This window comes from Epinephelus fuscoguttatus, linkage group LG19, assembly GCF_011397635.1.
Source record: "Epinephelus fuscoguttatus linkage group LG19, E.fuscoguttatus.final_Chr_v1".
In the NCBI taxonomy this organism is placed as follows: Eukaryota; Metazoa; Chordata; class Actinopteri; order Perciformes; family Serranidae; genus Epinephelus; species Epinephelus fuscoguttatus.
This window is the reverse complement of record NC_064770.1, coordinates 8,814,498-8,958,676: the sequence shown is the minus strand read 5'-3', so window position 1 is coordinate 8,958,676 and position 144,179 is coordinate 8,814,498. Positions and strand designations below refer to the sequence as shown.

Below are 144,179 nucleotides of genomic sequence, written 5' to 3'. Positions count from 1 at the left end.
AAAAGATTAATTAATGATAAAGAAAAAGACATATTAATTGATAATAAAATAGGGATTTAAAAATACAACGATCCAGATCAGTATATCGATTCAATAATCACCGATGCAAAATTTAAACATCAAGACATATCGTCATCTTCAGGATACACCTTTATATTGAAATTCCTGTCTCATCTGTGTCATCATTTCCATCCAAGCCTACTTCCTGCCTAAACATTCAAATAGTGCTAGTGGGCTTGTGCCAGGCAAACAATGGTAATTGTATCATGTTAAAACTTGAGATTTACACCCCTATATTGAAAATAATCTAGAGTTTTCAAATCAATCAGCACTTTAACTGCTTTACCTCTCAGTGTTACTGGAATGTTTAATATTTAATGTGATGGATTATATGACTAAAAAAACCCTTAACAGTCTGCAAAAACTATGACTGCCTGCAACTGATGACAATGTGAAAATGTAAAACTGTCTCAGTTGCATTCAGAATGGGCAAGAAAATGTTATACATATTACTGAACCTGCAAAAACTCCTTTCAAAGAGGGTAAATGACCCAGAGAAAGGGAAGTAAACATGTCTGTACGACGACTGTGGTGCCCTTTAGTCAAAATATCAACACAAGAATGTGAAAGATTCACAGAACAAAGCAAGTCCAGAGGTGTAAACATCACCAGCAGCTGTTTTTCTAGTGTTTCAGGAGGGATTTTTCCTTTACATCAAAGATCATTTCATTCATTTCTGTATCTGATATTAAATATAATCGTATCAGGTTGCTGGGTTTGAACAGTATTAATTAAGATATCTTATAATGGGAAAATAACTGGTTTGATCGTGAAGCCCTACCTCCCAGAGACAGACTCAAAGTGAGCCGCTGTGAACAAATAAAAGAGGAAAATCATACAGAAACTGAGCTGATTGTCTGTGTGGTGATGTGAAGAATAAAAGCAGTTTGTTTTTTTCTTTTCTTTCTGCATCCCGTCGCTCCCTGAATTCGACAACTACTGCTTCCTCTTTCCCGTGAAGTGACAGTGACTTTCTGGTTTCATTTTTAAAACTTGAAACTAATCTACTGGTGGTTTAGTGAGCAAACAAAGTCTGGTCGAGGTTTTTGTAGATCCAAAAAATCATTTCGGACTCCGGACTGTATTCAGGTGTGAACACAGATTTCAGCCGTCCGCTGAGCTCTGCTGTAAATTCTTCAGCAGCAGTTTGTACTTGTTTAAACTCTCTGATCCTGTCTGTGTTTGCAGCAGAGAATACATTCAGAGCACATGTGGGGCCTCTCCCATTCACACAGACAGAGGTAGGAGTGGTTGAGCGTCTGAAAGGTTGTGTGGAAAATCACTGAGTTGGCCTCTAACCCCCCCCACAGATAGACAGACAGACAGAGAGAGACATGGCAGAGGTACTGGCAGCTCTCCGCCTGACTATGTCAAATTAAAATGTGCGTTTTTGTGAGATCATCATCAGCGTGACTGAAATATTTTGGCTGAGGGTTTTATTTACAAAACTGCCTCATTATCAGTCAACAGAAAATCAACATTGAGGTTTTCTTGCTGCAATCAGGAAAATTAAAAACTACTCTCCTGCTTATTCAACATGGCGTCTTTAAAGTCTCTTTCTTTGACCGCTGGGCTAAAATGATTAAAAAATAAATAAAAACGTGGCAGCTCTTTCAATTATCAAATTATTGCCGTTCTACCAAACTTACTGATCATACTTCTACCTTGCAATACATCTTCCCTCACCATGTGTTTGTGTTTGACATGTGCCTCTTGTGTATTATCATTTTACTCATTATATTAACACTTCCTGCACATTTTAAGGGATTTACAGAATCCTCAAACACTTGTGTCCATCTGGATGAAAAAAATATTCTGACTGCTGCAAACATAAAAAAGATTTTCGAAACTTGCGACTGTATTTTCTATCCAGGTAGTCAGAAGTATGTCGATGCTCTTTTTGTACAACAATTCAATTCAGCTGTGGAACATAACCTCACTCAACAGTATGTAGTGTGGTTCACGCCATATTTTTAGACAGGCACGGTAATTTTTTATGAATTACCTCATATCATTGTTTAATATTTGTTTTTAGCAGCCTGTAACAGACACCACAGACTGCACTGGTACATTTTCATAAGAGCTGTGGTTTTTTTTCAGCTCAAAAAGTAATCATTTAATTTGGCTTCTCATACAAGCTCTGCAGAAGGAGCTGAAGAGTGAACTCCAGAGACTCACCTCATTTTTCCAAACAGAAATCCTGAATGAATTAGACATTACAGTTTGCAAACAGCGACAGAGGATGAGAAACTAATTTAAAATCTTTCTTAATGTGCAGCAGCAGTAAGTATTTTCTCATCCAGATGGATTCGAGGGTGTTTGAGGAGGTTAATGTTTTCAAACAACCTTTCTGGGTTTATTTGTGTTGTAAATCTGGTCTGTGACTCAGGTGTAATGGTAAAAATGCACAATATGCACCAACTGTTGTGTCTCTCTAGTACGACGGCATGTGATCCGGCCAGTGTTAAGTTTCACTGTGGAGAGCAATTTTAGGGTTGTAAATGAAACTTGACTTCATGGCTCCAGCATTAATACACATCTATAAACCTGTTCACACTGTACACATGCTCCACACATCTGAGGCCATTCATCTACAACCTCTTTGTTTATCTGCTGGTTATTGCCGACTTCCTGTCAGATTATTTCTGAACCCTCTGAAAGAAGAAGAGTTTCTATAAAAAAAAAAAAATTAAAAAAAAAAAAGATCACTTCAACAGATCACATGGCTCCTATCCTCAGAGAGTGCTCTGCTGAGTCCTGGGCTTGTTTTGCATTGATGATGATAAAAAGTTTCTGCAGAGACTCAGTGTTATCATCAGAGACCCTCCAGGTTCTTCCTCGGCTTGGATGACTTGTGATGAAGACGGAGAGAAGGAGTCTCCTGCTGAGTCCGACTGCTCATCTTCAGTTTAGAAAAACAAGAGAGGAAAACAGTATCTTTGTCTTTTTCCTTTTCCTCTCGTTCCACACATGAAACCCTCCCATCCCCAACCCCGACATCCCCCACCCTCCCAAAACAGATTCATTTGGCTACACTTGAACCAGCCTCGCTCCCTGCCTCGTTCCTGTCTCATCTCTGGCCATGGAGCGCTGATACAACGGGGGGCTGCTGGGAGCCGCTGGGCTGAGAGACGGGGGGCCACATGGGAGTCTGTTGCATGTGGTGGTGGTGGTAGTGGTGGTGCATGTGGTGGCCCGTGGGTGATGACGGGGGCAGCCAGGCCGGCTGGTGGCTGGGCGGTGAGGAGGCCCAAAAGGAACTGAAGCCTGATGTGGAGGAGGGGGCTGGGGGGGAGCATGCCATGGATGCCTGGGAGGGGCCACTGCCAACGCTGGAGCTACACTCAGACGCCCGCAGCTTGGAGAACATTGTGATGGCATCTGGGAAGTTTGGCGGCGTGGCAGGAGTGTTTCTGGGAGTGCACATCTGTGGGACCAAAAACAAGATAAAGAAAGTTAACAGGAAGCAGTTTTAAGCTTAAATAATCACCTCGATGGTACTGGACATAGGGATGTGATTCTAATTATAGTGTAACCACCAAGGTTACAAGGTGAATGTTTTTTAGTTCTGAGAAATTTGGTTTTATCTGTCAGTTTGGTGGATGACTCTAAATACTACAATACCCATAAGCCTCGGCAACTGCCATGGAGAAGAAGCCATTTAAAAGTGCGAGTCAGAGTGATAGCAAATATTAAAATGCTTCAATGTTGAATTTGTGAGCAAAACACGTCACTGTTGTAACTGAATTCATCCACTGAACCAGCGCTTGTCAAAACAATATAACATAACACATCCATTTACGTTTCATTAAAGGGATAGTGCACCCAAAAATGAAAATTCAGCCATTATCTACTCACCCATATGCCGACGGAGGCCCTGGTGAAGTTTTAGAGTCCTCACATCCCTTGCGGAGATCGGCGGGGGGAGCGGCTAGCACACCTAATGGTAGACGGCGCCCCAGACTAACGTCCAAGAACACAAAATTGAAACCACAAAGTACCTCCATACTGCTCATCCATAGTGATCCAAGTGTGCTGCAGCCCCGACATAAAATGTTGTTTCGAAAAACGTCATATGAACTCTGTTTTTAGCCTCACTGTAGCCTGTAGCTCTGACTGCTTCTCTGTGCTCCGCGTTCACGTGTGCTCGCGCTCAGGGTGATCGGTGATGAACGGTCTCTGAAGAGCAGCAGTCTCGTCAGTACTGATGTCCAGATTCTCAAGTGCAGGCATCGCCAATTCCCAGTCTGAGCAGCAAAGACTTTCCTCATCTGTTAGCATTGCTTTGCATTTGAAACAACTACACCACCAGGTTTCCAGTGCTCGACTCCGGTATTCTGAGGGTTAGGCTCATCAGCTGTGGCAGCTGCTTCATCCAGTAGCCTGAATTCCGTGCGTATACTCGGGCTCAAACAAATACGGCTCAACAAAGAAATGCTGTTCCTCCTCAATTTCAAAGTCTTCAGACATGTTGGGCTGTCCTTTGCTAAAAGACCGTAGTGCAAATTATCTTTTAGCTACTGTGGTTACGTTGTCTCTCCCTGCGGTGCACGTGTCACGTGATGTAAACACGGGTGAGCAAAGCTCATGCTTTCGCTGGTCTCGCGCAGGCATGCACATGTGAGCGCGGAGCACAGAGAAGCAGTCAGAGCTACAGGCTACAGTGAGGCTAAAAACTAGGGATGCACCAAATATTCGGTAACCGAATATTGCAAAAAAACACACATTCGGTATTCGGTGGAATAAGTTAAAAGAAGGCCGAATAATAGCTGCGTGTTTTGCTAACGCAATCAAATGGTGTGCTGTGACAGGCGGAATAAAATGTCGGCAGTGTGGCGATCCGTCCGTCACGGCACTCGCATTTGCGACTAAAAATAGTTTTGAGCGAGCAATATAGGCTTAAATCATTCAGCACGCTGTGTGAGCAGCCTACAGATTTCAACCACCAGCAGAAACAAAAGGCGAATCGCATCGGTTGTGGGTTGAACGGGGGTCACAGACACAGTATTCCTGTCAAATACGGTGGCCATCGGCTTACCGGCGACGGACAAGTCGGTTCCAATAATATCCACTTCTTGGCGTCATGACTGCCCAGAAGTACCTGAACAGCCGAGCCAGCCGAACACAGGTATGTGACGTGTCAGAGAAGAAATGAGCCGTTCACGGCCCACAAACCTCACCGCACTTTAGGGACTGTTCATTACTTATGAAGGGACTGTAAGGGGAGGAGGGTGGCTGGTTGATTCTTATTTTTTTTTTAATTTTATTTTGATCCCCCCTAAGTTAATCAGTCATTGATGCTGTTTTTGAAGTATGAATAAGTCAATAAGTAATTTATTCCATTGAAATATCATTGATGTATTATAGAAAAGTGATTTATCTTTTTATAAATGACAAAAGGCACATCTGCCTCATTTTCGCTGTGGTATCGTGATACTACTCAGAACCATGATATTTTCATTGGTATCGCACAGTGGGTCCCAATTTTGGTACCATGACAACACTAATCTGGAGGGGGTTCGTCTGCAAAAACTAATGAAAAGCTAAACAGTGATATTCGGTATACGGTACTCTGTATTCGGCCAAGTGTTTAATAATATTCGGCTTTGGCCACAAATTTTCATTTCGGTGCATCCCTACTAAAAACAGAGTTCATATGACGTTTTTCGAAACAACTTTTTATGTTGCGGCTGCAGCACACTTGGATCATTATGGATGAGCAGTATGGAGGTACTCTGTGGATTCAATTTTGTGTTCCTGGACGTTAGTCTGGGGCATCGTCTACCATTAGGTGTGCTGGCCGCTCCACCCGTCGATCTCCGCAAGGGATGTGAGGACTCTAAAACTTCACCAGGGCCTCCATCGGCATATGGGTGAGTAGATAATGGCTGAATTTTCATTTTTGGGTGCACTATCCCTTTAAGGCATAAAGTTACACATACAGGGCAGGCAGCTTTAAGTGACACAGTGTTTCCCACAGGACAGGAATCTATTCGTGGTGGTGTGGTTCTGGGAGGGGGGGGTATTAAAAATATTTTTCAATACTCATCTGTGTGAAGAAGTGAACATCCAACGTCAGAGTTAATTACTAACGAGCAGAACCACACGGCCGGGCTCCACCGGCTGCAAACCTACGTCACGTCAGCGTAGCGGCGTATTCATTTGGGCTCCACTGACTGCGTACGGAAGCGACACGTAGAGACGCCAGCGGGGTTGTTTACTGTTTGCCGAGCCGAGAGGCTGCATGAAATGATAAAGCATTTTCCACCTAAATTATTACATATATTTGAGTTATCTACAAGTTTACTGTACTGTTTGTCATCTACTCGCTTTCAAATGTCCGCCACGGACATTTACACAATGTCACGGATAAACATGGGTAAATGCATGGAAAAAAAATCATCACATATCACCTCTGATAATGGTTTATTCATTTAAAAACACATTGTGCTCGTTTAGCACAGTATTTCATATAGTTTTTATCTGCTGGAGGGTCGCGTAGGGGAGCATAGCGCGACAAAAATAGAAGAGCCGCGTAAAATAGAGAGTTGTCGCGCGACAGACGGGGGTTGTCGTGCCGCTCCCATTGCCAGTGGAGCCGCTGTAATTGATTAACAGGGTGGCGAGCTGCTATGGGACTCGCGCTGCAGTTAACACTACTAACAGCGTGAGTTAATGTCTCTGCACATGTTGAGCTTCCACCTATGTTAATACAGACACAGGCTAATAAAACAGCTAATATAACATGATGAATTAGAGTTGTTCGGACCACTTTTGGACTTGTTTGCCCACATATTTGTACCGAGAGGTCTTTGGATCCGTTCTGCTACTACGTCTACTTCTTCTTCTTCTGGTGGACCAGGTGCGTTAAGTGCGTCTTTACGATGCATACCGCCACCTATTGCACTGGAATTGTAACGACAAGCTACATTCACAGACACTGAGTCCCATTATAATGTGTTTATGAGCGAGGTCGAACAGGTAGCGCCAAAAGCAGAAAAATCTATATGTGGCGGAGATAATTTATTTGTGGCGCACCGCCACAGATAAATGAATGTATGGGAAACACTGCACACTGATAGTGTCCTCGGCTTCTCAGTCAGATCAACCCCTCGCTCCTCCATAGCACCAGCCTCTCACCCAAATATGGTCACTTCTGACTCTAAAAAAGATGGTGACGTCCGTAAGGCCACACTCAAGGCTTTAAAATGGGAGTCCACAAACCGACTGGTGACGTCAGTAGCTAAATCCATTATTTTTACAGTCCATGGTTAAAACATGTCCCTATAACCATAAACAAACCCTTAGTTTATTTATTGATTTTTTAGTACATTAAGACTAAACATGTTGTAATCAGCCTTTAAAACAATAACTGTGTTTATGTTTTTAACTGTAGACTGTAAACTCACAGATCTACTATACTGTGGATAGTTCTGATCTGTGTGCAGCATGCTGCTAAATGCCAAATGTCCTCAGTGAGAACATCAATTAAAGTGTAATTAACACACACACACACACACACACACACACACACAGATCAGGTAGCATACAGAAATAGAGGAGGGGTCCTCTCAGCTGTGCAGCAGGAGGGAGGATGCTATATTTAGAGCAAACATACACACGCATGTTCATTAGGATGTTTCTGACCAAAACAACTATAATTCAACAACACTACTCAGCCTCCTGTGCGACTGTGTGAGACACTTTGTTTTGCTGCTGGAAATGTAATAACTGAATTTCATGCCACTAACACAAGACACCAGGGTCCATTACACGAAGGGCAATTTTTGTATTCAAGTTTTATTGGATCTTCCCTGACTCCTCACTTTAAAGCCGTAGTTATAAAGTTAACTGTGCTATACACTCTTGCTCAGTGCTTCAATTTCCTGCATGAGATCAATTAAGTTTATCTTATGTTGCTGGTTTGCCCAATTAACCAAACACTTTTATCTTTAGAAAAACACTGGCGTTTTGACCAGTGTTCAGGGGAACTGGAGTGTGATTTTGAAATTACTAGAACACATTAACTTTTGCAATAGACCCACATGTCATCCTCTCTATATTAAAGATTTTTCTTTAAATTTCTGTCAAGGTGGAAAAGCTTTTGAAACACTGGGAGGCATTTCAAAAGGGCAAACATATCCAGTATTTCACAAGAAAAAAGGAATTATTAAATAACACTCATCTTGTGTGGGAGAAGTATATTTTGTTTTGTTCTATTAAACTATCGAAGTAGATTTTATTGGATTTCTAGCTAGGTGTATCCAATGAACTGGCAACTGAGTATAAATATGACAGCAGAAATGACCCCTTAAAGCCACAGTGTGTAGGAATTTCTCCCATCTAACGTTGAAATCATATATTGTATTCAAACAGATGGCGCACTCTAGCGCCTCACTGTTTCAAACATGTATTGCAACAACTGTAGCCGCTGTGTACCAAAAAGCTATGATAACATTGATGAAACCATGTCATCCAATACTACATGGAGTAAAACAAGGGTCAGCATTGGGTTTGCCTTTCCCAGGTGGAGAGAGCTGCTGAAGGAGAAAGGTAATACAATCACAGGCCAGCGCTAACAGTGGCTAACAGTGGCTAACAGCGGCGCAGTGATGCGAGGAGAGGGATGAGGCTGTTAGCGACTGGCCGCTAACAGCGGCTAACAGTGGCTAACAGCCAACAGCGGCGTTGGCCTGTGATTGCATTACCATTCTCCCTCAGCAGCTCTCTCTACCTGGAAAAGGCTACCCCGATGTGGGCCTTCGTTTTTTTAATTCGCCGGTCACGCTGCCTTTTCTATTCCCTTTTGCGCTTTCTTGGTGACAAGGATTCCATCTCCCGTGATGCTGCATATGCATGATCCTGCATTATGCTCAAAGAGTGGGACTTTGTTTCAAATTTGCCAGGGTAGTAGCGAAGCGCCTCTTGCTCCTTTCCTTCGGCTCCTCAGTCACGCAGTGCTGACCTGGCTCTCAACGAAAACGCCGAAGGCAGTGCTGTGTGTCCCTTGCTGGTGGGTGTATTCTCAAGATGGCGAAACGTAATGGAACCCCACAGACGACTTACCCGCACAATGTACAAACAAATCCGAAATTCTCCTTTTACGAGAGATTATTGGTGGAGGTAATAGTACACCAGTGATGACATATTTATGAATGCAGATATCAATTTTTGCCAATAAACAACTGAAAATGTTACACAATGTCCCTTTAAAACCCTTCAGCCAGACACTATTCCTAAATGATTGTGCACAAAAGAAAATGTTTCAAATAAACAAAGCAGATTTTTGCTAAAGTTTCCTCATGTCTAAAATATGATTTGTAGGCCAGGGCCTCTCTATAGCACCACAATGCTTCATTTGTGATGATATGTTCTGACACATTTTACTTTCATTAAAAAACTGCAGCTCGGATCTGGATATTGCACTTGGCCATACTGCATTTTTGATAATATTTCAATTATTTGCAGCCCTATAGTAGCCTACGTTTATGTTTCCACAGAGAGCCAATGTACTATTGATTAATTCTATCACTAAAATGTCATCAATCAAACTGGGTCACATTAAATGTTAATGACATTATCTAGATCTGATGTTATTATTAATAAACAGTAACAAACTGTCTGGTACATTCACACATTAACATGTGACTCATTGCTTTGAGGATGAAACGTAAACAGAAGCGTTCCTGCTCGGCTCCTCTGGGAGTGCCGGTGTTCAGGCTGCATCTATGTGTAAGTTACAAACAATAACACCTCTCATGACAATCTGTCACACCACACACACACACAGAGTGTACTCAGTGGTATTCCTTCTGCACACATGACCCTCATGCTTTAACAACATGTCACAGAACCAGTTTTTTTATCGGACTGATGACCTTCAATGTCATCAGAGCCTGAACTTAAAACAAGCCGCAGAAGCTGTTTTTTTTCTTTGATTTTAATATTTAATTTTTTTTTATCATCTGTTAAATATTTGCAACATCAGTTTTGTCTTCACGTCTGTTTTTATTGTGGATCAATGTGTGTTTGGTGTCTCAGATCTGTGTGACAAAGTCATAAAAATAGCAGTTTGACTAAGTCTGATCTCGTTAGCTCTGAGCCATCTTCATGAAACAGTTCATCAATAGTTAGCTGATAGTCTCTGTCTTTATATTGTTCTTTTCTTCTGTGTCTAAGAAAGAGTTGATGACAAACTTTTCTTTGTCAGCAAAAAGAGTCCATCTTTCATTTAAGGCTCATTATTGCTGCAACACTGACTTCTTTCTCCTCCATGCTCACGGCCCTGAGGGCATCGTGGAGCCATGTTGGGACAGTCTGAGTGTAGGAGGAGGAAGATGAGGGAGGGGGAGGTCTTGCAGTTGATGCTCAACCTGAGTTGCTTCACTCTTTGTCTCAGACCTCTGCAGCTGTACAGCCCTGTACTACTCCCCCCCCACACACACACACACACACACACACAAACACACACACACACACACACACACAAACACAGGAGCCCTAGGCGAGATGATGTCACCGCACTGCACCCAAAATAATAACAAACTCCTGCCACTACCTCTCTCTCTCTCTCTCTCTCTCTCACACACACACACACACACACACACACACACACACTCTTCCTCCTTCCTCACCCTCTAAAGCTACAGCTCGCTCCGCCCAGAGCAACCGACAAGCACGTACACCAACACGAGAGCAGCCGGAGGAGGAGAGAAGGAAAACAGACTGAAAACAAAACATGGCTGCAGATGTCGGCATGCTCTTCCTGCATGATCGGAATCAGACAAATCCCGAGAGAGAAGATTCAGACATGCACACAGTTAAGAAACAGGGTTGCATAAGCAGAACCGGGCCGAGGACATGATGACGCAAGTCTGCACAGCCACAGAATAATTATTTCATTCATTCAGACTCAGTTTTGTCCAATGAATCCTCTTCGTAAGCCAATAATTATTGCGTTACAGGGCTGCAATTAAAGATTAAACAGCTATTATGGCTGCACACACACCCTTCCTTACAGCATAAAGACACTTTTGATGTAACTGTGATCAGAGTGTGACACACCCTCTGTCATGTGTTTCAGTCCAAATGAGTTTCCTGCCCAAAAGCTAAACAACCATAAACTAAAATATGAATTTTAACCTAACAGATAGAAACATTAAGAGGAACCATTATTTGTCACAGTTCAAAGCTCCCTTCACTTTTTAAATAGTATAATGTGTTCATTTGTGCTGCATTGGTGGGTAGTTCAGAGGGCCTGGGGATTCAGAGCGTTCAACAAAAACGGCTCACAACGTCAGCTCAGCAGCTTAAGAGCAAATGTAGAGCAGGCGAGTTTAGTACTTTATAACCTGCTCTGGTAAATATGTTCTTTATGTGTTGTTTGTAGGAACAGTGTTGTGAAATCTTAAAGAAACACTGATCCCTGTTCGGTCCTGGACTTGCTCTGACTGCTGGGAGTCCTGCTTGTGTGTTAAGCTCAGCTGTGTGTCTGCAACCAGCAGGTCAGTGGGTTCACCCATCCCACCGTCCAGTACAAGGGATTCGGCCTCTGTTTAGCTGCACATGCCTTTTTTTCTTTTCAGGGGGAAGCAAATGGACTTACCATCTGGTGGTGGTGACTGGGGATGTTGGCCTCCTGGAAGAATGAGCTTAAGGCCGTCTGTGGGGAGAGAAAGAGAAGGAGGATGCAAGGAAAGAGAGAGAGAGGAGATGTGTTATGAGCATTTTTATTTATTAAATTGAAACACCAACAACATTGAGCAAACATTTGCATTCTTTCCCCATCCGGTCACCGAAAGGAAGAAGTGACCCATCCCCCCTTCACTACCATCAGCCCTCGGGTCAGTTAACACAACTGGTCACGTGAGCTCAGGGTTAAAACTATTATCTCCATGCCGGGATCTAAAACAGGGTTTGTCGACCACAGCAAGGCTTGTTCAGATTAGCTTCAAGCTAACGGACTCACTGATACAGAGCGTAAAACTTCACAGGAACACTGAAGTTGTATTACACTGCAACACCGTCTGAATTTGCTAATTTTACATTTAAGTTTCTGACCAGTTAAGTTTAAACATTCATTTTGTTATTTCTGAGGTGCAACAAAGCAGAGCTGTAACGAAAGACCTATGGCTGCAACTTATTTTCCATTAATTGATTGCTTTATAAGATCTTCTTAAAGCCCAAGTTGACATTCAAATTGTTTTAAGAGTTTTTTCTGGCCATTCATCACTCAGTTGTCTCCAGTAGTGTAAAGTAGTTTAATTCAATTTAACAATTCTCTCTCAATTTAATTAAACAAGTTTGAGAATTTATCATAGTTTATTTGGAATAAGCATATCATTTTGTTATACATTCTACTGACTATTAAAAAAAAAAAAAAAAAAAAAAAAAAAAAAGACAAAGATGGGTTTGCCTTTTTCAGGGGTGTATATATAAATAGCAAATTACATCGTTTGGCACACTTCAATTTAATGAGCATTCTTCTTTAAACACATATTTCCAGGTTGGCAATCACTCATAAAGGTCCACTCTTCACCCAACACATCGGTGGAGGGCCCACTCTCTTATGGGTCCGAGTTGACATATTCAGATTGTTGTTGTTTTTAATCATCCAACGCAGGACATAAAAAACACATTAAAAAGTCACATCTGAGAATCTGCATGAAGTTCATTTTGTGTAAATATTTACTGAAAATATTTATGGCTTATTAAAGGAACACTTCACCAACAAAATGACCATTTGTAAATCAATTAGTCATGCTGTGTTTGGGAAGTACTGAGCACATGACAGGATGACTCACGCCTGGATTATACTGCATGAGTTGTGTGAGAATTTGTAAACAAATTGTTTTGATATAGTTTTGCAATTATTAAACAAGGTATTAAACAAATATATGAACTACTTTCTCTGGTAAAACAACATAGAACTGAAAAAAATATTTGATTAAATGACTGACATGAAATTAATTGCCAGTAATTTTTATTATGGTTAATTGTTTTAGAAACTTTTGTATGCAAAAATGCCACACAAAAAAACACTGTTGCAACTCCACAAATATGAATTCTTGCTGGTTTTCTTACTCTCCTGTGACGGTAAACTCAATTAAAGCTCAAACGATTAGTTGACCAACCACAGTTAGCTACCACTTTTGTCATGTTCACTAATTTCAGTTTCTGAAATGTGTGAATTTTTTGCTTGGCCTTGGTTTATCATACAGGAAGTTGAACTTCCTGAGGGTTGGGACATTTGAAAAAGTCTGGATTCTGAAAAGACATTTTCCACTACTTTCTTACATTTTATCACCAAATGATTAATTCCTTGACTGAGAAAATAATTCATTATTAGTGAACATAATGATAAGTTGCAGCCCTACAACAACAAGCATCCTGCCGGAGTATGAGAGCCAAGCAGGTGGAAAACACAAACACTATAAAATGTAAACAGCAGCTTTCATGGCTGCCTCCCTGCGCAAACAAGGAAATGAGTTGGCTTCTTGTATTGTTCCTCTTTGTTGTGAACAAAGAACAAACACACACTTCATGACCTCTGAGAAACAGAAACAATCGGCCGATAACACAGAAGACATTCCTCTGAGTGTGACTGCAACCTGATTCATATGGATGATGGGAAATACTGAAGGTGATGTCATTCTTTGGAGGCTAATTAGTGTATGAAGTGAACTAACAACTCTACAACTAAATTAACTTTATTACAAAATGTAGGGGTTTCTACAAAAGGAGTTATTAATAGATGCTGTTCCCTCACAAGTTGTTTCACTTTTTAAAAAGGTGTTAAGAACAATTCCACCTCCAAATCTTAACGCAGATGGGAAATACAATCACAACCTGGGAAAACATGTCTAAAACTTTTTTGTCCGCAGCTGAACAGCAGGAAGTGTTATTATACAACCTTCTTAAAGTAAAATTCAATCAAATATGAGGCTGCACTGTGTTTCTTTACAGGGGCCAAAGTATCAGACAGGAGTGTGAACTTGTTTTACTGCTCAGCGTAGCCTCCATTGCCCTTCACTGGAGGCCTCTTTGTCGCCAACACTTCAGTGAATGCAGTGGTTTCCCCCCACAGACTAACCCCAGTCCTCCTCCCCTCCTCCCACAGTCTGGTTGTTTGACAACAGCAGCAGCAGCGCAGGAATGTCTGCCGTACAACGTGACACACATCTCAAAGCGTGAAAGTGCTTTGCTGCTTTTGTGTTAAGAGCCACTGAGTCCACGCTGCTCTTTGTCTCCTCTCAGTTTATTTCTCAGGACCCAGTTTGGTCACCAATGTCACACTGTCCATTCACATTTCCTGCTGCTGTAAACACAAACACTGTGGAGGGAACTTCACATGGAAGAGCTCAGTGGAACTGACCTGCAACGGACTAACAGGGTTTTACCAGAGTTTCCTTAAAAGCTCCTGCACTGGAGACTTTATTTCCTCAGTAGTGATAAAAAAAAAAAAAACAGAAAACATTTAAGTGAAGAAAAGATGTTAATGTGATGAAGGTGGATATTTTCAGAGTAAAAAATGTAACTTTTAATTCAGTATGTTGTTGCATAAAGTCAAGATGAAATGAAAAATGCCTGTTTTACTCTTTCAGATCTCATCTCTGGTCATATTGTGTACCTATCCAATAATAAATGCCAAAAATAAATAAATTTCTTCATATTGTTATATCAGAATCATCAAAAATGATGTTTTCTTCCTGTAAAACAAAATATAACGTGTGCTTATGTAAGCTAGTACCAACCAATAACATCTACCTATCAATCTGCAACTTTAAGCTGCACATAGCTAAGATTAAGTTGGCTTGCTAGCTTCCTAGCCTCCTTGACTGATGGATACTACTATGTCGTCTGTGAATTTCATTTTCCTAAGACAGTAAAGGCATGACCCCCTCTGCTCTCCCTCTGACTGACTATTACTCATTGCCTTTGTTAGTTGGGTTGGTTAGATTTAGGCATGAGGAGTGAGACTGGTTAAGGCCCAGACACACTAAGCCAACATCAAAGAACTGGCAGCGACGAAAGCTGCCTGTTGCCTGTTTTGTTCACAAAAATTTGCAAATGAACAAACTGCAAAGGCTACAGCTGACGGCCAACCAGCACGTATGTTCTGCGCCTGTGTGAGAGGACATAACTCACCATACCAGTAGAGGGCAGTAGTTGGTAAACCTCAAAAGGGAAACCGGAAGCCCACCATGACACTAGTTAGTCATTTAGCACATTAACAACACAATTCAGCGTTAAAAGAACAAAGCATATTTACCGTGTGCTTTTGAACAATAACAAACCATCACGAAACGTTTCTGCTAAAGAGCCCTGTAGGGGTACTGTTCCAGGTGAGCAAATGTAACATTGGGAAATATTCGGCTCCTGTTCACATCTGTTCAATGTGAGCAGAGGGGTGAATAAAACATTTGCTTCTGGTTGCAAAACAAATTTGGATCTTCGCATCTCGTGGAGTTCCAACTTGGGTGAACTTTGACTGGCCAAGTCACAGCCTCAACCATTAGCAAAGGAGTATGTATGAAGGAGACATCTATCCTTGACATGCATGGAACACAAAAAATGGAAAATGCACCAGTAAAATCATATTTTGTGGTATTTATTGGCAAGCTAGCTGCCAACATAAGCTAGCGAGCTAGCTTTCCATATGTGTCACATCTGGCACTGCCTACATTCAGAACAAATATCACAACAGCTCATGTGTGACTGTGCCATAATTTGACACACCCGCTTTTCAATGATCAGATCAAATTCCTCTCCTCTCACAGCATTCAGTTACAATACAGTCTCTTCATAAAACACAAATTTTGTCTTGCCATCGCTTTGTAGGAATAAAAGTCCAACTCAAACAATATTAACCTGCAGAAACATCTAAGGAGTTGCATCATTTTCCGACCAGAATATCTATATATGTTAAGTTTATAATATGCATGCTGCATTAATGCTGTTGCAGCTCTGGCTGAGGACAGAAGATGCATTCGGCCTCGGCTCACAGCCAGAACCAGAACACTGAGAATAATCAGGCCACTGCTGTCACACCGACAGAAACAATAGTCTGTTTACTACGTTCTCACACTGACAGAGAGGAGCCAAACACAAACACCACCTTGTATTCTCCAGTCTCACACACATGCATATCAGAGCTGAAACTATCAGCCAAATAACAGATTACTGATGATTTAAGTCAGTTATCAAGACAAAAACACCAAATGACATTTATTTCCATATGTTAGTGGTGCTTTTGTACTTTCTGTAAGTATTGTTTCTTTTTGTTGTTATCATTTTATAAAAAAAAAAAAGCCACTGGACGTTTTTTCCTTTTGTTAAAAAAAAGGGATAAAATGATTAAGCAATTATTGAAACAGTTGAGAACAATGAGATTATTCCTGCCATAAAGAATTCACAAAATTCAGTCAAATCAACTCTATATTAGTCGTATGGCTAAACAAATGACAATAACCCTACCCCTATATCACAAATCATAAATCTGAACAGCATATGATAAACATTATTCTTAGAGCCTCACTTCTGATATGGACAACGTCAAAGGTCAGATTAGACGCTCATGCAGGGGGATGTCCTTGTATTAAACTAAACATTTCTCTGGCCCGTGCTTTCATCACTCAGATGTTTTTTCCTTTGTGTTGTCTTCCAGGGCTCAGCAGTGTTATGCTGTCCTGGTAACATAAAAATTATTCACTCACTGCAGTGACAGAACAATGGTCTCTAAATACTGACTAGTAGTAAGTTACAAAACACGTTCTCAGGTTACACTCCTGTTTCAGTTTATTAACAGTCAAATGTTCAGTATGTCTGTTGCCATGAGTGAAACAGTTAATCAGTTATCAAAATAGCAGGTAGATTAATTTTCTGTTGACGTGAATTATCAATTGTGAATTATCGACTTGTTTCAGCTCTGCAGCCCAAAGGTCTTTATTTAAACCAAAATAAACCAGCTCCCTGACTCACTGCAGCCCTGAGTGCATCTGACACGTCTGAGCTCCTGAGCAAGTTAAGTCAATCACAACAAACACCTGAGAGGAGCCTTCTCCTTCTCCGCCTTCTCCTTCTCCTCCTCCACCACCTGGCTTGACTGCAGCCCAACACTGACCGCTCAGCCCCAACAGATGGAGGTGTGGTCTGAGTAGGACCATCTGGTGGCTCAAAAGTTAGACATCCCTCAGGTGTCTGTCAGCTGTTCAACAGGCCTGATATATATTACACACTAGCAGCCATCAGGCTTGCACAGACACTGTGATGTTTGCACTCTAACCCTGGTCAGCTGACATGAACAATCGTGTCGAGACTAGCTGCAGGGCTCCAACTAATGTTTATTTACGTTCCTTTTTGTAGTTTAACAATTACTGTATTGGTTAATTACTTGGTCCATAAAATGTTTAATATAAAAAATGACATATGTTACATCATAGTTTCCAAGAGGGGTTCAAATATCTTATTTCGTCTGACCAACAGTGCTAAACCCAAATAGGGTCAGTTTATAAAAGCAGCAAATACTAACATATGAGGAGCTGGAAGCAGAGAATACCTTTATTAACTAATCATTTCAGCTTTTAATAAGTGCTCACAGCACAGAAAGGCCTGTATATGAGAACAGCTGGAAGGATAATGCATCTTAATCAGTCTATTTATAACCGAACAAGACTAGGATCAATGTCAGACCACTCTAAGTACAGTAAGTCTAACCTCTCTATCCGCTCTTGTGGAGGAAGTATTCAGATCCTTGACTGAAGTAAAAGTACTAATGCTACACTATGGAAATACTCCACTACAATTAAAAGTCCTGCATTCAAAACCTTATTTAAATAAAGGTATTTAAGTAGTATTAGCAGAGTGTACTTAAAGTATGAAAGTAAAAGTATTCATTGTGCACATTAAGCACATAAAGAAACACTTCCTCCTTCAGTTTATCACAAATATTCATCATGAATACAAGTGGAGATACATGGTTTTCACTGAAAGGGGAAGGGAGGGGATGAAAACTGTAATATGAAAAGTAACTAAAGCTGTCAGACAAAAGTAGTGGACTAAAAGTACAATATTTACCTCTGAGATGCAGTGGAGTAAAAGTATTAGTTTGAAATAATAATAGTACCTCGAATATGTACTTCAGATTAGTACTTGAATAAATGCACATTCTACCCCTGACACTAAAATAATCCAGTTCAGCAAAAATTCTGTTAAACTAAAGAAATATTTTCCCCCTGATTAGTTAAATAACATGAAAAGGGAAAATGTGATAGAAAGATTGTACTTAATCTGTTTGGCAGGGAGGGTTTGGCAGTTCATCATTCTGTGAGATCTGATCTAAACAAACAAGCCAAACCTGTAGTTTCTACTCACTAAGTAATGGAAGAGAACATGCTATGCGAAAGGCCTTGTTGTCTGACAAGATGGCATCAGTGATTTTGGCACTCCACGTTTACATAAACCCTTTTTATTTCCAGTGACTGCCATTAAACCATAAAACAATAGCCTAGCTCGAGCGACTATAATGTTTTATGAGGGCTGCTAGGAGCTAGGCTAACAACAATTAGCTTGGCAATGACACGGTGAATTCCAGTCGAGAATGTAAACAAAAAACGGCGAGGAGGCTACCACGTCCTCAGTGCTGCTAGCTTAGCTGTGTTAGCTACAGGAGCGCATGGTCGTGAAGAAGGACACAAACTACTTTAAATAAACAACACGAGGGGTTAATTCAAACGTTTCAAGAGCTCATAGATGGACTGAAGATTAAATAAACGGCCACACATCACAGAGACGACTAAAAAGCGTCCAGTCTCACCTCAAACTGCCAGTGGGCCGCTTGTAGGAGCTGCTTCGCCTGATCGGCGGCGCATCCAGCCGTCAAAACAAACTGGTTGATCATGACTTGATGTCTGAGTTCGTCCATATTCACCGACATGACAGTTTTCCCCGCAACACGCAGTTGCTTTAAAGTCCAAAACAAAACAAAACTAGTTCAACCTTCACTCGGATCGACTCCTGTGAACCCTTCAGACCCCGGTCCTCCCTGCCTGCCTGTCTGTCTCCCACCGCCGAGTCTCCGCAGCTTCCAGCAGCAACAACAATATTTTCATGTCATCACCAACAACAAAGAGGAGGGCGCTCCTGATTGGACCGCTCAGGAGCCAGAGGAGCGCTGATTGGCAAAAGCATTTAAACTTACCGGTGCGCTTGGTTTAGGTATCTGACACACCGCCGAGGAGTGGAGTCGAACAGAGTTACAGTCAATACTGAACTCCCCGCCTTCTGTAGTTTACTTGTCGGTTTGTCCATTCAATTTAATCCATGTGCATTTCACTGGCGTCATGATTGATTGAATTTTTGGCGTAAATCCATAGCGATGATTGGCTGCCTCGTTTGGCAGGTATAGGAAGTAAATATGAAGCATGTTGATGTGTACCATATGCACATATAAACACAGTAAATACTTTTACTATTAATATTTGTATGTTTTTATTATTATCATTTTATTATTATATATTATATATATATTTACATTACATTTGATATTTCACGTTATGCAGCAAAATATGTTTTATCATTATTATTATTATTATTATTATTACTAATACTGTTGTCGTTGTTGTTACATTGCACCTTATACTAGGCTATATCTTACATCCCGTACTATACTGTGTCATACAATATATTACATTTGATATTCTGTGTTATATTGCTGCACTACACTGTGTATTATCTTCTATTATTATTATTATTACATTGCATTGCACCTGAAGCTATGTTTTGTGTCCCACACTATACTTAACCGTACTATATCATCCTACATTGTGTTAGTATGTTATATACTCTCTTTCTACATTGTATGTTATATTATATTTATTTTATGTTGATATATGAATACAGACAACACTAAGTATCATTACTTAATTACACTGTATATTATTTTGGTTTAAACTGTTTACATATTAGACTTGCTGCTATTAACCATATCATGTCAGATTTTCCTTGTAGCTATTTTCTTTAATTGCTCTCATATCATTTCACTTTTTACTTCTATTATTACTCAAGTTGCATATAACTCTTTTTCTTATTTTCTCTATTAATCTGTAGTTGTTATTGTCTTGGTGTTGCTGCCATGCCTGAATTTGCCTTCTGAGGATAAGGGTTAATCTTCTCCTAAGTTATCTTATCAAATATCTTTTCAAAGAGCTACTGAAAATGTATTATGTATATTAAGCATGTGTACATACTGTATATTGACACATGTATTTGTTTATACATATGTAAAATATGCTAATCCAAAATATATTTTCTTTAACACATCTGTGACAAACTCTCTCAGGAAGCTGCAGGGTTTATATAAAAAGTATGCAAAACAACAAAAATATACAATATATCCATACCACATGTCATATCAGCATCTGTTTTGTTAAATATTCTGATTATAAAGACATATTTCCGATGTATGCTATGAAACATAACGTACATCTTGGACTGAAATCCATCATAAGTGATAATGTCCACCTCAGAACCCTCTCATAAATATGGCCATTTTTAAAACCAAATAGAACACTGATTAACAATAAAAAATATATCTTACAAATAAAAATAACCCACCAAGCACAAGTAGTGAAACAAAAAAAAGTTCGTCAATGGATAGAAAAGGAGATTAAGTAAGGGCTCATAAAACATCCTATTATGAAAAAAAATGGAACAATGACAACTAAGGTTTGATCAGTAAAGAAACAAATGATTTATTTTTTTTTAGAAATCGGAAACACGTGCATTACAGAAAATATAAAAAACAAAGAAAAGCCAAATGTACCACTAACAATAAAATTAACATGACATAAATTGATTAAATTGATAATTGATGTTTACAGACATAACATACAAAAGCTAGAAAAGCAGCCTTTTATTGGTTATCTATTGTTGTAAGCTCTGGTATGGTTGAAGAAACCATGTGAGGAACAAGTGTCTGTGCTTTGAAGGTCTATTTTATCAGCATTTTAATTTTGGTATCCTACAGCACTTTGCCTCCTGAACTGACATGTATGGGACATGCTATGTACTGAGGACTGACTGGACCAGAATGTTTCTCCTGATAGAGCAACTCTAATCTTCTTATCATGTGAGTGAGGTTCTTATTGGTCTCTCTTTGTGAATAATTCAGCGGTGGTGCAGGTGAAAGCACATGTGACAGAGGAAGTCTATCTATTATGTATTGTTGGAGGGTGTTATTACCTGAAGGGTGTTTGGTGCTTGACAACAGAAAGCTCCTGAAATAAGACTGACAGCTTTAAGTGTATTGTATATTTAACTTCTTAAAGGGACAGTTTACCCCCAAAATCAAAACTGATCATCAGTCCAGATTGTTTTAGTGTGATTTGCTGAATGTTGGAGATAAAGGATGTAGAGATACCTGCCATCTCCTCAATATAATGGCGCTAGATAGCATGCATTTCCTCATGGACAAGAGGCCCGTGCATACAAGATACAAACATTAGCTAGCTCATTGGTGCTAGGTGAGCTAGCAGTAGCCTAGAAGCTAGCTCTAAAACTAAAACTAAAACTCTAAAACTAATATTTTTAGTGCAGGACTCTTGCTGTAAGAGAGTATTTTTACAGTATGATATTAGGTTAGTCACATCTTCATGATGCCATCAAAAGATTGTAAAGTCATCATTGCAGGGGAAAGATCTAATATTGAGGGACACAGTCCAGTGCCAATGATTAAAACATTTTGGATTTTAACAGGAAATGTGGAATGGTGAGCAGTGATTGGTTGACACCTTCTCCTACACAGAGTTGGATGCTGTTTTCTTTAGTTTCTGTTTCCTGGAGTTGTCATTCAGTCATCCCCACTGACCTGCTGCTGTCTGTAAATCAGCTGTCTGATTGGTTAAAGGACATTTCTACACTAAAACAAGACCATACAGTAAAGAGGTGGGACTTCTATTCACTCACTATTTTAAGTGAGTGAATGATTAACATGAATCTGTCTCCTCAAACTGGACTTTGTCACAGAGGGCTCCACAGAGAGTCCTGGTTGTTTTCTAAAACCACATGTTGGAGGCCATGATATGGATTTCCCTGTGACTACTCCTCCACCCACCCACTCAGGTGTTATTATGTGACAGAGATGATTCAGTGTGAGTTAACAAATAACTACAAGTTTCTACACCAGAGTCTGGCTAAATTATACCACATTGTAAAAGATACTCTGTTGCAAGTCCTGCATTGAAAATGTTACTTAAATGAAAGTTGAAATGAAAGTGTTAAAGTAGAAAAATGTTCAGAGGGACACTCCACAGCCAATACAACCTTGTCCTCTTATCCACTGACTACAATTAATTTACAGGCCTGTGTTCACTTTTGTATTCATGTATTTCATGTTTTTGTTGTTATTTTGTATTGTCTTGCAAAAAAGTTGAAATTGTTCCCTGTGACTGCTATACCATCATATATTATGTCGTTATATCATTATGTATCATACATTCATGTAAAAGCAGGGCTGTACTGTTGTATTTGGTTGATGTGGAGCTCATTTTGAGCATTAACTAATGATTTTTTTAATTAAGCATTAATTGGCTGATTATTTTCTCCACTGATCGATTGATTGGTTTAAAAAAAATCTAAAAATGGTATTGTAGTAGTAATGGTCATAGTAGTAGTAGTAGTATTAGTAGTAGTAGTGACAGTAGTAAAATATGTATACTTGCATTTACACTATATTCCTTTCTGGTGCATATGATGCCAATTATGTCTTTTGTAGTAACCTGCGTTATAAGCTTGAAAGTTCGTTTCTACACTTTCTAATAAAAGTGCACAATAAAAACAAACATGCACAACTTCTATCCCAGTGAGTGAGATGGCACATGGTTCATTCTGCCATTACATTGTATCGGGCGCCCTCTTCTGTCCACCAGCTAGCACTACTTCGAAACAAAAAAGGGCCACAGCAAAACAAACGTACTAGATTTAAATTTAAAAGCCTTATAACCATTTAAATGAAAGATTTTTCGACATAACTGGTGTGGGTGGCTTTACAAGTTCAAGATCAACTTTATTTTCATTATCACAACGAGAGTACATGGGAATGAAATTGCGCTTTCTCCCAGCCCCAAGGTGCCATCAAACACTTACAACATATAAAGATAAAAAATATATACATATCACACATTGCAAGTATAAAGACATAAAGATAAAAAGTTAGACATAAAGACATAAAGATATAAAGTTACAAAAAATATATATACACATACACATCACCTCAAATTATAAAAGATATATACACTTCACACACATATATGTATATATGTTGCGTATATATCACGCATATATATACTGTACTAGACCTACACTGTATTGATATTGATAATTTATTGATATTGATAACTCAAACTACAGCCTTATTTTGGCTTTAAACTGACTTCAAGCTGTCATGGTTCTGGTTTGACAACTTTTCAAAAAAAAAGGGAAAAATGACATCACAGTTTTCCAGTAGCCGGGGTCTTACCCCACCAACAATGCAAAACCTGAAGATATTTAGGCTAGCTTTTCATCATATAAGCCAAAAAAAGGAGAAAATCTACACAATTGAGATGCTGGAAATGGTGAAAGTTATTGAGTAAAATAATTTTCAATTATTCATTGTAGAAGGAATGCAGGATTTTTTCAAAATGTAACAAGGTTTTAAATAATTTGTCTGTATCTGAAGCAAGACTAGAAGTCATCTTCAGCCATAGAAAATCAGAAAATTCCACAACATTCTTCTTTTTTTCTATAAACAGGCTGCCATTAATTTTAATTATTTCAGAAAAATATTAATCAATAATCTTTTACTTCACCAAGCTATGCAGTGTGTTCAGGAACAGATATACTCATTTAGGATTGTGAACCTGTTGTAAATTATTTCCATATAAACTACTTGTAAAGGGCACTTTTTAAAAGTGGTTTTAATATGCAATAGGCTAAGATTTAAGATCAACATGTTTAAGTAATTTTCCAATAAGTGAAAGAAAACAAATGTTAGTTACAGTAATTCACCTTTTTTTTTAAAATTATAATATCCACTATTGAACATTTTCTTTAAGCAGTGTTTCCTGCAGATTGATTCTCTGAGCCCGCAGGATATTTTGTGTTTGAAGACAAACCTGTCTGCTTGATATTTCTGTATTTCATTGATCTGCATTTATTTGACCGTGTGTGTTTGTATTTATGTGTGTGTCCTTCTCTGTCTGTGAGTCAAGTCCACCATCAAACTTCAGCTTCATCTCGCTCTATAATCCCTTTGTAGTCCTGAGTCGACTCCCTGCCCCTCCTCTCTGTGAGGTAACTGTGGTTGGCTGCTCCCGCTTTGACCTCTGACCTCTGCTGGAGGTGATGTGATGCGACAGGGGCCAGGGGAGGGATAAGGACTGTCTCAAGACGCTGTCTCTTTGGGAGCGCTGCCCCTACGGGGTTTGAACAATAAGACATGACAACAGACAAATGTTGTGATCAGTAACAAGGATGTAAGGAGTGAAATAAAGACCAGTACCTGTGTCTGACTGGTTTTACTGGTTTGACTGTGCTGCTGCTTTCTCAGCCATCACAAACTGAAAGCAGACAATATTATATTATTGTTTCAATCTTTCCCTGCTTTAGTGTTGTAAAGTAACTAAGTACAGGTTGGAAGTACTTTGTCTTAATTTACATATTTCCATTTTATGGCACTTTATCCTTCTTTTCACTACATAGCAGAGACAAATATTGTACTTTTTACTTCACTACATTTATCTGACAGCTTCAGTTACTTATCAGATTAACATTATATATACAAGCTATATGATTGTCTTATACACATGATGCACTGTCACAGAAGCCTACAGTGATCTAATGGAGCATTTTTGTATTGTCGCATTACTTTTATTCAAGTAGCACATCTGAATATTTCTTTTTACAACTGCAAATATGTAAACTAAGACCATTAGAGATGACAGGAGGCTGATATTCTTTAGCTGCTACAAATTAAACACAGTTCAAGGTCATCAAATGATGGATCTTGGTGTCTCAAACTAACATCATCCTTTGAGAAAATGTCACTTAATAAGTTTTCTTTATTAAACAAGTTGGTTACATTGCTTCACCTTAATACACACTGTTGTCTGCATGTTGTTTGTCTCATTTGTCTCCTGTCTGAAACCTTCTTGATAAGTTTTGGTGTTTATATTTTGCTAAATTGAACTCTTATATTTTCATTTTTCCCCACTTTGTACTGCAACTGCTGCACAACAATTTCCCTTGGGATAAATACAGTTGAATCTTTTCTTTTCTTCTCTTTAAAACAATCAGTTTGGGACTGGAAAATGTCAGTTAATGTGCACAAATGACTTTTTTTTTTCAAGTCGATCACAGGGGCTCTTCATATCCAGTGAGTGAAGCACACCTGTTTTATTGTTTTTGTTTTATTTTTGTTTTTGTTTTCTGTTTAGAGCAGTGTAGTTTAATTAGTTTTATCTCTATCAGTGTATGTGAGCAGCGGTGGAGATAAGACACTGTGCAGTATTCAACCCATTAAAAGTAGCAGTCCTCAGTAGCCAACCGGTACTCCATGTCCAACTTTGAAGAGACGTCAGGACTCGAGAGATGAGGAAGCCTTTTTATTGCTTTACAGTTGTCTTTGTGAGGGGCCTCAGGAAACCACTCAGCCACACTAATAGAACGTTCAAGGGGCCAAACCTTTTTGTTTTGCCTTTCTCTCCCTTTCTGACGTATGAACAAAAGTGCATTCCTTCACCCCCCCACCCCACCCACAATCCCCTCCAAGTCCAAAGTTAGTTTGTTACTGATTAAATATATTCAGAGATGAAGCCAGAGCTTCTTTCTACTTCTATTTTCATCATGTGCAGAAAACAAGCAGACAAACAAGCAGACCAGCTGTGGAAAATGTACACAGAGAAGTAAAAGCCATTCCATTACAAGTAAAAGTCCCGCATTTAAAATCCTACTCCACTAAAAGTACAAATGTATTCTCAGCTTTATGTAGGCCTAGTTAAAGTATCAGCAGTAAAAGTAAATGAGTATTCTCAGCTTCCTGCAGTTAAAGTACACAAGTATTATGTGCTTCAGGTAGTTACATTATCAGCAGTTAAAGTACAGAAGTATTGTCAGCTTCATGCAGTAAAAGTACATGTTGTGTATTAAAATCTCTCCTGTGACTGATATCTAATTCTATTTGACATTATTAGACATTTGATTCTGAAGCATCAGTGTCAGAGCAGCATGTTCCTGTTGTAGCTGCTCCAGTATACAGTTAGCTAATTTTGTCCATTGGTTCCCAACCTAGGGGTCGGGCCCCTCCAAACACAAATAAATCTCAGGAGTGAGATGATTAATGGATGACAGAAGAAGAAGAAGAAGAAGAAGAAGAAGAAGAAGAAACTAAGTTGTATTTTCAGTTTTTGGACTTTCTCTGCTCTTTATTTTTTTGTGAAATATTAATCATTTGATCTGTTAATGAAATAAAGCCATGTGATAAGTTTAGAGGAGAACTGTCTCTGTGGTGGTGGAGAAGAGACACAACTATGCTTTGTTTTTATATAAGGAATCGCGAGACAGACAAGCTGCGTTCTATTGATTTAATCTTTAAACGTTGTGTTCTTTAAAGTTATCATATATCTTTTTTTAATATACAAAATCTTAATCTGAAATGTGACCAGTAACTAAAGATGCCAGATTAATGTAATGCAATGTAAAGTATCTTTAAATGGAAATAGTCAAACAAAGTTTAAACAAACTTACATGTGACTTTCCATCACTGCATATTTGAAATACTTCTGATATTTGAAGCTTCATATCTGGCTTTTTTAGGCTATATTTAGGCCACAGTCAGTCACTCTTTTATGTTCTGAAATTAATTAAATATCTGGATTTTAATTACTGAAGAATTAGAGTAATCCTCAGGTTGCTCTAGTAGAAAGGTCCCCTGTTGGGTCCCCGGGCCTCATCTTGAGAACCTGCACGGCAGCAGCCTCAGTTGACTTGAGAGTGATTAAAAATGAAGCGCTATAGAAACCAACAGGCCAATGGAGGACCGGGAAGCTGTTTACAAGGGGGGTGTACCGTTTCTATGGTTGCTGGACAAACCTCCTGCACCAGGTATTAAACTGCCTCCCCGACGGATCCTGCAGCCCGCTGACACCCGTTACAAAGACCTGCACAGAGGACAAGAAGCGCCCAACATAGCGCCAAACAGCATCCACAGGAATCCCTCTTTTTCTTTCTCTCACTTACAAGTTGACAACAGGTGCACTCAAAGCAGGCTGAGGCTGAACATTCAATACGTGCTGCACGTTTGGGATTTAAAAGGTCTCTGCTCAACGTAACAGTAGACAGAAGGTGAGTTTTTAAAATTTATTCACTGAAGATTCTTTCATTTATCCCCTGAATATATCACACTGTAAACTGCTTCTGAGGGCCCTATAGATATCGGTGCCAGTTTGGATAAGTATAATAATGATGATAATAATAATCATTAAAAACATATGTATATATTACATTACACTATCAAGCATATTATTTTACTGAATCACATTTGGATATTGAAAGTAAAATAATCAACAATTTGGTAGTTTTAATAGAAGTAAAGCATGTCCAGTTATGCGGATTTTACACGTAAAACGTCCTTAATGTTTGGATTTTGTCACAAGTGTCACCACCACTCTATCCTAAATTATAATAAAACAATTTGATAGAATCCCTTTCTTTAGTCATTTAATATATTTGTGTGAGTTTAAAGCCTGCAGATGTAGCTGGTATGGGTGTGCGCTCTTTTCTGCGCTGAGCGTAAAGTGCGCACCAGAGTTTTTCAGGAAAGTTCTGAGAGGAGGCTGCTGCTCAGAGACACGGGGGGTTTAGATTCTTCGAATATTTCTAAACTTAAGTTTCCACACGTTTTCATCACAAAGACATTCAGGTGACAGACTTGCCACTGGATTTAAATCTACAAATGTGAAAGTCTCTCACTTTACGCACAAACGCACACACAGAGGTTCTGTTTTCAAATAGGGCCATCATTGTCCTGCCCTTTCGCACTTTGTTGAAGTCGGGTGTATATTTTCGGTCCTGTCAGGCGGTGGCAGGGGGAGGAGGAGAAGGAGCTGGGTGAGAGGTGTTGGAAAGAGCCATGCTGTCTCTGAGCTGTGCGGACCCCTGGCCTGAGGGCTCAGTGGGGCTTGAGGAGGAGGTGGTGACCGCCGCTGCCCAGGCGGAGGAGCGGGACAGCGTCCACAACAACAGCAGCTGCAGCTCCGTTAACCTGGATGACAGTCTGACCAGCCTGCAGTGGCTTCAGGAGTTCTCCATCCTCGGTGCCAACGTGCCACAGCAGGCCCACCACCAGCCGCACCTGTTCGGCCACCAGCCGCTGGGCACCGACGCTCCAGCCTCCCCTCTGGCCGGGGACCCCGCCTCCATCGGCATGCCCCTGACCCCGGGGAAGCCCACAGCGGCGGCCTACTGCAGGATGCAGACACTCCCCGGCATCGTGGCCCACGGTCACTGTCCGGATGAGGTGGACTACAAGACCAACGCGCACATCAAGCCACCCTACTCGTACGCGACGCTCATCTGCATGGCCATGCAGGCCAGCAAGAAGACCAAGATCACTCTGTCGTGCATCTACAAGTGGATCACCGACAACTTCTGCTACTACCGACATGCTGATCCCACCTGGCAGGTAAAAGACCACACACACACACACACACACACACACACACACACACACACACACACACACACACTTGTTTTCTATTTACAGAACAGTAAAAAGAAATCAACAAAGTGAGAGGCCTGGGCCTGCAGCCACTCTGAAGTATTAGTGACTTAAGCTGTGTGAGGAAGTAATAATTCCAGAGGTCATTGATGCTTCCCTTAGGTGCACAAAACCTTAATAGAAAAAATTAACTAAACTCTTTACTCCTTATTTTTATCACATTGCTTTTGCTAACTGTTTTTTGTGCTCCAACAAAAACAAGTAATGGAGGAGGAAAAGGAGGTGCAGCAGATTCCCCCTACAAAGGGCAGGAATTTTTTGGGAAAAAAGTTTAATTTAGCTGGATAAATGATTGATGAAGCTGTTAGCTGTACTCCTGTGCTTCAACGTCTGGCTCAGACGTTTCAGAGCGTTCTGTTATTGTAAAGCAGTACATGGGGCAGATAATATTTAACAAAGGTCATCGGGTCACTGCTCTATTTAGACTCCAGTGAAGAAGAAGAGGGGGGCGGGGGCATACGGGTGGATGAATGCAAGCATACACAGTGCATTAATGTGATGTATGGTGCTCTGTCATTTGTACTCCCAGCCACCAGACTATGGTGGCTTCTTTTTAAAGGGTTAGTTCAGCATTTTTAGCTAATTTACTTTCTTGCAGAGAGTTATGCTGCGCTCACACAATGGGCAAAGCAACCACAGGCTACAAGTCATTTCAGGAAGCCAGTGACATGAAGCCACAAACTGATCTTGTCACTGCAGACAGACATGATGTGTTACAAATCAAAGTTGAGCTGGACACAGCAGACACACACAAGCCCAGGACGACGTAGCTAGTTTAATGAGCGCCTGAGCAACACTTAAAAGGTGCAGGCAATAATGTAGCTGGTGACTCTATTTCATTATCACTCGTGTGAACACAGCATCAGATGTTCAGATTGATACAACTCTCATGTCTGTACAGTAAGCAGTTTGCCTTTTCCTGGAATGGCAATGGTGTGACCCGCAGTACTCTGCCTCTGACTGGCTAGTACTTGTTGCCTTTGTTGGTTTGATGGGTTAGGTTAGGTTTAGGCAAGAGGAGTGAGATCAAAATGTCAGGGTGAGCCAGAGCAGGGTGGGTCATGCCTTCACAATCCTAAGAAAAATATGTTTGAGTACAGTAAATATAAAGCTGCAGCTAGCAGCTGGTTAGCTTGACCTAAAATAAGCTTGAAAGAAGAGGAAAACACCTGGCCTAACTAAGGACAACTGGCTAATGTAGGGCTAGAGCACCAAGAAATGACCAAACTTTGACAAACAAAATCCTAACTAAATTCCTAAATTCGACTGTAAACAATTCAGTTTTTGTAGTACTTAAATCAATGCGATATAACAGTTTAATCAGTAAGATTTCAGGGTGCTTTTGTGTAGATTTTATTACCCTTGCACAGATCGAGCTATGTCTGACTGAGAAACTGATGAATCTGTCAGCAGACAGCCTGTTACCCAAAGCATCTCCACTCTTAATTGTGTGTAACTTTAAGCCTTAATCAAATGTAAACAGGTGAGTTATAGAAATAGTTGGATATTTTAACATGGGAGTTTATGTGGACTGACTGGCTTCTGGAGCCAGCCTCAAGTGGCCATTCATGGAACTGCAGATTATGACAGTTCTGTGTTGGCTTCTTTTTCATTCTTGGGGGTTGCTGCTTGGTACAGACATGACAGTAGTATAAATCTGAACATCTTACTTTCTACAGAAAGCCAATAGGCTTTCCAAAAATGTTGAACAATTCCTTTAAGGAAATTAGAAAGTTGAGAAGATGTAATTGTTTAATGAAACCTGAACTATATAACAGTCTGGGTTTGTGTTTCCTTGTTGAGGTAGCTTTGAGAGTGTGATGCAGAGATAAGAGAATCTTAAGAGCACTTACATAACCAAACATCACACTTGAATTGAGAGGCAAAATGAAAGAGGAGCTCAGCAACAGGCATCTGCTTGCCACCCAACTAACTCAACAACATAAGAACCTCTCTGATGACAACGTGACTCTTGTATCTAGGCAACACAGTTCTCTTGTAAAGGCACATTTCACAATTTCAATTATGACAACTATCATGAAAATATGCATCTCTATTTTCAGAACTCCATCCGACATAACCTGTCACTCAACAAATGCTTCATCAAGGTACCACGGCAGAAAGACGAGCCAGGGAAGGGTGGTTTCTGGAAGATTGATCCACAGTATGCTGAGCGTCTCCTGAGTGGCGCTTACAAGAAAAGACGAATGCCACCGGTCCAGATCAACCCAGCTCTGCAGAATCGACTCAGGGTCAACCTCCAGCCCCAATCCAGGGGACCCTGCAGCCCCACAGGAGGGGGTCATGGCCTGTGCATCAACCCAGAGTCCCAGCGGCTCCTCCAGGAGTTTGAAGAGGCAACCGGCGCTGATCAGAACTGGGACCCCCATCTGGCTGAAGGGACCATGCTAGGTTCCTGGCCAGTGGTGAAGGGAAAAGGTGGGCACAAGAGGAAACTGGGCTCCAGAAATGGCACCGTCAAAGTTCCCCGACGCTCCAGCTCCCCATTGCTCTCTGCAGACGAACAGAAGGAGATTGGACCTCTGAAGGGGGACTTTGACTGGGACGCCCTGCTGGACTCGGCCCTCAGCGGGGAGCTCAGTTTGGATGGAGGAGAACCTTTGAGCCCCATCATGAAAGAGGAGGACCTAACAGTGCAGGGGACCCACATCTCTCCTGTCGAAGCTCCCCCAGGGACAGTGGACATCCATGTGTTGGTGGAGACCCAAAGGAATAATGACGTGTCAGACTTTGATGAGGAGACCTTCCTTGCCACCGCCTTCCTTGAAAGCCCCTGGCCAGAAGAAGAGGAACAAGGCCGCAATGATTTCCTCTGTAGCTCCTCCGTCAACCTGGACCAGCTGTTTGACCTTGGAGACTCATTAGGTGGAGACCCGAGCACCCGAATTGATACCCTCCTTTGAGGAGTGGTTGGTCCTCTCTAACACTAAAAACTCACTGACAAATAACAGACTTTTTTTTACATTCAAGCAACTCTTATTGTCTTTTTGAGATGTTTAAAGTGTTTTTAGAACAACATTTTGATACCTGTTCATGCAGGAAATACACTCCCAATGCCTACTGAACAAAGGTGCCACTATGTACAGCAGCAGTTCATATCATCATGGGGAAAACAAAACTATGTTGAATTACTCTCAGTAAACCATGAAATGACTGGAGACAAACACAAACTAACTTTCAGTTTTAGAGCCTGGTCACAGCAGAAAGTGGCAGAACAAAATGAATCTTCACAAAACAATTTGTTATATAACTTGGTGATGTAGTGACTAAACTGTCAATTAGCAACATGGATGTTTTAAAGGAGCTGGATAAAGCGCTGCCACTTTGCTGCCAGTTTGTCCCAGTGGCTAAATGCAGTACTACAATGAAAAAATCCCCTGCGGCCCAAATTGCATCTTCCCCATAGACCACTGTGATAAAAGAGACGTCTGTAAATCTGTTGACAGGACAGCTTGAACTCTAGACAAGGTTGATCATTATGTTTTGTCTAATGAAATATAAATACTCCGTTCCAATTACCTTGTAAGTTGAAGGTCGGAGCTGGAAGCGACCCAAGTTGACCACGGTCCAGTACAACATTTCAGAAAACCAAGATGTTGTCAGCATTATGCTGTATTTTGCGCATACAAACACCATGTAAACATTTCCACAGATAGAATTTGGACAGCACTGTCTGTACGACTGATTTAATGAGACACAAATGAGACAGAAGTGCTTATTAACAGTATGTTACTACAGTTTTCACCACTGTTGATGCACAGTGCAACCATATTGGATTTTGAGGTCGAGGTTGGTGAGATTTCTTCGACTTTTTGAATCAGAAATCTGACTTCAGGGGTGTTACATTGGAAATTTCCAGCTGAGCCCACGGGAATTCTGACTTCCCAGTTGGAAGGCACAATGATTAATAAAGACTTAATATTTGTAAAACGTTACCTGAGCTTAGAAAAGTAAGGCACGTTATTCAAATGCTCCAGCAGGAGTAACACTATCAAGCATGTGCAGTGGACCACACTTTTTGGCTTATGAACACTACAAAACAATTTTGATTACACTCAATTAGTGCCTTCTTGGACTCTGGTATCCAGTTCTTGTAATACGTCCATGGTTAGTAAGCTTGTTATCAATGCTTTATTAAAAAGCTGTATAAGTATCATGTCCTCTTGTCTGCCAACTGTGTGTAAACCAGTTTATACTCTGACAGAGGAGCATCAATAAAACTGTATGGTGACAAACAGCTAATAAGCTATGATAGCTTCGTTCATTTTGGCTCTCTGTCCCCTCTAAGGTCTACTCTGTCAGGATATTCTGCCATTGGTTAATGATGCACATTTAACAAAAATTGAACTTGATCAAAAACATTATCATAGGAGTACTTGGCCAATGCAAACTAATCCATTTGAATAAATGGATTTCATCTCAAACTTTATGTAATTTTAAATGTGGGTGTGAACAGGCCTTTAGGATAACACATCATGGTCTCTGTTTACATCATAAAAAGTGTGTGTAAAAAAAAAAGTGATAAAAAGTGATTCACAGTTTTTAAAGAGGAAGAAATAAGAAAATTGTACCAGCAGGTGGAAGACAGATGCTTTGATTGACAGAAAAGTCATGTCTTGCTGAGAACTGTTTTAATATGTAAATACTGTGACAGCAGCACTACGATGATGAATAATGACATATTTGCCAAATGATGTTTGGTGTAGGGGTGATTTATTGTATTAGGTTTTTTGTGTGGGGTTTTTGGTACTAACTATTGTCTGTATGCATTTTTCAAAAATAATTAGGACCAGTTTAACTAGATTAATAATAATTATATAGGACTGATTTGTTCTTTGTAGAAGCATTTAGTAACCACTTTCTTTGATCCTGAGGCTGCAGTAGAGGACACATCTGGGCGTCATGGCATAAAAGTTGAAACAGCTTGAGGCTAAATTTTCCAACAAAGACTATTAAGACCTTAAAATGCTCACTTTAGAAAAAGGCCATGGTGCCTTGTAAATGAATACCTGACCTTCTATGTGCCAAGAACAACACTTGGGACTTGACAGGGTGGCAGTGTTTTTTTATTATGGAGAATAAATGTCCTTTTCTTGTAGTGTTGTATGTGAGGAGATGCAGCGACTTAGAGCTGTCAGTACATGAAGAAAAGATGTAATATGTGACATTGGATAACTAAACCAAACCACTCTGTATGGATTCAAGTAGTGTTAACTTTAAAGATACACCTATTGTTCCTATTTTCCTCTAAAATGTGTGAAAGTGCAATCAATGTACAGTTATACTTGTTTTACTTTACATGCAGTTGTTGGAGTCTATTGATGCAGTTTACTTTAGAGACACCAGTTTCACTAGTTTGTGTATTATGAGGTGTGAATGCACTCTGATAGAAAAAAGGACTCTTAAACACAAAGCAACAGTAAAATGTTTGTGTCAGCTCTTCTCGATCAAATAACACTTTTGAAGTATAGTAATGGCGTCTTACCTCATGATTGGTTCTGTTAAGTCGGACACTATGTATGCATTCTTTTAGTTTCCTGTTTTTGTCTTATTTTCCATTTTTCTTTGACAATAAAAAAAAATAATAACTGCATCTTGCTTGTCCAAATAATATTTTTAAGTTTTTTTTTACAGCCATGCTGGCAGGCAGGCAGATTTGTAGTCCCCTCAGGATAAACCCTACTGACTTTGTGATGCTCTAACTTTTCATCCAGCATACCATGAGGTACACATGTGTGGGTAAGAGTGAAATAATAAACCATTGCCATGACACTTGGTACAGATATTCAAGTTCCCCGGAGGATATATTGAAACAAATCTGGTGATCATCTGACATTTCCTGCAGCACTATTAATTTATTCAGTAAATTATCTCTGCATAGATTGGTATAAAATTTTGTCGAGACATTCATGTTCCCCCAGATGATGAATCCTACTGACTTTGGTATTACCTTTCATGTAGTGCCATTATAAGAAGATTTTAAAATTGAAATGACTCAAGAACTATTGTATGGAGTGCAGAAAAAAATTGTACAGACCTTCATATTACTTAGAAGATTAATTTAACAACTCGGATCCTATACCTGCAGAACCTATGACATTCCCATCAGCCTCAGTTTGTATCAGTACTTTGTATTAAGTGCTACTTAGTAAATGTTAGCATGCAAACATACTGAAGACGATGAACACAGTAAACATGCCTGCTGAACATCAGCATGTTAGCACTGTGATTGTAAACATTTTAGCATGCAATTATTAGCATCACATAACAGAGCTGCTGGCTTGGCTGTAGACTCGTTTTCTTATGCCCCCCCCCCCCCCAGTGTGCCTGTATGTGAGATTTACGCTGGTCTTTTCCTGCTCATCTCTTTCGGGGCACTTGCTGTGATCAGGCAGTGGATGGGTAGGCTAATAGTAGCAGGGGGTGGCTGGGTTTCTCTTTCAGGTCTTTGTCTGTGCTCAGTCAGACTCTTGTTCCCCATGGTGCTTGGATCTGTGGTCCTTCATTGGGTCAGTGTGGGGTCTAACAGGGACAAGTGTCCCACGGCCCCATATATCACCGCCTGTCTGCTCCACTGTAGACCACACCGTCTCTCTCTGACCCTGCAGATTAGCAAGGTGGCTCACGTTCAGAGAGTCAGATGAATAGCCGCAATAATCAAATGCAAATACATAGAATTTAAGAAGCCTGCATCCTCCCGGGGTCGTGAACAGACAGGCTTCTCTGTCAGTGAGCGTGTCTGTATGTGGTCACTGATGAGGTAATGATGGCCGAGAGATGAAGGGCGAAGATAGAGTGCTGTAATGTTACACCTCTGTATGATGGACACCCAACACTCTGCTGGAAGAGCAGGATACTGCATCTTCATGCCCAAGCCGAGAGCTTTTTTCCTGGAAAGGAGAGCTGACGTTTCCCCTTCCCCCCCAGCCTGAACGCCCAGCAGGCCCCCCTGGACAGCTATTACCTGCTGGACTTAGTTCTCCAGCTGGATTGCAGGGCTCATAATTATAATGTGGCAGGCAGGTTAGATGAGAGGCCTGTGGTAACCTGATGCAGGTATTATTCCCTGGCCCTGCTGACGGCTGCAAGTAAGAGGAGCCTCTTGGTAACCCTAACTGCTTGTTCCAACCCAGAAACGCTGCAAACTGAAAGTGCTAAACGCCAACACCCGATGTGGCCAGGACAATGATGCAGCCATTTACAGTATGGTTCAGCTGATATAAGTAGGGAAGGTACTAATAGTTTGACATCTTGTGCCTAGTTTTTGATCTTTTACACCATAAATGCACAGATTCAGTTCTTCTCTGAATATCATCATGTGACAACAATCTCATCACATCTTCTTACTATAGCTGCTCTGGAGCTTTTGGTAACATCACATAGTCTTAGATTGTATATGATAAGACTAAAAGTTCATTCTTACCATAATGTCTCAGCAGATGCTGTATAACTTCCATTTTTCCTACTCACATCTGCTGAGGACGATCATGTGATGTGATCAGCAGCTCCAGAGCAACTACTAAATGCACCTGTGGTCAGCTGCTGTTTGTTTAGTCAATCTCAACCTTTAATTTGATTGCAAGCATTTGAGTAAGAGAGTGAGGGAGAGAGAACAGCATACTATATTTAAGTTCAGACAGCTAATTCAAATATAGAGGCACTGGGAGATCTAAAACTAATGACAACATCAGTTCTGTGCAGTCAGGATGTGTCTTTTTCTGTTGCCCCACGACTCCACTGGTATTCCTCTGGAGGAAGACTAAGAATACGAAGGCTGGTGAGGGAACTGCTGGGAGCTACTGGGGGCCCTCGAGAGCTGAAGCTTATCTGCAGAATCCCAAAAAAACAAGATGTGAAAAAAGGGACATAGAAGAAACGGGGAATACATCTTTTTTATCACGCATCTAATGAAAGGCCTGTTTCCTGGGTAACTGCTGGTACCATTGTCATGTAGGATTGGGGAAGCTGGAGGGGGGGTGAATGGGTGAGGGTCTCTTACTAGTCTTACGGAGGCTGTGGTGTTGATTAGAGCTGTGGAAGATGGTGTAGCAGACAGAAAGAGAGGCTCGATGGAGCCCCAGATTTATTACTGTGGTCGTTTTGTAAAAGTTCACTTACTTGACCAAAGTGAGGCTCCCCTTCTATCAGATGTTTTACTTTGAAGCAGCTGATTTTCTTGGGCATGATAGCTTCACTATGTATATATATATATATATATATATATATATATATATATATATATATATATTACTTTGTACTCAACACAGTTGATCTAGAGTGCTTTACAGACCATAAGAAAGGAGAATAACATAAGAGAAAGCAAAAATAAAGTAAAAACAAAAGTATAAAAATCTCATGGCCACATACCAGTGCTCAAAGTGGGCCAGTGCTCAGTGGTATACACAGTACTGGCACTTCTATATTTAACTCTGTGAGGTACAGTGACGTTTTTTTCTTTGTGCACCAGCACTTCTCACAAGCTGCCAGTAGTCTTTTCTGCCACCTTCATTTCAGGTTCTCTGGGCGATTTATAATGGCCCTACATGAACTGCATTACCCAAGGAACACTGGGGGCACTATGTTTGTTTTGTTTATTGTTTATTTAGGATCCCCATTACTTGTTACCAGAGCAACATCTATTCTTCCTGGGGTCCACACAAAAGGCAAACATTCAACATCACATTACAAACAATTCACAATATCACAATATCAAAAACAAATGAATTAAAGAAGATGGAATAAATAGTCCTTTCCCATTCAGGTCAACAAAACAATACATTGTAAAAACGGATCATAATTAGTAGGCTGGTGTGTACAGTATAACTGCCCAAAAGTACAATGCACAGTGAACTTCAATATAATACTTCACTGTAATTCAATACAAATACCGGTACAGGCATTTCAATAATAATGAAATACCAATATAATCAACCTTCACATAAAATCATCATATGTTACCTAAGCTGACTTCTTTCTCAATAATTGCTGTTCTTAATTTCTCATACCCCTGTGTACCATGGGGGTATGATGTGGTGCTCGCCTGTATTGGTTCACTGAATTTTTTTGCATGACTGATCCTACTCTGCCTCTGACTGGCTAGTACTCTTTGCCCTTGTTGATTGGGTTGTTGAGGTTTAGGCATGAGGACTAAGATTGGTTGGGGTTAGGGTAAGAATTTCAGGTTAAGCCAATCAGAGATGGAGTAGGGGAGAGTTGGGTGGGTCCATAGCAGGAAAAAATTGCTTCCTGATCTCACCTGAACCACTCTTCTCTGTTGGTGGCTGGTGTCATTAACGTTACATTACAGTCATGTTGGCCTGGCTCCCACCACAAAGAGAACATGAACAGAGTCATAAGATGACACAACAGATCTCTGAAAGTCACTACATTACTAAATGCAGGCCAGGAATAGCAAGGCAATGCTAGTACTACTCCTAACCAGTTTTGTTTTTGGATACGTGACCTAACAGGAGCATATAATTAAAGAAGGGGGCCGGGCCCAGTACAGAACCTTATGGGACTCCATGGAAAATGGAGGCTGAGGATGAAGATGAGTTTCCAACTCAAATAATTAAGGATCTGTTGGATAAACACAAAGAAAACTAACATAATTATTTCAGGAATGTTTTCAGGAAACAAACTGCCCAAACAGTGAAGTGAATCAGTGACTTGAAAAAAATAGACACACTTCCTTTCACAACACAGGTGGACAGTAACAGTTTATGTTGCTTTGGAAGTGAAAATGTGTCTTATCTCATTATCGCAGCAAAACATCAAAAAATCAAACACCACAAAATCCATCAAAGTGGCTCTCAGGTTTTAAAGCTGCTTCTCTCTTTACTTAAACTTTGCCCTGAAATGACCTCTGATACAAGGAGACACTTTAAAACAGGTTGGTGGTGAGTTCAACACGTTTTAAAACACTTAAAAGATCATATCATTGGGCTGATTTAAACATTAACTTTTGATTCATTTTTCACTCCTGTGTTCACAGATATTGAACTTGTTTTAAGGGTTGTATGCATTATGGGGATTCATGTTTTTATCAAGCACCACCATATATTTGAGGACATTCTATTTTAGCACATCTGTGTCTCTGTATAATCCTTTTGCACAAGTATGCAGTGGTGGGTAACTAAGAACTTGACGTTTACTCAAGTACTGTAATCAGGTATCATTTTGAGCTTGGCTACTTGTACCTCGCTGGAGTATTTTCATTATAAACTATGAGGTACTCAGCTACATTTTTGGAGGTAAATATTCAACCCTGCCACATTCATTTGATAACTTAAATTACTTTCCAAATTTAGATTAATACAAAACATAAATCAACTGATAAATTATCAGGCGTGATGTGTTATTATAGTTATTAAAGTTTAATTTAAAGTTTTTAGCAGTATATTAAGTTATTAAAATGAGTTCCATCTTTACCAGCTCCAGCATTAAAGTGATAAACACATTAATGTCTCGATAATCATAATCCACCTAGACATGTTATTCTGAAATGGGTTACTCTGCATAATGAGTATGTTTGCTTTTGGTACTTTTAGTATATTTTGATGCTAATACTTTTTTACTTGTGCAGGTCTTAAACTTGTTTTACTTGTTAGTATTTCTACACTATGATATCACTACTTTAACTTAAGATTTGAATATCTTTTCCACCACTGCAAATATCTATCAAAATGCATTAAAACATCAATTCACTATAAAAGAACCATGAATGTCATGTCAGCACCATGAGGGTGCTGATGTGTTCAGGGTGTCGGGGTCAGGACAAAGATTTGTAGATCATTGTATGCAGGATGTTAAGGATGATGGCGGGTCTATGTTTGGAGAGTGCATGGGTGTGTGTTTGCATGTTTGCCTCTGTGTGTGTGTGTGTGTGTGTGTGTGTGTGTGTGTGTGTGTGTGTGTGTCCTCTTTTGCAGTGCAGTCTGATGCTTCTTTGTCAGGAAGACACAAGCAAAGGGGTAATCCGACATCCATCACAGGCTTAGTGAGCAATACACACTCTGTGTAACAACATGGAGACAATACCCAGGGAAACAGTGGGAGGGCCTCTTTATTCATTACGCAGGGCTAGGGGGACGTTCCTTTGTAGGTGTTTCAGGGGACTGAATGAGGCAGCAGAAGACCAGCATGACAAAGCCAGTCCTGGTGTGACCAGTAAACTTCCACAGCGAGCTGGGAAACTGTGAGAAGAACTGTGGGTGCTCACCAGAGAAGCTTTGCAGTCACTCTACCTCTATCTTAAATGTGTCTTTTTGAGTATGAAACAACCCCGTTGACTGCTACGTTAGTAGCAGTGGAAACCAGCAAGTTTTACAGCAAAGAAATAACATCAAAACATCAAACAAAATCCATAGCATCATTAACTGTTACCATTATCTATGCGTGCCCTATGTATGATGCAGATGGTTTAACATACTGCTGAAGTTTTGTTGAGCTTGCTCACCTCCTGCTGTGGATGGGGTTCATTATGCTGTAGCCTCCTGAAATGCAATGTCACACGTAAACTCAGGTATCATGAAATATGTATATATATATATATATATATTTGTAGATAGTAGTTAAATGAATGTATATGTTTACCTTGTCCAGCTTAGTTGTCCTTATCCTTTTAGCTGTATGTCCTTTTTTGTGTTAGTCGAGAACAATGAAAACCTGAGTCAAATTCTTTGCATGTGCACTCATACTTGGACATTAAAGGCACTTCTTATCCTGATGATTAAGCTCAGTTTGGTTAGAATTTCCTTGGGATTCAGCCCCTGAAGTGGAACACAAATTTTAGCCTGTAGAATACTTGTAGCTCACCTGATATCACACAATAAGTAAAAAACTGAGGTTTAGTATTCTGTGATTGCACCAGTCTGTCTTGAACTAACAAACTAATTACCTGTTGAGCTAACCTAAGATCATAACAACACTGACAGACAACGGCAGAATGGAAATTTACTTCTACAACAGTTGATGACGTGATACAAAAAATTCCAATCTCTGCCAGCACTGCTGAAATTGTGTTAAATTTGGGTTCTTAAAACTATTTTGCAAGTCTTGGTGGTGCTTTTTGTGGTTGTCTTCGGACAGTGGTGAGGTGTGGCTGTGAATCACTTAACGGGATGAGGATCTCAATTCACCTGTCTGTAAAGTCTCTTCCTGCCAAGCTTTGCTAGCTGACTGCTAGCTTGCCAGGTCGAAGTTTTCAAATGTAAATAGTTAACATCAAGGAAATGATGGCGAAGAAAAGAGCACCAGCTGATCTAGCATCCTGCTAGACATTGTACAAGCTTCGGAAATAAGCTGGATGTCCTCTGTTCGGCATTAGTTACCAGTGGGATATCAGGAACTGTAACATCCTTTAATTCACTGAAAACTTGGCTGAATCTTGGACAGCGCCAATCAACCAGGTTACTCTTTTTCTATATGTCAATCGGACAGAGCAGAGGACTCTGGTGAGAGAAGGAGAGGAGCTGAGTGCTTTATAGTTAATAAGGACTGGTGTGACGGTAGAAACGAGAGGTGTTGTTCAGGTTTAGTGTGGCGCTGCCCATATTCAGGAGGAGTGACCTGTCTTGTTAAGGTAGGGATGTGTGAACACTTAAATCATTCCACATCCAGAAATCATGGATTACAGGAACCATCTGGAAACAATGTAAAAAAAGGACTAACCCAGCTAAGAGAGCTCAGAGATCATTAACCAAATGCTGTGAGTGTCTAAATATCGCTATAAAAACTTTCATGTCCTTCTTGCTCTCAGTTTCTATATGTTAATGACACATTCATAAAAAACTGTTTTCTCATAGTAATGATTTGCAGGAAGTATTATGTTTTTTCCTAAATGCATACACTGTTGCATATTACCAGTATATAAACATAATGTCTAGGAGATGGGGTAGCAAATGGGGTTACCTCTAAAGCATCTTTGACTTAAGGAATATCAAAGACTGTCCAGCTTGTGCTTAAATGCGTCAGATGTTTTTCCTTGTTGTTGTCTTCCAAGGTTCTGCAGTGTTATGGTGTCCAGGTAACATAAAGGTTAGTGACTCACTGCAGTGACAGAACAATAGTCTCTAAATACTCGAGTCAATTACCAAACACATTCTCAGCTTACACTCCTGTCTGCAACAATTCACACCAGCTGTGTGTATTGTTTCCTTCAGATATTCTTGGTCATTCTTTTCTCATGCAATGTCGTGGCAAAAAAAAAAGAAATAATTCTGCAGACAGGCCTTAAAATCCTGTGGCAGCAGGGGCAGGTGACTGTATGCCTTTGGTAACATATACTGATGCCCTATATGGAGTGTGATACTGATGAAGCACCTCACCTCGGCCACATAGTACTGGAAGAAGAGTCACCTGATACCTGCGTGTGCTGACGAACCCTCCAGAGAGGCTGAGCTGCTGAGGCGATCCCTGTGGAAGCTGAAGGAGGGAAACCGACAGAACAAACAAACATAAACAGAGCCGTGGCAGCTTGGGGGAGGTGGGAAGCAGGCTGAACCCTGTGCGCGTTCTTGGCGGCCACAGTTTGACCTTGGCCCGGGCATGCCCAGGCCTGCCTCTCAATGCTGGTGGGAGACTCACCAAGCCGCCTGCAGGACTTGGACCAGCTCAATGAGAAAGGAAAATACCACTCTGGGCAAACAAGGGCATAGCCGTCTCCCTCCACCTCACTCCGTCTTTTTAATGATTCCTTTCTTTTTCCATTCCTCAACACTCATCGGATTCCAACACATGGCTTGGCCCTGTGCATAAGCATTTACTACAGAGGATACTTTCTCTCTCACTCCCGCTCTTTACTCACTCTTTTCCAAACTTTAATTTGATTTCTTTATTTCTTTGTTTGTTCCACAGCAGAAGGAAAGCTTTGAAACGCTGCTGCTTTACATATCTTAGACTCTACCCTCAATAGGTGAGCTGGCGTGGCAACAGCAGCGACAAAGGCCTCCTCCACACACACCCAGTCAGGCCTGGTCCAAGACTCAGACCCCCTCGCCGCTCAGCACAGCCAGGGATTTCTACGAGCAGCCCTCCACCAGTCTGAAGCCGCTCCATTCACTGGTGCAGCCTCACACCCCCAGCAAAGAGCTGCACAGCTTCTCTGTTGTGTTCAAAGTATCCACAGAATGAGTTGATCGGAGTGGACATGGGATAGAGAGAAAGTGAGCTTCCAGGACGATTTTCAAAACAGCTCACAGTCGGGATGTTTCTGGCACTGCTCTTTAATATGTCGTTTTTTCTCCCTCTGCTATCAGTCTACTGCAGTGGGACCTTTTAATAGCAGTTGGCTTGATTTGTGATTTCACATGGCGGCTTGTTTTATCACCGGCCAATGAAACCAGAGTCAGGATCAGCTTCTGTTTGTAGAGCTGCAGTTAGTGTGGAGCTTTCCCTTGTTTTCATCATGATTTTAACACTCAGATTTGGGGAAGACATCGAAGTATGTCCAACTGGAAAATATGTTTGTCTGTCAGTTTGTCCACTTTTGTATGGTAAAACCAAAAAGAACACTGACAACAATCCCACACAACATAAAAACACCCACTGAGAAAGACTGTATAGATAATGTATTTCCTTTTATTTCTTATTAATCAGAGGGAGGAGAGAATATAGGGTCGGGGGAGCATCGGGATGATGAAACATAGGGTGAGTGAGCATAGGGCAAAGAGAACATAAGATGAGTCAACATAGGGCAGAGGGACCATAGGGCTGAGGGAATATAGGACTGAGGGAACATAAGATGAGATAACATTGGGCAGAGGGAGCAGAGGGCTGACAAAACATAGGGCTGATGTAACATCTGGCAAAGGTAACATAAGATGATGGAACATAGGTCAGAGGGAAGGGACATAGGGTGAGGGAACATAGGGCATGGGGACACAGGGTCAGGGAACATACAGTGAGGGTACATAGGGCAGAGGAAACATAGGGCAGGGGTAACACAGGATCAAGGAAGATAGGGTGAGGATGCATAGGGCAGAGGAAACATAGGGCTGAGGGACCATAGGGCTGAGGGTACATAGGGAAGAGGGACCATAGGGCTGAGAGCCCATAGAGTGAGGGTACATTGGGTAAAAAGAACACAGGATGGAGGGAACATGGGGTGAGGGTACAAAGGGCTAAGGGACCATAGAGTGAGGGAGCATAGGGCTGAAGGGAACAAAGGATGAGGGAAGACAGGGCAAAGGGGACATCGGGCTGAGGGCACACTGGGTAGACACACTCCCCAGAACATTACCTCCCCTGCAATTATTCATGTACCCAATTCTAGAGTGGCACTTGTTAAGTAAAGCTGAACAAATAATTCAACTTGTCTACTTTCTCATTACAACCTGCAGGTCAACCTGCACTTTCTCTCCATATTGTCATTTGTCTTATACTACAGTAACACGTTACCCTGATATTTTCATTGTAGTGTGCCAGAGTTTGTCCTTGTTGTTTCTTGTCTCCATTGTTTTGTAATATGTGTTTTAGATTTGCCCATATGACTCACTAATGCATGTTAATATCTACGTGTGCTTTATAAATACTTCTTTTATATCTCTGATTTATTGATGGGATTTAATTTCAGTAGGCAAGTTAAAGCACAGATACCTGTCGTACGAGAGGAAGCCACTTGACACATGCAGCCCTGAAACTAAATGCCTCCTGCACACTAAAGAAGACAGGGCCAGCTCTCTTTTTCTTTTTGTTTTCAGTCATGCTAATGATTTGGCTCTGTGGAGGTCAGTGTCAGTTGTCCCTTTGTTCCAGACTGAAATATCTCAACAAGTATTAGATATATTGTGATGAAATGTGGTTCAGATATTCATGTTTTCCTCAGGATGAACTGGAATTACTTTGGTGATCCTCTGACCTTTTATCTAGCTCCATCATCAGGTCAAATACTTGCAGAACTAATGGCAGCCTCAGCTGCTCTTTGTGTTTTCTGCTAATTAGCAAATGTTAGCATGCTAAAACCCTTAACTAAGATGATTGACGTGGTAAACATTATACCTCGCTCCTTCTCCATCATGTTAGCATTGTCATTGTGAGTATGTTAGCATGCAGACATTTACATTTAGCTCACAGTACAGCCTCATAGAGCAGGCCGTAGACTCTTAGTCTGTTTTTCTTCCACCTTTTCTTGATCTTTTCCCAAAATAAGGATAAAAAACAATGCTGGAGTTCTTAGTTTGGGTTTAATATGTGATCCAATAACCTGTTTAGTTGAGGAATGATTGACTTCACAGGAGGGCAGTGACGCTGCGGCCAGCTGATACTGTAGTTTGAAACTGTTTCACTTATGGCTTACCCTTTAAATTAAAATTCAGATTTGAGCCATGTGTGTGTCAATGTGTTTATTCTGTATGTTGCAGACTGCTGATTATGATAATGGCTGAGCAATGTGTCTATAAAATTTATGACACCAAACCCCCCTCCTTGCAGCATCACTCCTGTCGTCTTTACAGCTGGGTGAGTTAGGGGAGGGGTGCGGGGAGATGCAGTGTTAGTGTGGGTGATCTTTACACCCCCCGCCAGGGATCAGACAAACACTTATTAACTGAGAGGAATGCAAACAGGCCAGAGCTGCTGAGACGCAGGACAGCACAGGGTGGCTAAGGAGGGGGAGGATGTGGGGTGGAGAAAGGGAAAGGAGAAAAGGGAGAAGACCCTCCTCCCTTGCTTTACTTCTTGTACAGGAGATTGATCCAGAGTGTTCTAGAACAATGCAGCTCCTGTGGCAGAGGAGGAGTAGGGAGGTGGTGACCGTATGGCCTGCAGACGGCTGCGGATCCACTAAACAAGGTGAACATGACAAACATGAATGTACATCAAGCTTCATTTCAGTCTTATCTTCTTTTGTTTGTTTTTTTGTCGCTTGGACATTTATTAGGCTACCTTATTTTTTTTAGATAAGATAAACCTTTATTTTTCCCTATTTTTCCCTAGAGGAGGAATATAGGTGTCACAAGGACAGACATAGATATGTGGTGAATAAAAAAACAAAATTAGACGTAAACTGACAAAATGGATAAAGAACAGCAATAAAACACTATTAACTTGAAAAAATTATACTTAAAAATACATTTGAAAATAAGCTGTAACAGATATTTACTGGCAGCTAATTTAGTGATTAGTTAAACATTTAAGTCGAGTTTAACTTTGTAAATGGTAAATGGACCTGCATTTGCATAGCGCCTTTCTAGTCTTCTGACCACTCAAAGCACTTCTTACACTTCGAGTCACATTCACCCGTTCACACACTAGTTCATACACTGGTGGCCCAGGCTACCATACATTTTTAACACACCAATGGAAATGCCAGCAGGAGCAAACTGGGGCTCAGTATCTTGCTTAAGGATACTTCGACATGAGAAATGGAGGACTTGGGGGTTCAAGTGGCTGATCATCTGATTGGTGGACAACCCGCTCTACTTCTGAGCCACACCGTCTCCTGATCGTTAGTGTAACATCTTTGTGTTTTCTTTGCACAGAACAAGACGTCTAAAGATATCACCCTGAACTTTAAGAAAATGTTACTTTTCATCACTTCTTCCTGTTTTGATTAACCTTCCTGTTTATCTCTCTTTATCCAGTTAGTCCACATGTAAACAACTGGAAGACATGGATTAGTCCAGAAGAGCAGTGGGAGGCTGTGGAGGAGGTAGGGCCTGTTGTCACTGAGGACAAGTGACAACAGATTTAGTAGATTAGTGAGCGTGAAGCTGCTGTGAGTGGAGGAACAAGAGGGCAGACTTGTGTGGAGGTGTTGAAGCTTTGTTTGCTAATGGATTTGCCTTTTTCCCAACCCTTCACATATGTTTGCAAAGGATACAGACCTCTCAGATGTCAGCGAACATGAAGGTGTCACTGAGCAGTGCATTGAACTTCTTTCTGTTCAGGCTGAAGAAAATCTGCATGACTTCAAACTCTAATCAGAAAGTAGAGTTTGAAGAGAGAACAGAATTCCACCACTGGTGTACAGTTTAGATCCACCTAACTTGGCAAGATGATTTGGGAGATGTATTTGATGTAATATATAATGTCTGAAGCCTGATGCAAAAATAAAACTAAGGTAATGCAAGCAGAAGATTCATAGAAACAAAGCCAAATTCATTATAAGAATGACTCATTACAACCAAACAGCATGCTGTTGTCTGTAGTAAAGCAAACTGTAAAAAGTCAAACACACAATACGTCTAAAAACCTTTCTGTACTTCTGACAAACTGTCCCATCTTCTAACAGAATTTGTAGGGCTGCATCACACAATGTTTCTAACTTTTAAAAATTGACAAGCATCAAGGAAACACTGTCTGAAAATGAACTCATTTATATGATGAATTCGGTCACTGTTCTCTATGACGGGACACTTTGCACCTTTAGGCAAGGCCCTAAGCTATTTTGACTTTGATGAGAAGTTAATGTTTTTAACACAAAATAGTAGTACTATTCATTTGTCATTTCACTTTAAAGGCCCAGACACACCAAATCAACATCGTCACCTGTGCCAAAAAGTTACACTTGACACGTTGCAAAGACCACAACCAATCCCAGACTACAGCCACTTATGTTCTGCCCCTGTGAGAGAGGAAGAATCTCTTAATACTAGCAGGCAGCAGCAGTTTGTATTTGTTATTCAAAAAAGGAAACAAGAAGAATGACAAAACAGATTCAAGATGGCAGTTACTCAGGTAGCACATTAACAATGCAACCTGATATTGAAAGATCAAAGGGTATTTACCATGCGCTTGCGAACAATAACACAGTTACAAAAAATAATTTACCTAACATAAAAAGTTTGCCCTCTTGACTTTAGTCATTTATTTACTTTCCTCACTTCCATTTTTCTTCTCATGCACTGAACTGAACTGAACTGAACTGCCAATAAGAGTGATCCCTCTCACCGATGGGCTCTGTGGGCTCTGATTCAGCATGCTGAATGCTGTGTTCTCATCCAAACTTGTCAAGAACCGCCACTTTGTCATCCAAACTTGTAAAGTACCGCCACTTTGTCAGTGGACCTACTCATCAAAATAATACGCACCAGGTTCACTCCGGTGTCAGTTTTGAATGTTCAGGGACAGCGTGTCAATTTACACTTGTTGCACGCATTGTGTCTTTTCAAAACACATTTCTGTTTTCACAGGAAATTTATAGTTTCTGCTCATTACATGCATACAGTCTTCTTTGAAATAAATTTACTATGTAAATAAAACAATTGTTGTTTATGTCCTTAGGTTTAGGCGACAAAAGTCCATGGTTAGGTTTAGAAAAAACATCAGTTTGACTTAAAATCACTACAGTTGCAACTAACGTCATGTAACATCATGTAACATATGTCGCATACTACCCATACTAGCACAATACATTGTCATTAAAATGACTCTACTGACTTTTGGTTTTACATGGTAAACAAATAGTGACCTTCCAGGTGAAAGTCTTGAGTTTGTTTGACCCATCCACCACTTCTGTCCGCCCTACACTGACTTTCTTGCTCTTAATGCTAGGGTAGTTGCTGCTGGCCAGTGCATTTACTGCCGCTGTGAAGGGTTCCTCTGTGCATCAGAGTCTGACACCAATGTCTACAGATAAAGCTACGGTATTTGACAAGTTGGGTTTTTGCAACAGCATCAACTGCTGTCACTCAGTGCGTATCTTACCACAAAGAAGGGTGCCTCTGTGCATCGCTAATGTCGATATCACTGACAAAGCAGCGGTATTTAACGAGTTGGGAGTGAGATTGGGCAGGCTGAATCGGCTGAAAAACCAAGGGCAAGGGCCAGCTAGTGCCAACGCTATGGGACACACTGTAAAAACTAGGGCAACAGACACTCACCAATGGCCTGACATTGACAGATGGCTGACCATCAGCTTAGTGTGTGGAAAGTGCACGTACAAAGTTCAAGGACTTTGACAGCAAAGGGTGGGGTTCACATCCTGAGTCCTGTCTGTGGATTAGACAACAGTTTAGTGAAGGGTAGAGAAGGTTAGAGGTTTCAGATAAATGTTGATTAAGGTAACAGATCCTGTCTTGCACTTCAAGTCACTGAAGACTTTTTCAGGACTAAATCAAGACCACCACCATGATGTAGGGATTTGAGTTTCCTAAACATTGATTAAAAATGTTTCCTCATTATGTTTATAAAAGACATATATATAAAAGACATCTGGGCAACATTACACTTCTTTGGCTGCTGCAAATTAGTTGTATACAAACATCATTTATAGAATACCCAAATACATTATTTCGATAGATATATAAAGTTGGAAATGTTATGTATTCCATGTGTGATAAGGGCTCGTAATGGTGATACTGTGTCTTAATTACCCCAGACATGAAATGTAAGCCAATATCGATATATCTGAGGTAAATAATATCATCTGATAATATCGGCTAGCCAGTTCATCAGTCAGGCTCTAGTTTGATCTCAGCCTAATTCTTTTGTCTATAAAATGTCAAAAAAACGTTTTCCAGAGCTGAAAGTGACAGATCCAATCGTCTTGTTTTGTCAGGCTAAAAGTGCAAAACTCAAAGATATTCAGTTTAATATCATAGAAGACAAACAAGGCAGCAAATTCTCACATCTTAGAAGCTAAAAGCAGCACACATTTGACATCATTTCACTCTTTGCTGCCTTGTTTTTCTGCACCATCCACATGTGAGCAGTGCGACCTTTCACCATGACCTTGCTGGCAGTCATCCCTTCAATGTATCAGTCAATTGGTGTCCTCAGGGCGTGTTTTGCAAGTCAACAATTCCCATAAAGCAGAAGCACCCCGCCGCCCCTGAACTGAGCATACAAACGGCTGCTTATTCAGTGCCTTAAAAAACCAGCGGATTAAGGAATCAGGGATCCTGAAAGGCCACCACGCAGCCCTGGACTCTGGAGTTAAGCGGCCGTGAATGAGATGTGGCGACTCCAAAACAAAGATACTGTGTCACTCACGCAGCTCTGAGGGGAATGCTGACGTCACGTCTCACAAAAGAGGGGACGCAGAGGCTGTAAAATATAGTACACCAACACCACTCTGAGTCCTCTGAGTTCTCCTCTCAAATATGCACCAGTGCTGCTGCCAAGTCTTTTCTTTGTGTCCTGACAGAGGAAACGCAGAGAAGCATTTGCACTGTGTCCCAGTGGAGATCTACATTTTGATCCATATTGGGTGAAATATAGGCTCTCTGTCCTCATGGGTGGCCGGGTTTGGCCAGAGGACACAGGACTGCGGACTCTCGTAGTGGTCTCCATGGGGATGAGCAGGACATGGGGAGGTATCCGGCTTACTGGAAACGTAGTTTATTGTCGACTTTCAGGAATGGGGAGGGGGCTGTTGCTCTGCCTGAAGCAGGGGCTGGGGGGTGGGACTGGGGACTGGAGACGGAGGTTGGTGCAGCACTTCCTGGTAGCGTGAACATTGGCTCAGCTGGATTTTTACTTCATCGTCTCACCTGACCTGTGAGGGGAAATTAACTATGGCCCTGCACCTGCATGTGGAGGTGGTGGTTGTGCTCACTCAGAGTAACAACAGTGGTGGAAGATAATATACTAAAGTAAAAGTACAAGTACATCAATGATAAAATACTACAAGTACAAGAGATGCCACTCAAGTAAACAAGTGTTACTAGCTAAATGTAATTACAATATTGATGGTATAAGTACTCACCCCTGTCAGTGATATAATATAATATTCTAAACTAACATCTTGTGACTGCATACAATACAGAAAAGTCATCAGATAGAAAGCCTTTCAGACTTTATGGTACTAATTACAGTGGTAACATGTGTACATGATCCTGCTGGATAAACTCTGTGTAATCATGCAAGTACTGAAGTCCATAATGCAAAATCCAAACTGTTTTCAGAAGAGTCAAGTCAGGTGAGGGTCCTGTTTATGGGGAAATATCAAATGCTGTGCTTTAGCTCCCTCTACTGGCTTAGTAACTGTCTCAAAGGCATTCAGGCACACACACACACACACACACACACACACACACACACACACACACACACACACACACACACATTGTATATACAGGCCTATATAGAGAGAGGCCAGTTTGTCAGTTTGTTTTCATTTTAATAACAGGTCCAAAGCATTACATTATCCAATATTTCACAAAAAGTAAGAAAGTCCCCAAGATACGAAGGGAACATCCCATTGGTTCGACATCCCATTGTTCCGACCATATTATACCCATTGTTCTGAAGTCCATTCCGAAATCATCATGATGCCCTGTGGTTAAGGTCTGGTTAGGTTTAGCCACAAACAACACTTGGTTAGGGTCAGGAAAAGATCATGGTGTGGGTTAAAATGAAAAAGAAAGTGACAAACACATAAGCTGTGGGCCTGCTTCGCATCAAGCCTTTCCCTTCTGACCCAGAGCCGGTCGCGGTGCACCATCAAGGTAGAAATACGCCCCCTGGGAGCCGTTCAGCACCACGGACCGTCGGACCAATGGGCTGTCGGACCAGTGACATGGACCCGATACAAATACAAAGGCCAGGACAGATTTGCAACAAGTTGCTGTTGTTGATACTCGCGGTCTGCATTGTTCTAAAAATCTGCCAGTTTACACTGATGCCACCAAATGAGATGATTTATCAATATGTCACCAGCTGCAGGAATGGTACACGGACCGTCAGAGAATGCCGCAGAAAGGGAACACATCGTCTGCAGGCAGTTTACTGACTTGGCCAGCGGACTTTGCTAGAAGCCGATTGGCTGCTGAAACAGGTGATGTTTCCTACGTTCTAAAATTAGCCGCTGGCAACTTGACAAGCTGAGTTGCAGGCGACACCACCACAAAGCTTGAGTTGAGCTGAGACTGGCCAGTTCAAACCACTGCAGCTTTAACCTGCAACTTCAATTGTATCAGACCTTTGTTCCTTCTTCTTCTTCTTCTATCCAATGAATCAACCCATGACCCCTCAGATTTACCTGGTGACCCTTTGAAGGGGCCTAACCCCTAGGTTAGCAACCACTGGACTAAACTGGCTAACTGTATATTAGTTTAAACTAGCTCCACCTGGAGCAGCTACAACAGGAACATGCTGCTCTGACACTGATGTTTAAGTATCAACTAATAAGGACACATAAAATCAGGTATCAGTCACAGCAGACATTTTACTGCACAACATGTACTTTTACTGTATGAAGCTGACAATACTTCTGTACTTTAACTACATGAGGGTAAGAATACTTCTTTCCTTTGCAGCTGATACTTGAAATAGGCTGTGCTTTTACTGAAGTGACAGGACTTTAAATGCTGGACTTTTATTTGTAATGGGGTATTTCTTATTATGTAGGTTTATTTCAGTAAAGAGTCTGAATACGTCTTCTACATCTGGGCACTGTGCAGTATTCACCATCATTAAACTGCAGGCTCAGTATTTTTTTTGTGTGTGTGAGTGTGTTTTGATCAGCTGACCTGCAGCTCCGCTTTGTCACATGACATCCGTTTCCCCTGTTTCTGTTCTACAGACTCAGCTAAAAACGCCTCTGAGGGGAGAACCAGTACTAGACAAGTACATAAACACTGTAACCCCTAGTTTGGTTATTTGTTTACCTGCTAATGGCAAAATAGCTGATTGGAAATACGAAATGTACGGTCGCCGCACTCGGTTAAAAATTACAGTAGTTTAATGTTGCCTTCCTCGCCTTGCTCCTGTGGTCCTGTGGAAGAAGAACGACGGTGTGACTACTGAACACGTTTGGATATTACCGGAATAAGTGTTGTGTTGAGGGTTTTGTGTATGCCGATTTGACAACTGGACTCTACCGATCCTCACACTCACTACCTCTTTCTGTGTCAAGGTATGTAAAGAAGGTCAGAGCTATGGATACTTATAATTGACTCTTTTCTGGATGAAGTTTGGCATTGTGCATTTTCACGCAGAGACCAGACCAGACCAGAGCCACAAGTAATAGTTTCTCAAATACAACCTGGTAAAAGAATACGTGCACAGAATTTGAAAGACAATTAGATGAACATGTGTTTTGCCTATTGCAACCTCATTCAAAAACGCCCTAAGAGCATAAAGAAGATCAGGGGTCAAAGTCAGTTGCTGCACCCACATTGATAAGATATCAGATGTCATTTAATATTGGTACATCAGTGGTTGGTCACTTCATACACAGTGATAGTAATAAATAAAGGAGAAAGTACACCAATCATGACTTTAAGCTGGTGATCATGGAAAGCCGAACCATAGCTAAGAAAAATCAACTACAGGCTTTCAGAGGTTAGGTTTAGAGTTCAGCTTAATTGTTGTCACAGCAGAGCAACACATACATGTATTCAAAGAGGCCACCCTGCAGTCCATCTCAGGGCAAAAATGTGGTTAGATTAAGATTCCTCAAATGTTTTAAAGCTGACCAAAAGCTGTGTTTTAGTCTGGCTTCTGTGCCTCTCAAAGTGTCTACTTTGCTTTTAAAAGAGATTTATACACATTTCTTTTACCACAGTAACCAGGACTATTTGAAAACGAAGAACATTTTTTTAGCTAGACGTGTGATAGATATAACAGAGAAACAAAGGTTCCAAAATGTATTCATTGGAAAGAAAAATGTCAAATACTTATTAATTAATTTTGAATAATTGCATTTCTGTGTGTCTTATGTCACAGTAAACTGAATATATTTGTGTTCTGACATTTAAAGATGTCACTTTAGGGCTTTAGGAAATAGTGACAGACATTTTTTTTTACTATTTTTCAGCGGTAGAAAGTAACTCGTTACATTTACTCAAATACTTAAGTACAATTTATGTACTTGTACTTTACTTAAGTATTATCACTTTATGCTATTTTATGCTTAACTACCTTCCACAGGAAACTATTTCACTTTTGAATGAACTACATTTGACAGCTCACTTCGTAGATTCAGTTTATTTAACAATGAAATAATGATTTATTTTTTTAGATTAAACTAAAGTCACTATAATAAGCTCCGCCTTAACCAGTTACAACATTTAAGTAATGAACACATGAATGCATCAATAATTAAAATCCAATGATATAATATATGTGAGTGTGAGTGGGCCATTCTGCAGTAATTGATCCTTGGTACTTTACATATGTTTCGATTCTAATACTTTTTATACTTTTACTTGAAAGTTGAATGCAGAACTTTTATTTGTAACAGAGTATTATAGAGTATTCCTACACTGTGGTAAATGATTTGAGTACTTCTTCTAACACTGCTATTTTCTGACATGTTTTGAAAAATGCTTATTAAAATTTCCCAAGATGATCTCATTAATTGTTTATTTTATCCAAAGATACTGGGTTTTTAGAGATTTTATTTAAAGAAACTGTAAAGCTGGGATTACAGAATGTTTTCTCTTTGCTTGAAAATTCCTTAAACAATGAATCGTTTAAATTAATACAATTGCTGATCATTTTTAGTTGCAGCCCAAGTGTGATGGCTACAAAGTAATGAAATGTTTAATGTAACAATAAAAACAAATAAAGAGAGTTTGTTTACATGATATCCCTGTTTGTGCAACAAAGAGGAGCATTTCATTTATTCTGCTGTTTCTTTCAGTCACCTGAAGCAGAGTGGACAAAGTTTGTCTCTACTCATCTGCTGAGAGAAAAACATGCCGTCCAACAAGTCTGTGTCTGATGCTCCCATCACTCAGTTCATCAACTGCAGAATACTTAGAAACCACAAGCTGCAGAGGTACAACACATGCACATACACTCACACCTCACCTGCTGCTGATAATACTTCTGCCACCACCTCACTGTGTCAGTGGTGGCAGAAGTATTATCAGCAAAATGAATTTACATTCCTGCTGCATTAATATATATGTTGCATTTTACTGCTGCAGATGTTTAAGTTTGTGCGCATTTTAACTTAGTTACATTCTACCACTGGTTTGTGTGTGTGTGTGTGCACGCAGAGAGGACCTTTGGGTGCGTGAGGGGAGGATCTTAGATCCAGAGAAGCTGTTCTTTGATGAGCAGGGTTACGCCGACAAGCGTGTGGACTGTGAAGGCAGCATAATCGCCCCAGGCTTTATAGACGTTCAGATCAATGGTACCAGACACACACACACACACACACACACACACACACACACACAATTCAGTGTGGTTGGCTAAAGCTCATCTGACTGTCACCGTCATGTCGTGCTGCCTTCAGGGTGCTTTAGGGTGTGGCTGATCTGTTTCAGAAGGGAAACAGTTAGTAAATTAATCAAAAACTCCATCAACAGCAAGTTAATTTGAAACAATTTTGTTATTTATTTATGGCTCTAACTATCATTTTCCTTCTCGATTCATCTGCAAATTGTAATTGTAATTAATAAGTTAGTCTTGGTAAATTTATGAAATGTTGAAAACAAACCAAAAAAAAAAGCCCAACAAAAGTTCCCAGAGCTCAGCGTGATGCCTTCAAATGCCTTGTTTTTTCATTGAATATTTCAAATCACAAAAAATGTTTAGTTTTAAGTATTGAAAAACAGAGAACAGAGAGAATCCTCTCATGGAAGTAGGAAATATTTGTCACTTTGCTTGTAAAATGACTGAAACTAGTAGTTATTAAAATAGTCTCTAATTTTCCATCAGTTAAATAACTGACCATTTTTTTGCACTCTTGGCATGCAACTTTAATAACAGATTAATTATGTTAAGGGGAAGTCCAGTGATTTTACACATCAAAGGCGAACACCACTGCAAATGTGTTTTCTTTGACAATAAATGTGATGCATTGGGTTTTCGACTGTTGGTCAGGTAAAACAAGACATTTGCTGAGGTTTAATTTTCAGTGTTCACTGTTTTATGACAATTGAAATAACTGACATATTAAACGATAATGACTGACTTGTATCAGTAAGAAATCAGTCCAAGGTTTCAAAATGAACAAAACTGATCATCATTCTGCTACATGTATATGTTCTCAATGTTCTATCCTCTTCCTGCAGGAGGATATGGCATTGACTTCTCTCAGGCCTCCGAGGACGTCAGCAGTGGAGTTTCATTTGTAGCCAAAAAGATCCTGGAGCACGGTGTGACGTCCTTCTGTCCCACGCTGGTCACCTCTCCTCCTGATGTCTACCACAAGGTATCATAAAACACTTCAGCTTTGTTATCCGGGTACAGAATCAGACACTTTTAAGATTTACCTACTTAGGAAGGGTAACAAGTTTTTACAGGGCCTTTGAGTGTTTGCATATCATGAACTAAACTGTAAAAAAAATATATTATTTCTATATATACAGTACAGGCCAAAAGTTTGGACACACCTTCTCATTCAATGCGTTTTCTTTATTTTCATGACTATTTACATTGTAGATTCTCACTGAAGGCATCAAAACTATGAATGAACACATGTGGAGTTATGTACTTAACAAAAAAAGGTGAAATAACTGAAAACATGTTTTATATTCTAGTTTCTTCAAAATAGCCACCCTTTGCTCTGATTACTGCTTTGCACACTCTTGGCATTCTCTCAATGAGCTTCAAGAGGTAGTCACCTGAAATGGTTTCCACTTCACAGGTGTGCCTTATCAGGGTTAATTAGTGGAATTTCTTGCTTTATCAATGGGGTTGGGACCATCAGTTGTTAGGTTAGGTTAATACACAGCCGACAGCCCTATTGGACAACTGTTAAAATTCATATTATGGCAAGAACCAATCAGCTAACTAAAGAAAAACGAGTGGCCATCATTACTTTAAGAAATGAAGGTCAGTCAGTCCGGAAAATTGCAAAAACTTTAAATGTGTCCCCAAGTGGAGTCGCAAAAACCATCAAGCGCTACAAGGAAACTGGCACACATGAGGACCGACCCAGGAAAGGAAGACCAAGAGTCACTTCTGCTTCTGAGGATAAGTTCATCCGAGTCACCAGCCTCAGAAATCGCAAGTTAACAGCAGCTCAGATCAGAGACCAGATGAATGCCACACAGAGTTCTAGCAGCAGACCCATCTCTAGAACAACTGTTAAGAGGAGACTGCGCGAATCAGGCCTTCATGGTCAAATAGCTGCTAGGAAACCACTGCTAAGGAGAGGCAACAAGCAGAAGAGATTTGTTTGGGCCAAGAAACACAAGGAATGGACATTAGACCAGTGGAAATCTGTGCTTTGGTCTGATGAGTCCAAATTTGAGATCTTTGGTTCCAACCCGTGTCTTTGTGAGACGCAGAAAAGGTGAACGGATGGATTCCACATGCCTGGTTCCCACTGTGAAGCATGGAGGAGGAGGTGTGATGGGGTGGGGTGTTTTGCTGGTGACACTGTTGGGGATTTATTCAAAATTGAAGGCACACTGAACCAGCATGGCTACCACAGCATCCTGCAGCGACATGCCATCCCATCCGGTTTGCGTTTAGTTGGACGATCATTTATTTTTCAACAAGACAATGACCCCAAACACACCTCCAGGCTGTGTAAGGGCTATTTGACCAAGAAGGAGAGTGATGGAGTGCTGCGGCAGATGACCTGGCCTCCACAGTCACCGGACCTGAACCCAATCGAGATGGTTTGGGGTGAGCTGGACCGCAGAGTGAAGGCAAAGGGGCCAACAAGTGCTAAACACCTCTGGGAACTCCTTCAAGACTGTTGGAAAACCATTTCAGGTGACTGCCTCTTGAAGCTCATGGAGAGAATGCCAAGAGTGTGCAAAGCAGTAATCAGAGCAAAGGGTGGCTATTTTGAAGAAACTAGAATATAAAACATGTTTTCAGTTATTTCACCTTTTTTTGTTAAGTACATAACTCCACATGTGTTCATTCATAGTTTTGATGCCTTCAGTGAGAATCTACAATGTAAATAGTCATGAAAATAAAGAAAACGCATTGAATGAGAAGGTGTGTCCAAACTTTTGGCCTGTACTGTAAGCAATAACCAAAAATTTATGAAGTTACATATACATGATGCAGATAAAATCCTAGTATGAGAAAGTTAATTAATTAAATGCAGAAGCCTTGTGCTTTCAGCCAACACAGTTAAATCAACAGCAACATAAACATAATACTGAATAAATATGAAGTTCAAAATGTATTCATATAAAACTCTAGAAGTAAATAATGACAAAATAAACTTAAGCAGTCACTGAGTTACACAGACAAGAGGTTCGTATCATAGGTTGTCTAATTAGCTGCTGCCTGCGAGTTTTATCCTGCTAATTGGATAAAACTCATGTACTTTTCAAGCAGTGAACTATACAGCATATCAAACAGGAAATGTTCTCACATTGTTCTCATGTTTAAGTGTCACTGCCTGCTTTCCACTTTGGCTTTGTGGAGTATTGTAGATGGACTCCTTTAAAATGGATTTTCTTGGCTGTGTCTAACTTTATTATTTGAGAGGCTGCTGCTGCACATAATATCCATCATTGGTAATCTATATGTGTGTTCCAGGTTCTGCCTCAGGTCAAAGTTCACAATGGAGGAAAGCATGGAGCTGGAGTTCTTGGTAAGATGTTAGCAGTGTGGGGTGTGTTGCTTCACCAAAGCCCCTTGATACCAAAGGATAAATCCAGTTTAAGGACAAATGCCCATTTTCAGTATGTCTGCTCCAAAGGTGTCATGCAGTACACTCTGTTTGTATGTTCTAATTATTATAATGCTTTACTGCTGTGTTTACATTACTGGTTATTACTTAAATTATATGTTTTAAATAGTCAACAACAAAACATGACTTCCTTTCTTATTTTATTTTTTATGTCTTAAATGGCTCAGTTATCTCCTGAAACAGCTGGTCATTAGTTTTTATCAAACAAACAGGAGGAAACTGCATTTGTTGGGGACTATTTTTAGCAGTGGATTAATCCACATTTGGTCCTCTAGTGAGCATTTGTGGCAGCTGGACAGTGTATGTGTGATGAGTCAAAAAAAAAATTGTGTGTGTTCATGGCATAGACTGTATATAAAGATGGATAATGCGTCTCCACATCATCCAGCTGCACAAAGATAAAGCCAAAATCTCCTGGAAAGGGGAGCTGCCATCTCCATCATTTGGAGCCAAAGTCAGCGCATTAGTGTGTGGTAGTGAGTTGCTGCCCATGCACCCATCGGACCCAGTAGCGAGCAGCACCATTGATTGCGAGTACACCAAATGACACACACAGCTTTCACTCATGACATCACACCCCCTTTTTTATAGCATCAAATAACCAATGGAAAAACAAACTTATCAGAAAAACAAACACTTGGACAAACAGTGGCTTGACAGAGCTACCTGAAATGACAGAAGCTATCTTTGGGAAAAAACAATCTTTGACATGTACTTTAATTTCTACTAATGTTTAGCCAACATGGACAGTGAGGCATTTGTGATCTATACTGCAGCCAATCATTTTTATATACAGTCACTGGTTCATGCTAATGAAGGAACATGTCACTCAGTGCAACAGCGTAGCTAACTGATGTGTTTTTAATAGTTTGTGGATAACAACGGAGCCCTATGGCACAGAGGAATATCAGGCTTTGATACACACACAATATCGGCAGACTTATTATTTAAAATATTTACTATTTGCTGCAACAACAGAGTGAAGTTTGATCTCCTCTCTGCAGGGTTTCACCTGGAGGGCCCGTTCATCAGTTTGGAGAAGAAAGGAGCTCACCCGGAGCAGTTTCTGCGCACCTTTAAGTCCGGAGGGATAGAGGACCTAATAGAGGCCTACGGCAGCCTGGACAACGTTGCTATGGTGACACTGGCTCCTGAGCTGGCCGGCAGCCTATCAGTGGTGAGGGAGCTATGCCAGAGGGGCATAACTGTGTCATTAGGTGAGCGACATCTACTCACTCACATCCAGAATGAGCCCCTGCTTTCTTTAAAGCTTGTTTTACACCTTAAATGTAAGAAAAACATAATGCAGGTGCTCTTAGGTGTGTTTTTGTGTGAACATCTCTTACTCTTGTTAATGGGGTCCTCCTGCATGTTACTGTTTTCCTCCTGTAGGTCACTCTGTGGCCAACCTGTCCCAGGCTGAGGAGGCTGTTCAGCACGGAGCTTCCTTCATCACTCACCTCTTTAATGCCATGCTGCCTGTGAGTCCCACCTGATCTTCTTTTAGAGCCTGTATTTATCGTAATAATGTTGTTGTGCACATGATATCCATTTTGCAGCATACAACATTACACTACATGATTTTAACAAATACTTTGAGAAAATCAATAGTGGGTGTCTGGTTGTCAAGACCAGAACAATATAATTTAAACAAATGTGCTAAACAGTGGTGGAATGTAACTGAATATATTAATCAAATTAATTAATTATGGGGCGTTGGTTGCTTAGTGGCAGAGCAGGCGCCCCATGTACAAGGCTGTTGCCGCAGCGGCCCGGGTTCGAGTCCAGCCTGTGGCCCTTTGCTGCATGTCTCTCCCTCTCTCTCTCTCTCTCCCCCCTTCACGCTTTACTGTTCTGTCAATTAAAGGCAAAAAATGCCCCCAAAAATATCTAAAAAAAATAAATAAATAAAAAAAAAATTAATTCATTATAATTATTAATCAAAAAACTGTCCTGAAGTGCTTAATTTTTCTAGTTTCTAGAAAAGTAGTTTCTAGTTTCTACTTTATACTTCTACCCTGATATGTTTTAGAGGGAAATGTTGTATTTTTTGACTGCAGAACATTTATCTGACAGCTTTTGCTACTTTACAAATTAAGATTTTGTAAACAAAAGATATGTAAATGTGCAAATAATGCTGAAACAATTAGTTGAATAATCAATGAGAAAATTAATTGGACACTATTTTGATAGTTTAAGTCATTTTTTATGTAAAAACATTTCATGCTTTCAGCTTAACTAATGAGGAGATTTGCTGCTTTTGCTATTAATATTTAATAATTGTGTTGTATTCGTAATACTGTTGAGGTTTACACACAAAACAAACATTGTAAAGGTGTCAGTTTGGGCCCCGGGTAATTGTGATAAATTTCTTACTGTTTTCACAAACCAATCAATTGATTAAAGGAGAAAATAATCTGTATATCACTCACAGGGGACATTTTACTACTTTTTATGCTTAAATTAGATTTTCCTAATTATACTTACATAGATTTACTTAAGTAACAAAGTATTTTTACATTACGGTTGTAGTGCTCCACCCCTGGCTGTATCTCATCTTCCCTCTGGTTTCCTGACGCTGTTGGAGATTAAGGGCCATTTCATAGTCGATGCACGCAACGCGAGCAAGCGACCAAGTGACCAAGCGATGCGAGCAACGCACTTCCTTTCATTGTCAACACCCTGAACGCAAGCGAAGCGGGCGGCACTTGAAATGCAATACATCAATTGCGCAACAGGGGGTAGCAGAGTCACCGGTACATTCCGGCTTGCTGGTACTGCTGTAGCTAGCTAATACTGCTATTTTATTAGAGTGCAGGGCACTAGAACTGTCATATAAATGGGGGTGTGCCTGTACGAGTTCGCATAGTTTTTCGTCCTCGCCCGCCATATTTCATACCTGCTTCTTCTGTGAATAACAAAAGCTGGTTATTTTCAAGTACGTCGCTTGCATTATCACCCCCGCTGGCAACGCATGGTATTACACGCGTCACTGTGTCATGTATCAAAAAAGATGGACAACACATTTTGAGACGCAAGCACGCATCATGGCAGCCAATGCGTCTCGATGCGTCCCAATGCGTTCGCGTCTGTGTGCCTTTGCGTCGACTATGAAACAGCCCTAACCCTTCACCGCTTTGTTCTTTAAGCACTGTTTTGCTTTTATTCATTACTTACAGCATCTTCTTTTGTCTTTCTATGTGTTGTGATCCAGTTCCACCATCGGGACCCTGGTATTGTGGGTCTGCTGACCAGTGATCAAGTTCCTGCAGGCAGGACAGTGTACTACGGCATGATAGCTGACGGGATCCACACGAACCCTGCTGCCCTACGCATCGCTCACAGAGCTCACCCTTCAGGTCAGTGGAGGTTGCTGTTGTCAGTGAAAAGACTACAAAACTATAGAGAGCCGAAGTCCTGATGTCACTTCCTGTCATCTTGTTTGTTTTGTTCAGGTTTGGTGCTGGTGACAGATGCAATCACAGCAATGGGTCTTCCTCCTGGTCGTCACACTCTGGGCCAGCAGGTCATTGAGATCCAGGGTCTCCATGCATATGTGGCAGGTCTTAAGTTCCTCTTCAGTTTTAAAACATTTTCACACAGTTTCTGTTTAATTATGATGATTTATAGAGGTAACACAAATGTGTTTAAACTGTTTAAAAGTTTGTTATCTCCTGTCACAAAAGCTTGATTGGGTCCAGATGTCTGAGAGGACTACTCTATATGTTTGAATAGTCTTTAATGCCTTTAGACTGTAGAAAGTCCTCTTTACAAATAGATATTTTGTATGAAGGGTTTGTTTTGTACATGGAGAACAAAATGCTGTACAATGTTTCAACCAGACTGACAGCTGAAAGAGACAAAGATCCCTCTGAGCAACAGTTCAATAAGAAGAGAAGAAATCAGCAGTCATTGGTAAAAGAAACAGGAAGTGTAGCATCAAAATATGAGCAGATTTAAACAAGAACATGTTTCTGTTTTGGTGTCAGGTGCACAATAATGTCTGCTGGAATTAACAGGCAACATGTTGTTTTGGCAAAGCTATTCTTCAAACCACACAATAGACACAAGGTGTTACTCTAAGGTTAGCACTGTTGGAACTGGATCAGTGAATATCAGATGAACAGTTTAAATCTGTTCAGTCTAACCAAGGAGTAGACCAGCAGAGGGGCCAAAGAAAAACAGACTTACTAATTATTTAGAGCCCAGTTGTACTGTTGTAGTTTTAAAATGATTGAGTGACTGACGCTTTTCTGGACTAAAAAATAAATTCAGAATCCAAGTTCCAACAGTATTCTCTCCTGTCATACAACGCTGTGGGGACAGCGACTAAATGGAAGTTTGAATCATTTCGTTCTTCTTCTTTTGAGGCCAAAAACTATTTCAAATGTAAGTAATATATTTAGTGTCTGAATTATACTGTTTTTTTAAGGGATGAAGAAAAACATCAATGTAACAGCTGATTCATAACTTTTGGTATTTTATTTGTCACAAGATCTTTTTATGTTGCACCTGTGGAATGAGAGGTAATTATTCTGTATCCTAGATTGTTTCCCCCCATCAGTCTGATTCAGCTCTTAAAAAGGCTTTGAGTTTTAAACTATTTCTTTCTTGTAGGCACTAAGACGCTCAGCGGCAGCATAGCCACGATGGACATGTGTGTACGGCATTTTAAACATGCTTCAGGTGAGTTTGCAAGATTTTGTTACTTGGTTTTATGACTTAAAAAGAGCTTGTTAAGCCATGATATATGCTGATTGTTCCACAGCTATGACTGGCATAAATGAAACCCAAAAAATTCTCTAGTTTAAAAAATGTTGGGTTCTATAACAACACTGAGCTTTTCAAAGACGGATTTGTGTAGTGAAATGTTGGAGCATTTTGATAAACAGGAGGCTCCCAGTCACGTTGAAGCTTTTCCGGTGATTTTAACATAATTACTTCCTTGAAATATGTCACTCTTTTCCTAGGATGTCTGAGATTTCTCGCCTTAAATGATTTTAAAAACAGAACTGCAGATAGTTCATCATAAAATAACATTAGGTTTGAAGATAGCTCAGTATTCTGACACCCATGAATCCTGTAGGTATTTTTCCGGGAAATGGTAAAAGATTTTGGCAAGAAGTCCCTCTAAATAACAGGATCTGTATTTCAGGTACTTAGTCTCTAGCTTCCACTACAACGCCACTGTATTTCCATTTTCATAACAGGCTGCAGTGTAGAGGAAGCTCTGGAGGCTGCTTCTCTCCACCCTGCTCAACTTCTGGGTGTTTGCCACAAGAAGGGAAACCTGGACTATGGATCAGATGCAGGTCAGGATTTACTGCATAAAATAATCGTCTCTGCCGTGTATTGACAGAAACATTAATCCTGTTTATTGTGTCTGTGTTCGCAGACCTTGTTCTGCTTGATGATGCCCTCAGTGTCAAAGCCACCTTTATCTCTGGAGAGGAGGTTTGGAGGAAAGGACCATAGAGAAAGAAAAAGACGATGGAAACTGGCTCGACAGCTGGGACCTGCGGTGCCTTCAGGGGACACTGTGAAACATACAACCTGTTGAATGTTTTAGTTCATCAGAAAACACAGTGAACTTTATTCTCTCCAGTTAATAAATGTCAGTTAAGACCAGGTTTTGTCTTAACAGTCGGTCTGTCAGTCAGTCGGTTGGTGCAACATTTTGGTCCAGGGTGAAAATACTTAAAAATTATTGGATGTGATACTGGTGAAAGTACAGAAATTCATGGTTCCCAGAGGATGTCTTATGACTTTTCTTCTAGTGTCACCAATGAGTCAGAACCTCCATTTGTTAAACAACTAAGTCATTTATATTTTCGATAAAGTTCAGTTTCGGCTGATAGTACAACTAATGCTGATGAATTAAAGGTGCTACTAACTAGGTTGACTGATGGGAAACGCAAATGAACCCATCTGCAGCCACTATTAAGTTTGTCAGTTCTGATGACTGTAGAAACATGGCGATCTCCGTAGACACTCCAGTGTAGATATAGATGGCTCATTCTGAGGTAACGAAAACACAATTCTTATTTTTCAGGTGATATACACTAAAGATGACATGCTTATTATATTCCATTTCTGCCAAAATATTTCCATAAATCCTACACACTGGACCTTTACATAATTCAGACAGGGTTAATATTACATAAAGACACCAGCTGTACCATTAAGTCTTTGAATGAATGTTGATTAGGCTGCTTTTACATTAGGAAAGCGACAGTTCACATTTGATGAGCTTCCACTGTCTTGGAAAAACTAAAGTTAAAATTGACTGACTGTTGATAACAAGTAACCTATAAGGTTAACAGAATCCTTTGGTACTTCAAACTCAGTAGCAGTAAACTGCTCTTTGTATAAAACTGAGATACACATTTAAAATGTAAAGTGTCTCTGTGGACTGGACTTAAATTACAGGAGAGTCAGTTCACAGGAAAAGGTAGCCACCTGTAATTACTGGGTAGGTTGAACAATCACAGACATACGAGCTCAGAGTGGAATTAGCATCACTGATCAGTACAGATGACATAAAAATCCTCCCTCCTCCCCTAGGGACATAAATCCCTCCCATATGGGCTTTAGATGTACTAAAAAGGCCATTGCAGAGGATAAACCTTTCAGATATAGAAAAAGAACTGACCTTTCCTAAAGACCTTTAGATCAAAGAATAGCAAAGTTCTCTCTTCATATTTCATCCATCCAGAACTGTTGTTTTTCGGAGTGTAATGAGCATCACAGCCTCACAGGGTCTCTACAGATTTGTTGGACTAACTTCACTGATAGACAGTACTTTGATTTTCTTTAAAAAAAAAAGTATTTTTGTATCTTTAGTCAAGTATGAGCAATCAAATAGACTCATAGGAATGAATGTTAGTAGATTTGACGTGTATTATGGGAGTAAATGTCTTTAAATTGCATAGGTGACAGGACATATAAAGGATTTTATGAATGCTTATACATTTATTGTAACAGGTTTTCATTATCCTGCATCCAGATGCTGTAACGGTTATTTTAATCACATTACATAGATGTGATTCAAAGATAAACATTTTGGTATTAAACTACATAAATTAACTCTCATTGTAAAATGATTGTTTCCCTTTAAGCAATATCATTTACTTTGTTATATTATGTGTTGTTTGGGTTGATTTCTGTTGTTCATGCACTTTAGTAGAGTTTTTGCATGATTTAGCTTGTCTACATTTTATATACAGTATACTCTACAGCCATATAGAGAGGGATATCACTCTCTTGCAGAACTGCTCATAAACATTTGAACCCTGACAAGACTTTTCCTTTTTTGTAGCAGATCATAAGCTAAAAATGTTGTGAAAAATCTGATTAAAAGCATTGTTTTTTTTAAAAAACAAACAAACAAACAAACAAACAAACATGCAAAATCTTAATTTTTGGTCCAAAGACATGCAGATTGGGGACTAGGTTAATTGATAACTCTAAATTGTCCATAGGTGTGAATGTGAGCGTGAATGGTTGTCTGTCTCTATGTGTCAGCCCTGCGATAGTCTGGCGACCTGTCCAGGGTGTACCCTGCCTCTCGCCCGATGTAGCTGGGATAGGCTCCAGCCCCCCCGCGACCCTCAAGAGGATGAAGCGGTTAGAAGATGAATGAATGAATGAATGAACAACATTTCACTTTGAAATGGTGCTTTCCATCAAAGAATATCCCTGCTGCTTTTGTTTGGCCAGATAGTTTTACTGTTTCATTTATCTTCTTAGGCTGTCAAGTAAATGACCCAGTTAGGTGTCAAAAAATGGAGCAAAAATACCAAACACTTTTTTATGTAAAAAACTGAAATATAACTATATATAACTATTAAAACTACTATAAAAACTGAAATGTAACTATATCTGACTTAAATTTAGAGAAGTAAAAAGTATAATATTTCCCTCTGAAATGCACTTAAATGCAAAGTACTTATATACACATATATAGCTACTCTCCAATGAAAATGACAGTTTTCAGATAGCTGATATGCTGTAATTAGCATTTAATTAAATGAATAGGCAAACAAATCTGATTGGTTCTTCCTCACTTGTCCTCTCATCAGTGGCGCGTGCGCTCGTCTCGTGCTCCCTCTCCACCACCAGCAGATACAGTTAGAGAATTTATGGCAATAAGAAACTTAGGTGAGTCACTTATGCTTAAGATTCAGTGATATCTCAAATAAACTTGGGTTAGGCTACGTTTTACTAGCTAACCTAGTTAGCTGTTAATATTTTACCAATAAATTTGCTAAAGGACTATTTTACAATCACAGACCAGGGTAAAACCTAGACTTTTAGGAGGAGATATAAGTGCTGCTTTTTGTAGGCTATTATCCATATGCCAAATTAGCATAAAGAGTCAATGATTAATAGAAAAATAATTTATATTTTACAAGGTGTACACATGCCTATATATCGAGCACCAATATGGTGCTACAATTGTCACGGTGTTTGGTGGCGAAGGGGTGAAACTGAATCCACATATGTCTGTGTTTAGCCCAGCCTGCAGCAGGCAGGACTGTAGAGAGGGAAGAAGATATTCATCTTGACCGGACAAGAGGTCGATACGTCCCGGCTGCTGCCCGGTGTCTTGTCAGGAAAATGTCCCTGGAGAAGAAAAAATTGTCCACGGTGGCGTGCTGAAGGAGAGCTGCGTCAAGGTAGATACAATTAGCCAAAGCCACAGTTAGGACCAGAAGCAGGGGAAATGTCCTTCAAAATAAAAGAGCAACACGTGTGTGCATACAGGAGCAAAGGGTGGGTAAGGTTCATAAATACTCACCATAGACATGCAGAGATTGTAGTTTGTGAACAGAGTTTGGCTCATATCAGTTTCCATGACATGAATTAAATTGTTTAATAGAAAAATACAGATTATCCTTGTTGATGTTTCTGCTGATGAAAGTAGTTGCTTATGGTGGTCAATGTGGGTCATAATTAGTGCTCAAACAATTAGACATAACAGAAAATTAGATCAACAACAATTCTGATAATTGATTAAACGTCCAAGTCTGTCATATATGAAGCAAACATGTTTCCATTTTATGACATATGAGGATCTGAGAGCAAAATTTAAAACAAAAAGTATATTTTTTCTTTGAGTATTAATCTAACAAAACATATACATTAGATCAAGTTATAATAAATGGGTTAATTAAAATTTAAAAAAAAGGCAATCAAGTTAAATTAATTAGTTCCTGCTCTAGTCGTCCTACTACAGTAATGTTATTTTTACATGTTTTAGTTGACTTAATTTCATTTTAAACATTTGTTTGTACAGAGAGGGGGTCTAGAACAGACTTGTGAGATTATTTATTTATTGCTTAATAAAAACTGCATGGAGAGGGTTGCCGGTTCGATCCCGGGCGTGGGAGCCCTTCTGTGCGGAGTTTGCATGTTCTCCCCGTGTTAGCGTGGGTTCTCTCCGGGCACTCCGGCTTCCTCCCACAGTCCAAAGACATGCAGATTGGGGACTAGGTTAATTGGTGACTCTAAATTGTCCGTAGGTGTGAATGTGAGCGTGAATGGTTGTTTGTCTCTATGTGTCAGCCCTGTGATAGTCTGGCGACCTGTCCAGGGTGTACCCTGCCTCTCGCCCGATGTCAGCTGGGATAGGCTCCAGCCCCCCCGCGACCCTCAAGAGGATGAAGCGGTTAGAAGATGAATGAATGAATGAATGAAAAACTGCATGGAACCACTTTGAAATACACTGCTAGTTCTTCAAGTTTATATGAACTGCTTTGGAGCTGCAACAAAAGATTCATTTCATTTTTAATAATGCTGCATAATTATTTTCTCAATTACATGTTTGTTCTGTGAAATGTGGAAAAAATGGCATTCACAGTTTCTCAGAGCCCATGGTGATGTCTTTAGTTTGCTTGTTGTATCTCACCAGCAGTCCAGAACTCAAAAGCTATTTAATTCACTGCCCTACATGACTGAGAAAAACTGCATATTTTTCACACTTGAGAAGCTGACACTAGAAAATGTTTTAATGGTTTTACTTGAAGTAACCAACAATTAGTGAATTATCAAAAAAAAGTTGAAGAATAATTGACTAATCAGAATAAGAGAGAAGAACTATAAGAATTACTGAATAATTGTTCCAGTGTTGTAATCAATTGTACTTTTTTGGCCATCAAAAAGTTTATTTTATTAAAGTATGGAAGCTGGTAGTGCACAAAAACATTGCACCCCATGATTAATAGCAGATTTATTTTGAATGTTGTGACAGGAAGTGTATATAATTCCCTGTAACTTGACAGTGATGGTGAGATGAGAGCAGTGGTGACTGTGCACATCGGGGCTTAAATTAAAGAGGATGCATGGAGATCTCAGACAGCTGGCAGGATTATTCATCCCCTTGTTGCACAGCGTGTCCTGACTGCAGCCAGGTAAGTCCAACTGTCCACGGTGCTGATGTTTCTTTCAGCGTCCTCATGCTGCTCTGCAGTTTCTCATTCAGCCACCAGCTGTACTGCAGGTGCACCAGGTTACCTAAAGTCTATGTGAACTTCACTATCAGCAGGGATGCATCTGCATTGAGGTACAGAGGAATTCACTTGGTACATGCATGCATTCTTGAAACCATGCAAAGAGTATTTAATCAGTTTTAATTCTTGAAATTTAAATCTTGAATGTATTGATTGTCATTTTTTCATTCAGACATAGATAAAAGACAAACCAGACAAAGAAGGAGATCAAATGCTTTGAGGTGGGATTTTTATAATGACACAAAAAGTGGATTTTTGATAGAGATCATATGTCTTCTTATCTGTGTGTCTGTATCACATGCATCTGGAGCTGGAGCTCCTGAGGTTATCAGACAGATTTTAAGTCCTTGTTCAAGGACAAAACTGTGGAGTGAGCAGGGAGGGAGCTGAATCAATGCATAACATCTGTATGAGTCAAAAAACAGTCAGTGAGCAATGTCACTCACTAGGGTAGCTTTAAATATGTGTTTCTTTGCAGAGCATTGATGCTAATTTGTCCCTGCCGATACTTATGTGTAAATATCATGCATTTTTAAACCAATCAATATAAAACATCAGTTTCAGGTCTGCAGTTTGAAATGTTTTGATAAAAAAATGTTTTTATCAGTTTGAAAATCCTTCATTTATTGATTTTAAGCATCATATCAAATTAGTATGATATTATTATGTTGTAAATGTAGAGTTATGACAGATAACATTTATCACTTATATGTATGATGGAAGTGATAGATTGATAGCTTTATATTGTTCAAACTAATGAGAACTATGAGCAGGACATACATGATTAGAGATGTTTAACTTTGACCTTGTGAACGGCACGTGGCAGAACAATCTCACCACAGGGTCCATTTTGTAGCTGTTCTGCAGCATTTGTTTGTATCACAAGATCTTTCTCAGCATATTATATTTGCCCTGATGTAATAAAATTGCAGAAGTCAAAGAGCCAGAAGTTGAACAGGAAAGTTGATCAGCATAACAAAGTTTCTTTTAAGCCACCACAGACCACAACATGGAGAAGATACACTTGATTATTTTACATGGGGGGGGGGGGGGGGGAAACAATCTATGGACTTTTACCCAGCAGCCTGCTGTTTGTGTCCCATGTGAAACCAACTGATTACAGATGCAGAAAAAAACAGAAGGACTGTCCTGACTGTAAACTGAAAGTTTCAAAAAGTGTTCAAAAATGCATTCCAAGCTCAGCTCATCTTTATTGCATCTATTTCATTCCCTGTCTTTGAAGAGCACCTGAGCAGTTTTTTGACGGTTTTGACCCAGTGCAGCACTCACTTTTTTCTTTTTTTCTTTTTTCTTTTGACAACAATTGTATGTGTAGCATGCTACACCAGTCACATATGTCACGTGACGTTACATGAAGTTAGAAAAATATGTACTATTTAAAGCAAAACCATGATACATTTTTTTCTAAACCTAATCATGTACCATTGTTGCCTAAACCTAAGGAAGTAAACCTAAAAATACTTGGTTTTTTTGTTTTGTTTGTTTGTTGTTTTGAATGTTTTAATTTTTAAAATTTTTTTAAGGAAACAGAGCATGTAAGGAGGGTAAATTGACACGCCATCCTTTGGCATCCAAAACTGATGCAGGAGAGGTATCTAGCGCTTTATATTTTGATGTGTAGTGCCACTTACCAAGCATCAGTATTTGTCAAGTTGGAAATGAGAATGTGTTGGGAAAATAGAAAACTGTGGGACCTCTAACTGTGTGTCATTTTTACATTAAAGGTCTCGTGTGTAGGATTCAGTGGCATCTAGTGGTAAGGTTGCAGATTGCAACCAAATGAAACTTGTGTGGAGAACTACAGTGGTCGACGCAAAAACGCAGATGGCCCTATCTAGAACCAGTGTTTGGTTTGTCCATTCTGGGCTATTGTACTAATCTGCATGTAGACATGAACAGCTCATTCTAAGGTCACAAAAATGCAACAGTTCTTAGTTTTAAACTAATAAAAACACAGCTATGAATATTATATTACATTTCTGCTAATAGATGACCCTTAATCCTAAACACTGGAACTTTAAGGTAAAACTCTGACCCAGTCCTTAAACAAATATTAACAAAAATGTTTAAACCCTAATTTTTGTAATTTTGCTGTTATTTGACAGAAATGTAAAGTCAGCTTATTGTCACAAAGCAATAATTAGTCTGCTGATTATCTTCTCAAGTAGCCATTTTGTCTATAAAATATCAGAAAATAGAAAAACAAAATCCTCATAATAATTTCTAACAGCACAACAGATCATGTTTAAATAGTGTTATCTGAACAACAGTCTAAAACCCAAAGATATTAAGTATAATGTTATATGTGACAAAGAAAAGCGTCACATCTTTATAATTTGAGAAGAATCAGAGAACACTTGGGATATTTGTTGGAAAAATGACTGAAACAATTAATTAGACATCAGAATAGTTTATTTCACCAGTAGATGCCGACTCTCCCTCTGCCTCCTCTTTAAGGGCCCTTCTTCCTGAGCCAGCAGCATCATGGGAGGTTCCACCTCCTCCCTTGTTGACGACGCTGAGGGCGATGCTGCCCCTCGAGGTGCAGCTCTGCCCCCCTCCCCCATCATGGGATGTTTGAGGAGCAGCCAAAGCACCTCCATCCCTCGGCAGCTTCCCAGACCCAGTAGGCACAGAGAGCGCAGGTAAGAGAAGAACAATGAGGGGAAACCTGTTGTCCCACCAGTCTTTGGGCCAATCAGTCAACTAGTTATGTGAAAACAGTTCCAGGGGAGTACAAAACTTACAATTTAGCAAACCATGGCGGTCATGAAGTAAAATTTAGGATACGATATTTGAGGGTTTCCCAGAGGAAATTGTTTAGTAGGCATGGAAAGTACTTCTTCTTCTAGAAGCTGTGATGATGTGATCAATCAGTTACTCACCTGTTGAGCTTCATGGCTGTTTAAACAATCTCCTCACTTATTAAATATGTGATCACTGTTGTGTAATGCGGTGCCATTTCTCGCTCCCCCCTAAGCTTAATAAACCTAAGATTATATTGCCTAAACATTTCAAAAATTCCTCTGATGTTAATAAAGGCATTTCTTATATCAGGGGTGTCACTCCCACTCTGCAAAAAAAAAGTTTTTACTTCAGACAACTAAAGGTGTTTTCAGACAAAAAGAAAACTCTGCTTTCCTCTGTTATTTTCTTCCAGTCTCTCCTTCTATATGTTCAGCACATTTAAAAAGGCCTGGGATAAGTTGAAACATTTCAGCTCAAACAGACACATCTTTGTGTCTATTTTCAGTGCCCCAGCGAATTTACGTTTAGTCCCATCTTTCGAGTGACTTTGTATTCCATTGTGCCACCTAAAACTGTCGGTAAAACTTTTGTCTGAACACAGTTGTATTTTAGTTTCCAAAGTTTCTTCAAAATCTTTTGTTTCTGTAAAAGTATTTGTGTGTGTGTGTGTGTGTGTGTGTGTGTGTGTGTGTGTGTGTGCGCACATAATCAGAGCTCAGCTTCCTGCACTTGAGGTAAGTTTTATGTATAAACTCAGATCTTCGCCTTCAGGTTCAGCCCTTTCGTCACTGCAGACACTCTCATTCATCATTGCCAAATGGAAGTCTTTGTTGTCAGGCTCCCTCTTTCAAAGCTACTACAATATGCACAAAAGAAAAACATACAAGTAAAAATGAGAAAACAAGACATAAAACATGTAACTGTGCAGAAGTTTAAACATTGGAAAAAATAAAATAAAATATATTGCTGTAGTAGACTGGTTTACAGTGATAAAAGAAAAAGAAGAAGAATGCAATATAGACAGGCTAAAATAAATATATATGAAAAATGTGGAGTGTGCAGGTATACAGGTAGTAGAAGTGGTATAAAGGTAAAGTGTACCAAATAGTGACAAGCTCAAGAATTCAAGACTTCAGCTTGGAAAAAAGCTCAGAGCACTCTGGAGGTCACAGTCCATTTAAGCCTGATGTAACTACATTATCAGAAAAAAAGCAGAGTTGCAATTCTGAGGCTACCAAACTGTGAATGCTCCACTTCATCGGCTGATATTCTGTCCCTGGAAATCACCAAGAGAGTTGGCAGTACACCAACACAACTTTTACTCAGCTGATACGACAGACTTGAGTAGGTCATATCAACAGTCCTGGAACTACAGACAGAAATAACTCTTATGCGTGAAAAAGGTCTTTTTAGATCCACTGAATGCTTTTAAACCACAAATTTATCCAAATAACTCAGTGAACACGTTTCTCGGCGCAGGACCCAGAGTCGTCTTCCTGATTAAAGTTGTGAAACAAATCAACATTGGTCTCTGTCAAATGTGATTCATATGTGAAATATAAACACAAGCAAAAAGAGGCTGTTGATCTTCTCTGAGACAGTCTTGTTTGTTTGTTAACTCGCAGTGTAAAAATGAGCAATCATGATGATTTATTAATGTTACTGCGCCACACATTGCACCTTAAATGTGATAGCTGGTGGATGTTTAATTTATATTCTACACTTGGACGTCCCGGGCCTGGGAATGTGGTCATGAATTTTTCATGAATTGTTCGATATGAAGTAAACTTCAGGCTTCCTGAGTTTTGTTCAAATCTCTACTTATTAATTATTACTGTGCCTCTGTCTAATGTGCTGCGTACTGTATATTTTGCCCAGTGTAAGTCTCCTCTGCTGCCACACTGTCCCAACCTCCATCAGGCTTGGTCCTAGCAGGAGTCAAGTTACTCTCTGACAGGAAATGTAACGTGACTAGGGAAATCCCTGATGACTGAACTGTAGACGGTAGTCTGGAGAAGCTCTTCAGAGGGAATTTGGGTCTGCAGGCCACTTTTCAGTTCGATGCAAATGGACTAACAGTAATGTCTGGAAAAATATTGATGACGTTTTACAAAGCAGGAGATTTTGAAGTATGATTTCAAGAAAATGTAAAATCATCTTTTCCAGTGATTTAGTGAATTGAGTCAGATATCAAAAACTTTAATTAGTAACCCTCGAGTTTTGGGCTTGAAGGGAGTGTGTGTGTGTGTGTGTGTCAGTTTTGTCTGCTTTGTTGTATTCACCCACAACTAGTAGCTATATGAGTTTAGAGAACAGTATAGATCCAAGATGAAACTGCATAAGGGCCGGAGTCAGGGGACTCTCTCTCTGCTACTAGGCGATGGAGACAAAGGTTAACAAGGGGGATGCATTTGCTCATAACCTTTCAAATCACCTACTGATCAGATACATTTATTAATCAGAGAACTCACAATCATATTACTCTATTATGTTTCTATAAAAATCGCTATCTAGATTATGTCTGTAAGGTGGCAGGAAGAATTACATGATCACATCTGACAAAACTTAAGTCATTTATTTATAACACTAAAACTTTTGCTTGGCAAATTTAAAAGAATAAAGTAAAATTCCAGAATATTTTTTACTGTATTTGAGAAGATTTGAAGTGTTGAGGATTAGGTGAAGAAGCTCTTTACAAAATGTTAAAAAAAATTCTTCTTACGAAGAAAAAGTTCTTATTCTGATATATACGTGCATAATTAACATTGTGAATGAATAAATAATTAGTTACTTATTATTTTCAAATTGAGACTATAATAAATCCTTTTATTGAGTGTGTGTCACAGGAACTAATGAAGGTACTCTGGGAATTTGCAGTGGAGTAAAATCATCATCAATTTAGCTTGAAAATATTGTCAAATAAGAGTCATTTTTAGGTAGCACTGGAGGCATTATGTGAGTTTTTAAAAGCCACCCATGCAGCAGCAAAGTATCTCTGCTTCATTCATTCTTCATGCTGCTTCATTCTGTTTAGAAGAAATAGCTGAGCTCTGCATCATAGGAACACCTGCATCTTAGCGACAGTTTGTACTGCAATAACCTGTCCAGGTTGGACTGTGCTGGAAGTTTCCGGCTTGATGCCAAAGCTACTTAAAGCACAGATAGAAAATGTGGGCCAGCCTCCACACAGATGTCCCACTGGCTCCGCCAGTCTAAATTTTTCCCTGGATGCCACAGCACAGATAATCTGGGTCTGTTTTACAACCTGATCACAATGATAACATAAATCTTAGATGTACAACAGAGTTTTTGAACCAAACTCAGTGTATCACAGGTGGTGAACTGCCTGGAATAACTCGCAAGGAAGGTAAGAAATCACAAATATTATAGAATCCATCCTTCTGTGGGTAACAGTTTATGTTGTTTCTGTAGAGCAGCTTCTTGTATCATTTCCATATTCATGCATTTTAATTTTCTCCTCCAAGACACCACAGGGTATAATGCACCCATTTATATTTGGATCTTTCCCCTCGTCTTCCCGGCTCTCTCTTCCTTCTCTCCCTTTGAGATTTTACAGTTACATGAAACCAGATTTCAGCTGAAAATTGTTGTGATATTTTCCACATATGACATATTCTATTGGCTGATACATGTAGAGGTTATTATATCAGTGAGTTTGACCACTGTCATGCCAAAATCACAGAAAGACTACAATACTCCATTAATTAAGAAGAAAAACAGTTACAGCCAGTGTAAGAGAAGATGAAACTTTATTGATCACAGAGTGTAAATTCATGTTATAACAGCACATATGGGGAAAAGATATAAATAGAAGATAAGAAGATATACAGTACGATATCTTAGGACGAGGATATAACAGAGTTGTGCAAAAATGTGTGCAAAAGAAATCCAGTATGGCAACACCAGCAGCCATGATGTGTCAACTAAATATAAGATATGAGTTGTATCAGTGATTTATACAATATGTCAGCTCTACACAGTGATAGTATACTACAAAAAATACAATACACATACATGGAAAGAATATCATTATAAAGCATTTGATATGATAAACAGTGTAATTCTGAAGTTTCGTGTCTTCTCTCCAGTTTTTCTTCTGGTTCGATGCCCATGCAGAGGAGCCAGTGGGCTTGTGGCTGTTGCACTTTCCTCAACGCAGCTGCTGCTCCCCGCTGCTCCATCTGTGAAGCCCCTCGGCGAAGACCCGACACCCGATGGATGTGGCAGGGGACCAACAGGGAGGACGGTTGCTGGTCCTGTCCACGCTGCACTCTGGCCAACCCCGCAGACACCCTAGCCTGCTCTTTGTGTGGCTACATGGGAGCACTGGACCGACCTCGGGGCTCGTCTGAGGACCAGCCACGCCCTCAGCGCTCCAGTAGCTGCTCCGGTCCCCTTAGGCCATCGTCTAATGAGCCGTGCAGGCAGCAAAATAAAACACAGCCAGGAGATGCATTAAAAAACAGCCTGGTTTGGGAGTGTTTGAGGTGCACTCTGCAGAACACCCCTACCTCCATGTCCTGCTCTGCTTGTGGCGGACCACGCAAGCTGTCTCTCCCCCAGATCCCTGCTGACGCCTTGCTCATGCCTGAAGATCAAGCAGGAGTACACCAACCAGAGCCTGCAGCAGGAGCGCTGTCCCTTTCCATATCAACTGGAGGAGAGTGTTTACCAGTAGAAGCTTCATATCCACAAACAAACTCTTCAGTGCTCAGTATAGCATCTTCAGGTCATAATAATCCTCTTCCCTGCAGTCGCAGAGAGGTGCCACCTCCAGAAGGTTGCCTCAGTCAGACTCATAACATAAGTCCTTCTCCATCAACGCTAGCTGTTTCACAACTCTCTGCCCAATCAGAGCTCCTGCCCAGCAGACGCCTCAGCATCCTCAAGGAGGAAATGTCACCGCTGTCACCGGCACCAGATGCACCTGCATCGTTCCCACCATGCATAGTCCCTGTTAACAAGACAGAGGAATGGTCATGTCCGGCCTGTACTCTCATTAACGAGGTAAAAGCCAAACACTGCCTGGCCTGCCACACGCCTCAGCTACACGCTGCACTGCTTAAACCAGCTCTGTCCCCAAAGAGGAAGGAGAGCATGCTGGTGGAGGCGCTGCGGCAGAGTGATGAAGGAGAGGCCAAGGAGCTGTGGGACAACATCATCAGCTTCTGCAAAGAGGTTTGTACACAACACGACTCAGGCTCGTTTAGACTATTAGCTTTCCAAGTGGAACCTCTAAAGTAGCAGTATACCTTAATTTAAACTGTTTCTTCACTGTGATGTTTCAGCTTCACTGTGCATAGTAGTTGTATTTAGTAGATGTATTTTCAATGAACATGTCTGGAGGTGCTCTTTAAATTAACGAGACACAAGATGATGGGGCTTTCAAGTCACTGTCACAGAAAACATAACTTGCTATGATAACAAGAAGTTATTCCAAAAGTATTGTCATAGTAGTATCACACTGTATCAAGTTGTGTCACATATTTAGAGCAGGAGAATCCTCAACCCCTGGCTCCTGCTCTTTTTAATTTTTCTTTTATATTTATTTAACCAGGACATCCTCTCTTAGATTAAAAGTCTCTTTTTCAGCAGTACCCTGGACAAGATCGGCAACAACGAGTTACAAACAACATAAGACAAACATATGCCACAAAATTAGAATTAAACAGAAGCACAATGATAAAATCATGAATTACATTTCTAATACAATCATAGAAAAGGCACCTTAAAACCTTAATGCTGTGTAACACCATCAAGATGACTAACATCAGTCTAAAAATATGATAGTAATGACACTTAAACATCAGGAGTCTAAACTCCTGGTCATATTTCTTTTATTTGAATAAAGTCTGTTTCATTTTTTTCCTGCAACACATTTGAGGTTCAGTTATTTCTGTAATTTGATTCCCTCTTCCCAGAACAACGTGACATTTGTGGATGACAGCTTCCCTCCTGGTCCAAAGTCTGTGGGCTTCCCAGTGGACGACAGTGTCCAGCATCGGGTCAGAAAGTGGCTTCGTCCTCAAGAAATCAACTGCTGCAACTTCAGAGACCGTGCAGTGAAGTGGTCTGTTTTCCGCACACTTCGCCCATCTGACATCCTGCAAGGACTTCTGGGTAACTGCTGGTGAGCCAACTCAACCCCACATTTACCACTGTATTCATGCATACTGCACTGCACATGGGTGATGGGTAAAACAGATGTGGCCCAAATTAAAACAAGAAACTAAAACTATTTATTGACTGTCAGTTGCTATTTTATTGCCTGAAATGCTCTACAAACATTTTGGAAACAAGAAAATTGCGATAAATCTGTCAAAGTACATACATCCACACTCCACAATCAGTTATGAGCTATCCTGTCATGGCGAGATAGTAAGTGGAGGTAAAATGAATATTTTAGAAACACTGCAATCGTGGCTCCAAATGGGAAACTATTAGGAGGAGAAGTGCTGATCAGAGGAGAATATTTCCAGTAGCCCTGTTGAAACTGGAGTGAAGGACAATCAACTGAGCACAAGTGCTTATAGCTACTGAAGCAGTGTCAGTGGTCTCCACAGCACCTGATGAGGGTCTGATCCTTGTGGTGACTGATAATTGTACGAAAGAGTTAAAGTGCCAGTTCTAGTGCTACCCCTTCCTAAAGCATGGCTGTAACAGTCAACAGCAACTTAATGTTCTGATTAGGAATACATCTGCCTCCTGCACAAACTGTCAGTAGCTGAATAGAGTAGACCTACACAACTGTATTTTAACATCATAATGGGGGTACTGGGAGAGTCTTATATTTTCTGAGGTGGTACGCAGTGTAAAAAGTTGGAGAATTTTTGAATCAGTCAACTCACTGAAAATGAATTGGCAACTATTTTGATAATTGAAATCATTTTTAATCTAAAAACCTTTCGTGGTTTCAGTTTCACTGATCTGAAGATCTGCTGCTTTCCCCTGTAATAATTGTAATGTATCGGTAATAATGTTGAGGTTCGGGCTGTTGGGATTTCTCACTATTTTTTAGGAACGAATCAATTATTAAACTAATGAAAATAATCATTAATTAATAGTTCAAAATGAGCTCCGCTTCAACCAACTACAACAGTAAAATCCTTTTTTTTACATTAATGCATGAGTCATAACAATGTTGATGATTTGATATGTAATAGTATAGTAAAGTATAACAGACACAAGGGACATTTTTTAATACATTAATTACATTTTCCTGACCATACATGATCATGCAGGACTTTTACTTGGTAGAGAGTGTTTTTACTGTATGGTATTAGTACTTTTACTGCAGTAAAGGATCAAAATACTGTCTCCACCACTACTGGGTCCAGGTCAGTTATACCGTGTGTCTGAATGTTTTGGAGAACAGGTTCCTGAGTGCCTTGGCTGTTCTGGCTGAACGTCCCGAGCTGGTAGAGAAAGTGATGGTGACTCGCTCAATATGTGTAGAAGGAGCCTATCAGGTGCGTTTATGCAAAGATGGTTCGTGGATCACAGTGCTGGTGGACGACATGCTGCCGTGTGACGAGAACGGCCACCTCCTCTTCTCTCAGGTAAAATCTTCAACTCTAAACATTCAACTGTATGCTTAGGTGTCAGGCAGAAGTAAATATGTTAGCCACAAAACACACACAAAAAAGGACTTGGACTTGCAACAAAGTACAGAGTGAAATTTAAAAGTGAAAAAGTACGAGGAATTGGCCAAGTAGTGAGTAATTTGAAAAAAATTGCTGCAACTGATATGCTTTTTTATATTTTAATTGTTTTAGCATTCCATTTTTTTTTAACTCAACTGCCATATTGGAGGATGTTCTCAGATCCTAGAAGTACCACGGTATAAAAATACTTCATTACAAGTAAAAGTCCTGAATTGAAACTGTCATTCAAGTAAAAGTATGAGTACGTTTTGTGAGCAAAATATACTTAAAGTAGCAAAAGTAAAGTAGTGCTCATTATGCATAAGGTCATCTTTCACAGTGTAAGTGTAGTAGAAGAAGAACTTTATTAGTTTTGTGTCACTGACAAAAAACTATCTCAGGGCCAAATTTACTGCAGTTAGTATTTCTTGTTTTTCAGTGATTGCATTATTGGGTGACGCTAATGCAAGTTTAACAACATATCTGTCCTCATGCTGTACATTTTCCTACTATGTCAGGTTACCTAAATAAATCACAACACATCACTTGTTTGACTTTCAACACTACCCATACATCATTAACAGGATCCACATCCTTCTCTCTGCATAACAACATTGTACCAGTTGTCTGTCACATTTCCGTTTCGAGTTCTGTTTCTTTTTTCTTTGCTCATCACCATTTTTAAGCTGAAGTACAGGAGATGATTAATCCTTTTCTCCTTATGTTCCCTCTCCAGGCCCAGAGGAAGCAGCTTTGGGTGGCTCTGATTGAAAAAGCGCTGGCCAAGCTCCACGGCTCCTACTTTGCTTTGCAGGCAGGTCGTGCCATCGAAGGGCTGTCCACACTGACAGGGGCCCCCTGTGAGTCGCTGGCCCTCCAGGTCAGTGCCACCAACCCCAAGGAAGAACCCATTGACACAGACCTCATCTGGGCCAAAATGCTGAGCTCCAAAGAAGCAGGGTGAGTGTCAGGAATAGTCTCTGAAAAGACTGTAGTAGTTTTTCATTTTGATCTGTTCAAAAATTTAATCCTAAACAGATTATCCTTTTTATGTGCTGCTAGTTTCCTGATGGGGGCATCTTGTGGAGGTGGTAACATGAAGGTAGATGACTCCGAGTATGAGTCCCTAGGATTACGTCCACGACACGCTTACTCCGTCCTCGATGTGAGGGATGTAGACGGTCATAGGTGAGGAGTCAAGTCTGCTTTCCAATCATGAAAAAAACACAAACTTATTAAAGCCACCCTTCAGATAGCAATGCAACAGTCTGTTGTGTTTTTTTAAGGTTACTGCAACTGAGGAACCCTTGGGGTCGCTTCTCCTGGACTGGACCCTGGGCGGACGACTGGCCAAACTGGCCTCCGCATGTAAAAAGGGAGCTGTGCGCCCAGCGAGCTGAGGACGGCCTGTTCTGGATGGACTTCTGGGATTTCATCAGGTAGATCAGGAGTTAAATTCTGTTTGATTTTGTATTCATTTTACAATCCCAGTTTAAGCTGTGTCACATATTTTGCTTACTTAGAAAACAATAAAGCATTTATTCATTTTTTAAATAAGGAAAGATGTTAATGTGTTCACACATGTCTTTGAGTGTGATTTTGACCCTGACAGGTACTTCGACTCAGTGGATATCTGTAAGATACATTCAGACTGGCAGGAGGTCAGAGCACCGGGTGTTTTCCCCCGAGGAGCCGACGTCCCGGTGACATTGGTGTCTGTCACAGTGCTGGAGAGAACAGCTATGGAATTGGCTTTATTCCAGCAGGGTAGCAGGTAGGACAGTGCTACATCTGACCTGCACCTTCACATTACTGTAATTACAGGTCTGAGATATGTTCTGTCCAACACACTGGAGATAGTACATGTAGACAATAATTTGGTCAATTTGGACTACTTGTGTTTTCTCCTGGAAGTTTCTGATGTTTGTTGTTTGGAGATTGTTCAGAGTGAAGAGCTCGAGCTGAAAAAAGATTCAGTTATCTTCTCCTTTGTTGTAACACACATTTAACAAAGCAATCTTCATTGAAAAGCTTTGTGTCAAGTCAGTTTTATTAAATGGCACCAATTCACAATGCAAGTTATCTCATTGTTTTTCATAAAGAGCAGTCAAGACCATGCTTTTCACTTTACAGAGACCCAACTTTCCCTCATGAGCAAGCAAGGTAACAGCGGGGAGGAAAAACTCCCCTTTAATGGGAAGAAACCTCAAGCAGAGCCAGGCTCTGGCTGCACCACCATCTGTCGCAACTGGTTGGATTGAGAGAGAGAGAGACAGAGAGAGAGAGAGAAAGAGAGATGCACAGCAACAACATTAATAACAATAACAGCCATCCAAAAAAAGGAAATCACAAAAACTTTGGGGAAGATGTCAGATTAGAAAAGTGCATTAATGGAACATGAATGTGTGCAGATGGAGAGGAGGAGGAGAGAGGAGCTCAGTGTATCAAAGGAAGCAGTATAGGCCTATAGCAGCATAACCAAGAGATGGTTCAGGACTTACCTGAGCTAGCCCTAACTATAGGCATGATCTTAAACCAGTGATGCCCAATTTTTTTTTTTAAATGGGAGCCAGATTAGATCACTTGAAAATACCTATAGGCCAGCTGTTTCTCGCAGCATATGCATTATTTAAGTTTTTTAAAAACACATAAACATTTGATAAACACAACTTTACGCTTCTTTCTTTCTTTCTTTGCTTGTTTACCATTTCATTATGAAGACACACTAATGCTGTCTGCATTGTGCTCACATGGTGCATGTCTTAAAAGTGTATGATAGTCCTGCCATCCTGAGCTGAAAGGAAAAAATGCAAAATGATCTTGCTTGATTAACCAATATTGTGCGGTGGGCAACATATGGTATGCTTTGAAAGACAAGCTGCAGGCTGTTTAAAATTTGTCTGCGGGGCCACAATTTGCCCCCATGCTGGACATGCCTGTCTTACGCCTAATCTTAAATGTGAAGAGAGTGTCTGCCTCCTGAGCCTGAACTGGGAGCTGGTTTCCCTGGAGAGGAGCTTGATAGCTGAAGACACTGGCTCCCATTCTACTTTTGGAGACTCTAGGAACTACAAGTAAGCTTGCATCCTGAGAGCACGCTGTTCTTGTGAGACAACAAAGTATAATGAGCTCAACAGGATATGATGGTGACTGACCTTCTGTACTTTCTATCTCAGTAAACAACCTTGTGTTCAGTCCTCCATTATGTCAGCCACAATGCAAATATATGAGGCAATAAAAGATTTAGATAAAGATGACTGCAAACTGATCCATGTATAAACTAATCTTGTCTCCTTCTCCTGTGTCCTCAGGCGATGGGACACAGCAGAGAGCCACCTGTTGGATTTGTGTGTGTTGTTGTTTCGGGTCTCCTACGACAGCTCAGGTACTCCGACGTTGGGTCGTCTCCTGGCTCACAGCCGGCGCTCAGTGAGAAGGTTTGTGGGCTGTGATGTCATGCTGGAGCCAGGAGAATATGCTGTGCTCTGCTGCGCTTTCAACCACTGGCACAGCATCGGCACAGAGGGGACAAGTAAGAGCACCATCATCAGGCTGTTTTTCAAAAACTATTTCAACTTCTTAAAAATGAAATTATTTCTTTTTTGAAAGAGAAAAATATGCACATTACTTGACAACAGAGTCTATTACTCATCATACAAAAAGTAGCTTTGGAGGCAAAGGCAGAAAAAATAAAATTGAAAAAAAAAAAAGTTACATAATAGAGGAACTTAAACTAACTGCTGAGCAAAAGGCGCCTGAACTAAACTCGCCACCAACAATTTGCAAATCAAGATTAAAGCAACACAATGGAGTTTTTGAGCCCTCAAAATATATATATTCAAGATCCTTGTGGTCATCAACTCACAATAGGTTGGATGATACCTCCGTCATTGCTTGAGAGCGTCTGTTTCACTTGCACTGGCACTATGCAGTTTTGGGGTTCGGGTAGGGACCAGAACACAAAAAAGACTATAAAATTTGTCACATCCCCCTCCTCGTCATATCCCCCTCCTCTCTTTAGAGTAGCGTAGCTGAACCGAGGTGAACGAACTTAGACGTGGTTGTTGAAGCGACAAACAAAAGGCCTGGCTTTCACACACTTGCGAGAGCTGAAAGAGGAGGGATGCCCGATCAATGGTGACCTGGCAGAGATTGGCTTGGCTGGCAGAGGTTTTATCGCACTTACTTAAAGTAACAAGTGCAGTTGTCGTCAGCTAGAGTAATCTTGAAGTTATATTCCCTTCATCTGCACTGCGGCCTCTCTGCTGCTGTCTGACCTCACTCTGTTGAGTTTGTGTGTGTGTGTGTGTGTGTTTGTGAGGGTGTGTGTGCACGCTGTAACCCTAACCCTAACCCTGACATGCAGAGAGCAACGCATATTTGAGTTTCGAAAATGAATAAATAAATAAAGCAATCGGCCTAATCATGTACAAAATGATATATCACTACTTTACCTGTTCTGAAGACATGATGATCGTGCATTACACGACCAGCTTCAGGAAGTTCACCGGTGTCGTTGGCTTGTCAACAAACGCATGCGCAAAAAGATTTTTGCAACAGTTGTAACAGACAATACCGTTTTTCGTCTGTGGGGGGACCCCGTGAGGTAAAAAGCGCAATCCTCCATTGTGTTGCTTTAATGTAACCGTCTCAATGGCCTAGCTAGCAAAGTTAACTTATTAATAGTAATCAATATTTGTAAGAGCCATTTACCCATATGTTTGCCTTTGTGTTTATCTTTAGTGTAATACACTCCTTGTATACTGAGTCAACAGTCACTACCTCATTCTGGGTCATACATAGCCTATTATTTCAGATAAATTTTCATTCTGAAGTTTTTAAGTAGGATTAAAAAAGAGAAATTTTTACTCTTATCTCTCACTTTAGTCCAAAATTTTAGCAGGTTGATAATCAATCCCAAAGCTAAAATGGATTTGCAATACATAATTTAGATCTGTTAATAAGCCACTGTTGCATCTTTACAGCGAGCTTCAGTCGATCAGAGGTGCCTGGTTACATGCTGGCAGTCTACAGCTCCAGACTGGTCATGGTGGAGCACGTAACCGCTTCCAACACCACCATTGCTGACGCCATCATCCAGCTGACAGAAACTAAGGGAGAGAGACATGAGGTAATGCTGCATTCACTCAGTCCTTGTCATTGTTCATTGGGTCAGTGGTAAATCCATATTTAAAATGCAGTCCTGAATTAAAGTCTTCCACTTCTTAAGCTAAATATACTCCTTAAAACCCTCTTGGATCAGCTGGAAAATACATCATCACAAAGCTGAATACAGGGCTGTTTTTCTGACACCATGAAAAGTGGTGTCACAGGACAGCCACACTACAAACATATGATGATCTTATAGAATATGATGCATTGCTGTTGATTAAACTACCAAACAGTACATAAAGGAGTTAAAATTAGAATAACCTTAAACATCTAAGGCAGTAAAATGCAACACATTAATGCTGAAGTAATATTAATCCATCATATAATTAATTAATTAACACATCATATACGTATATATATATCTATAATAGTAAAATACAGACCGGGAACATTTCACTGCACAATGAGTATTTTTATTGTAAGAACTTAAAGTACTGTCACTTGAGTACGATTTTGAATGCAGGACCTTTACTAATAGTGGAGTATTTTCACAGTGTAGTGTTAATACTTTGACTAAAGTATAGAATCTGAATACTTCCTTTACCACAGGGTCGAGAGGGGATGACCTGTTATTACCTGACACACGGCTGGGCGGGGCTTATCGTCATGGTGGAAAACAGACACCCAAGACATCACCTCCACGTGTCATGTGACTGTAGCGACAGCTTCAACGTGGTGTCGACACGCAGCAGCCTCAAAACCATCGACAGCATTCCTCCTCTGCACAGGTTCACTGATGACAAATGATTAGTTGTTTAAGACAAATATAAGGACAAGCTTATAGCCCTTTTTATGCAGAAAATGCGCTTTAGGGCGGCTACAAAATCCGTTCTTTATGCTACCTTTGCATTTTGTAATGTAATGACTCATTAAAAAGAATAGGTAGAGACTATCAATATTTTTTTGGGGTGTTTAATCAAAAACGAATCCCTCATGAAAATAAGGATTCGTTGTGCCCCTCAAGTCGGCAAGAATTTAGTAATGATTATTTATGCAAATATGATTTACTGTGGTGAAATAATTTGGATGCAGCACAAAGAACTAGAAGCACAAGAACAGAATTGCTTTCCAAAAGAACTTACTGATGCAAAATTTCTTCCTCAGCCAAACATCCATTTGAACAAAAAAAAGCAGATTGATGAAAGAAGATGTTAGGGGTTAAATCACTGGATTATTCACATTCCTTGGGAGCAGATTTCACCACACAGAAAATTTCTCCAGTTCTTTTTGATGAGATGAGAGATCTGAGATGAGACATGAAATATGATCCATGATGTAGAGTTTGAATAACAAATCCACAAATTAAATACACAGAAGCAGGGTTTTACAACTCTGAGAAGCTACATTTTACTTGCGACAATCATGACGCAAAGACTATGTGTAGAAACACTGTGTTCATGTGACACAGTAATCCATCAGCAGTGTGTGTTTGCATGTCTTTCATTAGCCACAGTTCTCTAAAGAGTAGAAATAGAAATAAGAATGAAATAAAAGGTGGCATAATAACATGAAAAATGCTCTGTAGAAGTTCCCAGACTGCAGCAATGGAAGAAGTAATTCAGTTTTATACTTTAGTAAAAGAAATGCCACAGAGTATACATTGTTACAAGTAAAAAAAAGTAAAATTCCTGCAAACATAGTACTACTTAAGTAACATTAGTAAAGTACAAAAGTATAAGCACCAAAATACACATGAAATACTAAAAGTGAAAGTACATTTTGCAGAATGGCCCATTTCAGAAAAATGTTTATTTTTTGGATTATAATTATTTATACATTATTGGGTTCATCACTTAAATGATGCAGCTGGTAAAAGCTCATTTTATATACTGCTCAGTATGACCTTAACCTATATTAATATAATTTATTGGTTGATTATATTATTATATTATTATTATTGTATAATAATATATTATTTTATATATCATATTAATAATCTGAAGCTGCAAAATAACTATTATACTGCAGTCAAAAAACTACATTTCCCTCTGACAGGTACTGCAGTAGAATCAGAGAGTTGCATAAAATGGAAATACTCAAATAAAGGACAAGTACCTAAAAGTTGTTCTCAGTCAGATTAGATTTTTTTATGCTCATATTGAACTTCTGAGTGTTTGTCAGTTGAACGTGGATGTGAGCGAAGCTTTATTTCTCTCACAGACAGGTGCTCGTGGTTTTGTCTCAGCTGGAGGGAAACGCCGGGTTCTCCATCACACACAGGCTGGCTCATCGTAAGGCTGTCCAGGCTTCTCTGGGCAACTGGAGTCCCTCAAAGGCAACACACAGTCCTGCTCTGAGCCCGGAGACAGCAGGTCTGCATCAGCCTCGACCTCTCTGACTGCTGACTGGGAAGATGAGTCAGGGGAACTGTTGAGGAGTCACAGAGTACACACTAGACATGAGGTCTCAACACTGAGGCAGCTTCTTTAAAGGAACAGTCCAACACTTTAGGAGTTGTGCTTGTTTGTCATTTGACTGTTGGTGGAAAACAGGCAAGTCTCCCATAAATGTTGATCTGTTGTGCGAAGAGACCATCATGTTTAGTGAGCAGGCACATGGTGCCATTTCACCTCTGCATACATTTTTAAGTCAGAGCTGCTCAGAAACAGAAATAATCTCACTGTTTGAACTCACTCTCAATGGGCAGGACAAAACAGCCATGAAGCTTTTTAGTTTACTTAGGTTACATAGTAAAGACAATAGAGAGGTAATACAATATGCCACAGTGTCATTTCTGATTCACTGTCAAAACACTTTGATATTTCTTTGGTTTAAATAGTAAGCCATTATAAAAATGGTTTCATTGCATTCTGTGGTGGTTCAAAAGTGTTGATAATTCATTCATAAAAATAACAATATTTCTCTTTTATTTCCTCACTTTTGGTAACAGAAATTCAAGCATCAGTTTATTAAATAAATTAAATATACATTTTGCCTGGAAAGAACATAAACACGGATAATACTTGTCAAAGTTGTTCTCTAAAGTACTGGTACTGTATATGTCCATTAATCAGCAAATTGAACTAAGTTGTACTGAAGGTAAACAACAGTTTTTTACTTATTGACAGAACGAAATTGAATATTGCATTTTCCATCCAAAGCCATAGAACCGTGCCACACATCAGAATTTTCCACATGTACATTCTTTAGGTTCTTAGCTCATATATTATTTGTCTAACTTGAAACATGTTCTGCTTCACTATTTGAGTTGCCAGTACTTTGAATCTGATCTTAGAGTTCTTATTTATCCCTTCTTAGGCATGTACATTTTCCAAAAAAATCTTGTTTTTTAAACTTCAAATATCTTTTTTTCTTGCATTTTTTTCCTTACAGGCTCAAGTGCAAAATGCATTAAGAAAATCCCCAAATTTCCTCACTGAAAAAAAAATTCTATATATTTTTTAAACCAACAGATCACTACCTTACTGAAACTAAAATGGAAAATAGGAATAAATCAGAATGCATAAACACCATCCTCATTAAGATTAGAGGTAAACAATCTCTGAACACGTCAGCTGATGTCTGATGACGATAAAATCCCTGGGAATGAGGGCCATATTTCTAGGCTGATCTGGTGTAGCTAGCAGATATCTGGGCTGAGATTTCCTCTTCTGTATATTGGTCATTTCGGCTAATGTCTATAAGCAGATATCTGCATATGAATGCAGCTAATTTTTTTAAGCTGATAAAAAGGTAACTAATTGTCAGACAATAGCTGGTGGGTTTCAAGATTGCACTCTGCCTCCACACAAACTATTTACCTGCCATTCAAACATGACTTGTTCAATACTACTCGGACTACAAACGAAATCCAGGACACTTGCAATACCAAAATCTTGTCCAGTTGCCTACCAAACCTGCATACATATGCAGATATCTGCTTGTAGAGTTAAGATGCAAAGCCATTACTAAAGTACAAAACACCTGAGTTGACTAGTTGACTATTATTGGCCTAGACAACACAACATTAGAAAAATATATCTAGTTTACGGGCCAGCTGGTTCATTCTCTCCTCTGTGTTGACTGTTAATTTTGTACTTTGTAATTCTGTTTGTGAGAAACACTGAAAGCCCAGTGCTTAATAGTGGTGTGCTGGTTCACAGATCCAGTAAGATCTCTACCAGAGACTTCATCAGTATAGATAGGCCTACATGACATTGATGCCACTGCTTGTACTAAAATGGCTTTGTTTGTATATTTGGCTGAAGTGACCTGTATATCAAAGAGTGAGATTATTTCTATCTTCGGATCAGCTCTTCCTCCAGCAAAACAGAAGTTGCACATTCCTCCACAAACACATTTAGTACAGATCTTGTTAGTGAACACATGATGCACTTTATATTTCACAAACATATTTCAGATCACAGGCTGGTCTTCAGGTCCAAACTGTCTTAATTGCACTGGTGGTAGATGAGTAGAAGTTATTAACTTTAGTTAGTTGTGTCTGAACTGGCTGCCAAGGATATTCACAATAATAACAAACATGGTGTTTATTCTCCTCGGTATTTCTCAGTCTTAATACGTAATGTAGGATGGTTAAATAAGGGTATAGGGTTGAGACTGGCTGTGTGAAAGCATTAGCACTTTATGAACTTTAAACTATGCTGGATTCTCGTGTTTTAAACTTGCACAGTGGGGACAAGTATTCTGTGCTTATTAATCCAAAACATCGTTATTGGTAGAGACATAAACGTATAAACTATGCAAATGTTTGAAAGCTGTTATGATGCTTTGTCATTAAAAACATGAATAGCTCTTTATCTTTGGCTTATCTCTTATATTCTGGGGGGTGTAATGTATTTTATTGTGTCGTATTTATTTTTTTCCCATAATGAAAACCAAAACTTTACTGTCACTGTTGACGTCGGGCGTGTCTCCCGATGACGCGATTTACGTCATATCAAAACCATAACATCTGTTGGCAAGACAACTTGTAGCTAGGTAGTTAGCCACCTAGCTACATCACTAGCAGCAGCTAATTTTGTATATATTTTCCCATTACCTTAAGTCAGGGTGGCGAAACAGCAGCTGCACAGGTATGAGAGTTTCATGTTGATTATATATATGTGTGTGCCATATTAGCTCTGCTCGGTGATATAATGTTAAATACAGACGTTTGTTAGCTTGACAATAGCAGCTACCTGGACATCAGAGAGGCAGCTAACGTAAGATAACTTAGCAGCAATTCCCATAAGATAGCACCCCAATTCTAAATACATATTAAATATTTCAGTGTGTTTGATTTGTCTCTTATGTCAGTAGAGACACCTACAATAAGAAGCAATAACATGCTAACACAAAAACAGGTAACGTTAGAAAGAAAGACCTGAACCAGGGTACGCAGTAACGTCAGTGCGATTGCTGCCAGAGTCATTGATCTGTTCTGGGGCATTAAGTGTTTTATGACTCAGCCAGCAACATGTATGCGAAGCTGCCGGGCGACATCATTCACCCGCTGAGAGGGGATAATAATATGAAATACGGGGCAACTTAACGGCTCCAAATCGGCCCTGAGGAGGCAGCACTGCAGGTGTCCTAGGTCGGCCCAGTGTCCGCATACCGTTATGAATGCAACCCACCTCTTGCCTCACCTGGCTCTGAATCCTCTGAAGAATTTAATTTGAAGTACAAACTAGAAACTAGAGAGCCTTTATTGTTATTGCATAGGAATACTGCGAAATTAGTTGTGACACTCAAGTGATGCATCCCAGCAAAGAACATAAAATCGCAAGACACAGGACATTCAGTGAGGATAAAAATGCAATAAATAAATAAACACATACTTGGGCTGCTGTCTAATCATATCTTTTCACTTTATCTCGAAAAATAAACATTTTCTTCACGAGTAATATATGCAGATCATTCAAGTTAGTACAGATATTGCAAATAATCTGGATCACATCCAGGCAAGCAGGCAGATACCTTTAACACAAAATTTATTTTGTCTTTTTATTTGTATAAATAAAGTATGGTACCAAAAACTGAAGGTGATTTAAGTTAAATTGCTAGGTCGATACAGCACATGTACAGTTACAAATATAATTTATTTATAGATTTATTGATGCCACTGGTGGCCAGATGCAATGTTGAAACAGTGTATGTGAGTCTGTCAGATTGTAACCAGTGGTAACACATTGGTAGATAACAGTGTTAGTGTATTTTCCATACCTTTTGCCTTTAAGTTTTATGGTAACAAAATGTTGCAGTTTATTATAAACTAAAAGAAGCTGTCAGTACCTCCATATCAGGTGAAATATTTGGATATTTATGTTCTGTCCATCAGCTTTTAAAATATGTTTCACAGTGTGGCATCAGTTCTCCTACAGACAATCACTTCTTTTTTGACAGAATTTTTTCAGAGACTCTGGGAACTGCAGTTATTAACACTTTATAAACAATCCAGACATCTCACTTATTGAAGATTTTCTTGGCCCTAAATAACTGATTTGATGTTTTCTAGTCAGGATTTCAACCACATTACAGCGCTAAATGCTTTCTGTAAGCTCTTAAATGATCTCTGTTCTTGATCTTCTTGTCTCAGTTTCTCTCCTGGCCCTGTCGAATCTGAGCAACAGTCAGGATAGGGAAGCAAAGTGGAGAGGCAGCTGCCGCTGGTGCAGCAAGCCTGGTGGACAAAATGTCAGAAAGCCCAGAGAAAAGTGTCTCGGTGTCGGCTCAGGAGCTGAAGGAACAGGGCAACCGCCTGTTTCTGAACCGCAAGTACCTGGAGGCAGCTGCCTGCTACAGCAAGGCTATAGTAAGTGTTGGGAAACATTCATGAGTCACAGTATTTTAATGTTGGTCTGCAACTGTGTCTAACGTCCAAGTGTTTCTTCCAAAGATCTCTTAAAATGATCACTATTTTTACTTTAGAGAGAAGGGCCTGACCAAGAAGAGACCGATCTAAGTAGTTCTTCCCAACACTTTCTTGCTCGTTGTTACTTAGAGCATTGTCTACTTACTAGCTCAACGAAAGAGGGATTTTTATTTTTTTATTTACTTCACTTTTAGAGGTCTAGTGAGATAAAAATGTATCCAGTCATTCATTATATCAAAGGGCAAAGATCAGAAACAGTCTGGATTTTCTTGTAGAGACCTCGACTCCGGTTGGAGGTTTTAATTCCTGGATATCACCATAAATGAAATGCTAATGTGCAGACCCCCATTCTTGATTTTAAGCACATGAATTGCTCCCACCGTTGTATGAGGCTGCAGGTATTAAAATAAACTCCAAGGACAGCATCCAACACACAAAACGATGATATAAAATTCAGTGTTTTCTGCTGTCAGTTACATTTATTCCAACAGTTTTCATTGCCACAAAAGGATAGCTTTGGTATCACATGATGAGTCGGTATTTGGCAGATTTGAGTTATTTGGATTCAGTATCTGAAGAGAAAAAATAAGATCAGTGTTTCTTCTTTCCTCCTCTTTCAGACCCACAGTCCGTCTGTCCCAGCATACTATACCAACCGAGCACTGTGCTACGTGAAACTGCAGCAGTATGACAAAGCTCTGGCAGACTGCAGACACGCTCTGGAGCTCGACAGCCAGTCAGTCAAAGCTCACTTCTTCATGGGCCAGTGTCATCTGGAGATGGAGAACTATGATGAAGCCATCGGCAACCTGCAGAAAGGTATGAGAGATATTTGACAGTGGTGGAGGGTAACTAAGTACATTTACTCAAAAACTGTACTTTGAGTTACTTATACTTAAGTATTTCTCTTTCACGGTACTTCATACTTCTACTCCGACACATCTAACAGGGAAATATTGTACTTTTTTATTCCACTACATTTGTCTGACAACTTTAGTTACTTTACAGATTGCAGTTTTTCATCCCCTACCCATCCAGTAAGATATAAAGGATATTTCTTTCACTGCTGCTGAATTAGGACCTCATTTTAAACAGATTTCAGGTGTTCAGTATTTTGTACATTTGGTCTAATATTCCACAGTTCAAAATCCTCTGCACAGACAATGAAGTGTGATAGAAGTGTGATAAATTCATCTTTATGTTTGTTTTCCAGCTTATAACCTGGCAAAGGAGCAGCGTCTGAACTTTGGTGATGACATTCCCAGCGCTCTGCGGATCGCTAAGAAGAAACGTTGGAACAACATGGAGGAGAAGAGGATCAACCAGGAGAGTGAGCTGCACGCCTACCTCACCAAGCTCATCCTTGCTGAGAAAAAAAGGCAGGTCAAGTCCATCGATGAAGAACACGTCACTCTGAAATAGATTCTGTGGTTGTAATCTTATTGTTGCTCCTAAATTGAAGTCTGCGTGGTTTAATCTGCAGAGAACTGGAGGGCTGCCGACAGAAACAAGAGGACAAATCAGACGACAGCAGAATTCAACACAATCCAAACGAGATCCGCACAAAACATGTAGGCTTTTCATCATGATGATCTTTGCCCATACAACACAGAGGTTTGTTTACTTTGAAACGGAGCGGTGGGTCTGCAGAACAAGTTCATAGTCAAGCATGAGGCCCACCATTTCTAAAAAAAAGTTTTGTTTTCTAATTCATATGTGCTGTTTTTGAACAAAACTGCAGGCTGAATAATAATCCTGGAATTAGTTTTAAAGTTGACAACATGGATTTGATATTGAAGTTATTCTGACTGAAGTATATATTTATTCTTCTAGTTATGTTATATTTATATATTATATAAGTTATTAACCTGTTAATATTTGATTAACCTAAAATCCTGTATTTTTCTACAGGACAAGTATCTTTCAGACATGGAGGAGCTGTTCTGTCAAGTAGACGAGAAGAGGAAGGTCAGTGTTGAAGAAACTTTACTCTGCTGTCAATATGTTGCTCACTTATTTGCAAACAGCACTTGAAGGTGACACAGAGAATCCATCTATTACAGAAATGCACCAAAAAATCTTATTGTATCTGCTATGTGTTTGACAGAAGCGAGAGATCCCGGACTTCCTGTGTGGAAAGATCAGTTTTGAGTTGATGAGAGAGCCTTGCATCACTCCCAGTGGAGTCACTTACGACAGGAAAGACATTGAAGAGCACCTGCAGGTAGAATACTTCAGTAAAAGTACAAATACCAAACTGAAATAATACTTCTTATCCATACTGTTGTTGTTCTCTTGCAGCGAGTCGGCCACTTTGACCCAGTGACACGCTCTCCACTCACCCAAGATCAGCTCATCCCAAACCTGGCCATGAAGGAAGTCATTGATGCTTTTATTTTGGAGAATGGATGGGTGGAGGACTACTAACCAATGAGAGCAGAGAAAGGGAAGTGATTCTGAGCATTTCAGAGGGGCTGTTGGTCTTTCCTTGGTTTAATTTAAATTTAGAGTTTAATAAAAGTTGAAACACATGATATGCTCCCTTAAACTTAAATGCCTTGTTACAGTTTGATGATCTGTGTCATGTAGAAATCAGACTCCAGAGCAAAGAAAACCCTGTGTGATAAAGTGATTTGCAGAAGGAAGAAAGAGAAAAGAAGAAGCGAGAATATAGAAAACCAAGAGAAGTGAATGTAAAACCCACAAAATCAAACTTAAAAAACAAAGAAAAAGCCAAAGAAAAGTCTTAAGATGCATCACTAGAGGTCACTGTTTGTTAAACCTGGAAGAAGTACTCAGAAGTGGCAAAACTCTGTTAGAAGTAAATTGTGCAAAAAACTTCAAAAGTAGAAGTACTAATTGTGCAGAGTGCTATATTATTATATTTATATTATTATTATTATTATTATTATTGTTAATGCATTGATATTCAGCTAATTTTAACTATATTATACTGTGTTTGGTGTTTTAGTTAATAACAATGCATTCTTTTTGTGAGTTGTCTTTGTGTTTTGTATTTAAAATCCTAATTTTAAGAGTACAGTGAGATCAAATGAAAATACATAAGTATAATACAAGTACTTGCAAAACGGTACTTAACAGTACTTGAGTAAATGCATGTAGTTACTCTCCACCAAGGCTTTAGTGAGTTATTATTACTGCTAGACATAGATTTGAACAAAGATGCACTTTAAGTTAAATTCTCAAAGTTGAAGGGTACAAATTTGATTTGTATTGAAAGTACTCTGGATTCTGAAAAATGCAACAGCCAAAACTTACCAAGCTCAATTTATTAAGTTTAAAGTTATCAGACATACAGTAATCTCCGTGTGAATATGTAAATATTTTTTAATTTAATAGATTGTCTGTTGGACACAATATGTATCCTTCTTTACTGAAAAGTCCATTCTCTGCCATGTTTCATACTGGACTATGATTGGCTCAAGACTAGATGTGATGTCATAAATTCCTGCAGGTAAGCCCAGGTGTTGAACTGAGATTGAAGATGAGCCCAGATAAGCTTTCCTCCTTCAGCTGATAGATGTGGAAACAAAGTGTACAGACATCATAGAAAAACAAATACTTTAAGAAATTAGATTAATAAGTAATAAATAAGAAACCTGTCAAACCAGTTCATCAACAGTTCATATCAATTAAATTCATGATTTCCATTTACAAGCAGTGAAATGTAAACCTGATCTAAAAACGCAGAGATTAATAAAGGTCAGATTTCAGTTTTTTTATTGTCTGAGGAACAACATAAAACTAAACCATGATTGTTCAACAGCCCCTCTTTGTTACTGTTTACTGGGACCAGTAAAACCAACCAGTAGGACCAGATAGAGCTCGACAGCACTTCTGCTGTCATGTTTGTGTGAGCATTTTTCAATCAGCTCTGAGTCTTGAGGATTTGTCATTTCATTTTGATACCGCTGTTTCCCACTACTCAACAATTACTGATCTGTGTCATTGAAAATAACTCAGTATTGATTATCAGTTAATATAGTAATCCATGCTGCGGTTTAGAGAGTGATCAAACTGCTGACTTTAATCAGATTACTCACTAAAAGTAATCAGATTGTATATGAAAACTGCACTGCTGGTGCTGATCATCATTTAGAGTAAATGCGGAAGTGTTGTGTTTGCTGGCAAACTAAAAGAGGGGAATTTGTAGTGTTGCAGCTTAAAGAGAGTTTTTGGGTTGTAGAGAGAAACTCATCAGTTGGTGGAAGGACCAGTTTTTGTTGTAAATAATCACTTAATTAAGATATTACTGAGTTTTCAGATTAATTTCTCTTTTTTATGAATGGACTCCGGTGCAACTTTTTCGTGCAACTATTTTTGTTGCTTGTTTTTGCTTGTTTTTTTCCCTTTGTTGATTGTTGTCTTTTTTAACTGTTGGTATTGCTGTGTATTAAAGCCAAGTGTGCACATATATCAGTTATTTTACAATAGTATGAGACAAGCTGCGCTCTCATACTCAAACCTGATTTCAACAGCCTGACATGATTGGTTCAGTGTGTTTCAATTTGTTTTAGACAGTATTGTATATTTGAAACGTTTCTGTTTAAATGTGACAATTGCAATCCAGCTTTGACTCAATCAAGTTAAAGTCTGATCTCTTTCTAAAATACTGTAATGTTAACTGAAGGAATCAGATTTACTTCTTATGTTTCGTTTTCCTCTCAGAAAAACTTTGATCAACCTGCTGCAGACAGATGTTTGAAAGTGTTGTGATAAAATAAATGTTTCATGTTTTCTACATCTGAGTTTCAGTTTCATCTCCTTCAGTGATTGAAGGCACTTGTAAGTGTTCATGTCCACTACTGTGTTCCAGACTGAAATATGTCAACAATTATTGGATGACAATTTGACTTTTCATCTAGCACCGTCAACAGGTCAACATTTTAATGTGTCCACTACTTTTCATGACCAAATATCTGGAGAACTAATGACATTCACATCAGCCACAGCTGGACTGTTGGAAACAAGACACATGATCTTATATCTGCTGATAGAATCATAGAAATGATCTGCAAACATTTTAAAAGCAACCATCTTTATTACACAAAAGACACTGGATCAGATGTTATGTGCTTTATTAATTGAAGAAAATTCAACTGATTGAGAAAAATGATATGATGATAGATTCACATGTATTTCTATCAAAAGTTGATCCTGACAGAAATGTAACTTATCATTGTATGTGACAACCTGCAGAACGTTGTTTCTCTTAAGCTCCTTTGGTCATTGAAAACGCACTTTTATTGTGTTATTAGAAAATATGGCTGAATTTAAAGAGGAAAAAAAAGATTCAGCTGGAATGTAACTGTGGTGCTTTAGACTAAAATAAGATCCCAAAAATCACAGTTCATTACTCTCATCACCAAGAACATCATATGTAATATTTTAAACATTTGTTTTGTTGGATCCGCTTGTGAGTGTTTCTCCTCTTGTCAATCTACACTGGAAGACAAACTGATAAAACAGATGTAATGAGTTCCTTCAAATAAAAATACTGGAGATGAAGCTCAGCCGAGGAAGGTGGAGATGAACACGCTGGTATCCAGGTTGAGCGTTGCGTGCCACCAGCGGTCGGGGAAATACAGCACCTGATGGACAAACAACAAAAAAATCTTCTGTGAACCCTGACAGACGGGAGATGTGAGTTTTAACATTGTACTTTAATGGCTTTTATGTTAATCATGTTCATGCATTATCCAGGAGTCAAATTAATGCTGCGAGCAGGAAAACTGACCAATTTAATCACAAAAGGAAATTAATATAATTTAAATATTTTAGTTTAGAATTCATTGTTAGAAAGCATCTTTTAACAGAGAGCATCGTGGTAACTGGACTAAATTATACAGCAATTTTCTGGTATTAGCGGCTACTTAAAGTGCTTTACAACACACACACGATGGGGTTCAGCATTCTGCCAAAAGACTGGAGAAACAGGAAAAACAGCTCCATGGCACTCCACAGGGAACGCTGAGATGCTCTGATGGACTGTTGAAATAAATTTTCTCAGTGTACTAAAATGATTAATAACCGAAAACTGTTTTAAGCTAGAATCACTACCTCGCAGCTGTGTGCCTCCTTGAACCTGTCAAGTTGCAGTTACAGTTTACATCCATGTCTGTGAAAACATGGATGCCTCACACACATCTTCCACCAGCAGCACGGAGGATCTATACAATCAGCACAGTTTGAGGGTGGGCAGTGGGCACCCAAGAGTAGTGTCACCAATTTAGTATCTGACCAAATGTCTCCCCTTCTGTTCCTGAGTTATGATGTTAAGTAATGGCTAAATAAGTGTATTTGCAGAACATTATGATGTCACAGTGAAGTTGACCTTTGACCTTTTGGATATAAAATGTCATCAATTCACAAATGCCGGTTGTAGGCTGTTTGTAGTCCGCGTGATATGGACTAATCATGTTTGAGCCGGCTGCAGTTGTTGCCAGGTTAAACGGAAATTCGCCTCCACCGCCCAAATCAAACCGGAATGCCAAAAAAAGTCAGGGGTCTGCCCCTTCCCAGGTTCCGAGAATGATGAATTCTTGGTCAAAAACATGTTTTGTGAGGTTACAGTGACCATTGACTGGCAACTTGTTGTCATTGTTGAGTCCAAGTGGACGTTTGTGCCAAATTTGAAGAAATTCTCTCAAGGTGGTCTTGAGATCTTACATTAATGAAAATAGGACAAACAGACAACCCAAAAACATAATGCCTCAAGCCAGGGCTATTGCCGGTGTGGAGGCATATAAACTGCTCTCTGCTGCACTGCCTGTGTAAATCACAAACTGTTTACCTCTCCAGGTCTGATGGTGCACTCCAGCGGCGCCTCGTCCTCTGGCAGGTTGGGGTAGGTCTCCATCACCCAGGACAGGGTGGTGTGGTTCGGGTGGAAATGAGGCTCCTTGTCAGGCGGGTAGAGGAACCAACGCTGTGTGATCACAAATGATTCATTCCCTCAACTATAATGCTAATATGCTTCTCTGTGTTCATGCATCAACAGAATCTGAATCATGACAATACAGTTCAGGATGAAATAAATCAACACAACGTGCATGAGACTAAAGAAAAAGTTTTTTTCCCCACCTTTCTTCCATAGATGACTTCAGAGTAACCAGGGCCATGCCAGTGAAAGGGGACTCCTGTTCCAGGACCTGAAGACAACAAGTGGATCTGAGTTACAGCTGCAGGTTGTGCTTCTCATGTAATAAATGATTTTCATATTTGATACATTTTAATCTCAGAAAACAAAGCTGTCATTGTATTAAAACTTTGAGAAAGTTTGTTTAATAAAACACTTCATTCAAAAATCCCACAAAAACGAAAAACAAAGATGCAGTAGATTAAAAAGATTTAAGAAGCACAGAAGTACAAGTATTAATGTTCTTAAAAGACCTCAGGAGTCTTTATTTTTAATCTTCTTTTTATTTTAAACATTACTGTCTAAATTCCACAGAGCATTTTACAGCTCAGCCATGATAAGACTACAAGAGAGAAACTGGCGACAAAGTGAAATCCTCCAGGACTCTGAGTCTGTAGAACAAACACTGACCTGCGATCCCAAAGCTGTACGCTCCGCTGGTGTGAGGCAGGACGTATGGTGGAGACTCATACAGCTCAAACAAACTCTGCCACTCTGTGAAGTTGTTGTCTCCAAAAAAATACAGCGTGTCTGTAGGAGAGAGAAATATGGGCTCTTTTCAGCAATAAAGCAACAGTGAATGTATCTGCTCACACATATTATCTGTGAATAAAAGCCTGATATATCTTCCTCCTCTGTGCCACAGAGCTCAATTGTTGTCTAAAGACTTTTAATAACACACCAGTGAGTCACATTGTTGTACTGCGTGACATGTCCCTTCATTTACATGAAGACAAAACACTGTAGTTTAGTTTGACTCAATCCCACACACACCATCCTGCTGCTACAAATACTCACGAGAGTACCAAATGTGGATTAATCCACCACTGAAAATAGTCCCCAAAAAATGTGCTATTTCCTCCTGGTAGTTTGATAAAAACTACAATGACCAGCTGTTTTAGGAAATTAGTCTTTTTTTAAAATGAAACTATATTTTTCTGTTTTTAAAGATACATGTCTTCAGTAGGAACTAATGGGCTTGACGCAGAGAGCCACAAACAGGAAGTCGGCAAAGTATTAAGAGACGGACTAGCAGGTTGTTGGTTTGGGTCTGCACATGAGATTTATTGACAAAAGGAAAAATACAGAATATATTGACTCACGACCTTCAGGAAAAGCTTAAAGATGAGCTTCATTACTGGTGAGTCATTGAGAATAATTAATACTGAATGCTTTTGAGTCTTGCCTCTGAACTTGTGCACATTCAAAACTTCAAAACATAGTTTCATATATGTATCGCAAAATCATGAATCACAAATGAGCCGTAAAGAACTCTGCAATCAAACAAAGCGCATCTTCTACTGTCAACCCCTTTGTCCAGGTGAGGCAAAAAACATTAACAGGAGAAAACAAAGCTGAAATGCCTTGGCCACCTCACATTCTCCACAGAGCCCCAGAAATATTGTAAATCAAGATGTTAACCTGACACCTCCTGAGGTGTAAAAGTGTTTTAACTCACCGCTGCCGAGAGTGTCTACAGACTGAGGCTTCAGTAAAATGTCCACGTACTCCTGCAAAGGGACATCCACTGGAACACAATCATCATAGTGTTTGGCGGGTCAAACAATATGTGACTAAATAAAACTAAAAAATGCAGGTTATGAATTTTACATGCAGAATCTCAGTGTTAGACATGCGTACCTTTCCTGTAAGAGTAAGTGTTAGCTGTACTGAGCCGAACTTTCCGGGCCCCATATTCTTGTAGTAAACTCGACTTGGAGCACGACAACCTAAATTTCTAAAACACAATCAGTATATAATTATATATACATATATATATATATATATATATATTTATTTGCCTCTAGTAGTTTACTTTATATTAAGAGTCTGAATGTGTTGGGACAGTTTATGTTGTTTTCAAAAGAAACAATGACGCAGAAGTTGTGACTCTCAGATTTAAATTGAGATAAGAAGTGGAAGAACTGTTGTTCTTGTAAACAAAACTTACAGCACAATAAAAACTGTCCCGACACTTACAGACTGTACTCTACAGTATACACATGCTGGTAGTAGTGGGAAGTAACTAAGTAATTTACTCAAGTACCGCACTTAAGTGTAATTTTATGCTACTTCAAACTACTATCTACTACTACTATCAAACATAGAAGCTAAGCAATGTACTGCTGTGGATGGGGGTCAGTGACAAGATGTATTTTAGTCAGCAAAAAATTCCAACCTAAAATCACTATCAGTTTAAGTGTACGCTATATTGAGAGTATTTTCACCGCTTTACCTTGCCATCAGACAGCCCGCTCCAACAGCCTCAGTTCCCCATCTGTGCTGTCATCAAAGGTACCAGACTCCATTGACAAAATTTCAGCTTGCTGAGCGCAGAAGCTTCTGGGCTACCACTACTTTGACCAGTTATTTAATTTATGCTAATCTGTGACTTTGGTGAAACTGAACTAACCTTTTTAAATATCCAAGTCTGACAACAACACAAACAAAATAACTGATCGAGGCAGCGGTAGACCAGCAGCTCGTCTGTTCAGCAATGTTAAATCACTGTTTTTCTCAGTGGAGTCTGGCTTTGAAGAGAGTGACTAGAAAGTTGGAAATGACTGTCTTACATTTGGGTTAAGCGATGAAAATATTCTAAATCTAGTGTACAGTTAAACTGATATTAATTTTTTAAGGTGGGAATTTTTTCATGTAGGACTCCACCCTGCTTCTCGACATGAGAGCGTACTTACTGACATCTACTGCTTGTACAGTAATATACTGTCTATGGATAAGCAACCCATACAACCCCACTTAAAAAAAATCTGAGCTATCCCTTTAAGATCTCACATGAAAACATGTGATAAGTTTGTAAAATATGATATTTTGCAAAAGTATATAAAGTTGTTAAAAAAAAAAGTTTCACCTAAACCAACTGAAACAATAAAGTACTGTTTAAATGTAAATGTATAAAAAATATATGATCCAATATTATGACAATATAACCTAATCTGCATAACAACTACTTTACGTTTGATACTTAAACTACATTTTGCTTGTAACACTTGAGTAAAAATCACCGCACTATACAAATGATTTGAGTACTTGTTCCACTGCTGCATGCTGGATGCATTTAAGGAAAAAAGCCACCCTTTACTTTATATTGTGATTGTATATTTTTCTTATTTTCATAAAGATGTGGTTGCCAATCAAATAATTACAGTCAGAGGGTGGATTTTCACGTAACAGTTATTTGAAACATTTACAATTAAAAATGCAACTGTGCAGGTTTAATGCAGTAACATTAATCACTTATGGTGTTTGCAGCCAACATAAATGACTAAGTGTTTCAATACGTACCGTGTTATCAGTCAGACCTCTGAGGATCACCGGTCTGCTGTATGCATATCTGAGGAAACATCATGAATCCGCAAGTTAGAGTCAGAATACATGCAAGATGTCTTATGCAAATGTATTAAAAAAATAGTATCTTTAGATTGGTGATAGAACATAAGTTATCTGAATGTGTAAACGTGGTATTTGAAGGCTATCTTTCACTGTTTCAGGGCATTTTTGAAACCAATTGAAACCAAATGTTTAATCAGCAGAGTTTTAGGGCGCTTCTGTGGCATTTCAAGGTGGGTGTTAGTGTATTTAGGCTGGTTGCCATGGTGACACTAGATAGTTTACACCCTACAACCCATAGCCTCTGAATAAATAAATCAAATATCTCAGAAAAATTGTAATTTGAGTGTACGGCAGCCTTTTAGACCTTGAATACACAAATGTATTTTATGTCGTGACAGTATTCTTTGATATTTAATTAATTTATTTAGGAGACATGAGCTTATTTATTGTACATACCTTTCAATGAACTGTTGATGTGAGAGTGAAGAGCCGTCCAGCACATCGATGTTACAAGGACCTTCATCCTGTAATCTGGAATCTGAGTTAAATAACCTGAACACAGAGGCAGACATGAACATTAGAACAAAACATAAATCTCCCTGTGCAGAAAAATGCAGGTTGTGTTATGTTACATTTAACTGCTGTAGTTGTTTAAGTTTGTGCTCATTTTAACTCATTTATGTACTGTTGGGTATTTTAATCTACAGCAATGTATCATATTCTATAAGATCATCATATGTTTGTACCGTAGCTGTCCTGTGAAAACCATGTATTTCTAAAAAGGCAACTTTTCACAGTGTCAGAAAAACAGCCCTGTTTTCAGCTTTGTGACGAAGCATTTTCCAGCTGATCCAAGAAGTTGTTTAAAGAGTTTATTTAGCTCAAGAAGTGGGAGAATTTTCTCAGCATATGAAGAAACACTTCATCCTTCAGTTCATCACAGTCAAAATCAACACATCTGGAGATACATGGTTTTCAGGAAGCGGAGGGAAGGGGATGAAAACCTATAATCTAAAAAGTAACTGTCAGACAAATGTAGTTGAGTAAAAAGTACAATATTTACCTCTGGGATGAAGTGGAATAAGACAATAAAGTAGCATAAAATGATAACACTTAAGCAAAAAAATTACAAGTACTTTGACTGTATACTTACACTGGAAATATTTACTTTTTCTGTATTAACCACCTACTCTTACACTACCTGTACTTCATATCTAAAACTGTACTTACATATCTGCAACCCACCTAGACTGATTCCTACAGTTAACCTGATCTGGGCATAAATTAGCCCCAGCCAATGGGCTTTAATGTGGACTTGCACCTTATTTGCACCTTATCTTGGATTTTTATATTTTCACTCTCCCCACGTTGTATTGCAACTGCTGCACAGCAATTTCCCTCTGGATAAATAAAGCTTATCTTATCCTTTGGTAAAGTAGCCTACAAATGAGTAAACATACTGAGTTACCTTCCACAATTGCATCTCTGCAAGCTCTCACCATCTTACTTTCACACTGTACATGGTGTTGACACTTATTTTCCCTTTTTAGCTCTTGTGACTTCTTGTTTCTCCTGGCGACCCCAAGCCCCTTATGATGTGTTCAAATTTGCTCGTTTTCAAGGTAGACGCTAAAATGACAAAATTTCAAGTGGGTTTGGTGTGAAGCTCGGTCAGAGTAGCAGGTATCGAGGCGAAGCTTGGAGAAATTTTGCAAGTGGTAAAATTCATGTCATTATGTAATAATTATAATCATAATCACAGTAATAACTTCAAACATGTGCCAGTTTAGTGTTGACCCGGTTTTATCGACTCACCAGCCGCCTCCGTCATCTGACGGCTCCCCTGCCTTCAGTCCGATGAAACATAACAGCACAAACTGTGTACATGTAGTTAACACAGCTATTTTATATTCCATTCAAAACTGTAGCCCGAAGACGCAATTTTAACAAACTTTAGGAGAAAATACGGTGAATATCTCGCATTATCCCTGAGAATAAACTGTACTCTTCCTTCCTTCACTTCCTGCCAGAGAGCCAATCAGAAACCACCACATTAATCGGACCGTGTGCATAGTTCAAGTTTCCTGGGAACTATGACGTGTTCTTTATAACTTATCCGACAGCTTGCCGTAGTTTACATTTTAAGATTTTTACATTAAAAAGGGATGTGAAGATGTACAGCTAATCGCTGGACAGAGAACTATTTGGAAACTATTTGGGTCATTTAAGTAATTTTTTACATAAAAACATTGTACTATTGTTTGCACTTTTATTCAAAGGAAGTATCTGAATACATCCTCCACCATCGGCAGTAGGCCTACTTAAAATACAAACAACATGACTGTCCTTTATATTGGATTACGCAATATTACATTGCAGTATATTCTGTTTTATATGGTATTGTGTACTAGAATATGTTATAGTTTACATTTATATCTGATGCATTGTGGGTATATACAACACATATACATTACATATTACATGTATCAAATATATTGTATTTGATATTATACCAATAAAACTATGACTGTATAGTTGTTTTACTGACTACATGCAAGTAGTGGAAGAAGTATTGGGATTTTTAACTTTTGAAACATAGCCCATATATTTAGGTCCTGCATTCAAAATCTTACTCATAGGCCTACTGTATGCATGCATATTAGCAGCAAAATGCAGTATAAAAGTATGACTTATAAAAAAGTAAAAGTGTTATGCAAAATGACCTTAATCAGAGTGTTACAATTATGATGTATATATGTTATTGAAGCAGTTTTACTGAACCAGTAACATGTAGATGTAAGTATTATTAATATGACTGATTATAATTGTTTTTATAACTAAACCCATCAATGCAGCATAAAGTAGCTTATATTATTTTTGTGTGCAGTACTTCAATAAATGATTAGTTGGGTAACATTTTCAATTGGACTTTTACTTGTGACAGAGTGTGTGGTATAAGTACTTTTACTTAAGGACCCTACTACTTCCTCTCTCATTCACTTTCCTTTACAGTCACTTCACAGAAGGAGATAATCAAAACTAAAAACATTAGGGAACAATTTTTTTATTTCACATAATACAGTCAAACAGATATACACGTAATATTTGGTGTTACATTTTTGTTGTATTGTATACACTGACAGCTGCTTTTAATGTTTGACTGAATGTAAAAGTATGTAAATGTTTCTAATTATAAATATTATTTGCACTTCATGTATATTTAAGGAGTAAATCACAGTTGTTGTTTTCAGCGCAAACAGCAAAACAAAAAAAAATCAAGGCATTAATCGTTACAGTAGGCCCCTAATGAGTTAAAAAAAGAGGCAGTTAAGTCCATATTAACACAGATATACATGTTTCCACCATCAATACACATTAAAGAACTTCATTAATTTAAATATTTGTGCTCATACACAACTTTCAGTTTTGTAGGTAAAAAAAGCCTTATGACCTGATTAATTAAATCTGATTAAATGTGCACTGCAAAACTTAAAATTTGAAATTGAAAAGAAGTGGCAATCAAACTTGCAAGTCAATATTTCTATTTCTTTATTGTTATTAAATGGTGAGTTAATATGATTTATAACAAAAAGGATAAATTCCTCTCAAAAAAGGTTTTAAATTATCATTATTTTTTAATTAGGTCACATTTTCTAAGGGTCATACACTACCTCACACACAATCAGTTAGTTTATTGCTTAATATTAATTTAACATCTTTATGTTTAATTTTCAACTTATTGATCACAAAATGGAAAATGTTAATGTTAGAGGAAATTGGGTAAATTTAGGAGCCTTTTCAAATAAATGTTTTCCAATTTAATTTTAAAGCTTAATGTTAAATTCATAATTTCAAAACAGAATAAGGAAATAGAGTCAGTAACTGGGAAATTTTATCATCTTTTAGTTCTGTTTTTTTATATAATGCACTAAAGTCAGTATTATTTTTTGTTAGCAGAGCCTTTTAAAATGGCTCTGTTTATTAATTAATTATAATCAAACACATTATGATTATTAAAATGATTAATTTCACTTCATTAACTAACAAGTTGAATGTTTTTTGTTGTTTTATGATAAAGTTTATATCAGTGGATTTTGAATAAACAAGTACGTTGAATATATCTCTTTGGGCCATGGGAAACTATATTTTTTGGGGTATTTTCATTACTTTCTAATATTCTATAGACAAAAAAATATTGATTAGTTTAGACAATAATCTGTAGGTTAAGCAGTTATGAATATAATCCTTAGCTGCAGCCTCAACCAAAAATATATCATCTTCCAGTAAAAAATAAGTCATAACATCATACATGTATATATATATATATATATATATATGTCTATGTTCTTGTGAAAAACCTTAAACAAGTTGTAGCTGAAGAGCAGAAGACAGAAAAAAGATGCTACAAGTAGGAAAGTTTATTTAAAAAAGGGCTTTTTAAGCACTCATTTCTCTATTTTCTGTCATCTTTAAAACAAAACAATTAATTAATGAAAATAATCAGCAGACTTTTCAAGTTTGTAAATCAAGAGTAATTTTCTTGATTGAAAAGTTTCTGTCTTTCTGTTAAACTTCTTCAGCACAAGATGTTTCACTCCATGTGCAGATTTTTTTCCTTGTTTTAGATATAAATGAGTTTACAAAAGCTAAGTGAGGCCACAAGGCAGCAATACATTGACACTGACTTCATACTGGTGCATTTATCATCATTAGGCATCTATGAAAGCACAAAAAAAGAAACAAGAACAGGTGGCAAGGACAGGAGCAGAGGAAGCGAGAGGGAAACCAGTCGAGCGGTTCCTGATGTTGAACCACTGCTCTGGACAGCAACAAAGCCCGGCTGGGTGCTGCCATCCTCGCTGCTGATCTGACTGTTGATCCAGCTCTGATACTCGGACACTCGGGCGTAGACTCCTGGGAAGTCAGGCAGAGCACAGCCTCTTCCAAAACTCACCACTCCAGCAAGGACCCACTTAGAGCCGTCTTTGGTCACCAACGGGCCGCCAGAGTCACCCTGCAGAGGTCAGACATGTTGGTTACATCACCAGCACACCAGTACAATTCTACAGCCTGTTATGGAAATCATTTGACCTAATGTTAACGTTTTAATTTTAGTGATTGTATCTGAAAGAATCAAAAAAGGTGTGTTTATTTGTGAAGATTATCTTACTGAACAAAACGTGTAAGTATTATAAACTTTTGCATGTCACCTTCTGCAATAATCGAAAATCCCATTGGCTTTTTCTTGAGTGAACCACAGCGATTAAACCTGTTTTGTTCTACAACTTGGCTAAATATCGTCCCTGTAGCACTCAATTTCTCATACATTGATTTATTTGTGATTGCCACTTTCTCTCTGTTTATCAGATACATAGCAGGGTATCTCTGCTAGCACTCCCAGCAGTCCCACCACCCCACTCCTTGCCACTAGGAGACCTTAGTGGGAGGAGAGCAAGCAGCTCTGGAGACTATGGCAAGCCGTTTGAGCATTTATTCCATATCCTTGATATCAGGTGTCAGTGTTGTTCACTAGTTCGATCATTGTCAGCACTAGTTGGACATCTGGTCACACTAGTTAGACATTTTGTCCAACTAGTTGAACAAAGAGTCTTACTAGTCACTCTTTTTCAGCAACTAGTGACACTTTTGTCAAACTAGTATCAACTTAAGCCTGACTAGTGAAGCCACAGAGCCATATTAGTGGCACCAAAATCCAAACTAGTCAGCTTTTTGACAGACTAGTGGCCCACTGGGCTGAACTAGTAATGCTTAAAGTCTTACTAGTGAACTAGTGAGCTGCAAAAGCTCTGACTTGTTAACTAGTAGCAGCTATTCGCCTCACTAGTTTGCTAGTAACCTCAAGGTTTTTACACTAGTTACACATGTAAGAGCCAAAATCATCACTAGTGTGACTAGTGTTACTAGTTACTAGTTGAACTAGTGGAAGCTGAAATACTCACTAGTTATACTAATAATACCTTATTGAGCTCACTAGTTAACTAGTGAGATCTAAAATGTTTACTAGTTGAACTAGTGACGCTGACATGCTTACTAGTTGAAGTGTATTTTGACTTTTCTAGTTAACTAGTGAGGCAAAACGCGTTACTAGTTATACTAGTGGAAGCCAAAATGTGCACTAGTCACACTAGTGACACCAAATGCTAATGAGGAGGTGGGTAAAAACATAAATTGAGGCCTCCTATTTGCTCTCCAGTTCAAAATAAAAGATACCTACGAATCAGGACACAGGATTTTGTCGTTACTCCACCCACTTCTTTGAACTAGTTAACATGTTGACTTGAGGAATGCAACTAGTTAACTATTGGCAGCATGCGTCATCTTACATGTTAACTTGTCAAGGCAAAACTGTGACTAGTCAGCTAGCTGAGGTCTTGTTAGACTCTACTAGCAAACTAGTGATGCTAAAAGTGCTCACTAGGTGACTAGTAGAATCCAAAGCGTTTTCTAGTTACACAAGTAGAAGACAATTTGACCTTACTAGTCGACTAGTGAGGTTCAAAACCTGCCACTAGTCGACTAGCAAGACCCAAATTGGCCACTAGTAACACTAGTTTGTGTCTTTTCGACTTCACTAGTCAACTAGTTACACATGTCCTCTTACTAGTTAACAAGTTAGGTCCATAAAGATTCACTAGTTGACTAGTGACACTCTTTCCGTGGCTCACTAGTTAACTAGTGGATGCTATTTGTTGTCACTCGTCAGATTCTGCACAGAACATGTAAAGGCTTTGTCCAAACATGTTGGACATTCTTCTTAGATGTGATGCCTTTCCTTGAACTAGTAAAGCCTTGCTCAGTACTAGTGAACAACTGCGCACAGCAAGTGAGACATTTTTTTAACATGTTGGACTTTTTGTCGCACTAGTTGACATCTTCATCACACTAGTTAGCATGTTCATATTACTAGTTCAACAAAGCTGCTTACTAGTCATCATGTTCATCCTACTAGTACAACTAGTACTGTGATAAAATTTCACTTGTTTAACATGTATGGCAGTAGCAGCATTCACTAGTTAATTAGTGACATGCACATGTTAACTAATAAGCAGCTTTGTTGTACTAGTAAGATGAGGATATCTACTTGTGTGGTGAAGATGTCAACTAGTGAGACAAAAAGTCTCACATGTAAAAGAAATGTCTCACTTGCTGTGCACAGTTGCCCACTAGTGCTGAGCAAATCGTTACTAGTTCAAGGAATAGCCCTACATGTAAGAAAAACTTCCAACAGATTTGGTCAAAGTCTTTACATGTTCAGTGCAGAATCTGACTAGTGACAACAAATAGCATCCACTAGTTAACTAGTGAGCCACGGAAAGAGTGTCACTAGTCAACTAGTGAATCTTTCTGGACCTAACATGTTAACTAGTAAGAGGACATGTGTAACTAGTTGACTAGTGAAGTCAAAAAGACACAAACTAGTGTTACTAGTGGCCAATTTGGGTTTTACTAGTCGACTAGTGGCAGTTCTTGAACTTCACTGGTTGACAAGTTAGGAAAACGACACCCACTTGCATAACTAGTAGACATTATGCGTCTTACTAGTCGACTAGTGGAACTTTTTGAACCCCACTAGTTTACAGATGAAGTTTAAAATGTTGTCACTACCATCACTAGTTAACATGTTAAATGCAACACACAGCCAGTAGAGTTGCAGGTGCCACTTAGAAGTCAACATGTTCCACTAGTAAACTGCATGCAAATTAAATAGGCGGGATAAAGACTTTTATTGGTCAGTATTCAAATGAGTGCTGAAAAGCCTTAAAGTGCCAGCTCTGGATATTGACTTTGAGCAGCAGTGGTTGCAGGAGATGTGTACATTTATTTTATTGTGTTATTATAAAATGCAATTAATTTAATGAGTTCATGCTGTAAATATAGTGCACAGATGAAAATCAAACAGATCTTTAACAGTTTGATTTAAAAATAAACAAATAAATAATAGCCTAAATAAATAAACAAATTCAAAAAAGAAGAAATATTAATATGCCGCTGATATCATAACGCACCATGACTATTTTGAAAAAGAAAGTTTTCTTCAGTTACCGTGCACTGTGGAGTCTGCTCTCAATTATGAGAAACTTCAATGTTATATCAAAAGTGGAGATTTAAAAAAAAAATGCCCAGCAGGTGTTGCACTGTGAACATTGACAGCATTAGGGTAGGCCTACGTGCTATCTCAAAACAGCCAGGATCAGAACAGTGACCGGACCTGCAGTTACCTAAATGAATACAATTGTAGCCTAGGCTATGCAATTTATAAATTGATAAAAGTCCTATTTTGATCACCATTATGTATCAAATTAATTATTTCACTCGTAGGCCGTTTGATAAGCGGGACAATGTCAGTCGGTTGTTGTGGAGAAATAAACCACGACAGGGTCCCTTAGTCTACATCCAGGAGGACATAGGCTATTAAATGTGGAAACTGTGTTTCTGTTTTATGTCTGTGCTGTCCATTGTCTGTTTGTGTCATTTTATGTAGCATATCAGGTCTTTTTTCCCCTGTATTTTTTTTTTTGGTCTGTGTCTTCTGTGTATTACATGTTTGGACTGCAGATGGAAATCTAATCTAGGCTAATATAAATCTGGCGCAACCATCTCTTCATTTTCTGTTTGTAGAAAAGAATCTTTGATGTTTAGCCGTCACCCTTAACATTTAATTGGTAGGCTATTGTTTATAGCCTATAATTATTATTGCATTGGTATTATTTAAGTTATTAACTGTGCCACCCCCTTAATTTTTCTGATTAATATTGCTTGTGGAGACATGCAGTTGGAACTATTTTCAGAGAGGGAGGGGGGCGGGATTTTTGTTGGGAGGGTCGGGGGAGAGACACAAACTTATCAGTGACTGTGTTTACAAGGTCTTTAGTATCCCGGTTTTGATTGGGTTTTTTAAGTATCCCGTTTTTGTGTTTGTGCATGTAAACACCATATCCCGAATTCAGAAACCGGGTTATGCCCTTTTCCCGGTTTCAAGAAACCCGGTTTTGCCACCTGGAGTACTCCGATAGAAGCCGGGATACTGGAGCATGTATACGCCTTATCCCGGTTTCATGAATGGTTCAACTACGTCACACAGCCAGCTGAAGGATGCCCTACTCATTCTGAAGTTTTCTCTCTACTCTGAATCTGTAAACTCCATGAGAACGATCCTATCCCACCAGTCACAGCTACGTATTTTCATCCACTGTTGCCTTGTACTGCGTGGTGGCAGTGACAGCCGAATACTAGAGCTTGAGATTCTCTGCGCGAGCCCAAGCCCGGCCTAATAATGTCAAAATATTATTTACAGACTGATTTAACAGACGATCACTGCTGCCACGATCACTGGAAAGTCTGGGCAAGAGGCTTCCACAGAGGAGTGCCCAGTTTGCACCAGCTTTAAACACATTATTTACTTCACTATTAGCGCTGGTGTTAGTGAATTAGACCTTGTTTATCGGGATACTAAAGACCTTGTAAACACAGTCATATGATTAAATATTTGATTTGAAGTTATTTTATAATAGCATACCGTATTTCCTCAAATAATAGCCGGTATTCAATTAATAGCCGGGTCTCATATAATGGCCGGGGCGTTAAAGGCCGGCCCCAAATAGCTGGGTCAAAAAAAAACCCAAAACAAAACAAAAAAAAAAAACCTCTGCCACCTGGAACAAACTCACAATGATATGATCAGAAACTCTTTCAACTTATGTGGACTGTCTGTGAAGACTGACAGGAGTGAAGCCGACCTCATCCTCTGCTTCAGAGAGGGACAGCCTTGCACTGTCGGACAGCAGGTCTCTGCTCTGTGTCCGGAGCCCGGTCGGGACCGGAGACGGACCAGAGTGCACCCTGTGAAAATGCTCTGATTGACTTGAATGGGAGCGAAGGCTACAGCGTGCGCAACGGAGACAGAGACCTGACCCAGGTCCGACAGTGCAGCGAGGAGAACAGCATGTGAGGAAGATGAAGATGAACTTGGTCGCTAATGTGTAAAAATAAACAGAGGGATTTAGAAATAAAGGCCTCCCTCAAATAAAACCCTGCCTCCAATAAGGCCGTCGGCCGTAGCCTAGGTCACACTGAGCTGTCAGATGCAGCCTGACTCCATACTATACCAGATGCCTAGGCTGCTGTAGGCAGGCTGCATATCACATCAAAGCATTTATGCATTATATGAGATAAATGTAAGTCAGACAAATTGAGTTTAAATTCAGATTCTTTATTTTTTTTAAAGCGTGATGCTGTAGGTAGGGAGGCTGATGGGGTGCGGGGGCGGCGGATGGGAGGGGGTGCGGCGAAATACTAAGATGGTAATACAAAGGCAACATGTGTCTGTTTCACACCGACAAAGGTTTAATACTCCATTTTTACTGTACTGTAACATCACTTTGGCCCATACGTTCTGACAATGGTTGGTACAGTTGACTTCAGGAGCATCCTGAGTACTCCCTCACTCATTATCAAACATTTTTACTGTATCATTTTTGAGAAATTAAGCCTCAAAGTTGTCTTTTTTGCTCAGAATAAAAGGTCTAATACTCAATTTTTACTGTACAGTAACATCACTTTGTCCCATATGTTCTGTGCTACTAGTGTCACTAGTAGCATATGTTCTGTGCTAGTGTCACTAGTGCTACTAGTAGCACTAGTGACACTAGTTTACCAATTGCAGTAATACTACTTGTGTCACTAGTTCTACTAGTAGCACCACTGCAACTAGTAAACTAGTGTCACTAGTAACACTAGTGGGAATCCTCGTTTCGTTTCATGTCCAGCACTGCAGGACAGTGTGTGTGTGTGTGCAGTGCAGTAGTTCATCAAGAATGTTTAATTACCAGTGGCCTTTTATTTATTTATTTTTTAAATGAGACTGTGATTGAATGTTCCTTGGATTTTTATTGATAAAATACTTGTGTGACCATGAAAGGAAAGAAGCAGAGTTGCTTTTTTATTTTTATACTCATTCACAATAGGAAACAAAGACATACGTCTGGGGTTTCACTGTTTTGATTTCATTGTCCCTGATAGTTCGCTTTACTCTGCATTTATAGTTACCAAGGAGCTGGCAATTACACTTAAAAGTTCCTCAGGCTTTAAAGGGTTAAGTTCCCCTGGGTGATATTCTTGTTGGAGAACCAATAAGATGAATCCACTTATAATCCTATTCCGTCCCCTAATTAGCATTTGGTGTTACTAGTGTGACTAGTGCACATTTTGGCTTCCACTAGTACAACTAGTAACGTGTTTTGCCTCACTAGTTAACTAGAAAAGTCAAAATACACTTCAACTAGTAAGCATGTCAGCATCACTAGTTCAACTAGTAAACATTTTAGAACTCACTAGTTAACTAGTGAGCTCAATAAGATGTTACTAGTATAACTAGTGCGTATTTCAGCTTCCACTAGTTCAACCAGTAAACATTTTAAGCCCCACTAGTTAACTAGTAAGGTCAATGAGACTTTTTCTAGTTTAACTAGTAAGGTGTAAATCCTTACTAGTCTCACTAGTGATGATTTTGGCTCTTACATGTGTAACTAGTGTAAAAAACTTGAGGTTACTAGCAAACTAGTGAGGCGAATAGCTGCTACTAGTTAACAAGTCAGAGCTTTTGCAGCTCACTAGTTCACTAGTAAGACTTTAAGCATCACTAGTTCAGCCCAGTGGGCCACTAGTCTGTCAAAAAGCTGACTAGTTTGGTGGAGGAGTTTTGGACAAAAGTGTCACTAGTTGCTGAAAAGGAGTGACTAGTAAGACTCTTTGTTCAACTAGTTGGACAAAATGTCTAACTAGTGTGACCAGATGTCCAACTAGTGCTGACAATGATCGAACTAGTGAACAACACTGACACCTGATATCAAGGATATGGAATAAATGTTCTAACGGCTTGCCATAGGAGACAGCCCTTAGGTAACAGCTGTACTAGTAACACATATTTAGCCAGCGCAAAAATAACAGACTTAGCCCCCTTGACTTCAACCATTTGTTCATGGACTTGTTTTGGAGCCATGGCATTTTTGCTGTTGCTATCTTGGATGTTTGGAGCAGGAAGTGACCATATATGGACGAAGGGGTGGAGCTGTGGAGGAGTGATGGGTGGAACTGAATTATAATGGCTCTTGTGCAATGTTTGCCATTCTCTGTAAATGTAGAAAATTTGTTTTATGTGTAGATATCACACTTGATCTGTTTGACAAGCTGGTTACACCAGTTATGTTGTGCACGTGTGAAGTGTGGGGGTTTGAAAGAATAGATATATTGGAAAAACTACATTTTAAATTTCTAAACTGTACCCTAAACGTTGAAATGACAACCTGCAATAATATGGTCTCTGGGGAGTTAGGAAGAACATAGACATTTATATACACACGTATGATGTCATGACTTATTTTTTACTGGAAGATGATATATTTTTGGTTGAGGCTGCAGCTAAGGATCATATTCATAACTGCTTAAACTGGAGGTTATTGTCTAAACTAATCTTTTTTTTGTCTATAGAATGTTAGAGGAAGATATCAACTCTGTATTGCAGTTAAAGAAAGAATTATTGGCTACTAGGAGAGGCTGATAGAGGGTAAAGAAAATAAACTCAAATAATGAACAACTATTTGCTCAGCCTGCATAATATGGGTGTATATGTGTCTCCATTTGTCTTGCAGGTTTAGCAGATACTGGATGAATGTGGCTTGCCTTACCTCTGGCTCACACAAAGGTGTAGCAATATCAACTGGTTAAATCTTACAGTTGAACAGAGGCTATACAAAAGTGGCAAAGCGAGCTCAGAACTATGACATCATGTGACAAATATATGTCGAAATTAAACAAGAGTTTAAACCGGAGAAGTATCTGTTGCATGAAAACCAAAGGTACAGACAGGCTATTTGTAATTTTAGAGTAAATAACACCAAAATTTCTAAAGTCACTGGAAGATATAAAGGGACTTACAGAGAAACTTATTACTTAAACCGTCCATCTATGTTTAAATTTATTTCATTACTACAATCAGATAAGCCAAAAGTAATTTGTAAAATAGGTGCTTTTTTGAAGAATGTCCTTCCTTTGTTTCAGTAACATTGGTTGTACTTTTGTCATGCCGTGTGCCATTGTTTTGTTATTGTATGTAATGTTTGTACTCCATACCATATGATATGGTCATGAGTCAAATACATAAAATGAAATTAATAAAGTGACTCACAGACTATGGTGACGCCTCGCAGACAACCTGCGGCCACACCATTTATTATGCATAACTTTAAGCTTTAATAAAAATCAGTGAGTTGTATAAAAATTCACACCACGTACCATTGCCATGAATGTTGAAACTATAGAGACCAAAACTGCTTTTTGTACCAGGCTATAAACATGTTTATTTCTGCTGTAAAGTTGGACATTTTAACATGTGGGTCTACGTGGACTGACTAGCTTTTGAAGTCAGCCTCAAGTGGCCATTCAAAGAACTGCAGTTTTTGGCACTTCCACATTGGCTTCATTTTTCAGCCTTGGACATTGCCACTTGGGACAAACCTTAGCACCAGGGGGTCACAGCACTCTGATGCCCAGCAGCAGCCTGCACATGGGAGAGGTTTGCCCATATGACTTTCTGCCAAAAATTCCTGGGAAAATTTTTCCCAAAAGTTGGCAGCTCCGGGTCTAACCTGTGTATTGGCAGCAACAGAAAGTTTGTTGATCCTGCGGGGAGTCAGGCAGTCTGGCTTCGGACACCCAGCACTGGGGTTTGCACTGGCTGAACTCAAGTTGCCACAGCCAAATGCTAGCTGAAGATCTATGTATATGACAGTGGTGTACCACCCCAAAATTGTAGGGGTGCCAGATCTCAAAAATACATTTTTTTTTGCATAATGTTGCTTTCATCTATAATAATACCTCATCATTTATTAGTTGATTTATATTAAATTGCAGGAAATGTACAAATGTAGTGCAGTAAAAACTTGCATCCCGCTACGAGTTGCAGACACAAATTCACAGCTCTATTGATCAGTGCAGCTTAAAATGTGTGTGTTAATCAGGTGACAGAGAAGGGTATGCAGACAGACTCACCTGGCAGGAGTCTTTTCCTCCCTCCTCCAAACCAGCACACATCATGTTGCTTGTGAGGTCACTGTAGGAGGAGCTACACTGAGTGTTGGACACCACAGGTACACTCACCTCCTGTAGCGTCTGTGGGAATGGCAGAGAAGCTGAACAAGAAAAAGATAGATGTTAATGTTAAGTCTTCTTCCTCTATGCCATAGAGCTCCACCGAAAAAACTATTCAGAACACATCAGTGAGCCTCACACACACCATCCTGCTGCACCAAATACTCATCTGAGCAACAAATGTAGATTAATCTGCTGCTGAAAATAGTCCACAGCAAATGCACTGTTTCCTCTTGTTTGTTTGATAAAAACTACAGTGACCAGCTGCTGTAGTGAATTAAACATGAAACTACACATTTGTGAGAACGATTTATGTCTTCAGAAGGAATCAGTGTCTTGGAGCTGACAGCCACAGGCAGGAAGTCAGAGAAGTATTAAGACACGGACTAACATGTTGGTTTGAGTCTGCACATAAGATTTGTTGACTGAATAAAAAATAGGCAACATACAATAATCAAATCTTTGGACCTGTCTTTTAAACTGTATTATAAAATGGCCCTTAAAATGTTGTGTTAGCCTTGTCAACATTAGTCTGAGAGGGCCTAGAATCAGTGTATAGGTGCCTTTAGGTCCATTCAAATGGTTATTTCTCTCTGGGCAATATATAAGTATAGAATAAGTTTTTCCTTCTGAAACAGGACTGTGAGTAGTCAATCCAGTGTCTAAACCAATCAGTTATATCAATATTTTCATCTGATCAGACAGACAGAAAGGTAGGAGTGGTGGAGGATGACCAGGCCCTCAGGAAAGCTGCTCAGCCTTGCTTCCATTTTTCCCCAGTGGCCACTCACGGTACTGCAGCAGAGATATCCCCAGCAGCCCTAAAAGCATTTCCCCATAGCCCACCATTATAAAAAAGACGCCTGTAAAACTGCTGATAGGACAGCTCAAACTGCAAGCAAGGTCAATTATGAGTCTTTCAATTATGATTTCTTTATCCATGGAGGTTTCATATTTGTAAAACTTTCCTCATGGTTAGAAAAATCTGTAGCACTCCCTGTAATCTATGAGCTGAGCAGGAACTTGTAGGCAACACCAGCAGGAGAAACACTATTGCGCAAATTCAGTGTGCTGCACAACCCAGAGGAAACTTCTGTTAGCATATGTGCCTGGCTGTTGAACTAAACAGGCGTCATCTTGGTGACAGGTATCTATGGGATGACTCAGCACTTCAGACTGCTCCTTTAAGCTCAGTGGGTGGTTTGATATTCTGACAGGACATTTTCACTTTAGGCAATAAGTGATGTCATGGCAGTTTGTGGAGCTGATGGACACACCTGTGACATCACTGATTGAGTATGTGGCCTGACGCACAACAGGTTTGAAAAAGCTATTTCAGGTAGCACTGGTTCCTGCAGTAAAAGTCTCATTCATGTCAATCAATGACAGAGTTAGCTGAGTCACAGTTGGGACGGAACAAAACTCTCCTGGTTGAATCATCAGCTCAAAAGAAAAACAGCTAATAGGCATACTTGTTTACAAGAAGCCAGTGGACATGAACACTATAATTTCCTTTTGTGTGTTTTCTGATCAAAAAACTACTCAGAAAACTGAAAACACAACCTACATCAAGCAGTGGAAGAAGTACTCAGATCTTCTACTTTAGTGAAAGTTGTAATACCACAGTGTAAAAATACTTAGTTACAAGTAATGTCCTGCATTCAAAATAATAAGTATTGAATAAATACCATATTTCTATAAAGGTTGTACTTAACCTGAGTATTTCCATTTTCTGCTATATTATATTTCTACCTCACTCCATCTCAGAGAGAAACATTGTACTTTTTAATGTACTAGCCTATGTTTACTTTAATGCCTTATTCACTTTGCAGATTCAGATTATCACTACAAAATATAAATTCACTAATAAATTATGATGTTTATTATTGATTAAACTACCCAGCATAAATAATTAAAATGACCTCCACCTCTACCTCCTGCAACACTAAAGTGATTAACATATTATTGCATCAATAATTACAATCCAATAATATAATAAACATTATTTTGATATGGGCCATTTTACACAATGAGTACTTTGGTACTTTAAGATTTTGAAATCATTGTACTTGTAACAGTAATTCTGCAAGATCTGACAAACTTGTTCCGTCACATGGATTTCCATTTTCAAGGTCTTACTTGTCATATAGTCTAGGGGAGATCGGGGTTAGTTGGCACACAGCTATTTTTTGGTCCTTTAAAGATAAAAAAAAATGTTTGCCCTATTCACCTGCACTTATCTATGCTAAAACATCTGAAATCAACTGTTTTGATGAGGATAACATTTCAGTTTGGTAGTATCAGAAGTAAAAAAAAGTGGTCCGTGGATAAAAATATTATCAAGCTGCTTTGGACAGAGATATTTGAAATGTGTTACTTCTGGTTAATAGACAAAGGTATCAGCTGCATTTTGATAAAAGATTTTAAAGTCTGTGATAAGTAATTCTAGCTAACTAACATAAACATTATCACAAATTTGTGTCAATTGTGAGTGTGGTTAGTTGGCATGCTGACTTTGGGATTGGCTGCACATGTACCAACCAGTGGTAAAAGAGTTCTGACAGTGACTGTATTTTTAAAAAGATTAAAACTATTTTGAAAGTTTAAAACAATGTGTACAATGTAAGTTAAATACTATTTTGACTGGTCAATGGTAAAAGTAATCAGACATTCTGAGTTTAAAATATGCAGATATAGATACACAGATGCACAACATGATTTTAATTACAAACTACCTTATTTTTAAAACATTTGTGTACAATAAAACAGGTGTTTATAGCTGAGACCTTAATCTTTCATTTGCTGCTGGGTTAAAATGTTACATAACGTAACATAAATTATGCCGCAGAAGTAGCTATAGCAATAAGTAAAAAGTGTGCAAACACACCCCAGCTTCCCTCGTATGCAAAACACAGCAATAAAAACTTAATTCATCCATCATGCAATCATTAACTATTAATAATAGGCTATGTTTAAAAAACAACAACTTACTGCCGTCACTTCGGATGGTTCCCCATCCGGTGACCCAACATGTCGTCCCGGCTGGGAACGTGCTGCCAGCTGCCGCCAGACACACTGGTCTGATGTAGTTGGTGAACTCAACAGGCGAGGACAGTTTCAACAAGGCGACGTCGTTGTTGTTTGGGGTGTTGTCATAGTCTGGATGTCTGATGATCTGAGACAGTGACCGAGACACCTCGTTAGGATTGGTGGATTGTTGGCTGTCACGTCCGAGATAAACGGTGAAACCAAAGGTATTGGAGCTGAGACACAAAAGAGACAACATGTTTAACTACAGAGACAGACCAAGTGATGAGGCCTGTAGATCCAACACCAGAGTACTAATGCAACACTATAACATACTATAAGTAAAAGTCCTGCCATGGAAATTTGACTCTAGCAAAAGTATGCACTACATAATCAGGAAAATGAACTTCATGTATTGAAAGCAGAAAAATTAATTCTTAATTAACTATGAACTGCTCCTGTGTTTCCAGCAAGTTTAGCATTTTATTTGATCCATCTTCTTAGTTGTGCAGCTTTATTTTTCATTGTGTTGTGTCTGTTCAGCAGTAGTTTGAGTGTCTTCAGTAGTCTTGTTTTTATTTTTTATGCTGCCCTGCTGCAAAGATCATTTCCTCTTGTGGAATGGTAAAGATCTGAACTGAGTAGATATGAGTATTTCTAATAACATGAGATGAATAAGTTTTGTGGTTTTAATGGTCTTCTTCCACACCCTCATTATATTCTCTCTTTGTTGCTGTACAAACTCACTCTGTTTGTACAGGTGAAGTGCTGAGTCATGTGCAGTGGGGGAGGAAGTATTCAGATCCTCTCCTTAACTACATGTACTAACCGCACTGTGAACATACTCCACGACAAGTAATAGTCCTGCATTTAAAATCTTACTTAAGTAAAAGTACGTAAGTAGCCTATTATCGCAAAATTTAGTTAAAGCGCCTAAAGTAAAAGCATTTATTGTGCAGTAAAATATTTGCTGTTGTAAATGGCTTTCACTGGACAGGAGGGGGATTAAAACTGTAATCTAAAAAGTAACTAAACCTGTCATACAAATGTAGTGGAGTAAAAAGTACAAAATATCCCTCTGAGATGTGGTGGAGTGCAAGTATTATGTTGCAGAAAATGGAAATGCTTGAGTAAAATACCTTAAAATTGTGGTAAAGTTAATGACTCAGTGACATTTCACCACTGGTTATCAGTCAGTTTCAGTGCTCACCTGGAGAAACAGTGAGCAGCACTCAGGACCCACTCGTTGCTGATCAGGGAACCTCCACAGAAATGTCCGGAGAGGCTGTGGAGACTGACCTGCCAGGGCCACGCTCCTGGAGTAGCATCCTCACCTCCTACAATCTTGTCGTTAAGCGGTGCAGTGCCACAAACTAGGGAAGGAAACAACCAGAATTCATGTAATTGTAGTGTGCAGAAAGGAAGACCATCAAACTTATTCAGTCTTATGTTGAATTTCCAGACCAGAAAATAATGACAGACAATAATTAGTCTGAATACACCCAAACCATCAGTTGATCCATTTCAACATATGCGATAAGACATACTGGACTCCTGGGTCCATAGACCCAACTGGTCTCTAAATTAATGATGATTCTAAACTGAGTTTGGTAAAAATAAAACAGAGGACAATTTGGTTTGCTGGCTCAACCACAACAAAGAAAATGATTGCACATCGCTGGCTGCCTTCACACTCACTCAGCATTTATCAGTGGTTAGCTTATTTTCATGTCATAATGATGATTGAACTATCCACAGCAAAAATCAACAAAGCAAAGTCCTCAGTTCTTAGCCTTTGGAAAGATACAGGATCACAGATAAAGACTGTAAGGGTTTCAGGGGTGTGTAAAGGTATTACTGTATGTGGGTGGGTGTTTTGGATGGGTATGTATGTTGAGGGTAAGAGAAGGAATGTTCAAACCATATGTCACCTTCTCTGTACCCATAGCACCTGTACTGAATAAATGGTGTTAATAAAAAACTATCACAAAGTAAAAACAGTTTGACTTTGAATACTTTGTCCGCCACTGCCTGGCTCTGTTCAAAGATCAAAAATACAACTACCATCTTGTGTGTTTTTTAATCAGTAAGTTGACAGGAATGTAAAAATAGCATTGTGGCTAAAAGCTCCTGAGCACTGTTTAGACCCTTTAAACCTGGACTGGATTCATGTCAAGAGCTCAGAGGCTGTTTTGAACCTTCAGCCTTTACTTTACTGTGTGTGTGTGTGTGTGTGTGTGTGTGTGTGTGTGTGTGTGTGTGTGTGTGTGTGTGTGTGTGTGTGTGTGTGTGTGTGTTGTGCGTAAACAGTGTGTTGTCTCTGCAAAAGAGATTTTACATGGATAAAGAATACATGACAATGTAACTTACCATCTGACTGTGCGTTGCTTCCTGTGGGAGACAGAGAATAACACATCAAGTTTGAAGAAACAAAACCAACTGGTTTTTCCATTCTCTAGAAGTACCTGTTGCATCCATCATGATGTCATGTTGCTGGGTGAGGTGGGTGTTTGTGGTATTAAGCCAAATGAATGATGTCCAAGAAAACAAATTAGTTGCCAGATAGGAAAGAGGATTCGAGGATTCTACAGTAAGGAATGTGTAATGTGGTAAATGAAAACATTTTATTGCCTGAACCTAGTTTCTATAATACACTGAAGCACAGTGTAAAGGAGTATCAATTACATGTCTGCATTATGGGCTGCCACATTTTTATGATGCTGCAGACGGCAGCAATAATCACTGCTGTACTGTGGGTTGTTGAGGTACTTGTACTTTAGTTAAGTCCTCCCATATTATGCTACTTCATAAATCTACTTTTTCTAATTAAGCTATTACATTAAAAACATGACAAAAGCGTATACAGTACAAATTGTTGAAGATTAAACCAGTGGTTCCAAATCTGTTTGATTTTACAAAAAACATCCGAGTAGTTGTATCTCCTTGTCACATTTCAGATGCCTATTAATTATCTCTCCTCTGACCTTCTCATTTGGTTTCACTCTGATAACTCTTCAAATGTTCAGTATGTTACAAATCAAAGATTAGAGAAACGTCCAGAGACTAAAACAGATTGGTGCACCAGAACTTGGTTTCTTCTTCTGTTCTCTCCCATTAATCATCTCACAATCCCTCAGATTTATGTGGTGATCCTTAAGAGGGGCCTGAATCTTATGTTGGGAACCACTGCCTTGACTTTTACTGCTTAGGCTTTAATAAGGCTGATAATACTTGTGTACTTTGACTTAAGAGGGACTTTCATGCTTGAGCGTGCAGTTACAATAAGTGCCCCTGTAGGTGTTACAATATATTTTTAATTTTTAGCTAATTCATAAACTATCTTATGATGTTGGGAAGCTTAATTTATAACAGTGCATTGTATTTTATAAGCTGATCTTGTCTGGATTTTTAAAATCTTAATTTGTAAAGGATGAAATAGAAACAAGCAAGTACCTCACATTTGTACTTCAGCACAGTACTTGAATAAATGTTAATGTCCACTTTCACTACTGGGAATCTTAAATGTTTAAACTTTATTTTTAGACAAAAAGTTTGTGTTGATAACATTTTTTAGGTATTTTGTTCTGCCCTCTCTTTTTTCAAATGTATCAATGAATTCATTTCAGATCAGAGTGGTCACTTTGCTTTTTTGTAATTACATGCAAAAACCCAACAAAATGTTATTCACAACCACCAAACTGACAGAGATTCATTTGTTAACCCAATAAGGAGTGACTGTAACCACCTTCGCAATCAGTTCAGTGAATCAAAGGGACATTCAGGGTGAAAAGTGAACATACACTGAGTCAGACTGGCTCCTCTGGATTTTCATGTTAAGTGAAATATTTTTCTTGATGTGGTTTCTGACACTGAAGTATCAGTCAGATCAGGTGTCCTACTTTACCTCACCTTTGAGATCAGGACAGGCTGTGTATTTTACATTTTCAGACTAAAATGTGAGCTGAGCTTTTACTTTTAGTCTGATATTAAAATGAAAACCCGTTTGTGCCTCTGCTCTTTAGTGATATAGTATTATAGTAGACTGTCTCAACAGGAAAAAAGAAAACAGTAACTACATTAACAGACTTTCTGATACCTATGTTTTAATTCAGAAAGTACACAGAAACACATCACTCAATCTATTCTTTTTATATTTCTGTTCATTATAAACACAGATCATTAACACCTGTACTCTACTGATACAATATTTAACAGCACTCACCTGTAACTGTTAAAACCAGGAGCAGGACACCACAAACTAACAGCTTCGTCTCCATGATGTGGATCTTCTAACTGTGTACAGTAATCACTGCAGGATTTGAAAAGGCTAGAACAGGAAGGTGTGTGTGTGCACTGCCCTCCTGTCAGGTGCATTGTGTTGCTGTCCCACTGTCATATCCTAGGCAACACCTCACATACCACACCCTCCCTTCTTTATAAGCATTACCAAACACAGCAGCCAGCAGCAGAACCATATTTTGGGGCCCCAGGCGTTGGCTTGTTGCTAAAGTACCTGCTTTGAACCTGCCCCAGTCATAAACCACTTAAACTTTGAAAGTCTGAAGTGTGCCATCTAGGGCTATCATTACCTTCTTTGACCTGTGACACCCGTTGTGGGCATCTGAGTGTCTGTATCAAAACAAGACTAATACTGTTTGTTTCTGGCAATAAAGGTAGAAGTACCAAAAGTGAAAGTACTCATTATGCATTATAGCCCAATTCAGAACAATATCTTATACTTTCTAATACTCTGACATCTCTCCACTTTGTGCATATATAGGTCCTGTTTGTGCATATGTGTGTCTTTCGGACCTGTGTGTTAATGACGAAAGAGTGAAAAAATTTAATTTCCCCTCAGGGAGATTAATAAATTATAAAAAAATAAAATTAAATTTTTTAAAAATTGAAGTAAAAAAATAAATAAAATTAAATTTTAAAAATTACAAAAATTAGATTAAATTAAAAATATATATCCCAGTCAAGTACTGTAGATCCTCACCAATACAGTGCTGAAGCTTCTTAGCCCAGACATGTATAATGGAAAATTAGGAACATTAATTCAATTTGATCCATTCAAACAATGGTTTTGGATATTTTGGTGATTTGTGTATACATTTATTTGATTGTGCTTACTAATTTGTTACATGTCTTTCTGCTCTGCCTATCCAGGCTATATCTGCGCAGTCAGTCTCATTTTATTTGTAGGTTTTTTTTTAATTTACTGTGGGCCTATTATATAGTTTATTTAATTTAAACACAGTCTTTGCTCTACCAGTTTCTCAGTTTGGCCAGAAGCTTGTAGAAACAAATGATACATTGATCTGGGATCTCGTTTACTGTGTTCATGAGAAGACACCATATGAACACACATCGTATAAACTACCTCATAAGTGGAAATTTTCTGAGAGCTCCATGTTCATGAATTCATGTACACGGCTTCCCATGTAGTAAACACAAGTTCACAAAGTGCAGTGGAGAAGAATTTTTTTCTCTTTTATTTGCATACACAAAAAATTATGCACATGCAAAGTGCACCGTGCCAAGAAGTTTCCATCTGCCAACACCAGAGGGTTTCTTGTGCTTGAGGCCTTAGTACACACACTAATGAGTTGGGAGCTTTCTGTCTAGCTGTCATGTGCGGTGTCAAAATATCTTTCTGAAATACACCTAGCTGCTACACATACACATTCACTTTCTGCTTTTGTCATTTATTTATAATAGGCAAAAACAAAGAAAACAATACCACACTGTGCATCTTGAAGTGCTCTGTAAAGTAAATAAAAATCACAATCAACAAATCTTTACACAAAACTGAAATATTATTATTTATTAAAAGAGAGTTGGAGGGAGGCGGTGTGGTTTTACGCCAGACTAGCTCATTTGTTGTTAATAGTGGGTTCTTGCCTACAGTAGCCTGGCTGTACTGAGATGTTTTAACAGTGGTTTAATTTCACAACAGCAACAAACAGTGCCGAGGCTCAGGGCAAACACTATTGTTACTTGGTTGTCCATGACAGAGGCAGATGACAGGCAGGTCAGGGAGATGTAGATGCTGCTCTGCAGGGCACTCGATTTGCATGTGGCTGCCACAAGTGAAGTTGAAGAGGAGGGGGCAGGTACTTGACTCAAATGTAGTTGTTAGGTAAACAACCCACTGTTAATAGGAATCGATGCTATGGGCCAAATTTAAAACTAAAATATAAAATTATTAAAAGAAATAAATGTTTAAAAAGAATTGCAAAAAGGGCACTTGACTACCGTTTTGAAGCTCCAGGTCTCTAAAATAATGGGAAAAATGATATGTAATTAAAACAAATAAGGTGTATTATGTCTAGGTTAACACCTCCCTCGTACACTTTCATGTTGACTGCATTAGCTTTTGTTTTGTGCTTTTCTTTCTTAATGTTTGATATTGTTATACATACATAGATTCCCCACAGGCGCACTATTGGGAGAAATGTGTTGTCTGTTATGCTGGAGAACATCTGGAACAGTCTTCCCTCCACAATAAGGGAATGCCCCACATACTCTTCTTTTAAAGGACATCTTAAACAGTGGCTCAAATCAAATCAAAAGTGCAACCATTAACTGGACTTGAGTCTACCTGAACATTATTTTCTAACATTATCCTCTTGTGGGTCGGGGGGGGGGGGCTATCCCAGCTGACATCGGGCGAGAGGCAGGGTACACCCTGGACAGGTCGCCAGACTATCGCAGGGCTGACACATAGAGACAAACAACCATTCACGCTCACATTCACACCTACGGACAATTTAGAGTTATCAATTAACCTAGTCCCCAATCTGCATGTCTTCATGTCTTTGGACTGTGGGAGGAAGCCGGAGTGCCCGGAGAGAACCCACGCTGACACGGGGAGAACATGCAAACTCCACACAGAAGGGCTCCCACACCCGGGATCGAACCGGCAACCCTCTTGCTGTGAGGTGAGAGTGCAAACCACCACACCACCGTGCCTCTCTTCCATTTGTATCTTATCTATTTATTTCTTTATTTATTAGGAACTACGGATGCAAATTAGCAGCTTTGCTACAATCCGGCATGTTTACAGAGATGTATGATCAATGTTCATTAATGTGCACTGTCCCTATCCAAATAAAGTAAAGTAAAGTAAATATGATGAAATAACATATATATATATATATATATATATAGAGAGAGAGAGAGAGAGAGAGAGAGAGATAGATAGATAGATAGATAGATGAATAATAGAAGATAATTTTGTTAGCAGCGACTTCGCCCTCCAACTGCAGCAACATTGCACCATGCAAAGTTACTGCCAACAATGTAACAATGTTAGCTTCTATTCTAAGTATTTAAGTAACCTTAGTAATGTTAATTATGCTAACTGTATACATGTCGACATCTGAAAATATTACTTAAAATAATGTTGTAGGTGAGGTTAATGTTTACCATGCAAAACGTTATGTTAAAGGTTGCATATTATGCTCATATTCAGATTCATACCTGTATTTTGGGTTTCTACAAGAACATGTTTAAATGTTTTAAGTCCCTGAAAGTGCCAAGCACTCCTCAGTAAACGCGGGAGAGGGGATCGACCTGCTGGTCTGTGTGGGTTCATGAGAGGAAACATAATAAATATATTCAGTATATTCACAGATTTCTCCTTTGTTGTTGTTGTTTAGCACTTGTATGCATAAGATGTGATGGTTTAATGTAGTGCTACTTTTCCCTCCTTCACTGTGACTTAATAGCTGAAGTGACAGTGTCAAGCACAATGTTTTTACCCAAAGTTGAACATTTTTCAACTCTTGGCACACAGAAAAAAAAAAAAAGCTTGGGGCTCGGTGAAGAATTCACGCCCAGTGCCTCGTCACACCACTGGCATTTGTAGTGCAGCATGAATATGTGGTGCTCCCATTGCAAAGCATTAAAAAATACGCTGGCCTCAGAAAAGTCTGCCTGAATATACCTGTAATCACCCTTTGTCCAAAACACAACACAACAATTTTCTCTCTTTGAGATCATTTCCACCGAGCAGTACGGTATGGTACCTTGGAACCAAAAACGGTACCTAGACCCTAGTGTTCTCACTGCAAACAGTACCCTCATATATAGGCGTGGTTGTTACCAGCAGGACCTGTTGGCAAGACAAAGAAAACGGTGCAAGAGGGTAAACTAACATTGGCTAGTGTTAGTGTTATCCCTTATTACACGGGGTTTAGTCTACTGTAATGCACATGTACTGACTAAAGTTCCTTGTTAGCTTGTTATGAACCAGGCAGCCGACCAGTATAAAAGTAATATTGTTTGTTTATAGAAGGTTTTAGTAGAATTACACTGTTGGGCAACAGCTTGGGTCCATGTTCACTTCCTGTCCTAAATCCTGTCATTCACATACACTGCAAAACATTCCAACAAGAAATACTAGGACCCATTTCAAAAGTAGTGACATCACAACTTCATAAAAGTCCTGACGCTTTGTTTCTGTGCACAGTTGTGAATATGGACTGTGTGCATTTCTCTGTGGACTAAGTGTTTTGATACTTTCACACTATTTGTATAGCATCTGTTCCTGCTCCAGACATGGAAATCTGACTTTTCACAATAAGGGACCTTTATAGTTAAACTGTGTAACATTAGGCTTCTGTGGTTTACATATTGTGGTGTGAATGAGCGGCAGGACTGATTTTTTAACAGGTCTGATTGTTGAGGGAGAAGACCCGAGGTTGAGAGAGCTGGGAAGGTTGCGTTATGATCATAAACAGAATAATCAATTGGCGCTCTCACCTGAAATAAGTAGACTGCAGTGTTTGAACCGTGTGGGTTGACTGGTAATTTGCACTTCTTCCAGTAGAGGGTGCTAAAGTACCGTGAACCGGATGTCCTCCTCATCATCATTTGCTGACAACGGTGTTATGGCTAAATATGTTCATTGTTTAGGTGGCAGCCTTGTATATCACCTTCACATAATGTTTGACACTCCTGGGCTCTTGTGCATGAAGGAGTTAATTTCATCACTAGGGGAAATAAAATGTTTTAAACAGTTCAGCTGAGTCAATTGAAGCCCAACTTCAGCAACGGTGAAATGTAATAACTGTAACAAATTATAAATAGTTTAAAACATTAGCGATGGTAATTGTCAATTGTTAGAGTGAATATCAGTGTGCTTAAGAGCATTGCTTATTTAGAGAGAGGTTGTTCTTGGGGCAAGTTTAAATTCAAATTCTCACAGCCCAGTTGCTTTTCTGTCCCTTTCATGGTGACTTAAGTAAACCAAGGATATGCTAATATGTAATATGTTGATATAAATAGACAGAACTGCGCCCAAACTGTGCGCCTGTTACGTAGAAACTGTCTCACACACAAGGACTCATGATGAATAATGCCTCTTGGACAATTTGCACCTTACCTCTGTTACTTATGGACTGCTGCAATAGCTTTATCAATAACTATTGCACGAAATGCTCACTTGAATTGTTAAGACAGCTTTTATTCCTTCACAGGCTTTGGACTTTAATCGGAGTGTTCAAACATGCTGCACCATGTGCTGTAGCTATACCTGAAGTATTACTTTTGTGTTTTAAGTTTCTCAATGATTTTTGAATTGCACGCTGCATTATTTAATTCAGCCAATTATTACATTCTCTTATGTCTTCCCTGTGGTGTTGATGGATATCAGTTGTTACAATTAATCCAGTATTTGATGTGCAATTTACAAAGCTCTTATTCCAAGTTTGTTGATGGATTTTATGGTGCTCATCTAGTGTGAATTAACAGAAGCAGCATGTACAGTATTGTAATCAAGAACACCAGAATTGCCAGAATTTGTCAGTAATTAGAAGGGTATTTCTATAAGCTTTAATCAACAGCATAAATAGGAGTGTTTTATCAAATGTTGCTGTCCTTGAACATTAACAATGAAGGATACACTGACAGACATTACAATCTGTGCTTCCCTTATGTGATCTATATTACCAATTTTAATGATACTGAAAACATTAATTCATCAAAATGTCCTGTTTGATTCATTACAAGGCATATGGTAAATCTGGTTGTTTATGGAAAATGCACCATGTACTGTTAATCACTGTAGGTTTATTTAAAATTCAATACAACAAACTCTCAAATTACAAAGGCACATTAAACACATTTCGATTACAATAACTGAAGCTATGAATGAAACAAATGTACATAAGCTGTACTACATGGACATTTTGGAAGTCTCTATTAAATGAAAAAACATACAAGGACATGCTGAATCAGTTATAAAACCAACCTGATTTGACATCTAACCGTCAAATTTTAAGTACACACCACAGTTTGAAGGTGGTGACTGTGCTAGAGTTAATCCATCGCTGAATTAGTAATAATAAAAATGTCATTACCACAACCCATCTAGCATTAGAAATTAAGTAAAAGGTAAGAAATTGAACCTCTGAATACTAAAGACAGGAAATAATAAACAGCTAAAAAGCTGGGCTGTTCTTTTATCAGCGGAAGCTGAAATGAAGTGGTTTTCTGGTGTCAAAAAAGGACTAAAAGACTGCACAAACTGAAGAAGCTGACGGGTTTGCATTTCACTGGAGTTGTACCTTGACACTTTGTTACAAATAAATGATTGATTGATTGATTGATTGATGGATGGATTGGTCATTAACGTTTTAACCACATTTAAGTTCCCTAAAAGTTACTCTGAACTATCATGAAGTCCTCGTGGACAATTTCAATGACTAGCTTGTTGAGCAAGCTTGTTTAGCTTGTTGAGCAAACTAATTAACATAAAGTGGGATGCTAATTTTAGTTGCCGAAATCAGACTCAAAACACAAAGTAATGTTACTTCTGAGAAAAAAATGGACAGCTGACTCTTAACAAGATATTTTTAGGTGAACAATTAACTTTGATGAACTGAAAACACACTGTCAGAGGGTCAAAGTTTTAACATACACAGAGCCAGGGATACATATCACTACACCAAATAGACAAGTCGCTGTGGTTGCGATGCCCCAAAGCATACCCCTTCTTTATTGTCTATTTTACTCATAATGATGTCATATTTTACATCACGAACATCATGTTTTTGAAAAGACGTAAAACTTGTGAATGAGAAGTAGGGTCATTTTCTAATTGACTTACACGTAAACGGACTTCTTTTTGAAACCAGTACAGTCGCCCCCCATTGGTCATTTGAAATTACTGTGTTACATCATCACGCTGAGCTCTGTTATTGGCTACTGTCAGAAGAAAGATCCAGAAGTAGCCTGAGGGGAGTGAGGAAAGTACAAGGTGCTGGTGGTTGAGTCACCTGCATTTAGACCCTCAGACAACAAGATCACTGACATCTTCAGGAGGAGCCACACAGCACTACAGAGAAGAAACCTGTTTATCTGCTCTCTTTGTTCTCATCTTTAAAGCACAGTAAGTATGCTGCTTCTGTTGTCTTCTAAAATATAACTCTAAGTCATTAATTTTATGAATGTTTCACCAGACGTCCCTAAAGAAACTGTCATTTTTAGGCTGCGATTAAAATAAGTTACTGTGGTAAAGTTTTCCTCTAGGCTTTAAATTCAGATATTTATTTTAAAGAGCAGCTATGTCTAAAAAATATTTGTTTCTTTGAACTTCATAACTTCATGTCCTAAAAATGAAAAATGCAAATTGATAAAATACCAGTCATTGGTTTGAGGGGTTCTCATAGCCCACTGAATGAAATTAAAATTTGACTCCACTCCCTTAGAAAAAATGTCACTTACACTGTGAGTAATATATAGTGTTGTAAAGAACAGCCACGTAGTAAATTACTGGTTGCTTTGACCCAATATCAAACTCAAAAGTACGTAGGTCTATTGTGTGAACACACATTTTAATCTTTTTAACAGCAATACCCAGTGTTTGATGGAAAGATAATGTCTTAAAGTTTTGGCATTAAAATAATAATTACCATGCTGTTTGACAATGATGACACGAATGACAATTCCATTTTTGGAGGATATCATTTCAGTAATAGTCATCAGACATATATTTTAGTAACCCTTGTGCCGTACTCTAACAAAATTCCTATCATGTCATGTAATTGTTATTATGTAGTTTAGTTATTTTCAGACTTTTAACCTGGAAGTTTGTTAACATAGTGCCACTGTTTTTTTAGGAAAAAAACAACAACAAACACACAGATTTTAAAATTATTTTCTGTATACTATACTTTATACTATATTCTTATTTTTCAGCAGTTGGGGAAATGGCAATCATTAGCAACAACTGGTTTTGTTTTTTTTGTAATATTAAAAAAAAACAGTAAAATATCTAATATTGCAATATTAGATTGATATATGAAATAGAATAAAATGTTATTGCTTTTTCTAATACTCTGATTACCCTTAAACGTTTATAACCCTCTAATAATTATTACCCTTCAAAGGTTCTCTAATTATTACTGCTCAAACTTTCCACAACCCTATTACCTTTTTTTGTTTTAGAAATAAAGCACAATACGAAATCACTTTCAGAACAAATAAAAAAATGTCATGAGAACCGCTTGCGCTCTACTCATAAGGTCATGCAATCACATACACTTGCATTTAGGCACACAAGTAACCTACACCCCTACAACAACACACACACACACACACACACACACACACACACACACACACACACACACACCAGTCTTCAAGATCCATATGAACACACACCCATTATTTTAGTAACATACGTCAGCCTGCAGAGCTCTGTAATACAGCAGCAATGCCCCTAGTGGAAACTAGCAAAATAGCATATACTTGCCCCATAGGGCAAACATCAGAAAATGGCTCAGTCTGGTGGAACAAAGTTAAAGCTGCAGTTTTGAAACCAAGGCTCCAGATTAAGCCTGATATAAATATTGCATGACTTTATTCTGTAATGGCCGTGGTATCAAATGTTGGGGCTTCAGTGGGTTTCAATGGGGGCATTTTTGTCCTTAAGGATCTGAGTGTCTTTGTTTAGTCCACATATTTTCTGACAGATAGCTGAGGTTGAACTTCCAAAGTTTAAAAAAACCCTCATACCCTTGTCAAAATGTATTCCACATGCATTAACACAGCCAAAATGATCAAAAATGGAAAATGAGAAAGCCAAAAATGTCCCCAGCAATTCACAAAGGTTAAACTGACTTATAACAAAAAAAAGTAAAAAGAAAAAAAAAAAGGTGAATCGACTAAGGATGGGCAAGATTCTGTGGATTAATTCATTATGTAAAAATGGTTGCTGTATGTACGTACTTTTTCAATTTTCCTGTTTAATTTTTGTCTCTGCATCTTTAGGACATTAACTCAAAACAACCAAGATGTCTGCAGCTAAAGGCGTAGCGATCGGCATTGACCTGGGCACCACCTACTCCTGTGTGGGGGTTTTCCAGCATGGAAAAGTAGAAATCATCGCCAACGACCAGGGCAACAGGACCACCCCCAGCTATGTGGCGTTCACTGACACCGAAAGGCTCATTGGGGATGCAGCCAAGAACCAGGCTGCTTTGAACCCCAGCAACACTGTGTTTGATGCCAAGAGACTGATTGGAAGAAAGATAGATGATTCAGTGGTGCAGGCGGACATGAAGCACTGGCCCTTCAAGGTGGTGGGAGATGGAGGGAGGCCCAAAATTCAAGTGGAACACAAAGGAGAGAACAAAGCTTTCTACCCTGAGGAGATTTCCTCCATGGTTCTGGTGAAGATGAAGGAGATTGCTGAGTCCTATCTCGGCCAAAAGGTAACCAACGCAGTCATCACAGTCCCAGCATACTTCAACGACTCCCAGCGACAGGCAACTAAAGATGCAGGCGTTATCGCAGGACTGCATGTCATGAGGATCATCAATGAGCCGACAGCAGCCGCCATCGCATATGGCCTGGACAAAAGCAAATCAGGAGAACGTAATGTCCTGATCTTTGACCTGGGTGGAGGCACCTTTGATGTGTCCCTACTGATAATTGAAGATGGTATCTTTGAGGTCAAAGCCACGGCTGGAGACACTCACCTGGGTGGAGAAGACTTTGACAGTCGCATGGTCAGCCACTTTATGGAGGAGTTCAAGAGGAAACAGAAGAAAGACATCAGCCAGAACAAGAGAGCCTTGAGGAGGCTGCGCACAGCTTGTGAGAGGGCCAAGAGAACCCTGTCCTCCAGCTCCCAGGCCAGCATTGAGATTGATTCTCTGTTTGAGGGCATCGACTTCTACACCTCCATCACCAAGGCTCGCTTTGAGGAGCTGTGCTCAGACCTGTTTAGGAAAACATTAGAGCCGGTGGAGAAAGCCCTGAGGGACGCCAAAAAGGAAAAGGCACAGATCCACGATGTGGTCCTGGTTGGAGGCTCCACCAGAATCCCCAAAATTCAGAAACTCCTGCAGGATTTCTTCAACGGCAAGGAGCTGAACAAGAGCATCAACCCAGACGAGGCAGTGGCATACGGTGCTGCTGTCCAGGCCGCCATTCTCACAGGTGATACCTCGGACAACGTCCAGGACCTGCTGCTGCTGGACGTGGCACCTCTGTCCCTGGGTATTGAGACAGCTGGAGGAGTCATGACGTCCCTGATTAAACGCAACACCACCATCCCCACAAAACAAACCCAGATCTTCACCACCTACTCTGACAACCAGCCTGGGGTCCTCATCCAGGTCTATGAGGGGGAAAGAGCCATGACCAAGGACAACAACTTGCTGGGCAAGTTTGAGCTGACAGGAATCCCGCCTGCTCCACGTGGGGTCCCACAGATCGAGGTCACCTTCGACGTGGACGCCAATGGCATTTTGAACGTGTCTGCAGTGGACAAAAGCACCGGTAAAGAGAACAAAATCACCATCACCAACGATAAGGGTCGACTGAGCAAAGAGGAGATTGAGCGAATGGTGCAGGAGGCTGACAAGTACAAAGCTGAGGACGACGTTCAGAGGGACAGAATCTCTGCCAAGAACTCCCTGGAGTCCTACGCCTTCAACATGAAGAGCAGTGTGCAGGACGAGAACCTGAAGGACAAAATTAGCGAGGAGGACAAGAAGAAGGTGACTGAGAAGTGTGAGGAGACCATCGCCTGGCTGGAGAACAATCAGTTGGCTGAAAAAGAGGAGTACCAAGACAAGCAGAAAGAGCTGGAGAAAGTGTGTAGCTCCATCATCAGCAAGTTGTACCAGGGAGGAATGCCTGCAAGCAGCTTTGGAGAGCAGGCACAAGCCAGCTCCCAGGGGCCCACCATCGAGGAGGTGGACTAAAATGGCCCTCATATGGTCTGTGTTATCACTGGGACTGTCTGAAATACAACTAAAACTAAATACCTCATACCCATATGTTTTTATCATCATTGCATATGTGATAAAAGTTTTTAAGATTCTAAACTTTTGGGTCATAAGTGCCATCCTCATGTACTTTTCATCACTTCCTTGCTGGAAATTGCAATAAAGATAACACATACATTTATTTTTTTGTTGTTTTGGTTTTACTGTTCTGGTCTGTAGCTTAAGTCAATCATTCATTTAGAAGTTGGGAAGTTGTTGTGCAGTGGTTTCATATAAAGTAAGAAGAGTTGCGGTACAAAGATGTTTAAATAGATCGAGTTAAAGCAGACGACTTACAGCCATGCATGGGTACTAATAGGGGGAAAACTGTCTAGAAAGGCGCAATTACTGCCTCCTGAAATTTTTTTAGAGCAGGTCTGTTTTGTCTTTGTCTAAACTACACATCCGCACAATTTTAGTCTACACGAGACAGATAATCTGTGGGGCAAAAATTATGTCCCTGTTGCATATATATTCTATATTCACCTATTTTTTCACATACTGTGTGGCTAATACATAATACTGTCTGTTATTTACCTTAGCTGTTATGTCTATTTTGTTAAAGTACAGTGAGAGCAATGCAAAAAACTGGGGTCAAATTCCTTTCACGTGTTCACATACGTGGCCATTATATAATTCAGGAGTTTGATAAGTGGGTGGGTTGGAGGTGTGCTGCTTGAGGGGCCACAGGATAGAATAGAGTGCCACGCCCAGACAAACACAGACAGACAGAGCGAACAAACAGGACCAACCAGAAACACAGGGGGGGCAAAACAGCAGAAACACAAGGACTGAGGTACAGGCCCAACAGGACCATAACACATTGTTAAATAATAATACCAAATCATGTCTAGTAAGTACAGTTTCCTTTCCAAAAAATGTTTTAAGATCCAAGTAAAGAATCCGCCTCAAACATTGTCACATATGCACACTGGATAAACAGATGTTGTCATGTTCCGGATAAATGTAATCAGGTGAACAGCATAATATTTCACTCTGATATGTGATGGAGTAGAAGAAGAAAGTACCATGGAAAGAAAAAAGTCAAGTGAAGCACAAGAACCTCAAAACTTTACTCAAGGGAAGTAGCTAACTTGAGGAAATGCACTAACATTCCACCACTTTATTTATTTTTATTTCTATTCTAATGGTATTGTTGGTCATTTGTGCTTTTTACAGATATAACATATTTATATATAATATTTATATAAGCATCTATTTTTTCACATGTGACGCCTATACATTTTGTGTAAGTACAATGAAATTTGACAGCCACATATGAATCCACATTGAGGTTTTTCAATTACTTCATTTAGGCCAGTCTTGAGTTGCTTTTCTGATATGGAGGCAGTCATTTTATAATCATTATTAATTAGTGTAATTGGTCTCAGTTATCAATGAGTAAGGGATCTTTCTTTGATTTGGGAGTTAGAGTGAGAGGTCTTTGCCTAATTGATGGGGATAATTCTTCCTTACAGGTAGCCTCATTATAAACAGTGGGTAAATATTCTGCAATTAGATTGGCTAAAACTTGATCAAATTCATAGGCAAGTCCCTCAGTGGCTTTTACACCTGAAAGTATCTCCTCTAAAATCACATTTATGGAACATTTTTTGGGCTGCTATGATGCACAGATTGTGTCTCCAGATTGTGAAGTGGTATTGTTTGGGGTACTTCAGTATATTACATGTCAGTCGGCACGCCTCCAGGTTGGAGAAGCAGATCGGAGTCCATCATTAAGCTAAGCAATGTACTACTGTGGACGGGGGCCGGCAACAAAATGTGTTTTATCTACCCAAAAAAGTCCAACTTAAAAAAAAAAAAAAAAAAATAGTGGTGGCACGATGGTGCAGTGGTTAGCATTGTAGCCTCACAGCAAGAGGGTTGCCCCTTGCCACCTCCCAGGGTGGGGGAGCCCTTCTGTGCATAGTTTGCATGTTCTCCTCATGTCACCGTGGGTTTTCTCTGGGTACTCCAGCGTCCTCCCACAGTCCAAAGACATGCAGTTTAACTGGTGACTCTAAATTGTCCGTAGCTGTGAATGTGAGCGGTTGTAGGTCTCTATGTGTCAGCCCTGTGGTAGTTTGGGGACCTGTCCAAGTTGTAACCCCACCTCTTGCCCAATGTCAGCTGGGATAGGCTCCAGCCCCCCCTGCAACCCCCAACAGGATAAGAAGTTATGGAAAATTAATGAATAAAAAATAGTATGAGTTACACTATGTTTAGGATGATTTCACCTCTTTACCTTAATGTCAGACAGTGATTTCCACACAGAAAATGAAGCCGGTATATCACTCTCTTTAAAGCCAGTCTCCGTCGAATAAAATCAGTGATTTAACATTGCTGAACACAAGAGCTGCTGGTTTACCTCTGCCTCAATCAATTAGTTTGTTTGTGTTATTGTGTGACTTTGGCATTTAAAAGGGTTCATTTAGATTCACCAAAGTCACACAATAACACATTGACTGAAGCAGCATTATACCAGCGGGGCCTGAGTTGTAGTTGGTTCAAGTGGAGCTCATTTTGAACTTCGTTTTTTTTTTTTTTAAGTAAAAATAGTGAGAATTGCCATAAAAATAACTCAGAGCCCAAACTGACACATTTACAATGTTACAATGTTGTTGTTTTTTTAAAGATTATTTTTATGGGCTTTTTGCCTTTATTGACAGGACAGAGACAGAGAGAGAGAGTGGGGACTAACATGCAGCAAAGGGCCGTGAGCCAGATTTGAACCCACAGCCGCTGCAGCGAGGCGATGCCTCTGTACGTGGGGCGCCAGCACTATCCACTACGCTACCGACATCCCCAATGTTACAATGTTTATTCTGTCCAACCAACAGTCCAAACCTCAACATTATTATTAATACATTACAATTATTACAATTATTACAAAGAAAAACCAGCAAATCTTCACATTAGTGAAGCTCAAACCATGAAATGTTTTTACATAAAAATAATCAATTTACCAATCAAAGCAGTGTCCAGTTAATTGTTTTAAAGACTCCTCTGTGTTTTATGCACAAAAATATTAATTTGTAATGTAAGTGAAGTTGTCGTACAACTGTAGCCAGGTAAAAAGTATAATATTTCCCTCTGAGATTTAGTGGAATAGAAGTAGAAAGTGCCATGGACAGAAAACACTAAAGTAAAGTAAGTACCTAAAATTTGCACTTAACTGAAGAACTTGTATAATATGTCTACTGTATATAGTATTTATATAAATACCTATTTTTTTCACAAATGTGTAGCATACACATAATAGTCATGTCTATTCTCTACCTTAGCTGTAATGTCTATTTTGTAAGTACAATGAGATGCAAACAAAAAAAACAAAAAACAAAAAAAAAACCTGTTCATTTTGAAAACATTGCGCAGCCTTTTGCTATGGTTTCCAGGGTGAATGACATGTTTCCTCAAAACGGCGTGAACAGTGTGAAATGGGCTATATATAGTACGCCTAGTTTTTTTTCTTACTGTACATACTTTTTTTTATTTAACACTTGGTTTAGAAATGTAAACATAAGTTTCCCATGTCAAGAAAACCTCTCAAAATAAAAACAAATGAAAACCCGCCATTTTAAATGACAGTGCATAAGACAGTAGGGTGTTAAAATCACCACAGTTTCTGTTTAAATACATGTTTTGTTACATTTTGGCAGAGCTGAGTGTAGCCCTGAAGTCCTTTCACATGTAGAGTGTTGACGTGTACATACTTGGCTATTATATCATGCAGGAACTTATGGGTTGTACATGTGCTAGTTGAGGGGCAGCAGGAGTGAAATAGACATTTTTCCCAGCAGACATTTTGACTTGTCATTGTAGGAAGAGCTCAGGTGAAACTGTTAACACGAACAATGACTCAAGTCAAATCAAATTTATTTAATATAGCACATTTAAAACAACCTTGGTTGACCAAAGTGCTGTACAGTTCTTCCAAATATAAATAAATAAGTTCTATTAAGTGTCTATGTTATTCCAATGAGCCAGCATGCACAACACCAGGGTCTCCCTTAAATGGAATGCAGGTGTGCTTAATATATTAACTTTACTTTTCCTACTATGACATTACAAAATGTCTGCCGTAAAAAAGGTCTCAGGCCCAGAGACACATACTCAGACAGACAGGGAGAACAAACAGGACCAACCAGAAACACAGGGAGAGCAGAACAACAGAAACACTAGGAATGGGAGGCACAACAGAACCATGACACACTGTTGAATATTAATAATAAATTGTGTCCTTTCAGTACAGTTTTCTCTCCAAAAATGTTTGAAAATCAGCCTTAAACATTTTTACATTTGCATAATGGATAAACAAATTTTCTAGTGTTTCCACTGTTACAGAGGGAACATTAATCTTCTGACTGTCTACAGTGTAGTCAGGTAAAAAGCTGTAGTATTTTCCTCTGAGGTGTAGTGGAGTACAAGTAGACAGTGCCAAGGAAAGAAAATACTCAAGTAAAGTAAGTACCCTGAAATCTGTACTTAAGTGCAGTACTTGAGTAAATGCACTGACATTCCATTCCATTTTTTACATTTATTTTTATTCAGTTTTAATTGTTGGCCATTGGTGCTTCGTTATGTTATATAGGGTATATAACATATCTATATCAGATTTATATAAACAGCTTTTTTTTTTTCACATCATCCTGTCTATTCTTTACCTTATGTCTATGTTGTGTAAGTACTAAGAGCAATGCAAAAAAAACAGGTTTGCTATAGTTTCCAGGGAGAACGACATGTTTCCCTGAGATGTGGTGACACAGTGTACACTGGCCTTTGAGGTACTGTATGTTTTCTCTTGTTATATGGGTGTGTCAGAGGTGTTACCCAGTCAGCAGCGACTGTACATAAAGTACACTCTACTAGGCCTCGATCTTTACTCAGTGTAGCTACATAAGGGTTTTTGTTTCACATTTGCTCTGGAAAAGCAAACGTGTGTTTTCCATGCAAATAAAGCTCCTTAAAACTGAATAGGCCAGAATTAGACGCAGCCTTACGCAGTGCGCTTGCGTAACACAGCAGGGTGTCCAAGGCACCACAGAGTCTGTTTAACGTTTGACTACGTTTTGTTGGGCTCTGGAGTCAAATTCCTTTACGTGTACATACCTGTCCATTATATAATGCAGGAGCTTAATGAGTGGTTAAGTTGCAGGTGTGCTGGTTGAGGGGCCGCACACAGACAAATACATTGGTCCGCTCCATCTCAGTGCACCACCTAACATGTAACAGTGAGGGCAGGTACAGCAGTTTCTATGGAGTGTAATCTGTCAACCTGCCACAGCAACTATGTAATTGTCAGCTGACAAAACAAACAACAGAATTGACCTACAGGGCAAAAGCAATGGTAGCTTTTCTACTCAACAAATGTTTACTTCTTGGACAATAGTGTTTACAGTATGATCTTATGTAAGCCTGAATGACACTTATCAGATCTCTGTCTTATCTATCTCCATTGACTTGTTTATGTTTATATGGCCCATGTGGTCGTAGTGGATCCGGCAACAACCCCTGTGATAACATCAACGATGGCCCAGTTCCATTTAGTGCCTCGGGAAGTCATTTCAATGAGCAAAAACAGTAAGAAAGTGAGAACAGGACCAACCAGAAACACAGGGAGGGCAAAACAGCAGAGATGCAAGGACTGAGGTGCAGGCACAATAGGACCATGACACATAGTTAAATATTAATGACAAATCATGTCCTGTAAGTACAGTTTCCTTTCCAAAAAAAAGGTTAAAGATCCAACTGAAAATCAGCCCAAAACAGTGTCACATGTGCACACTGGATAAACAAATGTTCTAGTTTTTCAGCATTTAATCAAAGAAAGAGCATTCATCTTCTTTGTAACATATTTGCTGTCAGATAAATGTAGTCAGGTACAATATTTCCCGCTGATATGTCATGGAGTAGAAGTAGGAGGCACTATTAAGAAACACTCAGGTAAGTTTGTACCTCATGTCTGTGCAGTACAAAAGAAAATCTACTTACGTTCCATCACGTTTTTATTTATTGTATTGTATTTTCATTGTGGGTCATTGGTGCCTTGTGATACATGTAACATTTTTATATAATATTGATGTATAGACCCAGGCTATTTTTCCCGCATGCTATGTAGCCGATAAATACTGTCTATTCTTTACCTTAGCTGTTAAGTTTATCTTGTCTAAGTACAATGAGAGAAACTGTAGTCAAATTCCTTTCATGTAGCCTATACACATACCTGTTCATGAGTCAGGCTACTGCAGGAGTTTGATGAGTGGGTGGGTTGAAGGTGTGCTGATTGAGGGCCAAGACACACACAGGCAGAGAGAACAAACAGGATCAACCAGAAACACAGGGGGATATAGGCACAACAGGACAATGACACATTGTTAAATACTGATTTTTAAAAAATCCTGTCAGTAACAGTAATGCATTTTGCTAAGGAAACAATGTGATATCTGAGTTGCAACATAATCAGTATATGAGATAAAGCATTGTACCCATATCGTGGGGACTAACGAGAACTTGGCAGCTGCAGTTGGGGAGTTTGATAGAAAGTATACTGACAGCATAAAGGCACATTAAAAAAAAATTGCAGAAAGTTTTTTAATTAAATTAAGAAACAGATTTTCCAACACTAGTTTTTAAAATAATTCAGACTGTGTGACAAATGCTGACAGCTCTGGGTACAGTGCATAAACTATATGACATACAGTCTAGGGTTTAGGGGCTGTTAAATTCTGTATAGGCCTATAGTGCCCCCTCCTGGCAGATATAGGATCCTGCATCTGTAGATTCACATCACTATTTGACTACTCTAAAAAACTCTCTGCTCCACCTCATCTCAGGATTCTGGTTATGAAAAATGTAATCAACAAACATATTATTATCTATTTCAAAACTATCCAGTAGTTACTGAAACAAGCTCCACCTTTCTGCAACATTAAGGCGATGAACAGATCAACGCATCAATAATTTTAATTCAATAACTGAGATTTTTATGCCTCGGCGCTGGCAATAGCCGTGGCTAGAAGCATTATGTTTTCAGGTTGTCCGTCCCATCCTCGTGAACAAAGTATCTCAAGAACGTCTCAAGAGAATTTCTTTAAATTGGGCACAAATGTTCACTTGGACTCAACAATGAATCTTGGTTGAATTCTTGGTTGAATACTGAAGTCTTTTTGGTCTCTGTTTGCCCACATAAATGTCAGTATACATCTTTTTATCACGTTCATTGTGCATAAATTCACTTAGAGAAATACGAACACATGCAGGACAACAAAAAATAAAACACATCATAAGAAGACTGATAATAATAATGGTAATAATAATAATAAAATGATACATTTATTATTACATTTAAAAGGTCTTCAAAGCTTTTTTTGTTCTTAACATTAGACAACATGGTGCTAATTTCACTAATAAAGTGTAGGAAAGTTACGAATATGGAATTTCCCAAGAATAATAAATAGTTGTGTAAATATTTTCATTATCTATTATTATTATCTCATCTTGACTAAAATATAGAATTACATCAAACATTTTCAGTTCAACATTTATCCGCAGTTTCTTTTTCAAAAAGTTGGCAACATCAGTCCATTCTGGTGCACAAATACTCTCTCTCTCTCTCTCTCTCTCTCTCTCTCTCTCTCTCTCTCTCCAATTTACAGAAATCAAACTTACAATCAGTATTTAGCTTGAATCTGTTCTATTCTATGTATCTTGAAAGATACTTTCTGAAGCCTGTTATTTATACAATATTTGTCACTAATTTTCCATGCTGTGAGAGTAATATAACTGACTGTGTTCCCATAATGTTTGTGTTAGAGCACTTCTCTTGTAATATAGGCCCAGTAGTTCAACTAGTCAATATATATTCCACACAAACTTCTAAATACACAAGTAGCTCTACAGCACCAGAGTTTCGTAGAAGCATAAGGACACTTCCTAGTATAGGATCAAAAAACAATAGGCATACTTCTTTGATTTTACAGCTAGGTTATTTTGAATTTATCCAGAAATTCTTTGTGTGTCAGTAAGTAGCCTGACCATTTTTATTGCACAGTTGGCCAGCTGTCATTATTTCATTATTGGACCATGTGTAATAGAAGTTGTACACCTGTTTTTATATTGGATGTCTTTGTTCCATATGAAGCACCATATGGGGCAAGATGTTATGTTTGTAACTATAAAGCTGTCAGTGCTTTTGAGAATTAGTAATCTTGATGGGGATTTTATCAACAGTGAAGTCACATTTTAGTAAAAACTTGATAACACTAACTGGATCCATATGTTATCCTTGATTTTTAAGTATTCAATAATTATTAAGAGAGCTCTAATCTAAAATGACATCCAGACATCCACTTTGGTAGCCTATTGCAAAGCACTTCCTTTTTCGAAAATAAAGAGACTTATTCCTTCAAAAGAAGTTGTAAAGCACCTTTTCTCAGTCTTTAATCATATCCTGTGAAACAACAAATGACAAAGCAATATGCACGATACATACAGATCCGGATGTTTCCTCCGCCTGCCAGGACCTCCTGGAAACTTCGAGTAGGCACCAGAGACCAATAGCCCCAGGGCTACGTCATCACGCCGAGCGTGAGCGCTGAGCTCTGTGATTGGACCAAAGGAGTCTGTAGACAGCATGGTGGAAAGCTCGAGATGTGTCCAGAAAACAGTGAGCAATGTATAAAGTCACAGTGGTTCAGTTACCGGCATTCAGACATCCAGAGCACTGACGAGAGGATCCACGGGACAGCACAGAAACCTCTTCACCTTCCCTTCTCTTTATATTCTCATCTTTTCACCACAGTAAGTGCTACTTCGTTTTCTGCTAGAATTTAAATGCATTTGTTTTACGGACTTTACGGACTTCTTTCCTTCAGAAAAGCGGTCTTTTTAGGCTTTATGTTTAATGTACAGCGCTGTGGAGTTAAAATCAAGCTATGTGGAGATTTATGTGATAAATTACTTGTCGCTCTGAGCTAAAATGTCCTTAAAATGATGTGCGAATTATAGAAATAACAGTCCTTGGCTCAAATACAGCTACTGGGGCTTCACTCACACTGAGTGGAAGTTTCACCAAACACCTTTAGAAAAACTGTCAGGTTTAGATAGTAAATAATGTGAGTAGCTTAACGTTACAGTGCAATAGACTAGTTTTTTCTAGCCTTTAATTTGAAGCTATTTATTAAGAGATATATACTACTTGTTGCTTTGAACTAAAATGTCTTAGAAATTAAAATGAGTGTGTATTATAAAAGCGCCATTAGATTAAATTCAGTCAGTTATAAGTTTTCTCTTACTGAATAAACCAAACTCCCTCAGAAAATGCCAATCTAGACTGTAGTTAATGTGTAGGCGTGGTTTAAAGAACAGATGTGTAATATCAGAATTGTTGCTCTGAACCTATATCACATTAAAATTTTGCGCAAATTGTGTGAACACATGTTGGAATCTTTTACATACCACCACGAAATGTTTTCTTTTACATCTGAATAACTGTCAAATTTATGATCCATTGGTAGTCGAATTTATATACAGTCCCACCAAACAAATTTTAAGTTTTTTCTTATTACACAAAATTATATACTTCTTGAAGTTTCGGCATTGAAATAAGAACCCAGTTGTTTGGCAATGAGACATTGATCCCCAGAAACCATTAATTTTTTTTTCGGTTATCATTTTCAGTAATAGACCTCATATAAAACCGACTTGATTGTAACAATAACACACCAAGGGTAAAATAGTAAATCAATCATTTAGAACGGACAAGCTTTTATTGATTCATTCATAATGTAAAAATGGTTGCTGTATGTACATACTTTTTCAATTTTCCTGTCTAATTTTTGTCTCTGCATCTTTAGGA

The 144,179-nt window shown here is 39.3% G+C and overlaps 8 protein-coding genes, 1 long non-coding RNA gene and 1 pseudogene across 10 annotated transcripts in view; 6 read left to right on the top strand and 4 right to left on the bottom strand.

Annotated features, from left to right (window-relative positions):
- Window positions 1–19,162, bottom strand: part of ubald2 (UBA-like domain containing 2) — a 20,269-nt gene extending 1,107 nt beyond the window's left edge. Inside the window, exons 1-3 of the mRNA XM_049561613.1 lie at window positions 18,875–19,162; window positions 11,666–11,722; window positions 1–3,487 (exon numbers count right to left, since the gene is read on the bottom strand). The exon at window positions 1–3,487 is cut by the window's left edge and continues 1,107 nt beyond it. Coding sequence (XP_049417570.1) covers window positions 3,131–3,487; window positions 11,666–11,722; window positions 18,875–18,994 — 534 coding nt within the window. The 5' untranslated portion in view covers window positions 18,995–19,162 and the 3' untranslated portion in view covers window positions 1–3,130. The remainder of the gene's footprint in view (window positions 3,488–11,665; window positions 11,723–18,874) is intronic.
- Window positions 19,163–27,229: 8,067 nt separating this feature from the next.
- Window positions 27,230–34,481, top strand: foxj1a (forkhead box J1a). The gene is made up of 3 exons (XM_049561564.1): window positions 27,230–27,438; window positions 28,172–28,777; window positions 30,937–34,481. Exons 2-3 carry the CDS (start codon window positions 28,226–28,228, stop codon window positions 31,795–31,797), a joined length of 1,413 nt encoding a protein of 470 aa, XP_049417521.1. The 5' UTR covers window positions 27,230–27,438; window positions 28,172–28,225; the 3' UTR covers window positions 31,798–34,481.
- Window positions 34,482–52,349: 17,868 nt separating this feature from the next.
- amdhd2 (amidohydrolase domain containing 2) lies at window positions 52,350–65,486 on the top strand. The gene is made up of 12 exons (XM_049561580.1): window positions 52,350–52,694; window positions 54,426–54,563; window positions 54,787–54,923; window positions 55,810–55,949; window positions 58,247–58,301; window positions 59,405–59,617; window positions 59,793–59,881; window positions 61,615–61,759; window positions 61,856–61,963; window positions 63,018–63,086; window positions 63,611–63,712; window positions 63,796–65,486. Exons 2-12 carry the CDS (start codon window positions 54,481–54,483, stop codon window positions 63,873–63,875), a joined length of 1,221 nt encoding a protein of 406 aa, XP_049417537.1. The 5' UTR covers window positions 52,350–52,694; window positions 54,426–54,480; the 3' UTR covers window positions 63,876–65,486.
- A 1,047-nt stretch (window positions 65,487–66,533) lies between these two features.
- On the top strand, window positions 66,534–89,192 carry LOC125879585 (calpain-15-like). Its single transcript, XM_049561538.1, has 15 exons — window positions 66,534–66,560; window positions 66,916–67,078; window positions 68,684–68,812; window positions 71,390–71,577; window positions 75,790–76,879; window positions 77,623–77,831; window positions 79,077–79,260; window positions 80,081–80,304; window positions 80,407–80,532; window positions 80,631–80,783; window positions 80,957–81,118; window positions 82,656–82,876; window positions 84,330–84,475; window positions 85,066–85,244; window positions 86,677–89,192. Exons 4-15 carry the CDS (start codon window positions 71,417–71,419, stop codon window positions 86,852–86,854), a joined length of 3,033 nt encoding a protein of 1,010 aa, XP_049417495.1. The 5' UTR covers window positions 66,534–66,560; window positions 66,916–67,078; window positions 68,684–68,812; window positions 71,390–71,416; the 3' UTR covers window positions 86,855–89,192.
- A 206-nt stretch (window positions 89,193–89,398) lies between these two features.
- On the top strand, window positions 89,399–96,097 carry LOC125879627 (E3 ubiquitin-protein ligase CHIP-like). 2 transcript variants are annotated; one of them, XM_049561590.1, is made up of 8 exons: window positions 89,399–89,552; window positions 91,058–91,273; window positions 91,954–92,152; window positions 92,547–92,712; window positions 92,817–92,904; window positions 93,245–93,301; window positions 93,441–93,557; window positions 93,635–96,097. In XM_049561590.1, the coding sequence occupies exons 2-8, from the start codon at window positions 91,154–91,156 to the stop codon at window positions 93,758–93,760; spliced, it is 873 nt and encodes a 290-aa protein (XP_049417547.1). In that variant the 5' UTR covers window positions 89,399–89,552; window positions 91,058–91,153; the 3' UTR covers window positions 93,761–96,097. The 2 variants fall into 2 exon arrangements, with proteins under 2 accessions (XP_049417547.1, XP_049417546.1); XM_049561589.1 differs by having other exon boundaries at window positions 92,796–92,904.
- Window positions 96,098–96,417: 320 nt separating this feature from the next.
- On the bottom strand, window positions 96,418–103,879 carry jmjd8 (jumonji domain containing 8). Its single transcript, XM_049561597.1, has 9 exons — window positions 103,659–103,879; window positions 102,300–102,395; window positions 101,796–101,844; window positions 100,134–100,230; window positions 99,952–100,020; window positions 98,904–99,023; window positions 98,438–98,505; window positions 98,148–98,282; window positions 96,418–96,945 (listed from the first exon to the last, which is right to left on the bottom strand). The coding sequence occupies exons 1-9, from the start codon at window positions 103,757–103,759 to the stop codon at window positions 96,865–96,867; spliced, it is 816 nt and encodes a 271-aa protein (XP_049417554.1). The 5' UTR covers window positions 103,760–103,879; the 3' UTR covers window positions 96,418–96,864.
- Window positions 103,880–104,891: 1,012 nt separating this feature from the next.
- On the bottom strand, window positions 104,892–123,420 carry LOC125879625 (trypsin II-P29-like). The gene is made up of 6 exons (XM_049561587.1): window positions 123,259–123,420; window positions 121,407–121,427; window positions 120,247–120,409; window positions 119,001–119,272; window positions 115,911–116,050; window positions 104,892–106,857 (listed from the first exon to the last, which is right to left on the bottom strand). Exons 1-6 carry the CDS (start codon window positions 123,311–123,313, stop codon window positions 106,561–106,563), a joined length of 948 nt encoding a protein of 315 aa, XP_049417544.1. The 5' UTR covers window positions 123,314–123,420; the 3' UTR covers window positions 104,892–106,560.
- A 6,925-nt stretch (window positions 123,421–130,345) lies between these two features.
- Window positions 130,346–134,275, top strand: LOC125879596 (heat shock 70 kDa protein 1-like). Its single transcript, XM_049561556.1, has 2 exons — window positions 130,346–130,434; window positions 132,318–134,275. Exon 2 carries the CDS (start codon window positions 132,341–132,343, stop codon window positions 134,258–134,260), a length of 1,920 nt encoding a protein of 639 aa, XP_049417513.1. The 5' UTR covers window positions 130,346–130,434; window positions 132,318–132,340; the 3' UTR covers window positions 134,261–134,275.
- The window catches only part of LOC125879649 (uncharacterized), a 12,021-nt gene continuing 1,577 nt past the window's right edge, over window positions 133,736–144,179 (bottom strand). The window contains exon 2 of the long non-coding RNA XR_007447956.1: window positions 133,736–133,776. This is a non-coding gene — a long non-coding RNA (uncharacterized LOC125879649). The remainder of the gene's footprint in view (window positions 133,777–144,179) is intronic.
- LOC125879594 (heat shock 70 kDa protein 1-like) overlaps window positions 142,968–144,179 on the top strand; it is a 3,356-nt pseudogene continuing 2,144 nt past the window's right edge.

What these genes read in the sequence shown, in the direction of transcription:
- LOC125879625 (XM_049561587.1), bottom strand. Translation starts at nt 123,313, where the DNA reads ATGGAGACGAAGCTGTTAGTTTGTGGTGTCCTGCTCCTGGTTTTAACA. An exon ending in AAGCAACGCACAGTCAGATG is followed by an intron (nt 120,410 to 121,406) that starts GTAAGTTACATT and finishes TTCCTTCCCTAG; the next exon opens with TTTGTGGCACTGCACCGCTT. An exon ending in GCTGCTCACTGTTTCTCCAG is followed by an intron (nt 119,273 to 120,246) that starts GTGAGCACTGAA and finishes TTTGTGTCTCAG; the next exon opens with CTCCAATACCTTTGGTTTCA.
- LOC125879596 (XM_049561556.1), top strand. Translation starts at nt 132,341, where the DNA reads ATGTCTGCAGCTAAAGGCGTAGCGATCGGCATTGACCTGGGCACCACC.
- foxj1a (XM_049561564.1), top strand. Translation starts at nt 28,226, where the DNA reads ATGCTGTCTCTGAGCTGTGCGGACCCCTGGCCTGAGGGCTCAGTGGGG. An exon ending in ATGCTGATCCCACCTGGCAG is followed by an intron (nt 28,778 to 30,936) that starts GTAAAAGACCAC and finishes CTCTATTTTCAG; the next exon opens with AACTCCATCCGACATAACCT.
- LOC125879627 (XM_049561589.1), top strand. Translation starts at nt 91,154, where the DNA reads ATGTCAGAAAGCCCAGAGAAAAGTGTCTCGGTGTCGGCTCAGGAGCTG. An exon ending in CATCGGCAACCTGCAGAAAG is followed by an intron (nt 92,153 to 92,546) that starts GTATGAGAGATA and finishes TTTGTTTTCCAG; the next exon opens with CTTATAACCTGGCAAAGGAG. An exon ending in AAGTAGACGAGAAGAGGAAG is followed by an intron (nt 93,302 to 93,440) that starts GTCAGTGTTGAA and finishes TGTGTTTGACAG; the next exon opens with AAGCGAGAGATCCCGGACTT.
- LOC125879585 (XM_049561538.1), top strand. Translation starts at nt 71,417, where the DNA reads ATGGGAGGTTCCACCTCCTCCCTTGTTGACGACGCTGAGGGCGATGCT. An exon ending in GGACTTCTGGGTAACTGCTG is followed by an intron (nt 77,832 to 79,076) that starts GTGAGCCAACTC and finishes TTTGGAGAACAG; the next exon opens with GTTCCTGAGTGCCTTGGCTG. An exon ending in AGGGATGTAGACGGTCATAG is followed by an intron (nt 80,533 to 80,630) that starts GTGAGGAGTCAA and finishes TGTTTTTTTAAG; the next exon opens with GTTACTGCAACTGAGGAACC.
- amdhd2 (XM_049561580.1), top strand. Translation starts at nt 54,481, where the DNA reads ATGCCGTCCAACAAGTCTGTGTCTGATGCTCCCATCACTCAGTTCATC. An exon ending in TATAGACGTTCAGATCAATG is followed by an intron (nt 54,924 to 55,809) that starts GTACCAGACACA and finishes CTCTTCCTGCAG; the next exon opens with GAGGATATGGCATTGACTTC. An exon ending in GGGCATAACTGTGTCATTAG is followed by an intron (nt 59,618 to 59,792) that starts GTGAGCGACATC and finishes TTCCTCCTGTAG; the next exon opens with GTCACTCTGTGGCCAACCTG.
- jmjd8 (XM_049561597.1), bottom strand. Translation starts at nt 103,759, where the DNA reads ATGGAATATAAAATAGCTGTGTTAACTACATGTACACAGTTTGTGCTG. An exon ending in GAGGTCTGACTGATAACACG is followed by an intron (nt 100,231 to 101,795) that starts GTACGTATTGAA and finishes ATTGTGTTTTAG; the next exon opens with AAATTTAGGTTGTCGTGCTC. An exon ending in AAGTCATCTATGGAAGAAAG is followed by an intron (nt 98,283 to 98,437) that starts GTGGGGAAAAAA and finishes GTGATCACACAG; the next exon opens with CGTTGGTTCCTCTACCCGCC.